Consider the following 141974-nt stretch of genomic DNA (forward strand, 5'->3'; position numbering starts at 1 on the left):
AGCCCAAATGGTGTTAGGAGGCCCTGCCTCTGGCACACAGGGACTCTGTGACCTTGGACGAGGTATCCAAGCCCTCAGTTTCCTCCTCTGTAAAATGGGGTTAAGACTAGACCACTCCCTGTCTCACAGGGCAGAGCATGAGGAAAAGGCTTTGTCAACACCAGGCTGCTCGAGGGCTTCTACTAAATGCTCGGCTCTGGGGACACACAAGGGGCACAGCACCGCCTCCTAGAGACTTCTGTGGATAGAGCACAGGACCTGGAGCCTCACGGGGAGCCCTGGGGCCAACTGCTTGTCTGCTGGCTGCCTCGACTCCATCATGGAAACACCAATAGTTCCTGCCTCCCCCGAGTTGTGGTGAGGACTTGAGACCCCGTTTGTCAAGTGGCACATGCTAGTCATTATTATCATGACTAATTACAGAGTAAGCAGAGGCAAGCTCACTGGGAAGGGGAGAGAGCAGTGGGCATGCGGGCCAGGCTTCCCAGGGCAGGGGGCCTTGAAGGAGGGAGCTCCCATGGCTCCCTATCTACCTCTGTGATGAAGCACAAAGCCCTCTGCTTGCTTTTTTGTTTGTTTTTTGGGGTTTTTGCAGGGCAATGAGGGTTATGTGACTTGCCCAGGGTCACACAGCTAGTAAGTGTCAAGGGTCTGACACCAAATTTGACCTCAGGTCCTCCTGAATCCAGGACCAGTGCTTTATCCACTGAGCCACCTAGATGCCCTCCCTCTGCTTGCTTCTTGCCGCTCTGGCTCTGGCTGACCTTGACCTTGCTGGGCCTATCGATGGTCTCCCCTCCATGCTCTCCAGCCCAGTCAAACTGGGGCAGCCTCGTACCTCTGCCCAGACACCTACTCTTAGAAGTCCCAGCTGGGTGAGTCCTGGGCTCCGGGCCCCGGTAGGATCCGCCACCATCCGCACCCTACGGGGCACCGGGGCTCTCGGGCCCCATCTCAGCAAAGACCCGGGGGCCTCCGGACCTGTGGGATGGGCGGGGATGTGGGCCCGAGGGGAGGCTGAAGGAGCTAGGGCTGATTCTGGGTTCAGCAGTGCCTCGGCCTCCCCAGCACTAAGGGTCCCTTTCCTGCTGTGTTCTCTCCCCAGAAATGGGCAAGTTCATGAAACCCGGGAAGGTGGTACTGGTCCTGGCCGGGCAGTACTCCGGGCACAAAGCTGTCATCGTCAAGAACATTGATGATGGGACATCTGACAGGCCCTACAGCCATGCCTTGGTGGCAGGCATCGACCGCTACCCTCGAAAGGTGACCGAAGCAATGGGCAAAAAGAAGATTGCCAAGAGATCGAAAATCAGGTCCTTGGTGAAAGTTTATAACTACAACCACCTCATGCCCACCAGATACTCCGTACATATTCCATTGGACAAAACAGTTGTCAACAAGGATGTGTTCTGTGACCCTGCGCTAAAACAGAAGGCGAGAAGGGAGGCCAAGGTCCAGTTTGAGGAGAGGTAGAAGACAGGCAAAAACAAGTGGTTCTTCCAGAAGCTACAGTTTTAGAACTACTGTTGGTCAGTAAATAAAATGTTTATTAAAAGTGAAAAAAAAAAAGTCCCAGCTTTCTCTAAAGCGCAGCTCATGCCACCTCCTCCAGCAAGCCCACCTTGACTTCTCTACTTCCCAGAACCCTTTCCTGAGATGCCTTTGTCCCTACTTTCAATTTCTTTGCTCTCTCATTTTTGCGGGTCTTGTCATTTCGGCCAAAGTCCATTTTTCCTCTGTATTCCCAGCAGTGAGCACGGTACGAGGCACTCAGCAGCCCCCCACCCCCTCAGTGGGTGTCACCCAAGGCCCTGGGCCTCCACTTCAGGCTCTTTTCCTGCACGTTTCTGTCCAGTCCCCTCCTCCGTGAGGCCCCCCTCGCTGAATCTCCCTATGCCTCTGGGGCTCTGTCCCTACCAGGATCAGGGCTGGGCTGCTTAGACTGGTTGAGGGCACTGGGCTGCCAAGCAGCACGGAGTGAAAACAAACACACACACACATACACACACACACACACACACACACACACACGAACCCAGCACATGAAGGGAAAGGCGCATGTCTGGGCATCTTGCCTCGGAAATGCTCCTGGATGCATAGTGGAGGCAGCTGGACTAGAGATCTGGGGAGATGGGGCATACCTAGGGCAGGAGCACTGGTGCTTTGACCCAAGGTACCATTTTTGGAGGATGCCAGTACATTTGCAAGGCAAGAATCACTGGGTAGGATGGGAAAGCATCTGGGATTGGGCTGGGATGAGGCCCTTTCCCTGCCTGGTCTGCTCTTCCCTCCCCTGTAGGGCAACCAGTACAGCCCATGAGGCCAGTGTGCCCCTCGCCCTGGATGTAGAATAATTCCTAGTTATTGTTTAGTGGTCCAGTCTCCCCCCACCCCCTAAATCCTCCGAAGACTCCCTCTCCCTACCAAGAGCCTGTCACCCTTGTGGGAGGATACCCCATCCCACTGCTGGACTGCCCACAATGATGCTAATGCCCATCCCACACTGGAATCCCACAACCTTCTCAATGGGCTCAGATATCTTCACAAACTAGCACACCCTCCCCACTCAGGGCTCTCCGCTTATCACCATCCCATTCAACATGTCCTTATTAAAGCAATGGCAAGAGGCACTGAAACAGGAAGCTAGTCAGACCCAAGCCCTGCCCTCCAAATTAACTTCTACTAGGAAGAGTAACTGGTTGCCATCCTTGTGAGCTAGGGAGGCAGAGAGGAGACTTAGGCCCTTAATAAGCATCTAAGTCAGGATTTCAACATTTATTTAATTTAATAAACATTTTTATTTATAGTTTGGGGTTCCAATTGTTATCCCTCCTTCCCTCCCTCCCTCCCTGAGGCAGTAAACAATCAGATATGGGTTATACACGTATGATTATGTAAAACATTATGATATCAGTCATTTTGTACAAGAAAACTTGAATAAAAGGGAAGAAAAGGAAGTGAAAAATCGCCTGCTTCAGTCTGTGTCATCCAGAGTCCTTTGGGATTGTCTCGGATCGTTGTATTGTTGAGAATAGTTGTCATTCCCAGCTCTTCATCCAACACTATGGGGGTCACCGTGCACAATGTTCTGGTTCTGCTCACTTCACTACACGTCAGTCCATACAAGTCTTCCCGGGCCTTTCTGAAATCATCCAGCCTGTCATTTCTCAGAGCCCAACAATATTCCATCACCACCATCGACCAGTTTGTTTAGCCATTGCCCAATGGATGGGCATCCCTTGATTTCCAATTCTTAGCCACCACAAAAAGAGCCGCTATCAATATTTTTGCACAAATAGGTCTTTTTCTCTTTTGGGGATGTCTGGGATATAAACCTAGCAGTGGCGTTGCTGGATCAAAGGGTATGCAGTTCTAGAGCTAAGAAGATATCTATAAAAAAGCAAATGGCAGAATACCTGGGTACACTGTAGGTGCCACATAATGGGAGAGTAGAGGGTGCAGAACCAGCTAAGAAGACAGCAGAGCAAACACAAGAGGCTTCATTTGGACCTTGTAACTGGACTTGAGGCACATGGCAGACCCAACATGATAAACACCGTGGAAGAGCAAGGGGATGCCGCCACACGCCAGGAGTCAGGGGGAGGTGCAGGGTTGGGGAGAAAGGCATCAGGGGCGGAAGGGCCCTCAACAGCATGGCTTCCCCCCTCAACTCACAGAAGTGGGCGTCCTTGCCTGAGGGTGCTGGGGCTAGGATTCACACTTAGGACCGCTGGCTCTCTTGAGGTGCTCTCCAGCTTGGGTCTGACATGCAGACAGGCATTTTCATGAGAATGCGGAGGCATTCTGGGGTGGAAAAAGGGAGGCCTGGCCAAGCGGCGGGCCACCCCCAGATCTAGAGGAGAGCCCATTCCAAACCGAACTGAGTCTCCTGCACCCTCTCTCATCTCCCTCCTGGGCCTGGTATTCTTCCACTTGGGGTTGATCTCGAAAACAAGTCAATGGGCAGACTGCTGCAGCAGTGGTGCCAGAGCACAAGAATGGGCCCAGGCAAACTGGGACACCGACCCATTCCAGCCCTCTGAATTAAGTGCCAATGACATCACCAGGCTCCCACTTGAAGTTTTCTTAATCTGGGCTGGGCAGATTCCCAGCAGGAGCAGGGAGCGGTTCTGAGTGGGGCATTGGAATGAGAAGCAGATCTCCCCCCCCCCCCCCCCCGGGCCCTGGGTCCAGGGTCTCCAAGGCACAAGCCCACACAGAACACCACTGGTCAGGGAGGGAGAAGGCCTCCCACCCCAAGCCTCCAGGGGTCTCCCTCCTGAGGCCTTCCCAGTGCTGCCTACCCCATGGGGAGGAGGATGGGGATGGGCGCCCAGTCGTGGTGAGAGGTGGGATGGTAGCTCTCTCCATCCCCCAAAATGCAGACCCAGACCTCAAGAACCAGTGCGGAGACTGTCATGTTCATGGTTCACAACTTTAATAGAATATTCTAACTAGTCTGTACAAATTGAAAACACGGTCTAGTATTAAGTTACAAATGTGTACTGTTTAAGGTAAGGCCGGGGCACTCTCGACACGCCTGGTCACAGTGTTGATAAAGCTGCTAGTCAATGGTGTCTGGAGATTGGCATCGGGCACTGAGTAACTAGAAAGGTGCCAACAGAAAGACAGAATGAACCCATCCATCCCAGAGCATCGGGGAGAAAAGCAGGAGCCAAGAACCAGGAGGAGGCCCCCGGGGCCGGCGTGCACACCCAAACTCCAGCCAGCTCACCCCCCTCTCTTCTGCAGCATAGCAGCCTCAGTCTCCACTCCAGGAAGGATACACAAGCCCCTCCCTGGCACCAAGTGGCCAGATCTTGCGTCACAAAACATGGTTTCAGAAATGAGCGCGATCCCAAGTAGGTACAAATGTGAGGAAATAAATAGGAAGATGACCTGCCCAAGCCCCAACAAACACGACTTTATTCTACTTGGCAGCTCTGAGATGATAGGAAGCAGGCGAGGGCAGGGCGGCGGGGTGTGGAGTGTGTGTGGAGTGTGTGTGGAGTGTGTGTGTGTGTGTATAAGCGTGAGTGTGCACGTGCGTATGTGTGCATGTGCATGTGTGTCCTACATCCTCTTTGTCTTAACCAAGTTACAATTGAGCTCTGGCACCTGTGTGTGTACGCCTGCCTGGCTCACAAGCGGGCAATAGTGGGCAGAGAGGGCACTTTACTGAAACCTCCTATTTGCGAAATGCATCAAAGTTACCACTGTACAAATTAGGCAAAAAGAAAAAAAGTGTAAGTGAAAACCACGCACTTGAAAACAAGTTAACCGTAAGCGTTGTTAGCAAGACTGCGCTGCAGCAAGTGAACACCCTGAGCCACAGGCCAGGGATCCCAAGGCGTTCCTTCATCCGAGGTGGCCCAGCCTCTCCCAAGGGGGGGGGTGGGGGTGGGGGGCGTGCATCCGCACGTGTCACTGCTGCTTGCACTCCGAAGGCTGGCTGCATTCTCTCTGCCAAGAGAAAGAGAGACCCTGAGCCTGCAGCCTCGCAGCTGGCCCACCAGCTCCCAACAAGCCTTGCTCCCCAGTAAACCTGGACTGAATGCATCAAACTACAGGAAGTCCCTCCAGAGTGACCCCCAAGAGAAGCACCAACAGCGTACGTGCAGGCGTGTGCGCGTTTGAAAGACGTGCTTTTAAAAAGGACTTCCTGGGGTAGATGCCAACAATTCCCAGTGCCTAGCATTCTTCCTCACTTTCACGGAGAAAGCTTAGACTGGCAAAAGAGCCCAGGGGCTGATGGGAGAGCTTCTAAATGTGCCATGATACAGTGATAAAAAGTTAGAAAGCTGAGCTGTAAATCGATGCTTTAGGAGGAAGGCACCCCCCCACACCCCCCACGCTGAAAAGCAAACACATTCCCAAGACACTGACTGTTGAATGGTCCAAGGACTTTCATCCAAGGACCCGATTCCTTGAGGGCAGAGAGCTTCCCGGAGACCTCAGACAGAGAGAAGGCCTGGGACAGCACACGCGCTAGGCCTGACTCGCGCCTACGGTCGGAGGCCGAGCTTCCCAGGGCCTTTGGCACCACTGGAGTAGGACAAGGAACAACTTGGGTCCCCTCCCCAGGAGCCAAGCTAGAGCTTTGAGAATCCCAGGTGGCTCCCAAGGCTGCTACTCACCATGGAAAAAGCCCACCAAGCTTCCCCTGGGCAGCAAGACTTCTGGCCTATCTGGGCCCCAACAGCAGGACGGGGCCATAGCCCCCATCGGTCACCCCTGACCCTGCTACCTGGGGCAGCTGGGAAGGAGTCTCATCAAGGACTCCAACACAGCTCACAGAGGACGACAGCTGTACGTGACCTGTTTGTTTCGATGACCTTTGAAACCTCTCTCAAAGGGCTGTAAAGCTAACCCTAACCTCCTCTGGAGCTGGTCTGAGCCCTGGGGTGACCGTGGGGCACAGACTGTCATCACACATACAGCGGGGCCCATCCATCACCTAGAAGCCAGCTCCACTCTGAGCTGCTTTTGTAAATGCTCAAGAGCTACACAAACATGAACGATGAACGAGGCTCATGAGCTACTTCTTTGTGCAGAGCATCAGATCTCTTCCTGACACCAGGCACTGGAATGGACTCGACCTTCCACAGAATCCTCGGACAAGGGAGAGCCTGAGGCAGCTACAGGGAAAGGCTAATTAATGCAAGGCCAGTGGGTCAGGGAGAGAATTAAGAGCCCTGGCTAAAGACAATTCCACAGCACTAGGAAATGATCCAAGCCTCTTGTCTAATCTACCTTGGCCCGTGTGCAAACAGGGCCACTGCCTCTAGGCGCTAGATGTCTCTAGTGACAAAAAAAACCTTGGCCAGATACTTCATTCTGGGGCAGCTAGGTGGCATAGTGGGTATAGCACTGGCCCTAGAGTCAGGAGGCCTAGAGTTCAAATCTGGTCTCAGATACTGGACACATACTAGTTGTGTGACCCGGGACAAAAGTCACTTAACCCCAATTGCCTGGAAAAACAAAACCTTACTTCTACCCCAAAAGTGATTCTCACTGCTTCTCTTGTCAATCTGATATTGGAAACTTATTTTTCAGTTACTCATGGGTAGACAGGGAGTCTCCTAAGAGAAGTCTCTTCCAATTCTGACTTGATGCAATAACTAAGCAACTGGAAGCTTTGTGAAAGGCTTCGGGGCAGCTAGGTGGCGCAGTGGATAGAGCACCGGCCCTGGAGTCAGGAGTACCTGGGTTCAAATCCAGCCTCAGACACTTAACACTTACTAGCTGTGTGACCCTGGGCAAGTCACTTAACCCCAATTGCCTCACTAAAAAAAAAAAAAAAAAAAAAGGCTTCTGCTTTCTTTGAGGGCCAGCTAGATCAACATGTCTCCAAATGGCTCAATAGATCCCTTGAGAAGAGGGAAAGCTTGCAGGGAGAATAGGCCAACAGCTACGGTGGCTCATCACAGATGCTGACACTACCAGACCAACATTAAATAAAGAGTGGCATTCTGAGGCAACATTAGTAGATGCTTCCAACTTGGACAGTAAACTGCTAGTATGGGGGGGGGGGGGGGGGTGTCAGATGTAATGATCTTAATCCCATTCACAGCCTAACTTAAACAACTGAACACTTCTGCCTTTAGCACAATGCACCAGGCTCAGAACATACCTGAAGGCTCTGTCAAAGGCCAGTGCCACCCTACTGACTGACCCCTCCACATCACAGACTCTGCCCAATAAGGTTCCAACAGTTTTCTGGAACTACAGGGAAACTGCAGAGAAAAGAGACCATCTGCTGCTGTGAAGGGCCAGTTGTGTAAAGCCTGGCCCCGCCTGATCTCCACAGGAGGGAGGTGAGTGTTTTTAAAAGCCAATCACTACAAGCAGGTACAAAGACTGACATGTCACGGCGCCCGTTAAAAAACTGACACAGGCCCACCTGAGAAAGGGCATGAGAACCTGCCTATCTTCCATGACAGTAATTACATGGCCTTAAGTATGTGCAGCTTGAAAGAAAAACCAACTGCTTCTCTCATCTCTAAGGTGAAGAGGTAAGAAGCTGCTGGGGAACCAGGCATAAAAAGCCCCAAACCAGCTTCCACGGGCCCTGACGTGACCATCAGCCCATTTCTGGTGTCCACAAGGAAAGTCTGCAAAGCAGGAACTGTGGCAGGTAGGGGATCCTAGGCCAGAAAATGAGGGTCACTTTGTGGCGTGAAGCTATCCCAGTAAGAAGCATCTCAAGCAAACATGGTGTGGACCCGTCTTCCCAACCAAGCCAGGTTAATCACCAAGGCGACCTTCTCACCCGCAGCCTCTATTCATGCTCTACAAAATGGGTTTCATGGGGTTTAAAATGGTTAATTTGCTGCAAAAGAATTTGCTTTAGAGAGTTTTTTTTAAATACTTTGTTTTCTAGAGAAGTTTATGAAAAATCCAAAGCAAAATCTGTCTTCATAGTAAGTCAAATCATTTTTCTGTTGGAAAAGACAAGAGTTTAACCAAGTCCTAGATGAGCCCCATTTAATTATCCGCTCTTCAAATATGACAAAACAGGGTTTAATTCTAGAGCTGCTGCTTTCGACAGTCTGTTGATATAACTTGGATCTTATTAAATAAGAAGGTTGGCTTGGTGTAAGACCAACATTGGCAAGTGCTCATTCAGGTAGGGGGCCTTTGCTTTCCCAGGGGAGCCCTTTTGTGATGACCCGGCCTTCTCGAGAATCCAGAACAGGGGTAGTAGTTTCCTAAAGTGCTCCCAGGAACTCTGACTACCAGCTCTCCTTCCCTCTGTGCCCACACCCACCCTCACCCTGGGCCTCAGGCTCTCATGTATCGTGCTGATGCAGGAAGTGCTTCCCCTCCCACTTGCATCCTTATAGTAACTTACTCTAAGCTACGTCCAGCTTGGAGCATCCTGAGCACAGCTGGGTGTTGGCACCCAGAGAGCTCCAGAGGGCTCCACAGCTCCAATGGTTACCTGGCTGCCAGAGGGTCCCTCATGGACAGCCTGGCTGGATCAGTCTAATTCAGTGAACGTTCTCTCGCTCATTCAGGTCCCTTTTCTAATCACAAAATTCTTCACAAACTTCACAGTAGAACACCCGACGGGTGCTCGACTGAAACCTACATACACTGGGTGCCTTCTTGGAAAGAATGTGTCTTTGCCTCCCTTGCTTTATGTTTCTCCGGGCTGACTTCTCTACATGCACGTCCTAGATGTCTTTCTTGACATCTCTTCCTGACACACTCAAGAACAAAATCAAATTCCATTCTCCTGATTCCCAAAGGGTGCCCGGGGGCCCACCGCGGCCTCAGGTCAGGCCAGGCAGTCAGAGGGCAGCTCCCCAGCTTGAGCAGCTTGGTCAGAAGGCTGGGCTGTAGGACCCAGGAGCCCGAGGGCGTCCAGCTTAGTACAGTTCAGTGGCCAAGTGTCAAATGCCACACTGCAGAGGTTCCTCCTACAGACACAATCCTCAGGAACCCAGCTCTAGACCGACTGTGTTCTATTGTCTGTGGTGGCTTCACTCTCTTTTGAATCAATAAGTCAACAACCCCACATTGTATTGGCTACAGAACATCAGCTTTCAAGTTAGGTATGAATGGAATTCCACCTTACCTATGATATGAATGATAAACAGACAAAAATTACACCTAAATGGGGAAAAAAAAATTGAAAGGAACCGTCAGCATGAAAGACAATGAAATGTGTAAAATCATACAGGAGGAAAACAACCACAATTTCTGGAGATACTTGGCCACTTGAGCACGCCAGATCTGCACCCTTAGCACACCAAGTCCTCATCTCTCAGAGAACACCACCTAAAACTGAGTTATGCTGTCCCAGCTTACGGCCTTTTCCTCACCCAGAGCTTTTCTGTCCCTTAGAAAAAGAGGTGCCTGTAAAGGTCCGTCTTTACTGTGCCAAGAGCCCAAAGAACCAACAGCCCCTTTCTTTCCCCAGGAGGGTGCATCCATCCCTGCGCTGGCCAAGGCTGGCTCCCCTGCCCAGACTCGCTCCACGTCAGGCTTCCCTTCCCTTTACCCGACTGACTTCATAAGGCGGGCAGTACTTGGGCCCCTGGTAAGAGGTGGGGAGAGGGGGGCTCTTCCAAAAGATGCCTAAGATTGGAAGCAAAGGGGAGTATAACTATGGCAGGGCAGTACAAGAGAAGAGAGGGAGAGCCCCAAGGAGCTGCCCTGGCAGCAGCCCCACCAGCACCTACCTATACCCAGAGTGTATCTGGGGGCATACAGAGAACCAAGCCAAAGAGTGGGACTGGCTGAAAGAAAAAACGCAGCTCTGACTCTCTTCTGTGTGGGCCGAGGACGCCAATAGGGACAGCCCCGACTGCAAAGCAACCCAAGAGTACTTCCGATAACGGGTTTACTTTGTATCCACGTCACCAAAATGGACGTTTACCTGCTGTTCTGCATTGTCTGGCTAAGTGCTTCACATGCGCTGGGCTTGCTTTCCCAATTAGCCTGTGAGCTTTGAGGGGAAGGAACATCACTCTAGGGCAGTGAGCATTTAGCACATGACAGGGATTCAACAAACAGGGCGTCACTGCCTGCCTGCCTGCCGGCTCGTTTTTTAAGAGGAGCATTTCTGTCGGTCTTCTCCTGGAGAACTATTTATGTGGCAAATTAAAAAACAAAAATAAACCAAAACACCCCAACTTCCAATTTAAGCCCTTTCCTGACAACCCGGGCCTTCACTCATGAGCATGCACTGCGCACGGCTTAGTGCTAAACAATCCAAGTTGGACTGGCTATTGCACTGGTTACTCGATATTTTCTTTTGCCTTCGGGGGTAGGGGGGTGGGGAAGAAGCACGACAGCCAGGGAATGCTAGATTTCACGGCCCATCAGATTTTTCCCATGCAGGCAGCAAGTTGGTTAATTTATTGCCAGAGAATAATCAGCCAAAGAGCTGGGATTGCTTCATCTTTTGCTTAGAAAGTAGGGTGGAGAAGGATGGGCCTTAGTTTGGAAACATACGTGGCAGCATTAGGAATTCAGTCAGATCAAGGAAAATCCAAGTTTTTCCAAGAATAATAATTATTCCAAAATTTCTTGTATTGAGGATTCACTGGTTTTCGTTAAACACTGAGTCCTATTTTAAAATGCTACGATTTCTAAAAACAAATACCCCAGTGTCTAATCTTTCTTTCCCAAAGAGGCACGAGCACCCAGATCACTATTTAAAATGGGGCCCAGGAGGGAGAGCTGCAAGGGGAGACCACTGAGGCGCTTGCCTTTTTAAAGGCAGTCCTTCGCCAGCCTCGTGCTGCAGAGAAGCTGAGGGCTAAGCACCGTAACGCCACCAGGCTGAGTGTGGAAGACCAAAACAGCAGGTCCGAGGGGTGGGGTCTAGAACTCTCTTGGGAAAAAGACCCAATCCAGAACCATCACCCAGAGGGTTCGGCTTTATTCATTCAGACCACTCACCTTAGGATCATTCTCTGTATCTTCATCTTCCTCTCCCTCCTCTTCACCCTCTAATTCCTGTGTGAACAAGACACAAGTCTAGTCAACAAGGGGGTTCCTTGTCGGCCCTGCCACACACTCCCAATAGGACACTAAGCGGGCCATGGCAAACACTCCACCCAGCACACACCCAAGAGTCCACACACAGAGAGGGTAAGCACATCTCCTCCAGGAGCCAGTGTCCAATTTTAAAGACTACCTATTCGAGGTGGAGGGTGTGAGACACATTAGTTGCTGGTGCAAATAAAAGCGTGCTCCAAACAACAAATTCCAAGTGTTCACACCCCTGCCCCCCCCCCCCCCCGACAACCTAGAGCACCTCCCCCAAGGCACCACTGAACACATCTCACCTCTTCTTCCCCTTCCTCGCCTTCTTCAAACTGAAAAATGGAAAAACACCTTTAGATTTCTACAACAGAACAGCAACCTGGTCTCAAAGCCACCGTGGGTCAGTTGGTTCCCACTCTCCCAAAAGTGCCACAGGAAATCGTGCCTTGTACTCACTGGGGTAGCAAGGCGACCGTGCCACCCCTGGGGCTGCTGACCCACTGCTGAGAGAAGAGGACAAAGCTCCCCATGGCTGACTGCAGCACAGCAGAGTCTGGCCTCTCCCCACTGGAAGGGCACTTCTGGCTAGAGACAGGAAGGTTCATGGGCAGGGGAGGCTGGAAAAGATCTTCATGGGTGGGTGATTTCCGTGTCTCTCAGTTCTCTGTAGGTCTGCTCTAAGCAAACCTACGCTTTATTGGACACCCTGGACAAGGCAAAGGCAAAAGCCGATTCTGCAGCTGTCAAGTGGAAATCTTTGCATAGAACGAGTCAGGCCTTTGGCACCCACCAGGCTGAAACACCAGCTTGTCTCAAAGCAATTTCTCCTGCACCCACTACATCACTTCACTGGGGAGGCTGAGGGTCCTCAGGAGGCCACACTCCGCAGACTGGGAGGAGAGATGGGGGCAGGAAGTGGGCCTGGGATTTCGGTCATATTAGGAGCTCTCAGGGCAGCACCTTCTCGGCACCCCACAACACTGAAAGGTTAAGTCACACGTGTAACAAATCCTTAAGGACATACATGTGACAAATCCTTTAGCTGTAGCCCGCACTGGCTGCGTGACAGCAGTATGCATGTACCTATGTGCGCGTGCACACACACACACATCCAGTATCTTGGATAAACCAAGTGGAATCTGAAATCGAGTGACCTATCCTCAAATAACAACATGTAAGGTACCAGGACATCTTGAGGTCAAATCTTTTCGGGCCCTTAGGTGTCCTAATGTTTGGACGTCCCCTCCTCTAGAAAGCCTTCTCTGATGTTCAGCAAGTCTGCACCCACTCTCTTCTGTAAAGAGCCAATGCCCTTATTTATTTATTTTTTTGGGTGAGGCAATTGGGGTTAAGTGATTTGCCCAGGGTCACTCAGCTAGTAAGTGTCAAGTGTCTAAGGCTGTATTTGAACTCAGGTCCTCCTGACTCCAGGACCAGTGCTTTATCCACTGTGCCACCTAGCTGCCCCGAGCCAATGCCCTTATAACAACTCACCTTCCTTTATGTCAGCTCTCTCCACAGATATCCTGTCCCTCACTGCCCCACCCCTCAACTAGAACTAGCAGCTCCTTGAGGGTTGGCACCAGCCTTGGGGAGGATCTGAACTGCCCCTAATACCCACCCCAAAGGCTCTGCTCACAAGAGACAACATCTGTGAAACAAAACGACCCCTTGTGCCAGATGGACACCCGCTCTGCAAAGGACTTTCAAGAGTCAGATGGTGACTACAGGCTTTCCTGAGATGATTTTTAAGAACAGGTTCCTTTTGAGCACCTTAGCCTGGTATGACTGGCACAGACCTAAAGAAGCTGGGCTAGAGTGGCAATTCTCCCTGTCTAAGTTGGGGCAAGTCACAACCTCCAGGCTTCAGTGTCTTGTCTGTAAAAAAGGGGCTGGACAAGATAGTCTCCCAAGGCCCTTCCAGTTCTAAGCCTTTAGATCCCAAGACAATGAAGACAGGACTGGTGATGCAGGAACAAAAAAGCCAGGGTCAGACAGCTGGCCAAGGGAGGCCAAAGCTTCACAAGTGACAACTGGAGGTATGAACTACAGGGGTGAACTGCCCAAACAAGCTCCTCTTAAGAACAAGGGAAAAACGGAAATGCAAAACTTTTGCCAGTTCTGCTTTGGAATACCCAATCTTATTTCCCCAAATTTGAATCTGAATGCACCAGGGTTCCCAGTGGCTCTTGGGCCTGGCCAAGCTACCCAAAGGTTACATATTAATGACCCCAAGAACACCTGCACACAAGAGAGTGCCCACAAACCCCTTCTTGTGTGGGAATTCAAACGGGGAAAAGTCCACTAGAGAATGAGGTCATTTTCACCCATATTTCTATTTTTTCCCAGCATACCAGGAAGTGAAGAGTTTTGCCAGATGTTTGTCCAAAGGAAAGCCAAACTAATAATGCTCTTTTTATCTCATCCTACATTAAATCGCATAAGCGGATAAAATCCCTCTAAGTGGGAAAGAAAACCCGACTAGGATTCAGCTCTGGTTTCTGCTCTGGGTCCTTCCATTGTCCAAGGTCACAAAGACAACTGAGCCATTTAAAAAAAACCCTCTGAGCCTTGGTTGACTCCTCCACCTCCAAAACTCTCTTCGACAGAAGCCAACAGGCCCTTTGTGGTCTGCTCACACCCAAGCAGACACGACAGCGATCACTGACAAGATCTGACATACATACATACATACATTATCATCGTCCTCTATGGCTTCCCCAGTAAAATAAAGGACCGCACGGGGAACGATCCTCTCTCGGAAGAAGTGCCCGATTTCAAAATCTGAAGCTAATGTAAATTCTGAATCTTCATCCTGTGGGGAAAAGCTAAACAATTAAGTACCATAATCTCCTGTTTGGAATGGAGAAAAAAAACAAAACATTATCTATGACCATTGGCTTTAGAACAGATTAGGCAAAAAAGTAAAAATAAATAGGTATTTTTTTTTATTTTAATTTTTTTTAAAAAAGGATAGATTTAGGTAAATTTGGTCTGGTCACGAATTTCCATCGAGGGCCAGCTCCAAAAGCTACCAACGCTGACCACACACATAACAGAAGACCACTGTCTTGGCCTCCAACACCATCCATGACATTCGGGCCGTTTTCATTTTAAAATACTTGACTGTAATTGTTTCATAACATAAGAAAGTCCCTCCAAGGCTATTTAAAAAGTCAGTCAGCACTTCCACTAAAGGAACAGCGTGCCAGAGAAGAGATGCAGCCAAGAGCACTGGGCTCTTGGGTCCTGTGCCTCTAGGGCAAGGGTGGTCTCTGTTACTATGGGGGGGGGGGAACAGCACACACACGCAAATGCAGCACTAATTTGGGGTTAGTGTGAGGTATACCCCTCTCATTAGGGATTCGTTATAAATTAGTGTGAGTACTTAAGAACATGGAAATGTCTAATAGCAATCTGAGAATAAATGAAGCTTTGAAACAGGAATCTTACCAGTGATTCTCCATCCCCAGATACTATAAAAATAAAGAAAAAATGCTGTTAATCTTTAAATACAGTATTTCTGTCATACTCTGCCCCCAGCCTGGTTGACTTAATGAGGAAGAAACATTTCACAACTCTAATCCATTTAATCTGCCCCGCCACCCCCTGGAAATTACTAAGTTTTAACACTTCATGAAAGAGAGCTTCCCAATGATTTTTGAGACATGTCAGAGCAACCCCCAAAACATCAAAGCTCATCTGTTTCCCACCCACCTAGCCCTCCCCTACCTTAACTTGGAGGAATGGGTCTGGACTTGATTTGGCCAGAAAATCATTCCCGGGGAATACAAGCTATCAGTGTGTCCATATGACGCAGGGTGCAGCGGGGGCACACTGCCTGATACACTCCCAATGGGCTCATCTAAATAATGAGTGAACAGGAAGTATTTCCACCTCAGCCTTACAGTGACACCAGGAATGGAACAAACCAGAAAATTAACCTTTCTGGGACCTGAGCATTCCCTGCTCATCATGGGGTTAGAAACCAGGACCTCATAAGACACCAGAGAGAATTCTAAATAATGACCCTATGATTGGATCTTGGGCGCACTCTTGCATTCCGCTAAATGAGAAAAGGGTCTAAGTTAACCCTAACCCTGGGTACACCCCCTTCCTGGGCCAAATCTCAGAATCTGAGACAAGACACAGGCTATGGGGGGAGAGGAGCTGGGCAGGAGGCAAAGGCCTCATCTATGCCCTTGTTACATACCGATGTCCCTGCTCCCAGGCCTGAGGAACAAGTGTCTCATGTGGAAGCAGCACTTAACTAGGCTAGACAGGGATTAAGCGCCTATGTGCGAGGCACTAGACTGAAAGCATCTGTGCTTTTAAAGCACTTCTCTTCCTCTGAGAGTGGCTCAGATCATGCAAAACAACTTCAAGGTGGGAAGGAATCAGAAGGGCCTCCTGGAGGAGGGAAGGCATCACAGGCAAGGGCACTGTCTATAAAAATCACGGGGGACTGGCTGGCAGAGAAGTCTGTCTAGGACAGACCACATGAAGGAGAGTGAATGAAGACTGGACAAGGAAGAGGGAGCCAGAAGGCAACAGGCTTTCCGTGCCCAACTGAAGGGCCTGTCTCTGTCATTGGGTCAGTACAAAAGGGATGCAGTCGGATCTCTGGGTGACAAAATCAGGATGAAGTGGAGAAAAGCGAGGACAAGAACAAGGAGAACAATCAGAGGGCTCTTTGGAGGATGTCCCAGGGAAAGAAGACAAATGGCTGAGGACCAAGGGCATGGACCTGAGAGGGGCTGGGACATAACTTGACAGCTACAGAAACAGGCATGGAAATGTTCTACATGGGACCTAGAATGCTCTATTGCTAGAAACCTCTTCCCATTGCCCTGTACACCCCATATGCTTGATACATGACTCCAGAGATACTTCAGTGCTTCAGGACAGAGCAAAGAAGCCCGGATCAAACTCCCACTCGCTCTGTGGCATCCTGAACAAATTCTCTGAGCCTGTTTCCCCATCTGTAAAATGGGGGCCCAGAGCTCCTCTTGTCCTAGGAGGGGGCCCCAGAGGCTGCCTCATGTGGCTGGCCTGCCCATAGGCCCTCGGACTGCCCGGCCAGGGACAGAGCAAGTCCTTCCCAGAGTCCTCCCACCACAGGCTTGTTGGCAACTTTTAAGTTCCAACAGCTCAGATTCCCAATCCCAAGTGAAACTTCTCCCAGGGGAGGGGCCTCCCCAGCTGACTGTGTGGCTCCTCGTGCTGGGCAGCAAAAGCTCAGCTCTGCTTCGATGGCAGTAACCCAAACACTTCTTTTTGTGATTGGTCCTTCCCAGGCAACACCCAACAGATGAAAAGCCCCACCCCGGGGGCCCCAACTTCCTGAGTCTATGACTAAGGGGGGGGAGGGGGGGAGAGAAATGATATGGGAGGTTGGCACTCCCGGGCACAAAATATTGGGATCAGAGAGGAAGCTCTTCTCAAGGACACAAGTGTGTTGTCTTCCCCATTAGAAAAGTGATTCCCTCGACTCCAAAAGGCTCAGGATGGAAAATGCTCTCCACATCCAGAGAAAAAACTACAGAGTCTGAATGCGGATCAAAGTAGACCATTTTCATTGGTTTTTGGTGGGTTTTTTGCTTTGTTCTGATTTTTCTTTCGGAACATGACTAATGCGGAAATACGTTTAACCTGACCGTACTACACATAACCTATATAAGGTTGCTTGCCTGCTTGGGGAGGAGGTAAGGTAAGAAAATTTTCCAACTCAAAATCTTATAAAAAATGAATTTTGAAAACTGCCTTTACATGTAATCAGAAAAAATAAAATATTTACCCCCCCCAAAAAATGGAGTATATGTTGATTTCATTAGAAAGAAAAAAGAAAGGTTGCTTCCCCAAGGACAGGGGGCTGTCTTGCTTTTCTATTTGTGGGAGTCAGCCCTTGGCTCAGCAGTAAGAAATCAGCAGATGCTCTGGTCATTCATTCAAACTCTCCTTTGATGTCGTTCATGACTCCCCCAGAGATCTGCAATAACCTCTGTGAGCTCCAAAAAGGGGCCCTTTTCCAGGCTGATGACTGATGCACTGCCAGGGCACCCCAAAATTGGTCACCTAATATTTTTACAAAGCTGGACCACTTCAAAAGCACAAGTGACCTGCTTCAAAGAGGAAGAGAAGCCCAATCCCAGGGACTGCTGGGAAAGCACTCCTGTCCAAACCTCATCAGCTGTACAGAGTACAGCTGGGCTAGGCACAGGCTACAGTGAAGGAGGTGCAGCCAGGCTGTTTCTAGAGCCACAACAATTAACCTACGTGAAAACAAAGGGCGAGTTCTCCAGTCTTTTTTATGCTGGCATCTTCAGAGTAAATCAGAAAGCACTTTTCCCATTATTTCTAATACAAAACTGATCATAACTACTTTAACAGAGAGCCAAGGACCACGTGATATCGGCCTTCTTAGTCTGTAACTGGATCAAAGCCACGCTGATCTACTTGTAAGATGACTTAGTCCACTACAGCCCACGTGAGGAGCAAAGGCCACAACACTGGCAGTGTGTGCTCAAACACAAATCCTGACGACATGGGGAGGCGATACCCTAGGGCAGGAAGGCTGACCTCTTCTTGGAGGAAGACATCATGTCCCAGAGCAAAGGCGACCACCCGACCACCCCACCCCCCAGCTGCCTGCCCAGCTGGGACCAGATTGCCCGTTCCAGCTTCCCTCCTCCAGAGAGGGCAGAGGGCAGGAGAGGTAGAAGGCACAGGAGCAGCTCCAAAAACTAGGTTCTAAAGAGCGCAGGAGTGAGAGCAGAGCATCTGGCATCTCTCTAGGTGACATTGGGAAGATCCCTTCACACCGCTCTGGGCCTCGTTTGACAGCTGCCTGTAAAACAGGAGGGGAACTAGGGGCTGGCAAAGGCCTCCCTCCTTAACGATCTAAGAACAAGCAGAAAACAAACCACAATGCCACAAGCGCTCCCTGAGTCTCCCTAGCTAGGACACGAATTTAAAGTCAATTGACAAAACTGCCTCATTTGAATCAAGATCTCAAGGCCATGTCATGGCTTACCTTTGATGGGGCTAAAGAAGTTAAAAAATGAATCATTGGGGACTTGCTTTGTGACTGTCCTCACGGTGCCGCGGCCCTTGTGTTTCTGCTTTTTCTTAATTGTCTTCACCGTGACATTCTTGCCCTTCTTCCACTCTATGGTACACCTGGAGGAGTAGAGCCAAATCACAAAGCCACGCCCCATGAATCCAGGGCACAAAAGAGCTGACCCCAAGCCCTCCCCACTATCCCTCTAGCTCTGAAACCAGCCCAGAGGTTCCAGACCAAGGCCACTTTGATGCAAGAGGAAATACTGTTCCCTAAAATGTCTGTGAGTGGGTATGACAGAACAAGCCTAACAAACTCAAGCCAGAGAATGTTAGAGCCAAAATACCAAGGGATGCCCTGCCCCTTTGCCCAGGACAGTGGTTTTCCCAACAGACTGGAGCCGTCCTTGGGACACTATCAACGACATGAAAGAATCGTCCACATTTAGCACGTTTATGTCACTTCATCCACCTGAATTCTGTGTAAATAAAACATGCAGGCAGGTTCACACCCATGTAGCCAACGTTTCCTCCCATCTGCTTTCTAGTAAGAGAGAAATTCAGTCAAGAAAATGGAAAGTTCTCCAGAGATGGAGATGCCAGATGAACCCATCCTGCACATGGGACTCCTGCCGCCATCCTCTCCCCAGCTCCCTTCCTCAGGAGACCTTTCCTGAGATCCTCATGGAGACAGGAAGACCCTGGGCAAGTCAAGCGTAAAACAGGAAGACTAAGAGCACTAACCTCCTAAGGTTAGTGTGAAGATCCAACAAGATCATATTTGCAAAGTGTTTACCCCCAGCGCCAGGCACACAGGAAGTACTCGGAGAGAAATCAATGCTTGCTTCCTTCCCCGCTTTGTTGTGACCTCCCATCCCATAGAACAGAAGGTCCAGGAGGACCGGGCTGCCTCTGTCTCCCCAGTGCCCAGTCAGGACTTAGGAAACGCTAGCCCAATGGGGGAGAGGATAAAAAAGCAAGCAGAATTCACTCCAGAAAACGGGGGGCTTCTTCTTACCCGTCACAGTCTACTATTTCAGGGCCTTCGAAGGAAAAGGGATCCGTCGTATCTGGCTCTGATTTCATCTTGTAAGTCTTTGTCAGGACAGAATTGGTAAAGTAGTCGTTGGGCTCAAAGTGGAACTCGAGCGAGAAAGACTGGGGAGAGAAGAGGACAAGTCACCCAGAGATCTCGGCGGAAAGGCCGCTCCTCAGGTCCCGCAGGAGACCCCAGAACCCCACGGGAAAGGGCTCCCCGAGGGTCCCCAGCAAAGACGGTGCCGTCCCCCTCATTCCAGGGCAGCGTCCCCAGCTTTCCCATCTGCCACCTCCGTGTTCAGAAGTGGCTGCTGGGGGCATCGGTTTTATTCGAATGAATCATTTATTTGGTTTGAGGGAGGGCTGTTTGTAGGGAAAGAAGGAAAGAGGAAGGATAGTGAGGAATGCCAACAAGAGAAAACCATCAAGCAAACCTTCCAAGAAACGCACAGAAGTTCAGAGGGAGGGAGACATGAAGGGCACCCACTGAAATTGTAGTGGGTGGGCATGTGTGTATTGTAAAAAGCCGCATGGAACAGATTTGCATTGTCATACACAATTCTTTCCTCTTTGCATATGGAAATAGTCATGTTTGTTAAATTAATAACCAAAAGTATGAAAACATTTTACCAGAATTTTAAAGAGATTGCACACATATAAAGCACAGGATGAGAAAAGAGCCATTTAAGCAAGACAGCTAGCTGGCGCCACAGTGCATAAAGCACAGGGCCTGGACTCAAGGACCTGAGTTCAAATCTAGCCTCAGACACTAAAGCTGTGTGACTCTGGGTAAGCCATTTAACCCTGTTTGCCTCAGTTTCCTCATCTGTAAAACGAGAAGGAAAATGGCAAACCACTCCAGTATCCTTGCCAAGAAAATCTCAAGTGGGGTCATGAAGCGTTTGGACGTGACTGAAAATGACCGAAGAAGAAGAAAGAGGAAATGAGGTGTGGGGAAAGTCAAAGGAGGGGGTCCAAAGTACAACTTAGGGAAGGGAAAAGCCCTTTCTTTTAGAGACCTTGAGAAGTTCTCTCCCTCCCAAACTTAACTGTTTCCTAAAGCCTTGCTTTTATCTATCTAAGGAGGATCAATCTGGCTTGAGCTGCATTCTCAAACACAAAAATAACGAGGCTGAAAATGAACAAGGTTTTCGTTTCAGGAGCATGGTGCCCTTAAGTGGGGGCAGAGCACCACCTAGTGGTGGTGAGCCAAAGTGGGGGTTGTTCCAGCAGGTTCTCTCTGCGCTTTGTCCAACTCTCCCCTTTGCTTCTCCTTTCTCTCCCTTCCTTTGCCCCTAATCCTTTCTTTCTCTCATGGCTTCCTTAGTCCTCCCAAGGTCGCCCAAGGCCAGTCAATGCCTAGCTCCCCTGCTGACCGCAACCCCAGGCATCTTCGGTCACAGTAGAACCATGCTCCAAATCTAAAACTGAACAGCGCGCCGTGTCGTCTGCTAGTCTTCCACCATTACGTTCTACGTAGCAGGGGCTGGAGCCCACTGACCGAGCCGAGCCGAGAGGGGAAGGGCAGCGCTCACGGGAGTGAGGGTGCTAGAAGTGTTTCCAGAGCCGCTCCTGCAGACGCGCCTCAGGTCTTCACGACCAACGTCTAAGTCCAGGCCCATGTGTCACCAGGGGTCACGTCTGCCCAGGCCAGAAGCCCAGCCACCGGAGTGCTAACATGGACTCAAGTTTCCAATACTTACCATGGGCTGTCCAGGGTCTGAAAACTTTACTTTAATATCCTGCAAGTGTTTCAAAATCGGTTCGTCATACTCCTGGTCACAAAAGAAAAAATAAATTAGCTCTGTGTGTCGTACAGAGAAAAACTTGGTTTCAGTAAGGTCTTTTCGACAATCACAATTCCCTTGTCTCCTCTCCAAACGTAGGCATGTATCCCATGGCTTTTATAAGAAACATTCACAGGAAATGACTCTGTCCAAGCCTTGGCCTGACCCTTGCACCTGCTCCAGCCCCCGGCCCCTCCTGGGCTCAGAGGCTTCTCTCCCTGCTCCTCCCGTAGTCCCTCACAAGCCCTGGGACACTCTCCCAGATAGATTTATTTGTGCCTGCTCTAGCATGCCCTGGGCCTGCCCCTTGCCCTCTACCAAACTGTAAACTCAACATGGAGCCTGCCCAGCCCTCTGTTTTAGGGGAACGGAGCTCCAAAAATAATTCTGGAAGTCAAAGGTGAAACCTGATTCGACTCACTTGAAGCCCTTATGACAGCAGCCATTTCGGTAACAGAAAGCAAAGTCAGCCTGCAGCTGAATCCCTAAACTCCCCGCAGTGAACAGTCCTAACGAGCAGTTGGCACAGCTCCCTAGTCACAAGCAGTGCAACAGGCTTGGCCAGGAGGATCCCAGCCCGCTGCCCAACAATGAGGAGAAAGACTGGGAAAGCGCCTGACATCCGAGTCCGATGCCGTGTAGCCACACGAGGGTCAGTCAGCCAGGAGAACCAGTGAGCTCTAGAACCCAAGGCTTCCAGCAGTGCCTTAACACTGCGTCCGGCCCAGAAAATGGCATCGGCACAAAGACCGAGCCAGCGTCTCCCACACGGCTGCTACTAGAGAAGAGGCGCGAGGCGGACAAGGGGGGAGCCGAGCCATAGGCCGCCCACCTGAACTAACTCGCTCAGCATATCCACATTTCTAAAGATTGTGAACCAGAATTCCGGGATCCCTTTGGGGTCGGGCTCGTCGGCAGAAGCTTCCTTCTCAGCTAGCACCACTTTGCTCTTCAGGTCTCCCTAGAAGAGAGAAGTTTAAAATGTAGAATTAAGCCAAAACACCGAGTGTTTCACCCCACAAACAAGGTAGCCTACAGGCGTTTTCCCAGAATGCACAGGCCGGTGCCGGCCCTCAGATTCCTGGCCCTGCACCTTTGACAAGGGAGCCCCGGTGTACACGAGACGATGGCTCCCGAGAGGTGGGAGGGCCAAAGAAAATGGCCCCTGCCCTGAAAGAACATGATATGGGGGGAGGGGGGGGGGCCGCGCGGTGGCAATGTGTTCAAGCACATGCATTTCAGGTACAACTCTGCCCCACCCCCCTTCCTCGGATAAACTAGAGTCCCCTGGGACCCCTGTGCCTAACTAAGTGCTAACAAGCACATAGGAGAAGGGAAGAAAGCAGGCAACGGGTCCTAATGTTGAAGGGAACAGGTAGCACAGACTGTAGTCAATGGAGGGCAGCCACATTCTGGAAAAACAGGACCCCTTCTCCTGGCCACCGTTCCCCTCTGTGTGCTGTGTCCCCCCGTTAGACTGTAAGCTCCTTGAGAGCAGGGACCATCTTTGCTTTATAACTGTAAGCCCAGCACTTAGCACATCTGTTTGTCTTTCATTCATGCATTCCTTCATGTCTGCCGACAGAAGTGTGTACCTTTAAAGGAACCTAGAAGAGTCACAATTTCACAAATGTGAAATGACAGGAGTTTCTAAGCCAGAATAGTTCCATAAGGTCTAGGAGATCTCTCATATGCCATTACTATGCTATAGACTTTCCCTTCAGTGTTAAAATGACTAATGATAGAAATGAAAACATTAAAGGACAATCCAGAACTCCAGCTAATTGAAATGCCCATGCTTCGTTCCAGAGAACAGATGTGGGAGCAGCCTCACTTCTTGGTAGAGGTGAAGACTAGGATGTGCCCTGGAAGTAACAGGGGTGATGTATGGGGGGGCAGAGGGGGGAGATCACGGGGAGGCTAGTGTGGTATAAAAAACAAGATGCACTAATCAAACACACAAAACAAAGGACTAATGTAACCATGAACCCAGCAGCCAGAGGTGCCAGGGCGTATTCTGGTCTAGATCAGATACCCCTGCTGGCTTTTAAAGCCCTCAGTAGGTCAACACGAGCAGAACTGAAGCTGTCCCCCAACTGTCAGCACAGAGAGACCCGAGTCAATCTGGATGAGGTCTGGGGTGTTGCTGTAGCACCGGAATGGAACCCACCATCAGAAAATGGCTGGCAGCAGGTTACGAACAGTGCCAAGAGCTACTCATGGGACCGACCTTTTCTACACTAACAAAAGAACTTCCACAGTGGCTAGAGACACTTTCTTTAGATCTACTCCCCTTTTCATCCAATGGCCTATAGTTTTACAGCCCCAGACTGCACTCACTAGCAGGCTAGTGGAGAGGATTGCAAAATATGCCATGCGCCTACACCATGACTCCAAAAACCAATGGAGTCTAATCTCCATCAAGTTTCCCTAAACTAGTACCACCAAGTTCCAATCCCTTTTTTTTAAAAGAACTTTTTTTTTTTTTTTGGTGAGGCAATTGGGATCAAGTGACTTGCCCAGGGTCACACAGCTAGTAAGTGTTGTCTGAGGCCGGATTTGAACTCAGGTCCTCCTGAATCCAGGGCTGGTGCTCCATCCACTGTACCACCTAGCTGCCCCTCCAATCCCTTTTTTAAAAATCCTCCATATCGCTTCTTATCCCTAACTCACTCCTATTTTTCTCACCTTTCTAACTACCTGGCCAACACATGCCCAACGCCATGTTTCTCTCCAGATCTTCGGGCTCTGATGCATTTTCTTCTGGGTTCTTTTGCTCCAAGGATTTGTTTGCCTTCTATTCTCATGTGCACTGTGAATTTACATACTTTGCTGACTACTTCTAGCAAGTTTTAACTAAAAACTATTCACCCCAATAACCAAGCATCTATTCTTTCTATATGAGGGGAACCAATGGGGGAAGTGGGGGAGAGAGAAACTAATAAATGAGGACCAAAAAAAAAGAGAGAGAGAGAGAGAGAGACAAGATTATACCCAAGAGTGTGAAAAACTTAGCCATAAAGTTCCAGGAGTTCTCACTTACAGCCAACTTCTCTTCCTCCTCATTCTCACTGGGCCACTCAGATTCTGCATCTGTAGGTTCAACATCGCCAGTGACAAAATCCCGTCTCTGCATCAGAATGAAGAAAAACAATCCAGTACTTATTTTGGAGATTACATATAGCAAGCTCTTTCCTGTAAGTCCCCAAGTCTTAAGATGGAAAAAGGCACTGATAATGCATTGGGCAAAAGCATCCTACCTTGTCGAAGAGAGGCTGGTAGAGGGCTGCGTATTTTCGCTCCAAATCATGCACTTCTTCGTAGAATCTGGCCTCAATGTGAGCACATTTCACCTGAAGCTGTTTCAAAGCATCAATGCGTCTTTTGACCGCTTTGGGTAAACTGACAACACAGAGCAGGAAATGTGAGCCATTACAACCATACAAACATGTATCTAGAGGGCTCAGCAGGCTTCCCGTCCCATTAACCCTCTCCCTTGGGCCTGCACATCAATGCTGCTAGAGCTGCTGCTGCTGCCCGAAGACAGAGGCAGGAGCCCAGTTGTCTCTGTCCCAAGGAAGTCTGAGAACAGCAGTCAGGAGAGGACATGCTCTGTAAAGTCAGCTCAAGCAGATCTTTGACATTCTGAGCATTGCACTAAAAATTCTACAGCTTTGTTTCCATTTCATGATGGAGCAAAAAAGGCATCACACAATAAAAAAAGCCCAACATTTCCCTATCTTCCCCGCCCAAGGCACTTCTGACCAACAATTGTAAAAGTTTCCTCTTTTGGAAGGAATAGTTTACCTTTCAGATCTTTGGAAAGGAGAACAATTTATGATCAAACAAGAGATAGAGAACATTATGAAATGCAAAACGGACGATTTTGATTACACTAAATTAAAAAGGTTTTGTACAAACAGAAGCGATGCATCCAAAATTAGAAGAGAGGCAGAAAGCTGGGAAACAATTTTTATAGCCAGCACTTCTGATAAAGGCCTCATCTCTAAAATATATAGGGAACTAAATCAAATTTATAAGAATCCAAGTCATTCCCCAATTGAGAAATGGTCAAAGGATATGAACAGACAGTTTTCTGATGAAGAAATCAAAGCTATCTATTCCCATATGAAAAAATGCTCTAAATCACTATTGATTAGAGAAATGCAAATTAAAACAACTCTGAGGTACCACCTGACACCTGATTGGCTGATATGACAAAAAAAGAAAATAATAAATGTTGGAGACACTATGGGAAAATTGGAACACTAATGCATGGTTGGTGGAGTTGTGAACTGATCCAACCATTCTGGAGAGCAATTTGGAATTATGCCCAAAGGACTATAAAGCTGTGCATACCCTCTGACCCAGTGATACCACTATTGGGTCTTTTCCCCAAAGAGACCATAAAAAAAGGGAAAAGGACCCACATGTACAAAAATATTTATAGCTGCTCTTTTTGTGGTGGCAAGGAATTGGGAATTGAGGGGCTGCCCATGAATTGGGGAATGGCTGAACAAGTTGTGGTATATGAATGTAATGGAATACTATTGTACTGTAAGAAACAATGAGCAGGCAGATTTCAGAAAAACCTGGAAGGACTTGCATGAACTGATGATGAGTGAGATGAGCAGAACCAGGAGAACATTGTACACAGTATCATCAACATTATGTGTTGATCGGGGCAGCTAGATGGCATAGTGGATAGAGTACTGGCACTGGATTCAGAAGGACTTGAGTTCAAATCCGGCCTCAGATACTTGACACTTACTAGCTGTGTGACCCTGGGCAAGTCAGTCACTTAACCCCAACTGCCTCACCAAAAAAAAAAAACAAACAAAAAAACCTCCTTGTAACATTATGTGTTGATCAACTGTGATAGACTTGATTCTTCTCAGCAGTACAATGGTCCAAGATAGTTCCAAAGGACTCATGATGGAAAATGCTCTCCAAATCCAGAAAAAAAAAAGAATTGTTGAATCTGGATGCAGATTGAACCATACCATTTCTATTGTTTTTGTTGCTGTTTTTCTTTTTTGAGGTTTTTCCTTTTTGCTCTGATTCTTCTCTTATAACATGACTAATGCAGAAATATGTTTAATTTTATTATACATATATAACCTATATCAGATTACTTGCTGTCTTGGGAAGGGAGAAAAATCTGAAACTAGAAATCTTATAAAAACAAATGGTGAAAACTATCTCTACATGTAACTGGAAAATAATAAAATGCTTTTATAATTAAAAAAAAGTTTCCCCTTTTCTAAGAGTTCTCTCCTTTCACCTTAAACACCAGGCTGCTTGCAGGTGGGGGTCCCTAGTACTCACGTTTCAATGTAGCTTGAAGGTGTGTGGGACACATTCTCAAGTCGCTCCTGAAGAGCTGCCAGCACTTGTGGATTCTGCATCACCTGGTCTGTGAGTTTTTCTATGAAAAGAATACAGTGGTTTAAAACGGTGTTACCAGTGGTCCTGAGAGCCGTGGCCTACAAACACCGAGGGCTGTACGAAGACGATCACTACTAAACGGGTGTGACCCCCGGCACTCAATCGGGAAAGCTTAATTTTAGAAAAACACAGCCCCGAGTCTGCGTGAAGGAACATTCGTTCAAGACCGACGTTTAAAGAGCCAAACAGCTTCCCTTGGGTGGAAAAGGACCAGACACTGATGTGGCAAAAGTGCGGTACTTGAGCAATCCTCCAAGGGGGAGAAGCCCACAATCTTTCCAAGGCAGAGCTAAAGGCTTCTGTTCTCAATTGTAGCTTTTTAATCTCACACGCCATAATCATGGAGAATGCGAGTGTCCCATCAAGTTTGGGCAGAAAAGCAGGATAAAAATATACTAGGTAACCAAGCAGAGTAAAAATGTTGCATTATGGTGGCCCAACATATTCCTCTGGACCATGCTAAACGTGAATGCTAACTCAACTCATCCGCCTGGGGCATAGAAGGGAAGTTTGAGGGAGCTATTGCTTCAGAAATTACCCAAGTCCACTCATGTCTCAGCATTTCACAAGGAGCACCAACATGCTGCCTTCTCCTTGCATTGTCATTTATGCTCACGGAGATCAAGGAAAGGGATAACAAAATGGAGTTTTCAACCATCATCCTAGGCCCAGGCCTTGCTTAGGCTTACTTAGAAAAGAGATAGCAAGAGAAACTCAAAGCAAAAATTACAAGACAGACACAAGTTTAACCTCTCCACCTAACTAAGAGACACGGAGTTTGAACAGCTTCAAACACCAGGCCCAGCTGGTATGAGCAGGGAGCTCTCTAGGCAAGGAGCCCTGGGGGGCTAGGCATTTTCATTTGGGATTTAGAAGAAAAGTGAGTAATTAAAATGAGGCTTTACTTTCCATATTACTACCAACTCAAATTCTAAATTACTAAATTCTATTCTTATTATACTGAATTTTCTATAAAAGTGGATGAAAATTTTTTAAATGTCTCTAAAACCATTCATATAAAATTCCTTCAACATTTGAAACTTTCTTGATCCCCCATTCTTATACCCCTAAATATCAGCTCTTCAGTATAACCTTACCTTTGTCAGTTTTAGGAGTTTCAAAGGAATCTGAAGGAACATCTTCTGAATTACTAAAAAATATTTTAAAAATTAAAATGTAAAGGAAAACTCCATTATAATAGGAAAAATAAAAAAAAAACCCTAACCAAAGTGGATTTTTTTCAAGACCATTATCATATTGCACCATAATTAAAAGCTTGCTGTGTGAAGTGCCATAAATTGGGGAAGAAAAGTATGTTAATTTGTTAACATTCTCTTTTTAAAATAGTCTACTAACTTTCGACTTTGGTCAAAGCTCCCAAAAAACGGACATTCCTCTGTCCCCTGAAGTAGCCCCCAATCCCACCCAAGCTGCCACAACTTCACCATCTTACATACTAGTAGTGGAGAGTCTAGGACAAAAGAAAACTTACCCCCCCACACACAGTGCCAACAATGACTATATTAGATACACGTTAAAAGAAAGTAATTTTAACAGAATTTTAATTTTTCTAAACATAGCAAAACAGGCCTTAAAAATTTACAAGGTGGGGCAGCTAGGTGGTGCAGTGGATAAAGGAGCGGCCCTGGATTCAGGAGGACCTAAGTTCAAATTCAGCCTCAGATACTTGAAACTTACTAGCTGTGTGACCCTGGGCAAATCACTTAACCCTCATTGCCTGGCCAAAAAAAAAAAATATATATATATATATATACATATTACAAGGTTCTCAGGGACTTGTTGGAAGAAAACAACCATTTACTACATCTGCCAACAAAAGAAAAAATGACTATATCAGGTGTGGTAGCCAGCAATCTATCACTGCACTGACCTTTGGACAATATATACCACTTATATTTATTTCATTTGATCCCAAAAACCCTGAGCTAGGCAGTGTTATTCCCACTGGACAGACGAGGAAGCTGAGGCTCAGAAAGAGTGCCTTGTGCAGTCATAAGGCTGCACGCCAGCAGCAGGATTCAAACACTAGCCTTCTAGATTGCAAGCCCACTCCGCTAACTCCCACATGCACTCTCTCCACCTGTTATGCACCACCTAGCGGCTCAGGTCCAGGGCAAACCCCCCGACAAACTCCAAAGAGCTTTTTACACACATTCCTTGGTATGTTATTCAAAAGAAGCAGGGTGTCCATTGTCCTGAATGAGAAAGAAGAGCCTGGGAATGAATGACTGTGGTTTCTTTTATCTTTTGTGTTTTATTCTTTGTCTTCAAGCAGAACCTCTGTTCTAGTACTTGTTGAAACAGATCATGTGACTTAATTAGCCATTTTTTTTAGAATTCCATCTTGGCAAAGAAGACTTACCTGTTATCTGCCATCAGAAGGATTTTATCCACCTACAAGTTAAAACCGATAATTAGTTCTCCCAAGTGATGTTCCCAGGTGGGCACACACACATGAATGTGCACGCACACTTGCACTCGTGCACACACAGTCGCACACACACAAAGGCCTCCTTCCCATAAGGCCCACACAAAACCAACCAGAGGGAGCTCTAAAGTCTCATCTACTCACTAGCGCCCCCCAAAGAGTCTCACAACAACAGACCCAACAAGAAGCCAATGAGCTTTTGCTCTCTGCCCAAGGAGAGCCCAGCCATCACCTTTTCCTTGGCTCTCTGCCAGAGGCTTGTCCCTCAGGGGCTTTACCTCTCCACTGCCCTGACCCGCCTCTGGCCCTCTGAGACCAAACAGCACAAGCCTAATCTTACTCTCCCAGATGGCAGCCATCCAGTCCAGCCCCGTTTTCTCCAGGATAAACACGCTCATCTTAATGCCTCATATGACAGGACCTCAAGGCCCTTCCCGGTGCAGGCTGCCTTCCTCTGGAGGTTTATCTCACCCCACCCAAACAGCCTTCTAAGATTGCCCATGAGGCCCTTGCGCAGCAGACACAGCAGGGTGACTGACCATAGCCTTGGACGTGGCTCTTAATGCAGCCATCTTTGGGCACCACATCATCTGGAGCTTTCAAGCCCACAGTAAAGTTAGGTCCCCAGTCCCAACCCTTGCCCCCAGCTATGCCTGCCCTCTCCCACCTCACACTTGAGTTTTGTTTAGTTTTTTTAAACCTGAAATTTAAGACTTTCTATTTACTGCCATTATACTTGGTCTTATTCGACGGAGCCCAATAGCCTAGCCTTGCCAAAATCTTTTTGGATTTTGACTGTCATCCAATTTGTTAGCTGTTCCTCCCAGCTCTGCACCATCTGCAAATCGGATAAGTGTGTCATTTACTCCTTTATTTGTATCACTGGCAAAAATGTTACAAGATACAAATCCCTGAGAAAACCCACTGCGTACCTCCTCCTAAGTTGGCATCAAACCATAACAACTCTTTGGGCAGAGCCTGCAAAAAGCTGCTAATACTCCTCCTAATGGCCAATGGGCTAGCCCACACAGCTCCAATCTGCCCATAAGATTGGGAGGGCCTTTGTCAAATGCCTTGCTAACTCTGCATAATTCTATCTAGCCAAGGCTCTAGGAATCCTGTGAAAAACAGACAGACAAATGAAGCCAGGAAGGCATCAAGAAACCTACAGTTTATTTCTTCAGTCAGCTGATAGGTGCCTTTTCAGCCAAATCGAATCCCTACATCACTATTAACTTTAAGGTGGGAAACGTACCTTACAGTTAAGACTGTTGGAAGTGACGACTGGCCTTTGTTTTCTACTTCAATTCCATAACCTGGCTCCTATTATAGCCCTCACTGGTTTATCATGTAGCTTATGGGGAACACAATGGGAAGTGAGCAGAACCAGAACCACTCACACAGCATCATCAAGGACAAACAGAAGTCTAACTTAAGTATGAGCAGCCACTCACCTCCCAGGGAAGTGGTGAGGGGCTCTGGGGCAGAAGGGGATGCGGCCACTGGGGCAATCCGTTTTGCTCACCTAAACATGTGTGCTACAAGAGTTTGATTTTTCCTACCTGGCCCCCCGCCCCCCCCATGGGGGTTATGGGAGGGAGAGAAAGTGTTTTAATTGAGAAAACAATACTAACTACTTGAATGTGTCTTATGCACATCATCTCCCCCAATACTCAGAACTTATGGATGAAGCAGGATGAGCCAAACCTCTCCTTGCTGCATAGGCTCAGACATCAAATAACCTGGCCCAAGTTGCCCCCAAGCTAGAGCTTCAGGAGTGCACCTCCTCTAAGCGCCTTTTGTGCTCTCAAAGAGCAGCCACTCTACTGGGACAAGAACACCTGTTCTTAAAAGTGGGAAGCTCACCCCCCATCTCTGACAACAAACAGGCAGAATTAAAAACCATTTCCAAAAATCAGGTGGGGAAAACTTAATTATGCAGGTAAGAGGAGAAAGAAGAAAGCTTCTGCAGAGCTAGCTCAGATGTAACTCTTCTTCCTCGGCTCTTGGAGCCAGCAGCTCAGGGCACTCTGGTCGAGCTGGATCCAATGCAGTGGGAAGTCATCGTCACAATCTGGGAGACCAACTCCTTTTCGATTTAGCGACTTTGTTTCAATAATTATGACAAAAATACTGAGCGCTTCAACATTAAATCATCGAGGCACTAAAGAAACTGGTGCCCAAGAATCATCCGAGTCCAGTTTAAGCAAATTCTTAAAGCTGTTGAACCCTTTCATCATCTACTTAAAGGAGAAACCAAGTATTCATCTCTAAGGCACAAGTTCTTAACTTGTTATATTCCATGGCCTCCCCTGGCCCAATGGAGTCTGAAGGATCCTGGAGCCCTTCTCAAAAAAGGTTTTTAAACCGAAGGAAATGCTACATTCAAGTTAGTGAAAACAAAGACGGAATTTCTTCTCCTTGAGTTCACCCTGAAATCTACTCAGGGACACCAGCATCCATGAATCCCAGGTTAAGAAGCCCTGCACTGGGGGGGGGGGGGGGGCAGCCAGGTTTGGCACTAGGAGCCCTGGATTCAGTAGGACCTGAGTTCAAATGCGGCCTTAGACACTTAACACTTACTAGCTGTGTGACCCTGGACAAGTCACATAACCCTCACTGCCTCTCCAAAAACAAACAAAAAGAAGCCCTGCACTAAGGTGTCCCCCCCAAACCGGTATCTCCTATCACTGAGAAATAGCACTCAATGAAACACCCCGGGAGCTATTCAGTGAACTTGCCCAACAGATGGTTTAGCCACACTCTCCGGCTTGTTCCATCCTCTACCAGCCTGCTGTGGAAACACCACACCCACAGAGCACATGGCCAGCCTATATCCAATGGCCACAGTGCTTTGCTCGTGAGAACATCAACTACTGGTGCCAAAATCAATATTTGTGCAATTAGTAAGTGCTACAGTGGCCTGACTTATTTCACATGATATAGTAACATCCTACAGGGGATGCCTTCATTTGACTCAGTCACCCTTAGAAACTAAGAAATAGAAAGCCTAATTGAGGAAGGAAGGTTGTAACCTAATGAGTGTTAAAATTCGTTCAAATATGGACAAGTGTATTCTTTTTCATTAACCTGAATTCATCCATACTGCCTCTAAAATTGCCAAACTAATAGTTATTCATAAATATACATCAATCTCTCCCACAGAAGTAAACTTAAATGTTCCAAAAATGGGTCATTTAGGTTACTCCTCAGCAGCTGAAAAACATTTGCCCAGAGTCTATTGTTTTATTACAAAACTTGAGTATATGTGGCAAATCATTTCACCTATTAAACGAATGTATTACTTTTATTTATATATGTATACATACATATGCATGCATACATATATATCTCCCATTAAGCTTGTAAATTTACATGTACATTACCGGCTGTTTTCAGAAGAAAAAAAAAAACTTCCCACAAAGGATTCTAGCAACTCCACCAAATAATTTTACAAGATAAATTTACAAATAAAAATTTAGCCTGGATCCCATAACTTCTCTGCAAGTGATTCTCAGCTGTATTACCACTCTAGCCCCAACCCCACCCCCCTCCCTCCCCGCCTCAACTCTTCAGCTGGCTGTGCCACAGACATCTTAAACTCCTAGTGCCAAACTCAACCTGGTGTAATTTTCTCTCCAAACCCTTCCCTCTTTCTGACTTTCCCATTACTGCAGAAGACAATATTCTCCTAGCCACCCCATCCAATCTGCTGCCACATCCTGAGAATTCTCCCTCTCATACTATACAAGGTGGTACCTCATACTTGGACTGTTGCCTCCTGGGAGTCCCCCTGCCAGCCTCCACTCCTGTCACCATATCAGACCATCTCACCTCTCCTCAAACTCAATGGCTCCCTATCACATGCTCTGTTTGGTTTTCAAAATCCTCCGAACCACGCCAGGCTTCTTATATACCCTACAGCCTCCCCCACGTAGTCTGCAGGCCTCCCATAAGACACTCCATTTTTGATCCTGTACCCAGAATTCTCTACCTACTCATCTCTGGCTTCCATCAAGGGGAAGGAAGGGATGCATGGATTTCTACTGGGTACAACTACAGTATTAAAATGAAAACTGTTGCCTATCTTATTGTGGCTTTAAGAAATCTGAACCCAAATTACCTGCCACAATTGGGCTAATCATTTAAGTAGCCTTATTGAGCAGTGTGGGAGAAAAGAAATGTGTCCCTCCGAGGCAGCAGAAACCACTAGAGATTTAGGATGGAGAAATGTTGCTTCTAACATGTTTCCACAAGACCTGACAACTGCCATTAGGCAACAGGAGAGGAAGATCTCTCCAGAGACCGCTGGAGACCAGTCCTGCCCTCCAGGAACTAAGTCAGGCCTTGTTAAAGGCCCAATTGTTCTTCAGAAAGTAACTGCCCCTGAACCTTCCCCACCTTAGAAACTGGGCTGCTCAGGCTTGTGCCTCACTCTTCTTCATGCCGCTCTGCAATCAGGCGCCAGATTTCTCACCCATTCTACCTGCCCTCTGCCTTCCCTGTGCCAGTTACAGGAGCACCCTCCTAACTGATCTCTGCCCCCCCCCACCCCAGCCATTCTCCAACCAGTAAAATCTGACGGCTCCCTATTTTGTCTAAGCTCCAACACACCCCCCAACAGTAAGTGATCAGAGACTGTCACAGCCAGGCTCCAACCTATCCTCAATAGGTCACTTCTTTTCCATCCAGTCCAACTGGTCTTCTTCATGTGGCCTTCACACCATGTTCTACCTCCCTCCTTTAGAGATCAGCCTGGATTCCTCTTCCTGCGGGACTCCCTCAAAAAAATTCCTTTGGATTTATTTTGTATTTAAAGGTAGTGAGGTCTGACATTTAGAGAAAACCTAGGGTTAAATGACCTGCCCAGGGTCACACAGCTAAGTACTCCTAGAGACTACTGACCTTTGGATCTGCCCTTATGGGTGGCTCGCCAATTCTTAGTAATTGATTACACGTCAAACCCTATCGTGACAAAAATCCACAGAACAGAACGATTTTCCAAATCCGGTGGATCACAAGTGAGACTTAACATAATGGAATTCCACTGTAACAAAATAAATTCGACACATTCTGTAGCCGGTTAATCCTTTTGAAACCAATAATGCAATGAGAGACAATGTTACCTGAGTCAAGAAAGAACATTTTTGAGAAGTTTCTAGTGTAACAGGAGCAAGTAGAAACCATGGAATCCAAGCTATTCTCTATAGAAAAGATATTCTAGTTACCTCCCTAGTCAAGTCAGTCTTCAGTAATGGAACTCCCTAGACGACCTTTTAATTCTTCTCACCTCCCTTCTTTTCATGATTCACCACCAGCTAACTTTGCAATATTTCTATTACTCCACACAATATTAGCCCTCCTCCCCACCCAAGATGTTTCTTTTACATTCTTAGTCTTCCCTTCTAATTTCTGATCCCAAATCACTGATCCATCCCAGGTCGTCCTGTATCAAAAACAAGTGTATTTCGGACAGCATAAGGGGGCTTCCTGCCTTCAGTCCCCCCCCCCCCTCCAATCCACCTGGTGCCCAGCTGCTAGAATGACCTTCCTAAAGGCCCAGGTCTTTCCTCTATTAATAAGCTCTAATGGTGGCCTATGGCATCTAGGATCAAACAGAAGCTGCTCTTTTTGCCTTTTCAAACTACTCACAAACGTGCACAAAGGGCTTTCCAACCCTGCCCTTATAGCCAGGGCTGTCCAGTTGCCAGCATGGCAGATATTCCAATGTTCTGTCTACCCCTCTATGCTTTTGTAGGTTGGGTCTGTCTCTCCCTCTCTTATTTCTCTCCGCTCTCGCTTGCTCTCTCTCTCTCTCTCTCTCTCTCACACACACACACACACACACACACACACACACACACACACACACACACACACCCTCACCTAAGACCTCTCCACCGTGCCCAAGGCCAGCAACTCCTTCTTCTATGTTCAGATGCAGTCTCCTTTTTAAAGCTGGTTATTTACTATCGGGACAATATCTATGCATTCACCCAAGGCACTCCTTAAGCTAGGCACTGAGGCTACCAAAGCAAAAATGAAACATTCCCTGCTCTGCAGGAGTTCTTAGAGCAAGAAGTCGATTCTATGAGAGGCTACCCAGAGGCTTACTCCCGAAGCAAAGACCAGAGAAAGACCTCTTCGGTTCGGGATGCAGACTAGCAGCTCTCGTTTCCCTGTTCTCCACAGCCCCAGCTCTTGGCAGTCTCGGGCACGCGCCGGGTGCCTGCCACGCGGGCTTGGAGCAGGGCTCTGGGCATCTTCCCCAGGAGGTCTGAAGCAGCAGGTGATACCATTTTACAAACTGAAAAACGAACGCAAAGAGAAGCTAAGCGGGGCTTGAAGTCTCAGGGAGGCAGCGTGTGCCCTGGAAGCACCTGGCTCAAGCTCCACCTCCGGACCCACAGTTAGGTGACCCTGGGCCAGTCACTTAGCCAAAGATCAAACAGGTGGCGCCCTACGCCGGGAGCTGGGGCTCGTCCCCGAGGGCTTCCCTACGCCGATAAGATGAGAGGAGCGGTCCCCAGTCCCTCCGAGTTCTCCGGCGGCTCACACTGAGCAGCAAGGGAAAGTCCGCCTAAAGACGCGGGCCGCTTTGCGGGGAGCCGGCAGGCGGGTAACGACGGAAAGAGGCCCCGGGCACACTCCAAAGCACGAGAGTAGCGCGGAGATGCGCGGGGACCGCGGCTTTCTCCCTCTGAGCCCGCACGACGGGGCCTCGGCCTTGCCCGACCCTTGGCTCTTGGCCCCCTTCCTCGGACTGTTTCTCCCGGTACCAAACGGGCAGGGTCCGGTCCGGGGCACGGAGCGCCCAGCAGAGCGGCCCCGGCGCGGGCCCCGCTCCCCGACTGCCCGGCGCGGGCCCGGGCTGCAAATCGCCGATCGCCGCCAGGAGGCGGGAGTCCCCCCCGCAGTCCAGAGCCCTTGGCGGGATCGCCCCGGCCGGGGCGCCCGGCTCGCTCCGCGCCCCCGAACCCGGCAGACGGCGGAGCCAGAGGACGCCCTGCCAGGCAGGCACGGCCGGTCCGCGCCGTCTGCGTGACCCCTGACTCCCGGCCGGACCAGTGCCCGGGGGGGGCCGCTCTGTCCGCTCCCGAGAGCCCCCCCCCAGCAAGTTTGACAGACGGAAACGGGGGAACGGGTTTGAGGCGCGGGCGGGCCGCGGGCCCCCGGCCGGCCCCCGCCGCCTCCGGGCGGACAAAGGAGCGGCTCTCCCCACCCTTCGCTGGCGCGGGCCCCGCACGGCGGGGGCGGACTGACCGGCCCGGCCCGGCCCGGCCACTGCAGGCCCGGGGACACGGGCCCGACGCCGCGACCTGGGCCGGCCCCTCCCTGCCGCCCGGGCTCTCCTCTCGTCTCCTCACCCCCCGGCCCCCCGGCCCCCCGGCCCCACCGCCCCCACCCACCTCGAGCTCCGGCTGCGGCTGCGGCGGCCTCGGCCCTCACCCCTTACTGCTCCCTCTCTTAGGCTGCTGCGCCGCCGCGGCCGCCAACAACACCGCCTCCCATTGGCCGGCGCCCCGCACGCGCTCTCCGCTCACCTCCCACCAGCAAGAAGCGCCGCGATTGGACGCCGAGCGCCAGGGCCGAGCCTCGGGAGGGCGGGGGCCAATCCGAGTCCGGAGAAGGGTGACGAGGCGACGGCGGAGGAGGCCGAAACCCTAGACCCGTCGCTTCCCCACCCCCACCCCCGCCCTCCGCCGTGGCCCCACGCGGTCGCGCCGTGCTGCGCCTGCGCGGCACTCCCTCCGTATGCAAATGAAGGGTCCCGCCCGGGTGCGCGCCCTTGCGCATTCCTTCCTCCTCTTTAAAGAGAATGAAGCGGGAAGTCCAGAGCACGTGGAGGGGAGGGCGAGGGGCGCCCTTGGTGGATCCCACGCTGCGGACCCCTGGGTCCCCCCCCGACGCTCCCTAGGGTTCGCTCGAGTAGCTCAAGTCGTGACGTCAGATGCCCCCCAGAATCTTCTAAGTATTTCATTTCCTTATCCCCCCTATTTGTCATAAAGATCCTGGGGGTCTGGGGTTCATTAACACGAATTCCGGCCCAAACTCGTGACAACCAATCGATCGGGGCATCCCAGCCCCCCAGGCGCCCCCCAGGGTCGGGAGGGGGAATGGACTAGGGGCAGAGAAGGGCCTGATGGCCGTGGTGGGGGACAGAGGCCAGGAGAGGCCGGCGCTCAGGTGTCTCCCTCCCCCGCCCGGGCTCCCCACACTTTCCTCCATCCCGACCTGCCTCCTGCTCCCCACGCTCTTACCCCTGTGCCTTTGATCTGCCGGCCCCCCCCCCCCCATGCTCCCTCTCCTCACCTCCAGCCTCGAGCTGGTCTGGCCACCTGGCCACCTGGCCACCTGGCCACCTGGCTCCCCTGGCTCCGCCCCTCCCAGAGATGCCTTCCCCCTCCTCTGCCGCACCTGTTGTCGCATGCGTGCTATTCCCTGAGGGCAAGGGCTGTTTCCCCCTTTCTCTGAGTCCCCAGTCCATAGGAGGGGCCTCATCGATGTTGACTGACTGATTGATTGACCTGCTCTCCGTTCCAGTCAAATTGGACTAAAATCTGTTTGTTCCTGGAGCTTCAGAAACACTTTCTCTCCTACCTCCATACCCTTGTATACCTGGAAGGCCTTCCATCTCCTCTCCATTCCTTAGAATCTCCTGCTTCCTTCCGCACTGCATCCAGCCGCCTGGAGGACCCATGGGCCACTTCCTGGGGAAGCCTTCCTGGATTTCCTGGGTTGTCTGTATTCTCACAGGGTTGTTGTGAGGAAACAAGGCCTGTAAAGCACTTAGCATGATATCTGGCACATAATAGGCACATAATATATTCTTGTTCCTTCCCTCTCCTCCCCCCTGTCCTTCCGCATCTGTAAAATGAGAATAATAGCCCCTAGCCCACAAGGTGGATGTGAGGATCAGATGTGATTATTGCAGTGAAGCCCTACAGAAATGTGAACTGGTATAATTACTGGGGACAGGGACTGTCTCCCACTTTGGTCTTGGTCCCCTTTCCAGCTTTGCGCAGTACCCAGCACTGCTAAATGCTTATTTGGTTTGATGGGAATTGAGGGAGCAGCCACATTGATGAATCACCTGGGATGACACCCATAGAAGCTTCAGTTTGGGTCCGTCCCTTCCTCCCATGTAGGGAGCCGGTGATAGACATGCTCCACCTGGCCCCTTGCATCCTTGTCACAGGTATAGGCTACAGCCCAGATGTTCTAGAGAGCGCCTCTTCCTTTCCAGGAGATCCAAAGCTGGCAGGGCGGACACCTGGGGGGCAGAGCGTGGGACTCAGCAGCGTGACTGCGCGTCTCTCTTCAGCCTCTGGTTTGTTTGATCCCCTCTTCTCCTCGACACTCACTTCTCTCTTGGTTTGGGGGACCTTCCCCTCTCTCCCTGCTGCTTCTCCCCGCACCTCTCCGACTGCTCTCTCTCTGTCCCTTTTGCTGGGTCCTCCTCCAGATCCCAAGCTCTAACTGTAGATGTCTCTCAGGGTCCTGTGCTGGGCCCTCTGCTCTGCTCCCTCTGTACTACTCCCCTCAGTGATCTCATCAGCTCCCAGAGCTCTAATAACCATTTTTAGGCTCATAATTCCCAAGCCCCCCTTTCCTGCCCCAGTGTCTCTGCTGACCTCCAGTCTCACATCTCCAACTTCCCTTCAGACATTGTAGACATCTTACACTCAAGCCATCAGAACTAGACTAATGTTCCCCCCACACACCCTCCCCCTCCTATTTTCTTACTCCTGGGAAGGGCACCCCCATCCTCCCAGTCCCTCAGGCTCCCCACCAAGAAGATGTCCTGGACTTCTCACTGTCACCCCTCCGAGCCAATATGGCGCCAAGACTTGTTGAATCTACCTCACAACATCTCTCCAGCCTTCTACCTTCCCACCTGACGCTGACACCCACCTGGTGCAGACCCCCATCACCTCAGACTATAGCAGTAGCAGCTGGGAGGGTGGGGGCCGCCTGCCTCCAGTCCACCCTTCCTTCAGCCACTGAATCGATTCTCCTAAAGAGCATGTCTAACCATGTCACCCTGCTCCTTAATAAACTGCAGTGTCTCCCTGTCACCTTCAGGATCACATACAATGCTGGGGCCGGCTTTCCAAACCCCTCACGGCCCGGCACCTTCCTGCCTTTCCAGTCTTCCTACGCCTTACTCTCAACATGTACTCTCTGACCCAGTGACACTGTCCTCGTGGCTGTCCCATGAATAGGATCCTCCATCTCTTGGCTCCAGGCCCTTTCTCAGGCTGTTCCCCGTGTCTGGAATGCTCTCCCCTCTTTGCTCCAACTACTAACCTCCCTGGCTTCCTTTAGTCCCAGCTAAAATCCCACCTTCTCCAGGAAGCCTTCCCCAGCCCCTCATCATCCCAGTGCCTTCCCTCTGCTAATCATTCCCTTCTTAGCCTGTATGTAGTTTGCTTTGTATATGTCTATTTGCATGTTGTCTCCCCGTTAGATTGCAGGCTCCTTGAAAGCGGGGACTCTTACTTCTATTCCCAGCACATACACAGCTCAGTGCCTGGCACTTAGTAGGCGCTTGATAAACATTTATTGATTAGCATCAACTCCTCCAGCCACGTTGACTCTATCACACCCCTTCACTGGCATAGGCTGGGAACAAGGCTCAGATCTGTGTTCCCTGGGACAAGCCCCTTCCCCTCTCTGGGACTCTTTCTTGGATATAAAATAAGGTGGCTTCCAAAGGAGCTGACATTTCAAAATGATTCACAAGCGCTTTTCATTCATTCTCCCATCCGTTCCTCACATTTTTGGAGGGGACAGGATGGGCACTGTCACCTCACTAGGGCACACCATATGGCAGACATCTGCTTGGTGCCAGGTGCCAGGGAGTGGAGGCTGAGTTTAGAAAGTCTGACCCTGCTCATGGAGTGCCGTCCAGGAACGGAACAACCACAGCCCCAGGAGAAGTAAGGGACCCGTCTGCAGCGCTTCTGTTGGCAGAAAGCTTTACACCCATGGCCTCATTCATGGAGCTTGATACTCATGATACACATGGATACATCTGAAGGGCATCTATTGAGGATGCAGGAAGAGGAGAAAGCTGTTCATTGAATGGGGCTTTCAAGGACAGCTAGGAATTCAGCCGGTCAAGAAGAGGACAGGGAGTATTCCAGAGATAGCAAAAAGAGGAACAAAGAATTCTGGAAGGAGGGGGAATCTTCAGGCTGGCCTGAAGCATGGAAGGTGTGGAGGGGAGATTCTGCAATGCTAGGCTAGGGAGGGCCTTGAATGCCAGGAAGGGGCCATTGGGAGCCCTGAACATTCTTGAGCAGAGACTCATTTGAAGGAACTAGCCCCTGAGGCCTCTTCGAACTCCGAAATCGGAAATGCAATGTGAGGGCAGCTTCCTGCGGACTTTACCCTCCCAGAGTGGACCAGAGAGGGACAGATAAAAAGATTAGACCTTTTTGTTCTCTTTGCTCCACCCAAAGATGTCATGGTTTCCTATCTTCTCTAGCTGCTTCTCTCTGCTGGCCTCTGATTACCAGCCAGTCCCATTATCAGCCCTCCCATATGGGTCAGTCCACACACCCCAAGACGGCTTTTCTCCTGTCTGTTTCTCAGTGCCCACGTTCTAGGTGCTAGATTTTAAACGTTATTTGTGGCCCTATCTCCAACAAGTGATAGAGAAGGTTTGCATTTTTTCCCTTATGGCAAGTCAACAAACACTTATTAGGCACCTACTGTGTGTCAAGCACTGTGTTTTGTGCTAGGGATGCAAGGGGGAGGGGGGAGTTCCTGATCTCAAGTTGACATTTTAATAAGAGAGAAAATATGCAAACAACCGTGGCCACATAGGTAATAGAGAGACTCAGTTGGAGCTAATGACCAAGGGAAGGCACTAGCATTAAGGGGGTCAGAAGGGCGTACCCCAGAAGGTGAGCCTGAAGCCGAGACTTGAAGGAAGCCCGCAGGTGGAGATGAAGGGGGCGGCCTTCCAAGAAGTTGCCTGAGTCAGGAGATGGAGCAACAGAGGCCGATGGTCTAGGTCACAAGGCAGGATCCTGGGAAAATAGGAAGGAAGCAGCTCATGAAGGGCTTTGAAAGCCAAACAGAACATTTTAGACTGGTCCCTTGGAGGCCCAGGGGAATATTCTAGGTCACTTCACAACCCTCGAGAGCTTGAGAACGGCCCTCTCCTTTCCACTATCTTCCCCACTTGCTCCAAGCACAGAGGCCTCGGGAGGAAACCCAGCACTTCCAATGTCCTTCCTCAAAGGAGGCACTGGGGTGGACCAGAATCCTTCTGTGGCCTGACCAGAGCAAAGAATCTCCTCCTACATCCTAGACAGCCTCCTGCCCTGTCTCAATGTAGCCCAAGAGAAAACCTGCTTTGGAGCAGCCATGCCGCAGGCTGGTGGCTCATGCCGAGCACTCACGCCACTCGGACGTCCGTCGCGATCTGTCAGAAATCCACTCTAGAGAATTCCTCATCTCCTCTGGGCTGACTTTCTCTGGGGAATTTAAATGTATGAGATCCTCAGTTTCCTTTCTGTGAAACCTTTGACATCTGCTCTCTTCCCATTTGGGCTTACGGTGTGCTCGCTGAACTCATCGATCTTCTCCTTCTGCCCAGGTGGGCGGCAGCCGACACCCCAATGACAAGACGGTTTCTGTTCCCCCTACCTTAGGTCTTCACCTGATGTTCTGCACTTTCCTCTCTGATGCTGGATTTCCTTGGCCATATGTGGTGTGCGCTCTGCTTTATCCCTTAGGATATGGCTCTAGTTGTCTCAAATGAGCCCTGCTTTCCAGACTACTTCACCTTTTTCTGAAATGCTAGGAAGAGGGTTTTTCCATTTAAATTGACAGTGTAGGGGGTGCAGTGGATAAAGCACTGGCCCTGGATTCAGGAGGATCTGAGTTCAAATCCAGCCTCAGATACTTGACATTTACTAGCTGTGTGACCCTGGACAAGTCACTTAACCCCAATTGTCTCACCAAAAAAAAAAAAAAAGAAAAAGAAAAAGATAAGACTCAACTAAATTGACAGTGCAAAAGTTTTTGATTCCTCCTTGGTGCTGCCTGTGATCTCAAAGATGACTCTTTAACATGGAAAAGTCTGTGATCACAGGAATGCATTCAGAATTTTTCCAAGGAAACTTGGGATTACATTTTATGTAGTCAGTGCCCAGAGACTGCTGAAGAATCCAGATGCATTTTACAGATGCTGCTGCTGATAAGAATAAGCCCCCCTGACATGTGCCAGTCGCATGAGGAAGAGGATTCTTTGTTAGACAAAGTCCTTCTAAGGACTGTGGCAGGATCATTCATCAGCCCAGAGTCCAGTCCATAGACAGGCCACTGGGTCAGTGCTACAGGAAAAGCAGAAAAGAAAGACCCAATCCCTGGCCCCTTCAGGGAATTGAGACTTTTTGGGCCAGGGAAGTCTGGGTACTGGTGCCTAGCCCTCCTATTATTAATTTATAATTGAGCATGCAACCGGCTGGTGTTGGGGTAAATAGCTGGGGTATGAGAGAACGTCAGGCTTCCACCAGTGGCTTACTGGAGGTGTTTGTAATTGGGTTTGGAAGTGAGAGCCACCCCTGTTAAGGAGGATTAAGCAGGGCTCCCAGCTGGGGAAGCAAGGGTGAAAGGCCATATTGATTGTAAGGCATTTTCCCTTCATCAGACCAATTCAGTGGCCTCGATTTCCAGTGGAAATGAACATACAGTGGTTATCTGGGGTCTCTTCCAACGTGGAGAAGTCTGCCATGTAACTAAGTCAATAGCAAGAGGTCACTAAAATTCATTAGAAGGGGAATTTCCGTTTTCACAGAGGGGAAAGGGAGAGCCTTCCTTTGAGAAAATCCTTGGCCAGCCCAGCTTTTCTGAAGCAGGGAAGGAGGGAAGGAGAATGCTGGGAGGCCCTTCCCTTTGTTTTTCTGCCTCGGTGCCTCTGCTCATGCCGGTCCCTATGCCAGGAACGCTTTTACGCCACAATCTCCACAGTTCCTTCGAGGCCCCATCCAGAAGCCGCCTTTGCCGTGAAACCTTCCCGGATACCCTAGGCTACAAGTCATTTGTTCTTGGCATTTGAATAGCATTTTATCTGCGTGACTTCATTTGATCTTTACAACAACCCTGTGAAGTAGGTGCTATTTTATAGAATAGGAAACAGCATAAATGACTTGCCCAGGGTCACACACTCAGGAAATGTTGGAGTTAGGATTTGAATTCACAACTCCCTCTCCAATGCTTTATCCACTATACTACCTACAGACCTCTACCTTATTTGGGTCCTAGCAAAGGACTCTGCTAGGAGTTTAGGCCCTCAAAGTTATTAAAGTCATTTTTCTCCTTTGAACTCTCACAGCTCTTTTGGATGGCAATGGGAAGCCATCAAGTCCAACCTGTATTGGAACAAGATTCCTCACAATTGGTTCATCCAGCCTTTGCAGAAGACCTGAAGAGAGAGGGACCCTGTCCCAGATTTTGCCCATGATCCAGGGACCAGGGTCAACCTATTTAACTTTGAAGTAAGGGTCTCTGTGCTGCTCCTGTGTTTGTTCTCACCAGACAATGTGAGCTTGGCCGTTGGCTTTCCATGTTGCCAACATTCGTTTCTACTTGCTGTAAGTTTGGGACTAAATGTTCCAGGGCAGCCTCTCTACTCTTTGGTCACTCACCGATCCGAGCCTCCCTCTCGGGCCAAGCATTGCTAGACTGAGCCCTCTTCCACAGACTGGCTGTGGTGACCTCCTGGAGCAGCTCTGGATTCAGAAGCTCCCATGAGTTCTCTTGGGGGCCATATCACATTATTGAGCTTGCATTCTACTGACACTCCCAGTTCTTTTGTGGACAGACAACTCTTTCTTTAGCCACTGCTTCCTCCATTTTTACTTAAAGAGATGATATTTGGAATCCCTGCCTCGGAACCACAGCCACATTTATCCCAATTAAATTCCATCCTATTAGACTCAACTCAGTGCTATAACCTAGACATTTTTACTGGATGCTTTCCCTCTCCACTTCTTGGCATCGGCACCCTTGATAAGCCTACTCCTTCTGCCTTTCCCCCAGTCACTCGCTGGAGACCTTCTAAGCTGCCATCAGAAGGTGAAGGAGTATCCTTTGGGTGCTGCCATGCAGTCTGCTTTGAATTCAGCTAAGGAATCTTTGGCATCTTCTCTCTTCCATCAGAAAACCTGAACCTTGATCAAATGCTTCCCTGAAATTGGGGCAACCCACATTTGGGGCATTTCCCAGCTCTGTCAGTCTAGTGAACTTGTTACAAAAGGAAACAGTTTGGGGCAAGTCGTCCCTTCGTGAAGCCCTCCCTGCTGGCCTGGGACGCACTGCACCCTTTTTAGAAATATTAAATAGCCTTCCCTTCAATATGTTCTAGACTTTTGTCAGGAATCTAAGACATGCAGTTTGTTTACTGAGGTGTTTACAGAAGCTTCACTCCCTCCATAAGTGAAACAAAATTTGATTTGGATCCCTGTACAAGCCTCATCTCTGCTATTAGATTGCAAACTTTTCTTGCCCTTGGACCTGAGCATACTGCATTGCTCAAAAAACATTTTATACATTTGTGGAAGATAAGAGAAAGTTTTCTCCAATGTTTGCACATTGGGTTATTAGTGGCATTTCTGTGACTGGCATCTGTGGAAATTTATTTTGATTTGGGGACCCTACCTTTGGGCTGAGATTAGAAAGCCTTAGGCCCTCAGGGTCTCTTCCCCTCCTCAGCTTCAGCTGAGCCAAAAAGCCCCGTGGGCTGTACAAGATGCCAGGTCAGACAGCTGGGGGGGAAAAGCCCCCAGCTCCCTCTGACCTGAGCAGAGCTATCCGAAAGATCCTGGATAGCCTGTGCTGAGGCACCTGAGGCTGGAGCCCCCCCCCCCACCAGCTGCAGCCCTGGCTGGTGGATTAGCTTGGTCTGTAGGGGCTCAGGAAGCCCCGAGATTTGAGTGGAGAGAAGAAAAGGTATATAGAGACCTGGGAGTTAGATTAGAGGGTATCTGTCAGGGGGGATGAGATGAACAATAACACAGGACTAGGAGCAAGGAGGAAAGGCCTGCGGACAAGATTAAGAGAGGCGACAAAGGCGGCAGAGGACGGAGCAGACAGACAGAACAGGAGGCAGCAGAGAGCACAGAAGCGGTCAGCACAGGGTACAGGTTGGAGAAAGTGAAGATTAAGAGGAGTTAGAAGAAAGGAGCTGAGCAAGTGAGTGCCCTGAGGCAAGAGAAGGCTAAGGCCCTTATTGTATTCAAAAGGTTTGAAGCCCAGCAGGTGGGAAAGAGATGCACAGCAATGCAGTCAGGTTGTACATTTTATTTCCCTGTATTATTAATTTTAAATAGTATCTCATAAATAAACTCTGCTTTGATTATTTAGTTAAGAGTCTTCTTAATATTTAGTTTATCAATTTGGGAGTGGAGCAGTGTGGTGGAACTTTATAAATGGCCCACACTATATTAACAGCAGTCAGATAGCCAAATAGTCAAAAGTCCTCCGCAGTTTGGTCCCCCCCAAATTTAGGCTAGTCATTTAAAAATATTTTCACATTTGAATGGCGACTGCAGCAGGACTTGTGGCCCAATTATAATTTTCCTAAACCTATAACTTGTCATATAACCTATAATTTTTAATAAGTCAAATTATAGAATTTTCCAGGTTATAGTTATTAATAATAATTTTTTACACATCCCATTTTGTAGATGCATAACATAAATACTGATGTACACATAATTCAGTGGAAATATTTTTCTTGTACTTTTGTATAATCTGAGTTCTTTCTGGGGCCTCTGTTTTGGGGAGGGTCCAGGCTAGTGGGCACCGTTTCTGGCTCTGCTGCTGACTTTCTAACTTACGGATCCAGGCAGGACACCTCCAACATCACAGGATTCTTCTTCACCCACCGGCAACCAAAGGAGGGAGTGGAATGTGTTTTGAGGAACAAAGAGCCCAAAGTACAGCCCGGAGTGACAGGCCCTTGCAAACCTGAGCTCATCACCCATAAAAACAGATGGCTGTTCAAGAGGCATTTGAAGCGTTTCTACAGAGAAAACCAGAGCTGAGCAGATAATAATTTGCTTTACAAACACTTAAGACAACAGAAATACAAGAAAGTGAATCCAGCAGATAATGTTGGCACAGATAATGAAATCAATTACCCCAGAAAAAGGGGGAAAAAAACAAAAAGAGAAAGACACCTATAGGGTTAACAACAAACTACAAAATAGGGACTATGAAGAGATTTCTTTCCAAAAATCCGTGAGACAAAAGGAAAAGTGGGAATCGAATTGAAGTGATGGTGGAGAAACAGGCCTGAAATAGCGCCACAACTCTGCCCCCTCCCCCCACCACCAGGCAACGCGCAATCACTTTTTTGTGGTACCAACTTGGAGGATGGGAGGGCATATAAAAGGGGAGGAGGAAGGAGAGAGAGGGGAACGGTGGGCTGTAGTCACTGGAAGGAGGGGTAAGGTGGGAAAGGGTGGGGCTGAAATGGGGAGGGAGGGGTGGAGAAAGGGACAAACCTTGTCTCAGTGGTAGGAGGGGGTCCCGATGAGGAACCCTTATGGGAGCAGAGAGAGATATTGCAAATGAAGATGGGTACTTTACAGTCATTATAATCTGCTTGGACTTGGTACTTAAAGAGACCACTCACCCTATGATGCAGCTGCCTAGAGATATCTAAGTGGTACAGTAGAGATAGCCTGTGGGCTCTGGAGTCAGGAAGACCCCAATTCAAATCCAGCCTCAGACAATTAAAAGCTCCGTGACACTGGGCAAGTCGCTTAACCTGTTTGCCTCAGTTTCCTCAACTGTCAAATGGGAATAATAACAGTACCTATCTCATAGGGTTGTGAGACTAGAATGAAATAATATGTAAAGCACATAGCACAGTGCCTGGAACCTAGTAGGCACTTAATAAATGCTTATTTCCTTTCTTTTGATATGGGGAGAAAGCACGTGGGTCCTTAGGATTCCTCTGTAAAGAATTACACTCTCCAGCAGCTAGGTGGCGCAGTGGATAAGGCACTGGCCCTGGATTCAGGAGGACCTGAGTTCAAAAGCGGCCTCAGACCCTTGATACTAGCTGTGTGACCCTGGGCAAGTCACTTGACCCCAATTGCCTCATCAAAAAAAAAAAAAAAAAGAATTACACTCTCGTCTCGAGCAAGTCCTATTTAGGAATAAAAGAACAGGTTTATTGGGGTACAAGAGAAACTGGCCAGGAGGGAGGTTTTGGAGAAACAAAAGGCTTTCCTCACCGACTAGCTTGGGGAGCACCCTTTTATAGGGTTCAGATGGGGTGGGTAAGAATGTCCCTTATTGGGTGATGGGCTGGGGGTCCTCTGGTGGTAGGCTGAGGTAGGTGATGATCAGTTGTGAGCAATCTGGTGATGAGCATTAACTCCATCCTGGTGGGTCCGAGCAGTCTGCTGGTGGGAGGTTCCAGGTGGTCTTCTCCTGGTGTAGTCACTCCCAAATGGATTACCTTATCCAGGTGGTCAGCAGGGCTGGCATGCAGGGTGGTGGTCCTGGAGCATGCTCAGTTCGATCTGGTGCTGCTTATCTCTTTTGGGTGTGTCTGTCCTTGATTGAGCTCAAGGAGAGCCCTACTTGATTTCAAGGGAAAACTCCTGAGGTTTCAAGGAAAAAGTTCCTTGACCTTCCCAGAAAACTTTTGGAGTAACTGGAGCCCATAATCCTCCCATAACACTTTTGACCTCAGGAGAAAGGGAATCAGAGCCCCTGGGGAGCAAGAGTGGGAGGGAATGGATGCAGAGAGAAGATCCATGGGAAGTGGGGAGGGGGAGATGATGGAGAGTACAGGGGATAGATGTGAACCGCACATTCAGGGACAAGGAATTGCTAGAGTGGCCTATACATGTTTCACCTGAGAGAACTGGTATTTCTAAGGGAAGGGGGAAGGAGAATGGCTCAAATGAAGCCCAAGAGACAAAGAGGGGTCAGGGAACAAGATCTATGGTGTCCAAGACAACCCAAAGGAGCACCTGTAAAACTTAATTCTGCAAGAGACTAAAGAAAGAATAAACCCTCCTGATGGCTATGAATCAAAGAATGAAAGCCTGGAACAGGCAGGAAAACATAAAATAAGAGAATGAGGAAAAGAAAAATCCTCTTTTAGAAAAAGGCACAGAAAAAAATTTTAAACAAGTTGAAGGGAAGGAGTGGAAGAAGAATCTTATTTGCCAACTTACCAGAGAAAAAGATTTATCTAACTAGATAAAAGGAAGAAAAAGGGATGTTAAGCCAAGCTCCAAAACTAGGGAAAGCAAAAGGGGACTTATTATGTTAGTGGGAAGAGAGCTGGGGGAATAGGATTGCCTCATAGTAGACTAAGCTAAAATAAGTCGTTTCTTGACAGAGGAGGGGGTGGGGGAGGCCTCATTTGGACAAGGGGTCACAATCCTGGCTATGCCAAAGCCAAGGCTTCCTTCTAGGCCCAATGTGGAACCATCCAACAATCAGGCATAAGGCTACAACAGATGGTGGGCACGCTTTCTTCCAAGGTCTGTTTTGAATACTTCCAACTTAGGCCCTAAATCTTTTTTTTAATTCAATTTTATTTTCATTTCAGAATTTGTTCCTTCCCATTGTAAAGGCAAGATCAGAGCTACTTCTCAATCAGCCTCCTTAAAGATTTCTTGAGGGGCAGCTAGGTGGCGCAGTGGATAGAGCACCGGCCCTGGAGTCAGGAGGACCTGAGTTCAAATCCGGCCTCAGACACTTAACACTCACTAGCTGTGTGACCCTGGGCAAGTCACTTAACCCCAATTGCCTCACTAAAAAAAACCCACAAGGATTTCTTGATAACAGTCACAGCTCTTAAAGTCCTCTTGTTTTGCTTTACCATTTCCTGCAGGTTCTAGAGAAGCTTCATGGTGTAAGGTAGCAATTCTCAAAGGATGGAAGGAAGGAAATGAGCATTTATTTAAGGACCTCCGTCATACACAGGCATGGGCTAATTGCTTCATTATTATCTCATTTGATCTTCACAATAACCCGAAGATGCTATTATTATTTTCATTTTACAATAGGAAACGGAGCAAAGAGAGGTTAAAGTCACACAGCTAGTAAGTGTGAATTTGAACCTGGGTCTGACTCCAAGAAAAGCACTCTATGCCACCTAGCTGCTTCCCAGGGGTCTGGGGGAGTCCCTGAGACCCCTTCAGGAGGTCTGCAAAGTCAAAACTATTTCTAGAACAATACTAAAAAGTTTTCATTCCTAACACGGTAAATATCGATAGAGATAACCTACATCAGGGCTTCTTAAACTTTTTCTACTTGGGCTCCATTTTTGCCCAAGAAATTTTTACACAACCCCAGGTGTATGTGTATGTATGTATTATATATATATATATAATAGGCATATGTAAACTTGTTCTGTTGCCAAATTTTTCACAACCCCCACATTGTGACCCAGTTTAAGAAGCTTTGATCTACCTAAACTAAAGCTCTTTGGGGGTGGGTGGGGTCCTCAATAATTTGGGTTTTTGTTTTGTTTTTTTGTGAGGCAGTTGGGGTTAAGTGACTTGCCCAGGGTCACACAGCTAGTAAGTGTTAAGTATATGAAGCCAAATTTGAACTCAGGTCCTCCTGACTCCAGGGTCGGTGCTCTATCCACTGCGCCACCTAGCTGCCCCCTCAATAATTTTTAAGGAGATAAGCTTTCCTGAGATGCAAAGTTTGAGAAGCACTGCTGTGGACTGAACACTGGCCTGGGAGTATGGGAAACAGGGCAAATCTCCGCCCGCTCAGATGCAGATTGACTTGGGACAAGGCCCTGACCCTCTTGCAACCTCTTTTTTAGACACCTGTACTTCCTCCCAGGTACCAGGCTAAATCTTCTGTAAATCTTACCAGAATTGGAGATGTAAGAGCCCTCAGCAGCTCTGAATCCCCTGGCACACAAATGACTCAAGGCCCTATGAGCCCAGCCCTTGCCTGCCTTCCCAGGCCTGCCAAGGCCCTCCAGCATCCTCTGGTTCTGCTTGCAGACTTCTGTCGACGTGCCTTTGCACTCCCTGGCTGTCTCACTCATCCTCCTTTCACCTCCTGGAATACCTGGTTCTCTTCAGAACGCAGTACACCACTTCCTATGTGAAGCCTTTCTTGATTCTTGCCCCTTTTGTCATTTTGAACTGAGTTTGTGTATATTGCGCAGTTTGGTTTTATGGGGATATCTTTGTTGTTTCCCCCAATGGACTGTAAGCTCCTTGAGGGAGACAGGAAGAGCCTAGCACAGAGCTGGTAAATGGGAGGCATTGAACAGATGTGCTCCCCTCTATAAAGACTTCCAAAGAGGCAGAAAACACATCTCGAAGCCACCAAATAGCTTTAATTGTTAGGAAGTTTTCTCTTATCAAGATTCCGTGTACAAGGGGATGCTAGGGGGCGCAGTGGATAAAGCACCGGCCTTGGATTCAGGAGGACCTGAGTTCAAATCCGGCCTCAGACACTTGACAATTACTAGCTGTGTGACCCTGGGCCAGTCACTTAACCCCCCACTGTCCCACCAAAAAAAAAAAAAAGATTCAGTGTACATCTTGGCAACCTACCCCCACTGCTCCTGGTCCTGCATTCTGGGGATGCAACAGAAAAAGCCTAATCGCTCTTCCAGAGGACAGCTCTTCAAATATTTGGACAGTTATTATATTCCTGAGGCTTCTCTTCTCTAGGCTAAATCTCCCCTCTTCCTTCCAATGATCCTCATATGACATGGACTCAAAGCCAGAGGGTTGCCTGCTCTGGATCCTCTCCCATTAACCACTGTCTTTCCTAACACGTAGTGCCCCTAACCAAAAAGTGCTATTATTATTATTATGCCAGTGAATGCAAGTTTCTAAAATGTTATTTAGTCAGGAAACCTGAGTATGGGCCCGGACACACAGAACCTAGCCATGTGTTGTGTGAGGACCAGCCTATCTGTGTGACAAAAGCATGGGAATTGAGGTGTAGAGGACCTGGGATGGAATCCTGGCTCAGCCGCTTATTGGCTATATACATTTAGGAAAGTCCCTTCTCTCAGGGCTCACTGTACTTGGCTGTCAGAGGTATGGGGCTGGAGAGGCTCACTGCTAGAAGTCTGGCACCTCCAGGGAGGGAGGAGCCAGTGGTGAACGTGACTCTTTGAAAGCACCACAGGAGAGAAGTGAAGGAGTGTGATTCAGGGAATCCTAGAAGAAGACTTGGTGCCCAGGGGGAGGTTTGATTTCCCGATAAAAAACCCAGCACTTGCTTTTTACACCCCCGCCCTCATTATGCTGAGCTATGGCTTCCCTGGCTGCCTGGCCCTAAGTGCAATTGTCAACTGGAAACACAACGGAACTGGTGAAGGATTTATTCATTCTGACTGAAAAGGCAAACCTTTGTTTGGGGTCTCTCGGTAGGTTCTGCTATACAATTGTTGGGCATTTTATTCACCTCCGAACATCCCTCAGACCACAGCTGAGATTAGCTGGATAACAATCAGCATGGGAGACAGTTTTCTCAGTCGGCTGAAGCCGTCACACTGAGAGGGCCCCTCATCTGGGAGCTGCTGACCGAGCATCATTGTCTGGGAGCACCACACAGGCAGTGTGGGAGAGGAAAGCTGGCTCAGCTCCAGGGTCCTTAGGGTCATTTTATTTCCCAAATTCTACAGTGGCCAGTGCATGATGGTTACCTACACCATCCACACCCCCAGTCTGGGCCACCGGAGAAACAGGCAACACAACAAAAGCTTCAGGAGGTGGTCTGGACGGTTGTCGGCAAGCACAGAGGAATGGCTCCTTCACCTTGGATTATTTTAAGAAAGTCCATCTGCCTTCTCTTCTCATTTCAAGCTGCCATTTTGAACCAGCTGTAAATACTCTTTATGGAGTTTTTCCTGACTTTCCAAAAGTTTCTTTAGCTTCTTTGTTTGTCCTTTGCTGAGTTCTTTGCCCTCTGCATCATGGGTAGGAAATCCCTGTAACACATTAAGAGCACACTGCTTTCAGAATCTTTTCCCCAGAATTAGGTAACTTCCTAATACAACAGCACTTCCCTCTTTCTGCCCACGTGTCTCACGGAAAGGATGGCTGTAAAAGGCAACACTGAGGTAAAGATTGGGATCAGACCAGATCTTGGCTGGCAGCTCTGACGTTCTAGGAACATACAAGCAACCAATAAAGTATCCTATGTCTACGTTTTTTGGACCATCGTTGGAATTTCATCCATTTGAGGAACTCCTGATGAGGGAGCTCCTTCAACATGTCAGTACTTTCTCTGCAACTTAAGAATCTTAGAGAGGTAGCAAAGTTACTGAGAGATTCAGTGACTTGTCCAGGGTCACACAGACAGTATGGGTCAGAGGTGGGAAATGAATCTTGAGCTTTTACCTCCAAGGCCAGCTCTCTATCCACTATTCCATGTTACTTCTCTCATACCTGCCCAAGCCTTCCTCCCCTCAATTATAAAAGAAAAAGGAACAATCCATGTCTCTTAGTCCATATCGTAGACTTTTGTGTAGGAAGATAGGAGTAGGGACGGAGTCAAGCACTGCCCAGTTTTTTCATTTCTATCAAACTGGCTAGAAAGTGATAAACAGATAAAGGAACCAACACGGCAGAGCCTAAAAGTTGAATGTAATTTGAAACAGAAGACATGTTACTGGGATTTTCCTCGGGAAAGATAGGAGGTGCATTCGTCTGGCCTTCTGTTGTTGGGTCAGTACCCCATGTTCGCTGAGAAGCCTGATGAGGAAGTACTACACACAGCTTTACACAAAGCCATCCCCCCCCCCCATTCAGGCCCAGAGACGGAGGGTGGGCTCCTACTACGGGAAACCAGGAGCTAGGCTCTTCTGGCTGCTCTAGCAGGGAAATGGGTGGTGGAAGGGTGGAGAGAAAATACCAATGAAACTGTAGCCCCAAAGATGGTAAAGTGACCCTCTTTCTTAACAATGAAAATTTGATTGGGTATCTCAGCCTTCCTAAACGTAATGATCTCAGTCACAGACATTTAGTAGAGATAAAGAGTCCTTACATTTTCATCAAACTTGGAGTATTTGTCATTTTCTGACAGAAACATTTTGCTTGGTGGAATCTTCATCTTTGCAAGTTTGGCCGCCTGTAACACAGACATGAGTCACTACCACGAACAGAGTCCCGGGGTTCCCCTGACGGCCACGCCAGCAACCACTAGAGTCGTGAGACCCCAGCCAAGTCAAAGGGGCTGCAAAGCCCTCGAGCTGCTCCTGGGGAAATGGGCCCAAGAGCCCCAGAGGCCACGACAGGAGGCCTGTGCCAGCACACAGTGGCCCAGCCGCCCCCTCACCCAGGTGGGTCACTTCACTTGGACAACTCACTTCCTGTTCCTGCTTCTTGCGAGCAGCATCCTCTTTCTTCCTCTTCTTCTCTTCTTCAGCCTAGGGGGACACAGTGAACATTCCCTAAGAAAGGGAAGGCAGGCCAGCCCCACCTTCCACTGTCCCCTCCCCAACTGCTCAGCAGGAGGGCCTAGCTCCTGCAGGGCACCTGAGCCCCACCAGGCAGCAGGCCAAGCCCCTGCGGGAGGGCCTCCGTGCAGGCTCCCTCCAGGCTTGGGCATCTCTTTCCTGTGCGGAGCAGAGAGGGGCCGCTGCCGGGAGCAGCTGGAGATGTTTCCTAACGGCTGCCTCTGTTGCCAACACTGAACACTCCCTGAACAGAAGCTTCACTCCGGGGCTCTAAAGAGCAGAAAAATGACTCATGAAAATGTCCTGCTGCCAATTCCCAGCCCTGCCTGCTGAGAGAAGAGGAGAGATAGGGAGAGGAGGGGGGAGGGGAGGGGAGAGGAGAGAGAAGAGGAGAGGAGAGGAATAAAAGAAAGGAGGGGAGAGGAGAGGGGAGGAGGAGAGGGGAGGGGAGGGGAGGGGAGAGGGGAGAGGAGAGGAATAGAAGAAAGGAAGGGAGAGGAGAGGAGAGGAGAGGGGAGGAGCCCTTGGCAAAGGTTCCTGCTTTGGGATGCCAGGAGATCCAGGGGACAAAGGTGATGAGGCCGCCCTGGGCCCCTAAACCCTTGCAGCCCCTGAGGCTTCACCTTTGAGTCAAACCCCTGAGCCTGCTCTCCGGAATGAGCCCCTTCCAGTGGGCGCTCAGGAGGATGAGAAGCAGTAGCCAGCACCCTCCCATCACGCAGCCCACCCCGGGCCGGGAATGGGGAGTTGCAGCCAACTGAGCCAATGCAGTGTGCTTGCTAAGCAGCCCCCTCCCCACTGTGAAGGAAAGAGCTTTGTTCAGCCAAAGCCACGAATGGAACACCTACTGCGAGCAGGGGGGACGTGAGGAGCTACCAAGAGTGGGAGTGTCGCCCTTGGGACTCTGTGTATGACAGGGGGGAGGGAAATAAAAGGGGGAGAGAAGGGACGGACAGAGAGAAAGGAGGAAGAGAGAAAGGTGGGAGGGGCCCAGCATGAACAAAGCAGCCGGAGCAGAAGTGCATCTTGGGCCCTTTGCTCTAGAGCTAAAAGGGGTCTTGGAGGTCGCTGGGTAAAGTCCTCTCCTTTCTAGTTGAGGAAATGGCGTGAGCCACCTCAGGGGCAGCACAGCGTCACATAGGAACCCGGGGCCTTTGCCTCTTCCCCTTCTAGACAACCTTCAGCACAGGGTTCATGGAGCAGGGGCGGGGTGGGCCCATGGAAAGAACCAGGCCGCCCACAGCTGGGGCTGGGGCCGTCCCAGCCCCTCTCTGGTCCTTGGCTTCTTCCTGCCTCACAGGAGAGGGCTGGACCAGTTGGCTTCCATCACCCCTTTGGGCATTTGTGGGCTGCCTGCTATAAGGCTGCTGTGTCAACAGCAGGAGATGGGAAGGGGTGGATGGAGCAACACCGGAGCCTGGCCAGTGCCCATTTGTGGGCCTCTCCTTGCACGGCCCCTTCCTCCTAGACAAAGACGCCCCCACTCGCTGTCTTCTAACAGCAACCAGCCTTAAACTCAAGGCTCCCTTCTCTTTTCAGTTCAAGGTTTTATGCAAACAAACCTTTTTTTTTTCTTCTCTCTCCTTTAATAACGTGTCTCTGTCCACCAATTTGACCACAGTTGGGAGGCCTGCAAAGCAAATCCTATGATCAGTGGAGCAGCTGGGCCTGAGCAACCTCCTGCCCTGCTCCTCCTCCTCTCCCTCCCCTCTAAGGGGGTTCACCTTAGACCTGGAAGAGGAGCCCAGACATCCACCGAAATCCGGCCAGAGAGACCATTTCCCATCTTCCCTTGGCAGGGATCAGCGGCTGAGAAGCCCCCCAGGCTGTTTCCCCTGCTCTGACCCAAGAAACCACCCAGGAGGCCCAAGTTACCTTCGTGGTCTTCTAGCCGCACGCCGAGCTCCGGGAGGATGTCGTCACGAAGGGCATCACTGAGCTGCAGCACCTCGGTGACTGGGCAACAGAAGGCAAAGGGTCAGTGTCTCCTATCACCCCCAGGCACGGGGGGCAGGGAGGGGCTCTGGGAATGAACCCCTCCAGCTTGAAATCAAGGTGCCTGTGACCTCATGGCTTTATTAAGGCCACTGGGAAAGAAGTGAATGGCGGAAGGACCTACTCCCCGCCCCCCTCCCCTCATCTCTCGGTGTCTGAGACCCGCTTTGATCTCGCTCTGTAGGGGCGTCCTCTCCCCTCTGGCCCAACACGAGTCCCCGGGTGGAGGTCGGCCATCCTGCTCCTCTGCCTGGGCTATGGCAATCTCGTCCAGGCGTGGATCAGGTCATGCCATCCTCACCATGGACATCCCCTGACCACACCCTCCTGCCCCACCGGTAGCTGCTCCGCCCAGCACGCCAGGCTGTGGCACAGCCCAAGAATGAGCCCTCAAAGAGGCGCCTCCCTGCCTCGCGTCCTTCACACAGTATGCCCACAAGGCCCAGGAGAAAGCAAGGTCCTTGGGGGGAGGCCCAGTTGGCCATCTCTGCCCTCCAGTGCCCGGCGCTGGGCCATACACAGAGCAGGTGGTTAATGATGAGCAGAGTGGCCTTTTCCCTGGCCGACTTCCTCCAGCCTATTCTTCAGCACCCAATTCCAATGCCACCACCTAGAGGAGGCTCAGTGATTTTTTAATTTAGCCTAGAACTCCTGGAGACACAGAGCATTTTGGAGGGCAGAGCTCTGAGAATGACACGAGGCAACTGTGTGGAGAAAGGACTGGGAGGAGGGAGGCCAAGGAGGCATGAGATGCAAGCCCCCGACCTGGGGTGGAGGCCGTGGCAGTGGGGAGAAGCGGGCAGAGGCCAGAGCGGGCAGCCAGGGACATGAGAAGTGGAAGACACTGCCCAGGCTGAGCCTGGAGAGGGGAAGGGTGATGGCACCGTGGCAGAAGCAGGCAAGGCTGGAGGGCTGGGCTTAGAGATGCCCGTGGGACACCATCCCACACGTATGGCCATAGACAGTGACGCGAGGCATCTGGGCTCAGCGTGGCTATCTGTCCACCACTGGCACAGAGCTGACGACCATGCCCAGGATTTGGGGAGATGCCCGAGAGATGAGGTGGAGGCCCCAGAACAGAGATGTGGGAGACTCTCAAGAATCAAACCCACTGCAGTGAAGGGGGAAAGGAAGCACTGTGTAAAAGGGCTGGTGTAGACGCCCAGGAAGCTCCTCTATATGAAAATGTCCAGGGCGTGGGGGATGAGGCTGGCCGATGCCACGGCCCAGTCCCAGGATGATGTCAGCTGGAGGAGTGCAGAGGAGAGTCTGGAGCTCTGATTCCATTATCCATCTGTGCCGGGGACAAGGGGGACGGTCACAGTGGGCCAGGGAAGGATGGAGCAATGATGACCACAGGAAGCAGGGCACAGATCTCCCTCCTGTGCCCGGCCAATCAGGCAGGCAGGCACTTATCAAGCACCTACTATGCGTCAGACACTGTGAGAGGAGCCAAGCAGAACCCTGCCCTTGAGATGACACTGTTGCAAAAATCTCTGCCAGAGAAGAACGAACAGACTAGGCCCCCAGGGAGGGGGTCAGAGCAGCTGGACCCCAGGGAGGCCCCTAGGGAGGGGGTCAGAGCGGCTGGACCCCAGGGGCCCAAAAGAACAGGTGGCCATGACCACCACACTGCTGTCAGTCATCTCACTGAGATCCTGGAAGACATGACGCACACTTCTGAACAGAGAAGGGCAGATGTCCCAATTCTTAAAGCAAAGAAAAAGAGGCTGCGGATGGTTGAACTGGCCTGCCACTGAGGGCGGGCAAGATTCTAGTCCTTGACTGGAGGGCTGGGCCCAGTCAGGAGCGGGAAGCACTGCGGAGCATCCTTTCCTCTTCCCTTCCCTCTCTGCTCTGCTGAGCCCAGGGCTCCTCCGGCTCCCTGAGCGAACACACAACACTTACAAGCTTCCCAGTTAGAGGGGGGACCCCCCAGGCCTCCCCAACTGTGCTTGGCATCCTGGCACCGAGGAGAGAGAGGCCAAGTGACAGCGAGATGGAAGGCTCCTATCTGACCTAAGCAGAATTAGGCAAAATCCAGCTTAGCTCCTCAGCTCTTCCAGAAGTTTCTTTGATACTGATATGACTCCTAGCCTTCAGGTTCATCTCAAGGACCACTTAAAGCCTCCTTCAGGAGCAATCCCATAAATAATTCAAACTTGCTTTAGAGACAGAGAATCAGGCCAAAACAGCAGAGAGCGCTTTGTATGTCCTTTTCCAAGGGAAGCTTAATGGGAAATTTACCCTCAGCAAAAAAACCAAAAAACTGCATGCAGAGCAGCTTCCTCCCCTGGACCTGTTTTACTGAAATGGCCAGGCCAGACTGGGCTAGACTAGGCTACGTTAGAGGAGACCAGGCTAGACCAGGCTAGACCAGGCTAGGCCAGCCTGGCTCAGCTCAAACTAGACTAGGCCAGCTCAAGCCATGCTAGGCCAGACTAGGCAGGGCTGGTTTTTCCATTTCCTCCAGTAGTGGGGGAGGGAGGAAGGGGAAAAAACAAACACTTGGAATCACCAAGCACACTTGGCCTGTGGACACTGAGAGGTCTTCTCTCAGCTCGGAGATGCCTTATCTTAATGGTTTTCCCCCTTCACCTGGTTTTAAAAGTCACCGCGGGATGGGGGATGGGCCCTTTGGAGCTGGAGAAGGACAGTGACCCCCCCCCCCCAAAGTGCCAGGTGTGGGCTCCACACCAGGCCCCCATACGGGCAAACTCTGCCAGCCCCTTGCAGTGGCCCTTTCTGCCGGCCTCAGGGGCCATCCCTCCCTCTGCTCTCACTGCCACCTGATGGCTCCTGATGGCCCACTCCAGCCTGGGCATCCAGACTGCCACACATACATATCCCCCCCATACACGAGTACACGCTGCACACCACATCCCACATATATCTGTCCCACACACAGGCACAGAAACAGCAGGGGGCTTGAGCAGGAGCCTTCCTGTGAGACAATCCTCCCCACCCCCATATGTGTGCCACCATCTTGGTTCCTTAATAACTTCAGTAAATGGGGCCCTCCCTGAGCCCAGGAGCCCCACCCTGGGGGGGGAGGGGGGGCTTAGGGAGGAGCCTGGAAGCCCAGGTCAGCCCCTGGGGCCATGAGCGGCCCCTCCTCCTTGACCTCCTCAGTGGGAGGCTCAGACCCCACACCTCCCTTGGGCATCCAAGTGTCCTGTGACCTGGGCAGGCAAAGACAAGCCTCTGGTCTGGCTCCTGCTGCTCTCCACACACTCCCCAGCTCGCCCCGACCTTGGCCCTTCAAGGTCACTGAATCTAAGCCCCATTTCACAGATAAACAAACTGAGGCCTGGAGGGGTGAGGCAGCTCGCCTGTGGTCACACACAAGTGGCCTTTTCTGACTCGGCAGCATCTCCCCCAAGAGAAGGTTGGCTCCTCAGAGGCAGGGAACCCCATTTTTTTGTCTCTTGCACACAGCAGGTGCTCCATGAATGCTCAGGGACTGCCTGGCTTTGCTGCTCCTCCCAGCCCTACTATGATTTCAATCTAGATGCAGGTCAAAGGTTAAGTGAATCAAAACACTTCCCTGCAAAATGAGAGCAGCCTTCCCTCCCCCCAGGGAGCCCCAGCTCCCCAGGCTGCGACCCCAGCCGGCCCTCACTCACCTCTCTTCTCCCGGGCAATTTGGCGGACTCCTTCTCTGAAGTCTGAGAGCACCTGCAGGTAAGGCATCACCGTGGACTCGAGCTGCAGGAGACGTGGGCCACCGATTGGAAGAAGGAAGGGAAGAGGCATTGATGAAGCACCTGCTGTGGACCGCCTGCTCTACAAGTGTTACCGAAGTTGTGCCTCACAACAGCCCTGAGAGGCGCTGTCATGACTCCACTCTGCGGTCAAGGAAATTGAGGCAGGTGGAAGGTCCCCCAAGGAGTCAATAGCTCCGGGACCAGCCTGGCTTGATCCTCTGACTTCCAGCCCCACAGTGAGCCCAAACCATGATGTTTCCTTCTTCCTTCAGGCCTCCCTGTGCAGCCAGGGCCCCTCCATCCTGCAAGCCACAGCCCTCCTTTCCAAAGCCTGGGTTCCACACAGAACGCCCTGGCCCCGGCCCCCAGTGAGCAAGGACACGAGAGACACACACACACACACACACACACACGGCCCTGGGCAGCACACTCTTGCTTTCATCCTGCTGTAAGGGCCCAGGCCACCTTCAGAGCGACTGACCAGCCTGTGGGGGTTCAGTGGGCAGCCTGAGAGGCTGAAGCAGCCCCCACTCTCACGGCCAAACTGTGTCCTCTCCCTAGACCCGGCCCACATTTCTTGTGGGGGCCTCAAGCCTAGGGTGGGCCTATGGCAATAAGGCCCCAGAGCCCCAGGCCCTGCTCCATGGGCAGCACACAGCGCGATTAGACGAGAGAATAAGGACGGTCCCAGAGAAAGGCCTGCGTGTCTGCCCAGTTTGCAGGGGCATGGCTCCGGTTTGGGGCCCCCTGGGCTTCAGAGAATGAGTAGGCCTTTCTGCAAAGGACTTGGCCAAGGGCACCCAGCTCCCAGGTCTGGGCCAGCCTCCCTCTCTCTGACTCCCCAGCCCCTCAAGGAGGTCACAGAGGAGCCCGGCCAATCAGGAGAGGCCTGTCCTTGTGTCTCGGGAACCCTCCCTACTGAGACCTGCTGGGGAGGTGAGCCACGTGTACGTGGCACTGCCCCCAAGGAGGCGCCCTCCCCCACCTCCTGGCTCCACAGACCGGCCCCCTCCGGCTTTGGGGACAAAGCACAGACTCCTGCTGCTGACGCCGCCCTCTACCTTCTGTTCACACTGGCCTGCTCCCTGCTCTCCCCCTCCGGACCCCTGCTCCCCCAGAATCCCTCGCTTTCCTCAAGGCTCAGCTTGAATGCAGCCCCTGGGGAGTGACCTCCTCCAGAAAAGCCCCTGCAGATGTTTTGTCTCTAGGGGTTGCTGTGCACGTCCCTTTTCCTGTAGCAGCCATGGTCAATTCTGCTGTGGCTATACAGTGAGTGCTGGGGACACGCCCGTATGGGGCCAGGAACAGATGGGGTGGGAGGCTGCCCTCATCACTCGCCCTGGGCTCGTGTCCTGAGTGCGAGGATCTCTGGGAGAGACCATGCTGGTGGGCTGTTCTACGGTGCTTGGCACAAGTACTTCCAGGAGCCTCTGCTCCACGCACCCCCCTTCACACAGCCAGCGCGCAGTAGGGTCTTCAGGGAAGAGGGGCTGCCAAAAAGGGGTTCTCTAGCTGCGAAGTGATTAGGAAGAAGCCCCCAGAGCCTCAGCTGGTCCAAGACTGCTGGCACAGGACGTGTGATGTGGGCCTCACCTCTCCCTACCTTAAGGCCGTTGTCTGGTCTAAAGCAGTGCAAATTCTCTTGATCAATGCCCAGGCACTGGAGCTACGGAAATCCCGTGATTGGGTAGCGGGACCTTAAGAGCCTCACTGTGTGTTTAGTTTCTGGCCAGGTTCTAAGCACCGGTACTAGGAGTGAGGGTTGGATTCTAAATCGATCATTTCTCTGGAGGGGGGCAGTCTGAAACACCAAATGGCTCCAAAAATCTTGGAATTGTCCTTTTCTGCACAGTTTCCTCAGCAGGCCTGGGTGGGGGCCCGAACGCAGCTTCCATGCACAGTCCCGTGTTCTCCCTCCTTTGGAACCGAAGTACTCAGCCAGACGACTCCTCCCATGAGGCCGCTCCAGACAAGATGCGACACCCGGGAGCCGCCTGGAGACCCGGCACAGACAAACAAAGCTTCTACTCACGTTTGCGCCGGCTCCACTGCCACCGACTGGAAAGCCCAGCGTCTCCTGGCCTTCTATGGCGCCGAAGATCTAGGATGGGGGACAGACAAAAACGGGCGTCACGAAAAGGAAGGCACAAGGGTGGCCAAGCTGGGGCTGGTGCGGGGGGCACCCAGCCCAAGAAGGGCACCCATGGCACGCCTCAGGGCCTGCACAGGCTGGGGCTCGGGCACCTTCCTGGCTACTAAATTTCCAGGTTAAATCCAGACTAAAAGCTGTGTCAAGTATGAAGCAGGCTGCAGGTGCAGGCCTTGGGGAGGTAGTGATGTCGGTGCCCCAAGCAGAACCCCCCAGGTACCCAGTAAGAGGGGGCCCCTTTTCTGAAACTGCCCCCAGCCCCCATAGCCAGGGGTGGGCAAGGAGGCCCACCTTCAGCATGTGGGTGAGGTAAGTGCTGATGTTCGCTAGCAGACCGCGATTGGGCAGCTTTCGGGCAGATTTCCGGGCAGCCATGTAGAGATTGCTCTGGCTGACCAGAGATCGCATCTCCTCCAGCACTGTGCGCGTGTCAACATTGTCACAGAGGGCTTCGTGAATCGCCATCTTCTTGTCATCAAAACTAGCAGGAAGGAAGAAGAGGCAACAGTTCATTGTCCCTGGGGGAAGGCAGAAAAGTGATGCCCTGCTGGCAAAGCAGGGAATGGGTGCAGCCAGTCTGAAGGAAAATCGTGAATCGCCCCCAGGAAGTCACCAGGTCACCCTCCCCGGGCCCCAGGCTCCTCCAGGACAAGGCCTGTCCCCCTAGAGACTCAACCAAGAGGAGAAGGGCCCGCAGGGACCCACACACTGAGAGCTGCTCTCTCAGTGGCGGGAAAGAATGGAAGTGAAGGGGGTGCCCGCCAGCCGGGGCATGGCCAGACAGTGATGGACCGCCTCTGTGCTGGAGAAGATGGGAAGAGATTGGAAGACTCGTCTGAACAGACAGAGGGAAGCCCACAGCACCCGAGGAATGACGGATGCTCAGAACATCCACACTGTCCAGACCAACTAGTGCAGGAGCCTTAGAAGACTATCCCCCCATTTCCAGAGGCCCCCGCGTAGGGCAAGAGGTGATGGACCAAAGCTTGTGTGCCACATAAGCCCATGTCTTCTAGGGGGGAAAGGAAAGGGGTGGGGAGAAAAAAATAAAGACTTGACAACTGAACAACAATGAAAATGAAGTGTAGAAAACTAAATGAAAACAATTGTTCTGCATGGGACATCAAAGCTGCTGTACGAGGGACAGAGATGTTCGGAGGGATTGTAACGGAAAAGAGAAAAGACATCTCAAGATGCTCAGGAGAGCAGGGAGGGGGCTTTGGGGGCAGAGGGAAGGGAACTGTACACTCCCTTTACCCCCATCTGCCAGACAAGGAGCCTCTAGAAAAGGCCACCCCCCCCCCAGCTCATCCTCCCCCCCGGAGCTCTTCCCCTCCCCCCCAGGAGCTCATCGCCCCATCCAAGGCCAGGCCTCCCCGCTCCCCAAGCTCTTCACAAAGGCTGAAGGCTCCTTACACTTTGTGGAGTTCAAGCTCCTGGTCTTCCCACTTCTCAAACTGGCCGGTCACGTCAGCAGGGGCACGAAGAACGTCTTTCACGTTTAAGAAAAACTCCTGTGGGAAAGGGAAAAAACCCTCCCTTTGAGCTCAGCTGAAGCGAGTCAGAAAGTGAACTTCCTTGAGGCTCCCTCCTCTCTGGCCTTTTTCTCTTTAGGAAAGGTCTAGAACAACGACAAATGCCTCAGAAAGGAAATGGATTCTGGGCTCGCCCCAACCTTGGCGGGGGTGGGGGCACAGCACTTGTGAGCCCCAGGGCCTTCGAGCCCCTCCAGAAGGGAACAGGAAGGAGGGGTCCTGGCTCACAGACCTCGAGGGATGTCCTCAGAGACTGAGCATCTCATGAGCTAAACTGCATCTGGTCACTCACCCTGACCTCTCCCTTGTTCAAATGACTTTGTGGTAGAGACTCCTCTGGGGAGCGAGGGGACTCTGCCCGTTAGGACACTGCTCCAACTACAAAATGCCAATGAACAAAAACTGATTCTGACTGACCTTCCTAAACCTGGAGGGTGTCTTCATTTTTTCCCTGAAACTCTTCTAAAGCTAGAAAATAAGATATAACGCAATTGGACTGGCGCCCTAGGCAGCTTTCACCCATGGGAGACCAAAGGAGAAGCTGCTCCAAGCGTCTTGTTCCCAGCCCAGCAGGGCACACTTTCCACAGCACGGAGGATGCTGGGAGAAATGAGGGCTCACTCCCTATGGGGGGGATCCTGGCGGGGAATGAAGGCACACTCCCCATAGGGCAGGGGATGCTGGGGGGAATGGCTGGCTTCCCGGGGCATCCCCATTCCAGGTTTCTTGCTCTGCTCAGAGCTGAGGAAAATGCATGGGGTGCTACAATTTTTCCCAGGAAAGCACCCATGGATGGTGGCCTCCCAGGGCTGGTCTCTTCCTGGGGCAGGAGAGACGAAGTGAGTTTCCGCGGGGGGCCCGGCCCTTGGGCTGGACAGCCGTGAGTTCACTCACATTCATAAATCTCTCATACTGAATGGCAGACTCCATGGTGTTGCTCGAGTAATCGAGTGTATCCTTCCAAGAGTGCATGAGGAACGCCAAACGCAGCTGGCGCGCTGTAACAAGACACAGCAGAACAGGGAGGCTTCATTTCTTTGTAAAAGATGTTAGAAAAACCAGCCCAAAGTAAAAAACCCATGATGTGAAACTCGTGAATGTCAGTGGGGGGTGCGGGGCACCGCCCCTGGCTTCCAGCTCATCACCTGTGAGGGGAGACCACACACACACACACACACACACACACACACACACACACACACCTCATGGGCACACACACCAAGACACACATGTGCAGCACATGCACACACTCAGGTGCACACATACATGTGCATGTGTACTGCACATATATTTACACACACATGCCAAGACGTAGACTGCACACAGGCATGCTGACACGCACACACACCCTGACAGATATGCACGTGCATAGACATGCACACAGCAACAGACATGCACTCACAGGTGTGCACACACTAAGACACACGTACATGCACATACACATGCACACAGCAACAGACGTACTCATGGTTGCGAACACCATCACACACGGGCATGGGTGTGCAATATGCACATATATACACATGCATGCTGATATGCTTACATATATGCACACATGCATATACACATACATGTACACACACCAATGAACACAACACACAACATCAACACAAGGTCATTTAGGGGAAATCAGGAAAGGATTGTGGAGATAGATCGTGGCGCTTGATGTGGGTTCTGAAGGGAACTCGGGGTTCTTAGCGGTGGGACAGAGGGAGGACAATCCAGGCATCAGGGCTGGCCTAAGCAAAGGCACAGAGCGGGGGACGGGATGAGTGCCGTCCCCTGGGAAGAGCAAGGCTGGGCTGGAGCAGGGAGCGTGGGAGGAGTCCCACGTAACCAGGCTGGAGCCAGTGTGGGAAGAAAGGCATTGAGAACAGAGCCTTTACTATCTGAACCCAGACACTGGAGTGATAATGCAATGGTCCAGGCGTGAGGTGGGGAGGACTGCCGGGGGGGAGGGGGGGGGTGGCAGGAAAAGACCTTGTGGGGACAGACAGCCACTTGGCGATGGATTGAACACGTGGGCTGAAGGGGAGAACAGCATTAGGAACGTGGGGAAGGATCGGGTTTGCGTCGTCTACGGGCTAACTGGTCCAAGCTGTCCCAGAGCCGCCAGTGACATGGGGATGAAGCTCGCCACATGAAAGGCTGGGGGAGCCCATGAAAGCTCCTGAGGTCCCCCCGCAGGCGTGCAGCAGAAGATGGGCAGGGGCCAAGGACGGATTCCCCCAGTGAGGAGATGTGCCCTGGCCAGAGCATCAGCAGGTCAGCAGAGACAGGGGCAGGGAAGCCTGGTGGGTGGACAGAGATGGGGGGTGGGGTGGGGGTGGGGGCCTCACCAGAATGCTTTGTCAAGGCGTCCTTGATGGTGATGAAGTTTTTTAGAGATTTTGACATTTTACAGCCCGCGATGGTCAAGTGACCCGTGTGCAGGAAGTACCTGACCCAGCAGTCATTTTCGAAGTACGCCTGCAGCAGAAAGTCACAGCTAAGAAACAAGGGCACAAACTGATCCTGCCCAGGGTGGCAGGATCTGACCCAGGCTCTCCCACCCCCCCCCACCCCCGCGCTCCCGCCCTCGCTTCATCACAGGGATGGCGGCCAAGGCTGGCTCGGGTGCTCACCTCAGACTGAGCCAACTCATTGTCGTGGTGGGGGAATCGAAGGTCAAAGCCTCCACCATGGATGTCCATCGAAGCTCCCAGAACAGTGCCGGCCATGGCAGAACACTCAATGTGCCAGCCCGGGCGGCCCTGGAGAGAGACCAACATTTGTTCCTGTTAGGAGATGCTGGGACGGCCTCTCTGCCCTCTGCTTTCACTTACAGAACTAACACAGCTTCAGTTGGGCCCAGCTCAGAAACCTGAAGTGGGGTGGGGCCACCAGAGCCCGTGGCTGTCCCACCACAGGCACCCCAAGGGTTCAGTTCATCAGTCGACAATACTGTGCAGTTGTTGCTGTTCAGTCGTTTCAGTCATGTCTGACCCTTTGTGGCAAAGATACTGGAGGGGTTCGATATCTCTTTTGCCAGCTCATTTTACAAAGGTCACTGAGGCAAATCAGTGAAGTGACTTGCCCAAGGTCACACAGCTAGGACGTGTCTGAAGACAGATTTGAACTCAGGAAGATGAGTCTTCCACGACTATCCACTGTACTAGCTGACGGCCCCAACAACATCGCATGTGCACACGTAGTCGACATCATACTGCTCGCTTTCTCAAGGACAAGAGAGGGGCAGGAGGGAGGGAATTTGGGACTCAGAATTTTAAAAAATGAATGTTGAAAAAATGTTAACATGCAATTGGGAAATATGTGTGTGCATGCATGTACACACATGCACACACATGCACGCACGCATGCACATACACACACACACACATGTGCACGCACACGCACGCACACAGCCACAGATCTAGTATCACAACCTGCCAAGGAAGGCGTGCCTGCCCTGCCCCCTCAGGATTCAGTGTCTCTGCCGGTAAGACTATTTCCCCAGAACGGGATAGCAGGGGATGCGTCTTACCTTTCCCCAAGGACATTCCCAGGACGGCTCGCCAGGCTTGGAGGCTTTCCAGAGTGCAAAGTCATTTGGAGAGCGCTTCTCACTCAATCGATCGGCCGAAACACTCAGGTCGCCTGAGGATGCAGAAAAGCCATCACTGATTAGACATAATATAAAATCCGGGGGCAGCTAGGGGGTGCAGTAGATAAAGCACTGGCCCTGGATTCAGAAGGACCTGAGTTCAAATGCAGCCTCAGACACTTGACACTAGCTGTGTAACCCTGGGCAAGTCACTTAACCCTCACTGCCCCACAAAAAAAAAAAAGACATAATATAAAATCTGAGACTCCTCCTCTATAAGGCAGCAAAGATGGCATGGCTCAAGCCCTGCCCACATATGTGACAAACCCACCGGGCAACGAAGTGAGTGTCAAGGTGGCCAAGTGTCTGTTTCTAACTTCTGAATGAGCGCACCTTTACCATCAACTCCAACCCCCATCAGAGAATCTCACCTCCCACATCTCGTTCATGATGTGGTCATGGCTTGGGGAATAGCCAAGGGGACAGGTGACCACTCTGGTCACAGTCACCGTATCAGTGACACGGCACTTGGATCCTTGTTGAATATGGGATGGAGGAAGCAAGCAAGATGGTAAACAGAGGGCAGGGAGGGGACAGTTGGCAAACTCCAGCATCAGCAAGAAGAGTTCAAGAGACACCCCATGGGACGTTCTCCTTTGCTTAGGGGGTTTCAAAGAGTGAGCAGCACCGACACAGGCTGATAACCAACGGCCAACCTTGACCTCGTAACTCCCTCTGCCCAAAGGGCTGAACCCAGAGCCCCAGGTTAGAAGCCGGGCATGCCCTGTGCTCTCAGCAGCAAGAGGAAAGGGCGAGCTGCCCAGACTGGGAAGGGACTTGGTGAGACCCAACTGGCTTCCAAGGGATCAGGCTCAGAGGCACCAGCTGGGAACCTCAACTCAACCCCAGGCTCCCAAGGCACAGCTCCCTCCGGGCACCTGGATGGGTGCTACTGATGCAGTCCCAACAGCGCCTCCGTGTGGCGCTAAGGGCTGGCCTCGACAGGGCAAAGGGGAGGCCCGTCCCCAGGGGGACCCCGCCAAGCTTGCCAGAGGGGAGAGCTCCTCAGCTCAATCACGCCATGCCCACCACACCCAAGGGGAGTCAAAGACAAAAGGAAAGGTCACCCCGGCACGTCAGGGAGGCGGCCTCCCGGCCTCCACTCCAGTGCCTCCTCCTGGAGCTGCCCCACTCCCCTCCCCAGCTCTAAGACCACTGGCTCCCTGTTACCGCCAGGGTCAATTATGAACTGCTCAGGTGTGACACCCTTTCCGGCTACAATGGACACTGCAGCACTCTGTCATCCCTCCCTGGGAGCCTTCTCTCCGCTCCTCTTCCTGCACTCAGCCCTCCATCTCTGGTCCCCCTGCCTTTGCACTGGCCAGCCCTCATGCCTAGCGTGCCTTCTCTCCTCCCTTCTGCCTCCCAGAATTCCTTTTTTCCTCTAAGGGGCCGCTCACCTCTGAGATCCTCCTCCAGATCCCCTTCCCCACCCCCCCCTTTCGAGTGCTAGGGCCTTGCCTCCCTTGTATTGATTCCGTACACAGTCCACTTAATTGCGTCCGTGGGACATCCTCTGACAGAACGCAAGCTCCTTGAGCGCAGGACTTGGTTCATTCCTTGTAACCCCAGTGCCCAGAAGAGTGGCTGGCACAGCCTCAGTACTTACTTAGTACCTTGGTAATATGCCTTAGTAAGAAATGGCCAATATAAAGAACTCCAAGAAATAGGAAAAGACTTATGGACTGAGGCAAAGCAAAGAAAGCAAAGTTAACATAATGACTCTGATAACGTCGATTAAAAGGGCCTAAAAAGCAGCCAGACGCGGGTCAAATGCTGAGACCAGCACTGTGGGCAGAGGAGAGCCAGGGCCTAGGGCCCAGGGTGGCCTCGGCCCCTGCGGCAGGGAGATGGGCTTCCCACAGCCTCACTGGGCCCTGGGTGCCCTCGGCTCCTGGGACAGGGCCTCAGGCCAGGCTGAGGAAGGTTCCAAAGGGGTCTGTGGCATTGCCCGTCACCCTCCTGAGGGGATGGGCTGCTTACCTTCTCCCTCCTGGAGGGCCTTCTGATCGCCGACAGCTTCCGGCACCAGCTTGGCATAGGAGTGTCTCTCACTAGAATCAAACTTCACCGTATCAAAGTAGACAGAACCATTGGAGACATAACTGGGAAGTAAAAGATGAAAAAACACTGAAGAGGTCGGTCCTCTCGAAACACGGTACAGTGGTGGGTGCAATGACGCTAGAGTCGGGAACTGGGTTCGAATTCTGCCTCGGATGGCCTCCTCTCCTCCCTGGGCCTCAGTTTCCTCCTCTGTTAAATGAGGCTGGCTAAATGACCTCTACGGGCCTCTGTCTATGGAACATCAGCATGAAGCTGTTGGGGGTCCAGCAAGTCCTCTGAAACTTAAATGTTGGGGCCACGTCATGGGGACCTGGGAACAGGGCAGAGCATGGCCTCCGGATGATCCACCTTCAGGTCCGACTCTTCGGCCTGTTCTATGCTTGAACCGAGAGGTTCATAACCACAGTTAGAAAATGGCTGGGGGCCCCCCCCATCAAAGTGCATGGAAAAACCTAGAAACACTAGGCTGCCCCAACCAACATTTTCTAATCTGATCGTAATCATTGCCAGCTTGAATGCATTTCACTGCAATGGTCAATGAGATGTAAAAAGTCCAGAATATCCTTGGGAGAGACATCTTCAATTGCATGGAGAGGCACACTGTACCCCAGGGGGCTTCTTAAAATTCTGTCCACTCACAACCCCATATTTACGTGACCCCAGGGACACATAACTTTTTACTATTGCCCAATTGTTTGTGGCCTCCACATTCAGTTACATGACCCCATGGGGGTAGCAACCCAGAGTTTAAGAAGCTGACACGTTGGGGGCAGCTAGGTGGCGCAGTGGATAGAGCACCGGCCCTGGAGTCAGGAGTACCTGAGTTCAAATCTGGCCTCAGACACTTAACACTTACTAGCTGTGTGACCTTGGGCAAGTCACTTAACCCCCATTGCCTCACTAAAAAAAAGAAGCTGACACGTAGACAACACACAGGAGCATTTCCTGAGGGTGCCATCCCCATGCCCACAGAGGGTGGGGGCAGGGGAGTGGCTATTCATAGCAGGTTCGTTTTTTTCTCTGCCTCCCTCTTGCCTTAACATCTCGGCTGTGTCTACATTCTTTCTCATCTTCCGAGACCCGCCCAGGTGCTCCTCAGTGCTGAGTCAGGCAATATAGGCTTCTTTGAGAGTTCATTTATGGCTTATTCATTTAGAGATTCAAGTCCTTTGTCTCTTGCTCTGTTACCATGGGAGTTTTACACTTTTTGTAAATATTTGTCCATTTCATTTAAATTGCCAGTTTTACTAGCACATAATTGGGTGAAATGGTTCCTAATAACTTCCTTTATTTCTTCTTCGTTGATTGTAAATGCATCTATTTAAGTTTTGATGCTGATAATTTGTTAACTCATGGTTTATCTAGTTTACTGACTTTTGCGAGAAAATTTTTTGCTTTCAATTTAACTTAAATTCTCCTTTGATTTTCAAGACTTGTATTTCATTGTTTAATGGGGGGGGGGGTCTTCAATTCATTGGTTTTCTAGTTTTTTTCATTGCATGCCCAATTTATCATCCTGATTTCTTTTTTTAATTGATCAACATCCTTTCCTCTGTCCCCACTGGATCTGTGACTGGGCACAGGCGAGTGAATGCCAGCCGCCAGATGGCACCTGCTGTGCTCACCTCCTGCACGAGGGTGGAAGCCCCTCCCCCATGGGTCTGGGACTCATTCTAGGAGACTCCTTTGTCAGTTCCTGAATGTGGGGATGCTCCAGGCTTGCAGACCCCTGCCCAGGCCTCATCTCCAGGACCCCCAGACCTCTGTCTCCCCTGTCCTGACCCAAGCTAAAAGGAAACTATGGTTTTTCCTTGGATTTCTGGACCAGGACAGTCTGGCTGTTGGTGAGTACTTCTTCCCACTAACCCGCCATCTTGGGCCTGCTTCCTATAGACAACATCCTCCCATCACGGTCCAGGGCACCACCAGCCTTCCAGAAGCCCGGGTTTGCTGCCAGGGCGTCATCCTGGATGCTTCCTCCCAGCCACCCCACAGACCTAATCCATCACTCGGACACGGTCCCAGCAGCAGTCTTGGTTCCGGCCCTCATCACCTCCAGGCTCTCCCCATGCCAGTTCATCTACCACAAAGTTACTCCCCTGCTCAATAAACTCCAGTCACTCCCAAACACAGACAGGACAAACTTCTGGACTCTTCCCCACCCGGTCCCCGCGGCCTCGCTACACATGAGCGATGTCTAGTCTCTTCCCTGTGCTTCCTGGGACAGCGCACCATCTCCCATCTCTGCCCGGGAGCCAGCTGTCCTCCACACGCCTGCAATGTTCTTCCTTCCCCTCCTGAATGCCGAGGACTCGGCTGGTCCTTCTGCGGAAGGCGATGACCTTGGACCATCTTGTATGCGCTGACCTATGTAAGCGCTACATCCCTACGAGGGGCACGGATGTTTCCCTTTTGTCTTTCACTTTGCCCAGAGCCTGACACACAGCAGGCGCTTCATAAATGCTGAAGTGACCGGGTGATTCTGGCCCAGATCTGCTGGAGCCACACCCCCAGGCCCAGCCTGGTCTGGAGCATCACTGCCTGCCGGGGACCTCAGTGTGCAAGAGCACAATGCTGCCACAAGGGGGCCCAGCCCCCATAACCCCCGGGCAAGCCCCATCTCCCTGAGGGGGGCAGAACAGGCCCAGGCCCCGACCATTCACGGCCGGTGGAGACGCTGCGGCTCCTTCTCTGGACACACCCCTCGAGCCAAAGAGAAGATGAGGCTGGCAGAGGCTCAGAGGCCTCCGTTCCCGGCGGGCTCTGCCTTCCTTCTCGCCACACCTCCCTTCGGCCATCGCCAGGTGCCAGGGCCTCCCCTCCCCCCACGTTCTCCGTGAGAGCAAAGACTGCATTCAGCCCAGCACACAGAAGGCGGTGCATAAATGCTGGGCAGGATTTGGGCACCTGGCGATGGCCAAAGGGAGGTGTGGCGAGAAGGAAGGAAGGTTTCCTTGGAGCGCGTCCTGAAGTCTCCCGGGCCCCAGGGAGCCGCCCAGGCTGCTTGGAAGATGCCCCTGTATTATCCTGCCACGGTGACTCGGCGACAAAGCCCCGACACTAGCTTACTTAGCAGGCACTGGTGCCCCCAGTGACCCTTCCTCCACAGCCTCCCCATGATCACACTGACCTCATTAGCTCCCATCAAGCAAGCATGCATTAAATGCCTACTGCACACAAGGCATCGCCCTGGGGGGGAAGCAGCTCAATCTCAGGTCGGAGTTCATCCTCCAAACTTCCTTTTTCTGTGGAGTCGCCAGCGTCCATCTTCCTGGGCACCGTGCCCACCACAGTTAAGGTGGCAAAGAACACTGAGCCCGATGGGGGAAGTGTCAGGGCTCTGAGGCCACTCACTGGCTGCTTACCCATAGCCATTGTCCACGATCTTCTGAACAAAGCGCACGATCTCGGGCACATATTCACTGACGCGGGTTAAGACGTCGGGAGGGAGCACCTGCAGGTGACAAGAAATGAGATGGGGAGGGCGCCCGGAAGGTGGGCCACACCGCTTATGGGGAGGAGCAGTGCCCATGGCGGGAGGTACGCAGGACAGAAGGTAACTTGTAGGGGGCGGATCCTGTGACAGCAGCCAGGCGTCTGCAGAAAGCACAGGACACAGACAAGAAGGGGAGCGTCCTTCCCCTCAAGGAGCCACTTCACAACAACCCTGAGAGCTTCATGTGGTTGTTGTTTAGTCGTGTCCGACTTCTTGAGCCCACTGGGGTCTTCTTGGAGTGTTTTGCCATTTCCTTCTCCAGCTCATTTCAATCATGAGGAAACTGAGGCAGACAGGGTGAAGTGACTTGCCCAGGGTCACATAGCCAGGAAGAATCTCAGGCTGGATTTGAACTCAGGTCTTCCTGATTCTAGGCCCGATGCTCTATCCACTGCACTACCTGGGTGCCCATGAGAGTTTAATGCCAAGATAGTATTATTCCCATTCTGAACAAAAAGAAACTGAGTCACAGCGAGGTGAAAGGACCATCGTGCCCCCACCCCCACCCCAGCTCTCTTTCCGCTACCCTGCACTGCTTCTAAGATACTCTGTGTACACAGAGGCAGCCAGGGGTGTCACAGTGCCTAGAGTCCAGAACACCCTAGTTCCAATCCAGCCTCAGACACTTCCTAGCTGTGTGACCCTGGACAAGTCCCTTCACCCCGTGAGTCTCGGTGTTCTCATCCCTACAATGGGGATAAGAATAGCCCCGGCAATACCCTTGGACCTTAAGAAAGGAGGAGTGGGAGGAGTTCAGGGAAACCTGCTGAGTGAGGGGAAGCAGAGCCAGGGACACAGCTGCATCCTAATGATGATGGGCTGGGGCCCACCCGGCTCCTCTCAGCCGTGCAATGACCCAGGTCGGCGCCAGAGGGCGCAGGATGGACAATGTTCTCCACACCCACAGAAAGAACTGTGGCGTCTGGCTGCAGACAGAACCAGACGCTTCTGCTGGGGCGCTGCTGGGGGGTCTGTTTGAGAGATTTTTCCTTTCCCTGATTCTTCTTTCACAACAGGACTAAGGCAGAAATGGGCTTGATGTGATGGAACGTGCATCACCTGTATCCGACTACTTTTTGTCTTGGGGAGGGAGGGAGAAAACTTTGGAACTCTTATGAAAACAAAGGTCGAAAACCCTTTTTACATGTCACTGGAAAACAATAAATACTATAAAGAGAACAAAAGAATAGCCTCCAGCGCTCAGGGTTGTTGTGAGGATCGTGTTGGTCAAAGTGCTTACTTAGCCCAGTGCCTAGCACATAGTAGGTACTTCATAAGGCCACTTGTAATATGAAGAATGTTTTGCGATCGTCCAGTCCTGTCCTGCCTCAAGTCTCTCCCCAGTCTAGTTCATCCTTCACTTAGCTCTCCAACTAATCTTCCTGAAGGGCAGGTCTGACCACGCCACGCCTGCCCGACTCAGTTCCCTCCTCCATCTCCAGACTCTGGGCACTTTCTCGGGCTGTGCCTCACACCTGGAACACCCTCCCTCACCTCTGCCTCCTGGCTGCCTGGGCTTCCTTCGGGTCCCGGCCACAATCCCACTTTCTCCAGGAAGGCTTCCTGGGTTCCTCCCTGGTGCGGGGGCCTCCCCTCTATCGCTATCACCTTGTCTAGAGCTGTTGGCACCTGGCAGACTGGGAGCTCCCTGAGGGCAGGGCTCATCTTTTGCTCTCCTGGAGTCCCCAGCACTTGGCCCGGCCCATCAGAGGTGCACTCAGATGCGAGTGACCGCTAGATAACCTGGCACAACAGGCCATTGGACCCAGGGGGGTGGGAGACTCACATTCAGGGCCTCCATGTCCTTGTGGAATTCCGCCTCCCAGAACTGGGGAAGCTCGGAGAAGATAGAGTTGTCCACCACCTGGGAGCCGAGCCGGGAGTCCAGCCAATCAGAAAGCAGGTCCTTGGCCTTTTCCAGCAACACCTGCAGAGGCAGCAACGAGGCCCAGTGAGGAGCCCCTCCCACTTCCCATGACTCTGCTCGCCGATTGTCCCAGGGTGTGGGGGTGATGGGAGCAGCGAGGCACCCAGTAGGTGCTTAATTAATGTTGGCCGGTTACTGACTGTGCTGAGTGATGGGGAGGTACTAAACACGGAAGGGAAAGTCAAGCCCAATTACAAAGGGCTCTCAGGGGAGCCGGGGGACCTGCAGGCACAAGAGGACAGGGTAGCCAAGCGGTCAGGCTCCTGGCTCTGGGACCGCGGGCCCGGCCAGGGTCCCAGGGCTCACCTCAGCGCAGGCGGTGACCTCTTCTCCCGGCGCATTTCTTTGCACTGCATTGGCCAGGGGCTCCGCGGCCAGCTGCACGGAGTCCCGCATGCGCTCCAGCATCTGCTTTTTATCAGGGTCGGTGGTCTCGTTTAGTCTGAGACCAAAAGGCTGCGGCAAAGAAAGGGAGAGAGATGCTCAGAAAAGGCTCAGAGCCCCTGGAAGGCAGGGAGCTTTCCCCCAAAGGTCCCAGCTGACCCAGCACACAGAGACCCCTTCCTTCCTGCTTCCTTCCACCAGAAGTATGGCAAGGGGCACGCGGCAAGAGACGCCAGGGACAGCCCCGCAGCGCTGAACCCTGGCAGCTAGGATGGAACAGACCCTCACTGCAGCTCATGCATTTTCACCATATTTGAGGACAACAATGTTCATGGCACATACGCTGCTAGGAAAGGGAGGCTATCATGGAATGGGGGTACGGGCTGCTCCGGCACCACTAAGCCACCAAAGCAGAGTAGGAACTGGAAGGATTGGCAGGTCCAAATGGGCTGCCATCCGCCCCGGCGGAGGGAGAGAACCCTCCACCCCAGGGACAGAGCTATCAGGAAATCCTCCTCGGGGCGTCTGGGGAGAGAGAACCCGCCTGCTACTGGCCTTCCTGGGGGCTTTCCCGGGGGCCTTCTGGGCAAATGTGCAAGTAACCAGGATGGCATGGAGGAAGCCTCCCCACTCTCTCCCCAGGGCCAAGGCTGCTCTGACCACACGGACCTTTAGGGCGGTCGCCACGTCTTCAAGGAGCTGAGTCGCGTGTGGCTTCTTTTCCCGATATTGCTCAAAGAGGTGGTTCTGTCGAGCTCTCCTGATGATCTGTGGGTAGGGGAGGAGGCCCGGTGACCCACAGAGCCCCTCTGGGTATCCCCCCGACTATGGATGCCTCTCCTAAGCCCTCGCCCACCAAGGCCCTTGAGTCTGTTCTGGCCAGACTCACGGTCTACCCACATGAGCAGAAACCGTGTTTGTGTTTTGTCTCCATATCTTTGGCCCTTTGCACAATGCCTGGCGCATAGTAGGCACTTAATAAATGCGAAAGGATCGCAGGACCTGATGTCACGTGGGCTTGGTGTGACAGGTCCTGGAGCCCTCCCAGGCCCTGAGCTCCCTCGCCAGGACAATGGGAAGGTGGGGTGGGGTCTTTCCCAGCCCCCCCCACCTAGGATCCTATGGCTGGACCCCCTTCCTCCAAACCAGGGGCCCCACTCCAGCAGAGAACGCAGGAGAGCTCAGCAGGCAGTGGCCACATCCTGCCTCCCTCCCCTGGGCCTCAGTTTCCTTCTCTGTAAGATGAAGGGGCCCGGCCAGCTCCACCTTGGATCCTCGGGGCTGCGCCCCTGCTCTGTTCTGGGAGCCCCATTGTCCTCTCACCCTCCTCTTCTGCCCTCCCTCACTGAGGCCCAGGAGGGCCCTCGCTTGCTGCCCCCCCTCCCTGCCCGACCTTATCATCGATGTCCGTGATGTTCATGCAGTAGAAGACGTCATATTTAAAATAATCGCGCAGCACTCGCCTCAGGATATCAAACGAGATGTATGACCTAGGAGCATTGCAAGAGAACAAGTCTTCCTCAAGCTGGGCACGGAGCACACAGTAGGGACATCAGACTTAGCGGAGGTGTGCCGACTGTGGCCCAGTGGCTTCCCGGTCCACATGCCACGCCTGCTGTGCCATCCTGACCTCTTCAAGTCTGACCTCTTTTTTTTTTTTTTAATTTTTTTTTTGCAGGGCAATGGGAGTTAAGTGACTTGCCCAGGGTCACACAGCTAGTAAGTGTCAAGTGTCTGAGGCCGGATTTGAACTCAGGTCCTCCTGAATCCAGGGCCGGTGCTTCATCCACTGCGCCACCTAGCCGCCCCCCCAGTCTGACCTCTTACTAATGCTTAAAGGTCAAAACCACAACCTCCAGGAACTGCTTGTCCCAGCCTAGCCTCCCCTTCCTCTGCCAGTGAGAGCCCCCTCCACGTTCCAGACCCGGTCACTTAATTCTGGCCCCCCAGTAACCCCATCACCCAGCTAGCAGGTGAGAGGCCCTACCTGGCATGGCCCATGTGGGAGGCGTCATACACGGTGGGTCCGCAGCAGTACCAGGTCACCTTCCGTCCTTGCTGAGGCACAAACTCGTCCTTTGTTAGGAGGGAATGAAGATTTGGGGTCAGAGGGCACCTGAGGCCCCAGGGCTGGGCTGGGGCTCCTTAGCCTGGAGTTAGACATGAAGACTAGCAGCCAGCCTCATCTGTCCTGCAGTGTGACCTGGTGGGGTCACAGTCTACCCCACGTCAGCCACTGAATAGCAGAGGTGCTACCCCCAGCCATGGGCCCCTGGCCAGAGCCCAGGTGGGGGAGCCCCGTGAGGAGGCCTGGGGCCCGAGCACTTCCTCGTGGCCGGCTGGCTGCTCCCGCACGACCCCCCATCGTCCCTGGCTGCCCCTCAGGCCCCGCTGCTCACTCCCCTACCCACTCGGTTTAAGTCTCGCTCACAGAGTTCACCCAGGACAGGATCTGTGCTTGCCTCGGGTCTCACCACAGGGCCCGGCACCCTGGGGCTGCTAATGAAGGTGGTCACTCTCAGACGGCCAGGACAGTTCCCCCCCAGCCCCTTCTCCAGCTGTGCTGCCAGCTGGAAGGATCCCACACTGGCTGATTTCAGAAATCTTCCTCTGCCCACAGAGAGGGGAAGCCCACGGTGGGGTGCGGGGGGCTCCAAGGGGAAGAGCCAGGGACGGGAGCCCCTCCCGGGCACTCACTCACCTTGCTGCGCGTCAGGCTATTATAGAGGCGGAGTTTACAAGGCTTGGTTCCAGCTGGAGGAGACCACTGAGGCTGGACGCGGCGGCCCTTACCTGGAAAGGAAGCGGGAGCAGCGTCAGCCCTCCCCGCAGGCTCCTGGACCCTCGCCGTCCTTCCTGGGCCCGTTCCACGGCCTGCAGGGCCCACACTTTTGACAGGCCTCAGGTCCCCCAGATGCCCACCTCTCCCGAGTGACTCCTCTGGGTGAGGATAAGTGGGTCATTGGGAAACAACAGAGGTGCTGGGCCCAACCTGGATTCTGCCTGTCATGCTTCCTGGGCAATGGCGAGGGGCCACAGGAGCCCGGCCCCTCCACAGCCCGGTCCCCAATGTCTGCAGACAGGCAGCAGAGGGGGCCGTGGGGCTCTCCCTGCTTTCAGGGCCATGGCCTGTCATTTCATACGGATTTCCGAAGCCACCATTGACTTCTCCCTCTAAACAACAGTGTCCCCGTTCAGCAGAACTCAAACACATTCAGCCTTGCATCGAATTGCAATTGAATTGTAGAGAACTCCCATGGAAACCTGCTCTTCTGGGACAAAGCGGTGACCCAGTGTCGGACGCCGTCCTCTTCCAGACTGGCCTGGGGCCCCGGGAGCTAAGGGATTGCCCAGGTCAGGGGCAGAGACTGGGGGCTGAACCACCTGTCCAGCCTGGCCTTTTGGAGGAGGGGAGTCGGGCCCAGGGAGGCTTGGCCAGTCAGCCAGGTCGGAAGCTGGACCGGTGACCTGGAGGCCCAGGGATAAAAGGCAGCTGTTCTTAAAACCGTCATGTTTTGACTATTTGAATGGAAGCAGAAAGGCCGAGCAGGAGCTGGGAAAAGGGGGGCGTTTGAGTCCTTAGACTAGTCCTCTCCTTCTCTGGCCTGGGTGGGGGAAGAGGGACAACTCCCCCCACCCCCCAGTCTTGGCCCTTCTTCCCATTCAAACTAGACCCAAAGTCCCTATGAGCCCTCAGGTAAGAATGAGCCCCCGGGCTGGTGGGGGAGGCAGGACCACCCCCAGCCCCCAGGGGAAAATTGCGAAATCCCTTCCCTGCCACCAAGAGTGGCAGTCCCACCCCCAGCCCTGAGAGCTGCAGATCTCCCTGGAAGTAGGTGCTCTCACCTCACCTCATTTTCAAGGTTTCCCGGCCTTCAGACCGGGGTCTCCCCTGTCCAGCCTGCAGGCCCCCGAGTTCTCATCGCTATGTGGTCAATCACTGGTGACTCAGAAGTCTCCCCAGAGAGAGCCCAAAGTGACTGAGGCCCCGACTGGGACGGTCTCCACCTCCCCCTTCCTGCTTTCAGTCTGGGATTTTCCTTTGGTTCCCTTCATCCCTCCCCACCTGTCAAGCCGCCACCTGCTCCCAGAATGTTCACTGCCGGGCTCTGGGCTTTAGCCATGCCCCGGGGCACACAAACAGGAGCTGGGGTGTGCCTCCAAGGGAGGGAGAAGAGCACGGAGTCTGCCCGTGGAGGCCAGGGGGAGTCCTGGTAGAGGGCAGAGACGGCACTGTAGACGGGTCATGATTTAATCACAAGCAGCCAATGGCAGCGTTCCCTGAGCTCCTTTGCGACAGGACTCAACACATGCTTTCCAAGCTGAGTCTGGGGGAAAAGTTAAGCAGCCCTGGGCTAGAGCAAAAGTCATTGACAGCTGAAGTCTTCAGGGGAGGGCCCCAGGGCTCTGTGCCCAATGACTCAGAAAAAGACCCAGACTGCAAAAGGCTGGAATGACAGTGTGCCAATCCACAAGGACTGGCAGGCTCCAGTGAGCTCCAACTGAATAAGATGACATAAAAGGAATAAATACAAGTCTTACGCATAGGTCAAGAAAAATCAACTGTACAAGTACAAGACAGAGGAAGGAATTTGTCTGAAAAAGATCCAGGGGTCTGTGTGGTCAGAGACCTCACTAGGCATCAACCATGTGAAGTGGCAGTGGCATCCCCCCCCCCCACCACCCCCCCCAAGCTAATTTCGACCATGGGACTTTCAGGACTAAGGAAGCCAGAGTCGCTCTGCCCCTGTCGGATCACAATCAGAACATGGAGTCCAGTTCTGGGAGCACTTTAGAAATTCAGCTGAAATCAGCAAGCATTTATGAAGCCCCATGATGGGCGGCAGCTGGATACTAAGGGTACAAAGGCAAAAAGGAAAGAATTCCTGCCCACAAGAACCTTGTAGTCTCCTTTTTTTTTGGGGGGGGGGGGGGTTCGGCAAAGACAACATATAGAGATCAGGGCAGGTGATTCCCTCGAGGTGAGCGCACCACAGAGCCCCTGAGCTATGGTCTGACAGAAGGTAGGAGCAAGTAAGGCATCCAGACCTGGGGCCCTGGGGGGAAGGCAGGCAGGCAAGTGAAGCCAGGAGGGGTCTGAGGAAACAGGGGAGCCAAGGCATGAAGAACAGGCCGCCTGAGGAAGTTCATAGACAGGTCTTCCCTGCAAAGTGAGTGCCCCTCACGCGTTTCAAACAGGGTTTCACTCAAGCCCTCGTAGCACAGACTACACACTGGGCAGAGCAGGGAGATCCGGGAGAACCCAGGGGTTCCCAGAGCCTGGTGACCCCTCCCAGTGCACCACTTAGCCATGAATGCCCAACCAGAACTGGGACAAGCTAGAAACAGAGGCCCTGGCCCCAAAGAGAACCACCTGATGAACTCTCAGAGGGGCCTCACTTAGCTGGTTAGATGCTCTCTATAATCAGTGGGACTTTCACGCCAAGCCTTTAAAAGATTTTACGAGGCCTGATGCCAGACCGCCTGGCTCTCTCCCAGGGAGGTCACAGTGCTCCCGAGATGAAAGGCGCTTCCTGACAGCTAGGCTTCATGACCCACAGGGGCTCAGAATCCCCTCTTGTGCCCTGGAGGGGGTACAGAGAGGCATGCACAAGGCAGCCGGAGTCCTAGGTGCCCGGGGGGGGGGGGGGTCAGGGAGGGGGCTGCCTGGAGCCCCACAGAGATGTCCCAAGAGCTGAGTCTGGGTCCCAAGCCACCACCCACCCCCGACAATAGAGACAACGACCGGAGGGGGGACGGACGGACCGTGGCCATCACAGATGGGTCACGGAAGGAGGCACGGCAAGGGGGATGCACAGAACGTGATCACCCCAAACATCTTGGCAAAGCCAAAGTCTCGGAGCCAGCCCACAGACTTCTCAGCACATCTACCCATAAACAAACATACCCCACCCACCCACCTAAGCCAAAGGCACTGAGCCAGAGACTGTCAGGGCTGGCTGAACGGGACACCTCAGAGATCACCTCATCTGACCCTTTCCTTGTACCCATGAGGAAGTGACTTATCCAAGGTCACACAGCTAGAGAGCTGCTCCTCCCACCTTCCATCAGGAGAAGCGGATGGGGGGAGTGGAGTACAGCCTCCTCAATCTCTCAGTCTCCACACCTGTCACACTGCAGCACCCTGGGCCGGGCAGCAAGAATGAAGCCAAGAGAATGCCAAGCTCAGCACGCAAATGCAGAAGCGCCAGAAACCAGAACAGTGCCCACCGCTCTTCAGCTCGGCCGCCCTCCGTGGCCTGTGATGGGGACGAGGGGCCGGGGTGGGAGACATGCAGTCTGCAGGCACAGAGGCTGGCTTCAGACTTCCTGATGCCAAGGCAAGATCTGGCCAGCGTCCGTGGGCAGGGGTCGCTCACCACCGGTGAGCCAGGGCCTGCGTGGGAGGCTCTCAGGCCCATTTCCAAGGGGACTTTGGCTCTGGGCAATGCAGAGCAAACATCTCGTGGTTTCCTGACAGACTGGGCCTCCCAGAAAGGGCCCGGGGCCCTGGGCTGCCCGGCACCCGGCCCTGCCCAGGACTGTCTAAAGGGCCATGGCTCGTGGCCTCCCCTCCTCACCCATTTTACTCACTTGGCTCCCGTGTGCCAGGGCTCCCGCCAGTCCCGCAGGACTGGGACAGGGCGTGGATGTGCCTGAACCAGCGAGCCACGTGGAAGTGCTGGTCCCCAGGTGGGCCTGTCAACTGCCTGAGAGCTTCCACATCTGCCTGGGAGAAGGTGTGGCCCTGGAGATAACTACGGCTGCTCAGGTACTCATTCAAAGCCTCCACCCTGGCCTCCTCGTCTCTAATGCTCAGAATACCACTGTAGGCAGGAGCTGTGGAGACAGAGGCACAAGACGTCAGTCAGCGGACACCCACCAAAGGGCTCCAGAGGGAACTACCCGGGGCGTGCTGGGCTTTGCCTTGGACACAGCCAGGTGGCAAGGACCCTGCCACCCCGAACCCTCCTGAAGGCCTGACCACGTCCGAGAGGCTGCAAACTCCTGCTGAGCCTGGGCTGGGGAGGAGGGGGGAGGAACACCTCCTATCCGCCTGAGGCGCTGTCCCAATCTGGGCCTTGGCCATTTCTCAGGAAGCCTCACTCACCCAAAGGGATTCCTATTTGTCTGGGGACTCACCTTCCCCTAGAGAGGGGCGGAAGCTCCGGCACAAGCCTTCAGAAGAGCCAATGTTCCCCTCCCTTCTGACTGTTCTAAGGCCTGTTCTGCCTCCAGACCCTCCCCCTATACCCCCCACACCTGTGATCTCTCCCGCCAGTCACAGCTCCCTGGGTGGCCCCCAACCCTTCACTCTGACTCCTAAAAGCTTAAAGGGCCGTGGCTGGAGATCATTGTGCCTGAGCCCCTCCTGGGGCAGCTGAGAAGCCAGAGGAAGGACTGATCCAAGGGCACGTGGTTGGAAAAGGTCACATGCTGGGGTTGACCTCTCCTCCCAGAATGTGGAATGTATTCAGAAAAAGGGAAAGGCCCATTTCTCTCTAGTGAGAATTGGCACGGTGGCTTAAGAGAGGTAAAGGGAGCCTTGCTCCCTCCTCCCTCCCTCCCTCCTCTTCCTGTCTCTGTGCATCTTTCTGCCTCGCTCTCCTCCTTGCTCTTTGTATCACCGAGCGTTCATTAAGTGCAGAGCATGGAGTTAAGTTCTGCAGGGACACCCCAGGCGAGGCCCCAGCTGCCTCTTAGAGATAGCGGGTCTCGCTGGGTTGCCCCTCTCTTGATTCCAACACATTCCTGGCCAAGTGTGTGTCCACATGTAGACACAGTGTGTCCCCTTGGACACTAGGCATTGTGCCCAAGAAGAACACTGTCCGATACCAAGGCTCCTGGAGAGCCCAGGGGCAGCCCCAGCAGCTAAGGGAGCCCGGCCCGGCCCCCAACGAGCTCCTCGGGAGGGCACTGCTGCTTACTTGCCCAAGGCCCAGGTGCCCTGGGCCAACAGACCATTTTTATGCTGGAACCAGACAACTTGCCTTGACCTCAACATGCCATCCATCCACCATTGCTTGTGTGTGGCAGTAAGTCAAAAGCCATGTCGGAGTAAATGAGGGCCACTCCCTGGAGTTCAAAGCTATTGACCGGTATTCTTGGAGAGGGGAGAGAAAGAAGCGATGCCCAAGGTGATACCAGGGCAGGGCTGCGCCCAGGCTCCCATCACCTGACATACCCAGAGGCCCCTTGTACTGGCCCATGGTGGGCCCCAGTTCTGAGGACACCCCCAAGCGATCTCTACCCGATGATCACGGGCTAAGGAAGCTTTGGCCAAGAAGCAGGCCAGAGTCATGGGAACGAGGAGCTGCTTGGGCCCATTCCCTTGGACTCTGACCCGACATGCGCCGAGGAATGACGGACGGAACATTTCTCAAGCAGCACCTCAAGGTACAAAGTGCAGGGGGAGGAGCACCAGAGGAGGAAGCAGAAGAAGCTCCGGTGGGACGTCCTGGTCTCAGGAGGAGGGGGCAGTTCCAAGGCTGCACACAGTCAGGTGCTGCCTCAAGTCTCATCACCAGAGAGTGGCAAGGACCAGCTTCCTCCGGGTCCCGCCAAAATCCCCCCTCCCACGGGGATTCTTTCCTGACCCCCCTCTGTGGACTCTCTCATGTCTCCCCCATTAAACTGGGGGCTCCACAAGGGCTGGGCCTTTCTTTGCATCTGTAGTGCTCAGCACAGTGGCTGGCGCACAGTAGGTGTGGATGCAGAGGAGGCAGGGCCTACACCACTGGCCATTCATGGATGGAGTGGCCCGGAGGACACTCTTCTCCCCAGGGCCTTATGGAAGGAGCTGGGTCTGACTTATCTGTCCTCAGCAACCACAGCTGTCAAATGGAGTCGGTCACCAAGCACTTATTGAGCACCAAGTCTCTGGCTTTCCCTCTGTGGCGGTCAGTGGGGATGACCAGCCTCTTCGCCAGAGGTGCTGCTTCCCTGAGCAGTGGCCATGGGGACTGGACCTATGAAACCACCAGCGTAGGCGGCCTCCCCTCTGTGAAGTCAGAAACCAAAGGCATTTTCCCAACAAGGGGATCTGAACTGTCCACAGCCATGACAGAGCATGAAGCCCTGAGCCCCATCCATGGCAGACCCAGCGTACCTGAGACATGAACAAGAAAGTAACCGAGGGGTCACACTGCAGGCCACTACCAAGGGGGAGTTTCTATCGGTCAATCCAATGGGCCTCAATGGCCTGGTGTGTATGTGTGAGGAGGGGCTTAACGGCTCCATGCCCAGCTCAGCACCCAGCTCAGTGCCCTTAATCCAGGCCTACTGGCTGACTGGAGGGACCAGGACATGCTGGAGGGGAGGAGGAAAGGGTTCCAGGCCTGGGGCCAGGCTGGCTGGCATCCAGAATCCACAAATTAGAGAAGTGGAAAGGGAATCAAGCATTTCCTTTCAAGTCGTGATCCTATCAGCTCAGCAGACTAGCCGTGTTCTGCCCGTGCCAGGAGGTGCCGCATGGTGCCAGCAGAGTGCAGTCACCTACCCAGGAGATCACAGAGCCACTGATGGGTACCGAGGGAGGGCATCGGAGTCCTGATACATCTGAAGGAAACCAGCGTGCATGGTCTGGCCACCCACTAAAAGCAGGTCACAGTTGACCCTGACTCAACATGGTCAAACTGAACGGTAGCCTGGTGAGTAGTGCCATCCCGACAGCGTGCCCCAGCGCAGCCTCGCCTCACCAAGCAACCTGGCCCAGCCTTGGGGTGCTTTTGTCCTGTAAAACGCACAGCTCTGACTCACCACAACACCAAAGGAAAGCCCATGGGAGGGTGGCCATCTGGGCCTTCTTCCTCATTCCACAGAATGAGGAAACAAGCTTTCTGGGCCCCTGGGAAAGCTAACGGCTCCTGCCCAGAAGCCAGAGACTTTCAAGACAAAGGAAGGTGCAGGGCTTCCCCCGGCTTTGGATAGACTTCTCCCGTACCCAGGGGCCAGTCAGCACCACCCTGGAGCAAAGGACCCTGGGAATTCTTGGCCTGGCTTTTGGGTCAAGAAATGCAAAAACTTCATGGAAAAAGAAGCCGCTGCTTTTCCTTCCTACCCCTTCTCCCCCTTCCTCCTCTCTCCTCTTGCCCCCTCTTCTTCTCCTTTGCTCCCTCCTCACTCTCAGACCTGCTTCCACCCATAACTCTCTGCTACCTGGAGTGATAATGTCCTGGCTCCATTAGGAGAAGCCACTAGGAGCCATTAGGAGAGGCAGACCCTTCAGAGTGCTGGGCATGTCAGAGACCTCCTGCCTGGATGCCCCCAGGCCACACCCTATACCTGCAGTTTCAAGGACGCGCCCTGTGGCTCCTCCAGGATATGGGTTTATTTGTGGTCCTTATGGGATGCCCCTGGTGTGTCAGGCAGAGACACCATTCTTTTCACCAGAATGGTCTCCTGAGAAAGCTTTGATATCCCTGCTCCTAACCACTGCCTGCCTCAGCCCCTACACCAGTTACGGTCAGGGGACCTTGTGTTTATAGATCCTCATGTATCCCTGTATCCCTCTGAGCCCTCTCCATCCTGAGGAAAGGTCTTGGGATGGTCTCCAGCGGTGGATCCGTAAAACTGTGGCCCCTGCCATTCCTGGAGGGGGTGCCCAGACCACGAGGGGTGCCTGACTACTCTGACCTCAGCAACTGAAAAGATATCTAAGGAAACCTCCAGGCAGCCACTGTGGTCATGGACAGGATGACCTTAGACTGTTTACTGGCCGGGGAATGCAGGAGTGTGCAGGGCTCAGAATGCTTCCGGCTGCTCCCTGCCCTGCACCCATCTGATCATTGCCTGCATCCTTCTGTGTGAACCTCGCATTTGTTTAATTTTTTTGTGGGGGGGGGGGGCAATGAGGGTTAAGTGACTTGCCCAGGGCCACACAGCTAATAAGTGTCAAGAGTCTTAGGCCACATTTGAACTCAGGACCTTCTGAATCCAGGGCTGATGCTTTATCTACTGCGCCACCTAGCTGCCCCGAAGCTCGCATTTGTAAGGTCACTTCTCTAGAAGCTTTCGCTGAAGCCCCTGCGACCCTCGGACGGTGCCCATACACCTTTCTCTCCCTCTCTCCTTAATGGATACAGACATCTCCACACCCCATTTTTCAGCCTTGAAGAAGCTACAGAAGATGGATCTTCACCTCTTTCTCCCCAGAAATAAGAGAAGGAGGAATGTTGTGCGATTGCAGTGGGACCCCAAGAAACCTAAAGATGGCCACGGTGTGATAAGCAATACCAAGGCAGAATATGGATGCTGCCTATCCTCCTGATGTCTTATTCAAAGATCCCTCCTTTCCCTCCCCTTTATTTTGTAAAGGTACAAAAGACCAGGTCTTCTCCCACTTAAGTACGACAGCTTTCCATAGAGATCGGTCTCCTGCCCATATATTCCTCTCTAATAAATAATTTTATTTTTAAAAATCAAAACAAAAAAACCTGTCAACCTCAAGTTCCCAGCCCCCAGCCCCCACAAGTCCGGTGTCACCCTGAGTCCTTTCTACCCTTACAACATCTCAGCCATGGGCGCCCTTCTCTCTACTCACACATCCACCCCCTGGGCCAGGCCCCGTGCGAAGGGCTGGGGATACACAGAAAGACAACAACCAGTCCCTGGCCTTGAGGAGCTCCCAGACTAACAGAGGAGACAACTGGCAAACAGCTACAGGCTGGAGATACCCAGAGGGAAGGCACTAGAGTGAGGAGGGTCAGTTAGTGATGCAGGAGGCAAAGAAAGGGTTAACAGGAAAACCGAAGACCCGAGCTCTAATTCAGATCTGAGCTCCAGGAGGGACCCCAGCAAATGGGTAACTTCATGAATACAAGTCAGGGCCTGGGTTCTCCTTACCCACATTAATCAGGACTCAAAACAAGAATAGAAAGGAGCAGGTCACAGAAACCTTAACTATAACAATGATACACAGATATATCTATATCTATATCTATATGTATAGAGATATATAGACATAACCTATATCAGATTACCTGCTGTCTAGGGGAGGGGGGAGGGAGGGGAGGGAGGGAGAAAAATCTGAAATTGGAAAGCTTGTATAAACAAAAGTTGAGAACTATCTTTACATGTAACGGAAAAAATAAAATACCTTATACATTAAAATAAATAAATAAATATTGATGCAAAAAAAAAAACCACAATGATACACAGACAGGGCAAAGAATTTCAAACTGATAAATGAAGATATTTTGAAACTGGACATGGGGATCAAAAAGTGACATGCGCAGAAAAGGCCAAATTTGTCCCTAGATTCACCTTATGATGTGTATACCCCAAAAACACACCTCCATGGAAAGAAGTCCCCACCTCGGGGGTTGGCTCAAGCCCCCAGGAACTCCAAATTAGTATAAGCCCTCCCCTGTACCTCCCTAAGGTGGACATTATTATGATGAGACTGATAATCAATTTATCCATACTATAAATATAACTGTCTTTCTTTCCCTATTCAAGAGATACCTTTCCACTTTTAGGGTTCTCTCCCTGTGGTCACCCACAGTATTGCAATAAAACTTGGGGAAACTGAGTCACTGAGTCTTGTCGTTCTTTTGGGACAACTCACGATCAATTTGACCCCAATTCCATCCCACATCATTAGGAAAGGCCATCTGGAGATGGCAGGGGCTCCCTAGCGCCTCCAGCCTCAAACAGAAAAATCCTCTGGGTGGCTTCTAAAGGGGAAGGGAAGGGAATAAGCCCATCTGCCACGCACTATGCCAGGCCCTCATCCTATGCCAGGATCTCATCTGATCTTCACAACCTGCTACAAAGCCCACTCTACAGATGAGATCACTCCTGAAGACCAGCTCTCAGAGATCCTGGATCCGTGGGTCCCAGGCAGGGCCAAAGGGGTGCAGGACTCCATGCCCAGCAGTGGGCCCCTCCACCCATGCTGGGACACCCTCTCTACCTCCTTCCTCTTGGCTCTGTCCCCCGAATAACTGACAGGGCTGGGCCCCATTAGCTTCCCCTGCACTGCAAAGGGGACCATCTCCTGAAGTTAGTTTCCCCCCAGGCAGGGGCTTCTAACTTCAAATAAAGAGTAGGGCGAAGAGAAAGTGGGGGAAGGTGAAAAATCCACATTCACACTGCCTGCCCACAGGCCTCCGGAGTGGGCTTCACTTAAGTCATGTCACTTTTCAGAGCCCCGCTCCACAAAGCTGGGCCAAGGAGGCTTCAGTTAATGAATAGGGAGCCTGGCATGAGCGCTCATAAAGCCAAGCAGGGAGCTTTTATGGGTATACCTGAGGCTCTCCCCTCCTACTTGCCTGAATTGCCCCCTTGATGGTTCCGTGAGGCCACATCCTCTCATTAGCACCCACCTGCCTCACAGCAGCCTTTCCCCCCCTCCCCCGCCATGAATCAGGCCAGCTTCTAACGCCTCCACCAGGGCCCTGCCCTCTCCTCCACCCAATCTCAGCATCACTGGAATTCCTATTCAACCTGTAAGGCCACCTCCTCCAAGAAGTCTGCCCTGAACCTCCCTAGTCAATTTACTTCCTCCCTCCACCTCCCCCAGAACCTGGGCCTCCTGGAAGGGGCTGGCGCGTACTATGGTCAGTCTTCTAGGGGGCAGATCTCCTCTCCCTTCTGCCATGGAGCCCAGGGCCATGGGCACAGGTTGGCTAAGCACCGAGGCTCGCTCACCTTGCCCTTTGCGCCTCCCCGCACATACCTCCTGGCCACCCCAGGAACAAAAGGCTCCATCTGCAGGCTCGTGCCCAGCTGTCCTCCTCCTGCGCCCCCCCTTCCTTTCAGCTCCTGCTACAAGGCCCTCTCCTCCAGGGAGCCCGCCTCTGTTCATTATCTCTCTCTGGTGGCCCGGATTTGTTCCCGCGTCTCCCCCCTTAGACTGTGGGCTACCGGGCAGGGACTGTCTTCTGCCTTTTTGTATCCTTAGGACAGTGCCTGGCACACAACAGGGACTTAAATGCTGACTGATTGATGGGGGATAGGTGCGAGGGCTGGAAAGGGCCAATGAGCACAAAAGGTGTGAGTGGGGAAACTGAGGCCCAGAAAAAAGGCAAGGACAGACCTGTGATCTCTGGGATGCAGTGAGACCCCCCCCCCTTTGGTGAGAGCACTCACTAGCTATGCACACACACACTTCCCTTCAGGGGATTCTGGTGGGGGGGGTCCAGAAATCCCCTCCTGGGTCACTCAGCACCCTGCCTGGGGAGAAGGCCGCTGATCACGATGGTCGCACAAAGGGGAGGAGGGGATTAAACCCCAGTCTCAGCCTCCATCCTCTAAACGCGAGCCCCACCCGGCCCCTCCTGAGCATCCTCAATGTGGCGCCCCGACCCCCCCCAAATCTGGGGTCTCCGCCATACACCGTAAGTGCAACCCCTCTGGGAGCTCCCACACCCAGCAGGGCTGCGGGGCTTGTTCCTCCCGAGGCAGCCCCCGCCCCAGGCACCAGCCCACCCCCCAGCCCCTGCGCCTGGGTCAGAGGACCCACCTTCCTCGTCCCACACACGGGAGATCTGAGGCCAGAGTGAAGAAGGGGTGGGACCGAGCCTCCTCCCGGGCGCCCCCTCAGCCGGAGGCCACAGATGGGTAGACTGAGGCCCAGGAAAGGCAGGCCCGGGTTCAGCCCTCGGCTCCCCCTCCCACAAGCACGTGCCAGCTCAGCGCCACCCCCCCCCAGTAAAATGGGGAGACCCACCGGCTGCGCCCCAGAGCTGGGGTGGCGCTCACGGCCAGGGCTGCGAGGTTGGGGTGCTGGGGCACCCCGAGGAGGACGCTGGAGGAGGGGGACATGCAGCTTGCCCCTCTCCTGGGACCCCCCCAGACAGACGGACACGGGGCTGCTCCCTGCCCGGCCTCCCGGCCGCCCCGCCCTGCCGTACCTCAGTTGCCCCCGACCCCGGCTCCGGCTCCACGTACCTTGCTCGCCCCCCGCGGCTCCCGCCATGGCCCGGACTCTTCTCCTGCCCTGCTCTCGGCTTCACGTCGCGATCCCCACCGGCCCCTCTGCCCCAAGAGCCACCAGAGCTGATGCAACCCCGGCCCGGCTCCGGAAGTCCCGCCCCGCCCCGACAGCGCCGCTTCCGAGACACCCTGCGTTGCCTGGCAACTCTGCGACGCCTCCTGTAGGGTGGAGAGAGGATGGGGGAGGGGTGGGAATGCCGCGAGGGATGCCGGGAAGTGTAGTCTTAGACTAGAGTCCGTCACCAGCACGCCCCGCCCCGCCCCGCCCAGTGCCCCACTGTAGCTTTCCTTGTGGGAAGGAGAGGGGGAGTTATCTGTCCCAGGGTCCGGCCTTGCCCTTCATCCCTTAAAAGTTGGGGGAAAAGAGGAAACAACCGTCCAAAGGAGAGCATCGAACAGTTTATCGAGTATCTACCACATACCAAGTGCTGTGCTAAGCATGAGACAGAAAGAGCCAAAAGACAGGCCCTGTCCTCAAGGAGCCCACAAACTAATGGGAAAGACAACGTGCCCCCCCCCAAATATATATATATATCACAAAGCAGGCCATTTTGTTATTGTTGTTTAATCTCCTCAGACCCAATTTGAGTTTTTCTTGGCAAAGATAAAGAGGAGGAAACTGAGGCAAACAGGCAAGGTTAAGTGACTTCCCCAGGGTCACACAGCTAGTGCTCACCTGGGACCAGATTTGAACTCATACAGACAAGTCTTCCAGATTCCAAGCCCAGTGTTCCACTTAGCTGCCCTAAGCAAGTTATAGACTGGATAGAGAGGAGATAATTAACTGTGTCAAGATAATGGAATGTGATAGATGAGATTGAGCAGATACTCAGGAGCCCACCTGGAGATTAATTTAAACTGATTGGAGGCAGCTGGGTGGTGCAGTGGACAGAACACTGGCACTGGACAGAACACTGGCACTGGATTGAACACTGGCACTGGATTCAGGAGGACCTGAGTTCAAATTTGACCTCAGACACTAGCCAATCAGCTTGAAGAACCTCCCATTTCTGGGAGGGGAAGATGAAGCAGGAAGTAGACGCTGGTGATTAGCTCCTGCCTCTTGGGCTTTCACTTTCAGTTTTTTTTCTTTTATTGCAGTCTTCTTATACAAAATGGCTAATATGGCAATGTTTTATATAATCGTACATGTATAACCCTGGTTGATGATGCAAGACTGGAGGTCAGTAGAGAGGCAGGCTTGGTAGAGTTGAGAATCACCAGCATGGAGATGGTCATTAAATCCACAGGAACTGATGAAATCTCCATGAGAAGTATAGAGGGAGAAGAGGAGGGGGCCCAGTGGAGCCCTGAGGGACACCTGTGGCCAGAGGGTATGATCTGGAGGAGGATCCAGCAAAGGAGACAGAGAAGGAGTGGGCAGAGAGGGAGGGTATGCATGTTTGGGGGGGGGGGGGAGGATGTCTTGAAAACCGAGAGAAGAGAAAGGGCCAAGAAGCAAAGGGTGAGTAACAATAACAAAGGTCAAAGATAACAAGGATTGAAAAAGCCATGGGAGAGAGCAATTAAGAGACTCCTGAGAAGTGAGTGGCACCTATGGCTTCCTCATGGAGTTTAGCTACAAAGGGCAGAAGAGATAGGACCAATTAGCAGGGATAAAAGGAGCAAAGGAGGGGGTTTTGAGGCTTGGGGAGACAGGGCTGTGTCTATAGGCAGTGAGGAAGGAGCCTACAGACCGGAAGAGATTGAAGAGAAGTGAGAATGAGGATAATAGAAGGGGCAATCTGCAGGAGGAAATGAGATGCTGTGGGGCTGCTCGTCAGGTCAGAGGCTTTGCCTGGCCAGGGGATGGGGTGAAGGAGGAGATAGTGGCAGAATATATAGTATGAGTGATGTGATGTGAGGAGGGAGCTCAGGGCAAATGGCTTCATTTTTTTCTGTGTAATGTGATTCAAGGTTCTCAGCTGATAGGGCATGGTGCGGTGGGGAGGGAGAGCCATGGGAAATTTGAAGAGGGGTGAAAAGGTTGGGAAGGACTGGGAAAAGTGGGAGTGGATAAGTGTGAGAAAGTAGTGAGATTTGGCAGATACTCAGAGGCTACACCTGGAGATTCATCTAAATTGAATTAAGTGAGAGTGATTGCTTTGTTGATTAGCCTAGTTAAAGTTAATTAGATTGTAACCACACCTGGTCAGCCCTTAAGAAGGTATTGTTCTATTGTGTGCTGATCAACTGTTATAGACTTGATTCTTCTCAGCAATACAATGGTCCAAGATAGTTCCAAAGGACTCATGATGGAAAATGCTCTCCAAATCCAGAAAAAAAAAGAATTGTTGAATCTGGATGCAGATCAAACCATACTATTTCTATTGTTTTTGTTGTTGTTTTTCTTTTCTGATAGTTTTCCTTTTTACTCTGATTCTTCTCTCATAACATGACTAATGTAGAAATATATTTAATGTGATTGTACATATATAACCTATATCAGATTACTTGCTGTCTTTGGGAGCGGGGAGGGAGGGAAAAAATTTGAAACTAGAAATCTTATAAAAACAAATATTGAAAACTATCTCTAAATGTAACTGGAAAATAATAAAATATTTATATGAAAAAAAGGATTGCATAAAAAGAAGAAACCTGAAGAAAAAAAGAAGGTATTGTTCTCAGAAGCTAAGGACTTTAAATTCAGCTCGAGACCACCTTCAAGTCCAGTGAACCAAAAGAATTCGGATGATGCCAACCAATCAGCTTGAAGCAGTGTGTAAGGACAACCTATGCCCCAAACCTCTAAAAAGCTTCCACACTCAGTTTGCTGGGGCAGTTCCTGGTGGAAGCAGACTTGTGGTGGAGGACTTGAGGAAGAACCAGACGAGGCTGGAATTCTAGGCTAGATAGGCCTTTTCTTAACTTCACGTGTTCTCTTTTTCTAATACCTAGTATGCTTTAATAAATGTTTAATGCCCAAAGACTGGTGCTAAAGCTTCCAATTTAAGGCAACCACACATTTAGATTTTAAACATCACAGTTGGGGGCAGCTAAGTGGCAAAGTGGATAGAGCACCAGCCCTGGATTCAGGAAGGCCTGAGTTCAAATTCAGCTTCAGACAATTGACACTTACTAGCTGTGTGACCCTGAGCATGTCGCTTAACCCTCATTACCCTGCAAAAAACAAACAAGGGGAAGCTAGGTAGCACAGTGGATTGAGCACTGGCCCTGGAGTCAGGAGGACCTGAATTCAAATTTAGCCTCAGACACTTAACACTTACTAGCTGTGTGACCCTGGGCAAGTCACTTAACCCCAATTGCCTCACCAAAAACAAACAAAAAACCCCAACAATAATTACTTAGGCAGTTGTGATGATCACTGGCAAAAAACAAACAAAAAAAAACAACAACCCAAAAACATCACAGTTGGCGACCACAAAGGGATTGCTGAAACCCTAAACATTCTGATCTTCATGTTGGGTAAGAAAGATTATGTTTGTACGTTTCTCCTATTTTCATTGATTTTATGTGCCTGTCCCTTTAAATTTTCAATTGGGTTTTGTTTACTTGCTAAGTACTTGCTTTTCTCTAACTTTAGTCTGGTTAATCACACAAACAGGAGATAAGATCATATTACTGCTTCATTTTTATTTTGGATTTTCGATTTTGATTTATCTTTACCTGCTTTTTTCTTTAATTAATAACTTTATAAAGCATTTATATTATGAAAGAACCAACAGAGAAAATAAAGTGTTTAAAGAAAAACAAGAGAAACTTAAGCTGATTAAAAATGTATAAGACACGTGGTAGCAAGGAATTGGAAGTTGAGGGGGTGCCCATCCATTGGGGAATGTCTGGACAAGTTGTGGTATATGAATACAATGGAATACTATTGTGCTGTAAGAAATGATGAGCAGGAAGAGTTCAGAGAAACCTGGAGGGTCTTGCATGAGCTGATGATGAGTGAGATGAGCAGAACCAGAAGAACATTGTACACAGTATCATCAACATTGAGTGTTGACCTACTGTGATGGACTATATTCTTCTCACCAATGCAATGGTACAGAAGAGTTCCAGGGAACTCATGACAGAAGAGGATCTCCAAATCCAGGAAAAAGAAAAAAAGAACTGTGGAGTATAGATGCTGATTGAACCATACTATTTCTTTTGTTTTTGGAGCTGTTGTTTTTTTTCTATTTTGAGGTTTTTCATCACTGCTCTGATTTTTTTCTCTTATAACAGGACTAATGCAGAAATAGGATTAATGTTATTATGTGTATATATATGTATATAGATATAGATATATAGATATAACCTATATCAGATTACCTGCTGTCTAGGGGAGGGGGGAGGGGGGAGGGAGGGAGAAAAATCTGAAATTGTAAAGCTTGTATAAACAAAAGTTGAGAACTATCTTTACATGTAATGGAAAAAATAAAATACCTCATACATAAAAAAAAAAAAATGTATAAGACAGGGGGCGGCTAGGTGGCACAGTGGATAAAGCACCGGCCCTGGATTCAGGAGGACTTGAGTTCAAATCCGGCCTCAGACACTTGACACTTACTAGCTGTGTGACCCTGGGCAAGTCACTTAACCCCCATTTGCCCTGCAAAAAAAAAAAAAAAAAAGCAAAACAAAAAATGTATAAGACAGGGGGCAGCTAGGCGGCGTAGCAGATAAAGCACTGGCCCTAGATTCAGGAGTACCTGAGTTCAAATACGGCCTCAGACACTTGACACTTACTAGCTGTGTGACCCTGGCCAAGTCACTTAACCCCCATTGCCCCTCAAAAAAAAATGTACAAGACAATTATCATATTTCAAGAACCTGCTTCTACTGCCATAGACAGAGATATATTTTACAGAAGTCCAGAAGTAGACAGCAAGATATTAATATGAGATCTGGAGATTTTAGATATCAAAATCAAAAATGCTCTAAATTCACTCAGAAAAATGTCAGTTCAAATGTTACATAAGGGTTTCCTTTTTATGCCATTGTATCTACATTTTAAAATTAATAGTATGAGGGGCAGCTAGATGGCGCAGTGGATAGAGCACCGGCTCTGGAGTCAGGAGGACCTCAGTTCAAATCCAGCCTCAGACACTTAACACTTACTGGCTGTGTGACCCTGGGCAAGTCACTTAACCCCAATTGCCTCACCAAAAAATAAATAAATAATAATAGTATGAGTTTATTTTCATAGAGATTTTCATTCTTTTAAGATTGTGTTTTAAGGCCGTTTGAATTTCCTTGTCTTTTATTATTCCATGTATATTTTGTTCTATTCATCTATCTCTCTATTTTTGAACCAATGCAAGATGGTTTTGATTTCATAATAAAATATTAATTCTGGGAGTATTGTGCCCCCATATTCTAAATTTTTTGTTTATCCAACTGATTATTTGATCAAATTATATAAAATATTTCCTTGGTAAATTGATTACCATGACAAGTGTAAATTAATTTTAGAAAGACTATTTTTTTTTAATTTTTGCAAGGCACTGGGGGTTAAGTGACTTGCCCAGGGTCACACAGCGAGTAAGTATCAAGTGTTTGACGTTGGATTTGAACTAAGGTACTCCTGAATCCAGGGCCTGTCCTTTATCCACTATGCCACCTAGCTGCCCCTAGAAATACTATTTTCACCAAAAAAATTTATTATGTGGAATTATTGCACACTGTAACATATTCTGAGTCAAAGCAAATTCACGTTGTTGTTTTTTTTTTGCTGTCATCATTATCCTCAGTTCTTAAATCCATATGATACTTGGATTATGGGAACTTACCATTTGATATATTAATTGCCTTCATCTATGAAAGGAATACATTCAAAAGTAGGCATTGGACTGTCACAGAAGGGGAGACACATATGAAGTCCAGGTACTGCACTGCCTTGGGAAAGGCTGAGAGAATGGCTATTGGCAAGAGTCATGGTTGGATTCTTTTGGTTTAATTTCCCCCCCACCATGGTACTGGGTGGCCGGGCTATGCCATCTCATTTGAGATGGATTTGGATGATGCTAACCAATCGGCTTGAAGTAGTGTGTAAGGACCAACTATGCCTCGGACCTATCAAAAGCTTCCACACTCAGTTTGCTGGGGAGTTCCTGGTGGAAGCAGGCTTGTGGCAGAGGACTTGAGGAAGAACCAGACCAGGCTGGAACTCTAGGCTAGATAGGCCTTTTCTTAACTTTCTGAACTCCATGGGAATACCTGTATGCTTTAATAAATGTTTAATGCCCAAAGACTGGTGCTAAAGCTTCCAATTTAAGGTGACCACACATTTAGATTTTAAACATCACAGTAGGATTGCCTAGAAGTGGGAGGGCCCAACTGCGATTATACAATATAAATGTATAGCGGACCCAGCCAGAGAATATCTGCATGGTGTTCTTCACCTTCATTCAGCAGCATGTGTGTAAGGGTGAAGGCAACAAGTGATCCTAGGCTGATCCAATATGATAAGGGGTCTAAGGATTCAAGAGAGAAGGGTGAGGAAAAGCTTGTTCATGAACTATAATTTCAGGAAATTACTGGTGGTTCAGTTGAACTGGAACATAGTGAGGGAGATTCACATGAAATAAGTCTAAAGAGATGGATGGGAGCCAAAGAATGAAGGGCTTGAGACACTAGGCTAAGTGTTTGAATTTTATTCCCAAGGCAATGGGGAGCCATTGAAACTTCTAAACAGGCAAGCGACATGGACCTGTATTAGGAAGATGAACTTCTATCTTAGGAATAGTTAGACTGCCCTGTGGAGAAATGCTGAGAAGATGGCAGAGAGAAGCCAGGAAGTTGCCTGAGTTCTCCCAAATTTCCTTTAGAAATAATAAACTAAGCCTCTAAATGGATTCTGGAGGTGCAGAGCCTAAAGAAAGATGGAGTGAAACAATCTTCCAGATGAAGATAATGTAGAAGGGCTTCAGAAAAGGTCTGTCTCCCTTGGGTAAAAGGGGACTGCAGAGGGAGGCTCTTAGCCACAGCACAGATCAGCCACTGAGGACCCTCAGTCCTGGCTCAGCAGGCTAGTGAGTCCCCAGCCCTAAGGTAGAAGGCAACTGGCCAGCTGGGGTATCTGCTATACAACAGGAACAACTACGCTGACCCACCCCAGTGCAGTGAGCAAGTCTTGAGTTGCTGCTGCCTCAGAGAAGAAAGTCAGTGATCAGACCCTGGCCCACAGCAAAAGAAGCTTGGAGCAGTGTCCCTTGCACCCTAGGAGCAGAGCCCAACCATAAAAGGCATGAAATAAGCTAAAATATGAGTAAGAAACAGAAAAGAACCCTGACCATAGAAAACTACTATGGCGCGACAGGGAATACTAAAACACAAACTCAGAAGAAGAAATCTTGAGTGTCTTCCCAACAATCCAGCTCCCACCCCATACTGGGCCACTCTTGTCCATACCCCCCACACAACATGCTCAGGAGTCAACCTGTCTGAGCCTGAATTTGAACTGAGGGTTTCCTCACTCTAGGCCACCCCATTAGGCCTTCTCCATCAGATAACAGATGTCCCCGAAACCCACAGTCAAGGAGAGCACAGAGCTGAGCAGCCCTGGGTCAGAGGGTCCAGCCTGTCCCATGTGGCTTTAGTTCCCCTGACACATATTACATTGATGACATTTGGGGCGATTCAACCACAGGAAGAGAGGGGGTATATCTCCTGAGCCCCCAGAGTCTCTAGAGTGGGGAGAGAAGAGCTTAGCTGAGGAGTGGTCCTGCCCATCACCTGCACCCCAGGGCCAGGCAGGGGCTGGCTAGCACTGGGCTTCAGGCCCTCACACTAGGCAAACCCAAAATCATTGTTGAAATGTTAGCGCTTCCGATTAGGGGTATCATTATTTATTTTATTTATTTATTTTTTTTTAGTGAGGCAATTGGGGTTAAGTGACTTGCCCAGGGTCACACAGCTAGTAAGTGTTAAGTGTCTGAGGCCGGATTTGAACTCAGGTCCTCCTGACTCCAGGGCTGGTGCTCTATCCACTGCGCCACCTAGCTGCCCCAGGGGTATCATTATTATAGCAACAGTTGCCAGACTTGATAATCAAATGTTACAGAAATAGAATTTATTTTGCCAACTGAAATAATAAATCCCAAGAAATATGATCCTTCTGTGAAGTGACAGAGAGAAAAGAGGTCATACTATATATACAAAAGACAGTGAGTACAAGGTAACTAATTCTGAAATTATTACAAAGGAAAATGAATACAAAGGAATTACTACCAAAATAGTTATTGACACATTTGGGTTTGTAACGATTGGAATAACGCCACCTGCTGGATACTAACTGTAGAAGAGTTCTGCCCATGAAGCGAAGGTCTTTGAGGGCAAGACCAGGAGTCTTGTCTTTGGTATCAGGAAGTGACGCGGACTAGTGGGAGGAGGAAGGAAGAGACTGGCGCGGAGTCTCGGGGCTCTTTCCTCTGGACTCTGGCGGAGAAGGGAGCTAGAAATGCGCTCTCCCTTTAATAGATAGGAATCTAGACCTTTCTCTCTCTCTTTACCAAATTCTTATTCTCCTTAATAAATGCTTAAAAGTCTAACTCTTGCTAAAGCTTATAATTTATTGGCGACCACTCATTAAATATTTTAGACAGACTAGCTAGAATTTTAACCCTTAACAGTTTGGCGACCCCGAAGGGACCTTAAGGACCCTCCCACCCTCCCTAGTTTGGCCATAAGCCGGCTAATTCGGTGGATTTTCCAAATACCCCCCCCCCCCCCCCCCCGCGGACTTTCCCTTTGTCTAATCTCCCTTAAAGACTCTAAGCCTCTAAAAGTCTTGCTTTATGAATTGAGAGAATGTAGGACTTGGAGAAGAAATTCTAATTCTACCAACGTCCTATAGCCTACTATTCAATTCAGCTGGACCCTGTAGCGGCTGGAGCGCCACCTTGCCTTAGAGCAGTGGCGGCCACAGCGCTTTTGGTAGAAAAAGCCTCTGATTTGGTCCTAGGTAACCCTCTAACTGTGCAATGCCCTCACGAAGTGGAGGCTCTCTTACTACGTCACAGGACACAAGCCTTTTCAGATCAAAGGCTGGCTAAGTATGAAATAACCCTGTTAGGTAATGAGAATATCACTTTAAAACGCTGCACAGTTCTTAATCCAGCAACACTACTCCCTAACTTACCATTCTCGGGGGAACCGTTGCATGACTGTGCTTCTTTAGTTGATATGGCTGAAAAACCCCGTGACAATCTTTTTGATACACCTTTAGAAAATCCTGATCTTGTCCTCTATACAGATGGTTCCTCATTTATGAGAGAGGGAACCCGTTTTACTGGAGCTGCTGTAGTTTCTGATTATGACACCCTCTGGGCAGCTTCTCTGCCTTCCCATTTTAGTGCACAGGCTGCTGAAAGCCTGCACCATTCATAGGTGAAGAGATTTCAGATAGACCTGAGGTAGACGCTAAAGAGGTAAAAACCCTAAAGATAGCAACTGTTAAAGAGCAAAGAGAGTTCAGAGGAAAAAGGCAGTTCCCATTTAATAATGCACGAGCCGATTCTGCAGCCAAGCTAGCTGCATTAGAAGCTCCTGAACATGTATTTAACCTTTCACCTTCTGAGGATATTCCTTCCAACCTAACCTATGACGATTCTGAAGTAGAAAAGTGGAAAAAGAAATTTAAGGCGAAACAGATCAATGGCATCTGGGTGTCTCCGGAAGGTAAGCCATTTCTTCCCCGGAAATTCTACCACCAGGTATGCCTCTCTGTTCACAGAAAAGGCCATTTTGGTACACAAGGCATTGTAGACTCTATTAAGAGTGCCTTGTTATAGTTGAATGGCCTGATGTTCTACCATTGGCATTATTCTATCTACGAAGTAGACCAAGAGGAGAACTTCATATATCTCCTTATGAAACTTCTGTTGCTTCCTATATACAGGAATTACAGACCAGGCTACGTGAACTCCATGAGGCAGGAGCTGTGGTCCAGGCAGGACCATTAGACTTTTCATTGCATAACTTCAACCCAGGAGATAAAATATATGTAAAGAATTTTCAGAAAACCAGTGGAACTCAACTTTCCTCTCTTCCTTTTCTGTATTGTTGTTCGCATATTATTAGTCAGCAGAAGTTATTATATTCTTTTTACTGTTCCATCAAGGAAACATTCCATTTCTTGAGGAAGCAAAGGGGGGAAATGTGGTAAAATATGAAAGTTTTTAACAGGCATTTTAAGTATATGCTATTGAATATTGAATCTTGCTTATTGAAGTCTTATTTCTTTTTGATGAATTAATCACCACTTTAAGTATCTGCTACTGTTATACTAGAGAATTCATGTATAAGATGATGTGGTCTAATTGCTAAAAGAAGATTATGTAATAATGTCTAAAAGAAGATTATGTAACAATGTCTTGCTATGCTAAGGTTTAGTAAAAAAAAAAAAAAATACAGCAATTCAAACAGTTAAAGAAGAAATCCAGCTTTCCAGACCAGAGTCCAGAATCCAGTTTTCCAGACCAGAATCCAGTTTCCTCCTGATGACATCTTACCACTTCAAGAAGACAAGAGAACTCAGAGACTTTATATGAACTGTTTTGCTTTATTAGCTTTTACTATCTCCTTTCTGTTATATACTATCTGTAACATGTACTCTCTGCAGAGGCTCTCCCTTTGCAAGACTAATGTCAAAGCGTCAGTTCATGAGGACAAAAAAAAAAATCGCCCCTCTGGACAAAACTTTCCTCTCTTCCTTTTCTATATTGTTGTTCACATATTATTAGTTATCAATAGTTATTATATTCTTTTTACTGTTCCGTCAAGGAAACATTTTGCTTCTTGAGGAACAACAGGGGGGACTGTAACGATTGGAATAACGCCACCTGCTGGATACTAACTGTAGAAGAGTTCTGCCCATGAAGCGAAGGTCTTTGAGGGCAAGACCAGGAGTCTTGTCTTTGGTATCAGGAAGTGACGCGGACTAGTGGGAGGAGGAAGGAAGAGACTGGCGCGGAGTCTCGGGGCTCTTTCCTCTGGACTCTGGCGGAGAAGGGAGCTAGAAATGCGCTCTCCCTTTAATAGATAGGAATCTAGACCTTTCTCTCTCTCTTTACCAAATTCTTATTCTCCTTAATAAATGCTTAAAAGTCTAACTCTTGCTAAAGCTTATAATTTATTGGCGACCACTCATTAAATATTTTAGACAGACTAGCTAGAATTTTAACCCTTAACAGGTTTTATGTAAATTCCATTTACTATATCCCTTTGTAACAGAGTCTAAAAGCAGCAAAAACAACCAAATTCATCAAAAATTGATGACTAGGCTCCTATATGTGATGCAGTGTGGCAGCTGCTTTGTATTTAGTCCTCATGATGACCCTAAGATAGAAGTGCCATGATCCCCTTTTTACATTTTTTTTTTTTTGGTGAGGCAATTGCGGTTAAGTGACTTGCCCAGGGTAACACAGCTAGTAAGTGTTAAGTATCTGAGGTTGGATTTGAACTCAGGTCCTCCTGAATCCAGGGCCAGTGCTCTATCCACTACACCACCTAGCTGCCCCCTCCCCCCTTTTTACATTTGAAGAAACTGAGAAAACTCAGAGGCTGAGTATTCTACCTAGGGTCACACAGCTAATAAGTTTCTGAAGCTGGTTTGCGAATGCAGGTCTTCCTGACTAGATATATGATACATATTGTGAGAACTGGAATAATGCCCCTGCTGGAGAGATACTGTAGGGAAGCTCTGCCATGAGGAGAAGCCTTGCGAGGACAAGCCATGCAGCGTTAGCATATGGAAGCTGGCCAGCTTGCAGCTGTAGAACCACCTGTTAGTTCTGTCAATCAGGGCTGCCAACCAATTGGCTTGGAGCTGTATGTGTGTGGACAGCCCCATTTCCTGTTGGAGAGGAGGCTTCTGGGAGGAGGAAGGAGTGAGGGGGCTATCTTTGGCCTGGGACCTCAGCTTGGCTGGAGCAGAGATGCTGGCTCCCTTAGATAGATAGATGAAGGAATCTTAGCCTTGTTCTCTCTGATCACTAGATTCTAATGCACCTTAATAAAATGCTTAAAAGTCTAAATTCTTGCTAAAGCTTCTGATTTATGATGAACACTCAATAGATTTTTATACAGTTTAGCTAAAATTTTAGACCCTTACAAATGGCAATATTACAATATGATATAGAAGGAATTACAAAAACAGACAAGACATAGATAAGGGGTCTCCTGAAGGGGTCACATGTATTTAATTGCACATTATTCAAAGTTATAATTATGTAAAAGATGAACACTGACTCCAAACTGGGGCAATTTGCAGTAGAAATTCATCCCTAACAGTATCTACACTCATTTACTGCCCAGATTAAATAGATTATTCCACCCAATTAGGTGTGTGTGTTAATCCCTCCTTGAGGCAACACTGTCAAGATAATGGAATGTGATAGATGAGATTTGGCAGATACTCTGGAGCCCACCTGAGTAGATTACTGGTTGATTTGACTGGATTACTAGTCGACTAGATTCTAAGCACATCTGGCCGGTACTAGAGAGTACTGAAGAAAGCATGGTTCTCAGAAGCTAAAAAAACTTTGAACTTCCAGCCCAGTCAACCAACTAGCTTAAAGAACCTCCCATTTCTGGGAGGGGACAGGAAGGAGGAAGGAGAGCCTGCGCAGAGAGCTGCGCTGTTTCTTTGGGTTCCTGACTTCACCATTGTGGCGGTGGCAGCAGAGGATGAGACAGAGGAGTTGCCCGAATTGATTCTGACAAAGGCACACATTTAACTGATTCGATTTTATCCCAAATCTACTCTTTCTTGGGAGTAACTCCAAAATTCCACACACCCTACCACCCACAAAGTTCAGGCCAGGTTGAACGTATGAATAAAGAGCTTAAGAGTATGATTAGCAAATTATGTAGTGAAACCCATTTGAAATGGCCTGATGTTCTACCATTGGCATTATTCTATCTGCGCAGAAGACCAAGAGGAGAACTTCATCTATCTCCTTATGAAATGCTTTTTGGTCACCCTCCTATCCAAGCTAAAACTCTTTCCCCAGTTTATACATCACTGGTGGGAGGTGATACTTCTGTTGCCTCCTATATACAGGAATTACAGACCAGGCTACGTGAACTCCATGAGGCAGGAGCTGTGGTCCAGGCAGGACCTTTAGACTTTTCATAGTACAATCTAAATCCAGGAGATAAAATGTATGTAAAGAATTTTCCGAGAACCAGTGGGACCCAGCCTGCTTGGGAGGGACCTTTTCAGGTATTATTGACAACTCCTACTGCCATTAAAATTGGTGAAAAAGACTCTTGGATTCATTGCTCTCATGTAAAGCCTGCACCATTCATAGGTGAAGAGATTTCAGATAAAACTCAAATAGACACGGAAGAGCAAAAAAACCCTAACAATAGCAACTGTTAAAGAGAATAGAGAGCCCAGGGGCAACAGGCAGTTCCCATTTGATAGTCCTACTGATCAGTTAAATGCTGTTTCCTTTTTAGGGCCTTAGCAGACCAGCTGCAAGGTCACTGTAGGAATCATCTCAGACACAGACATGAATCTGCTTCTTATATGATTAACCATAGAACTGAGTTTGAGTCTTTTAGAATAAATGACTCTTTTGTTTTGTTTTGTTTTGTTTTTAAATGAGGCAGTTGGGGTTAAGTGACTTGCCCAGGGTCACACAGCTAGTAAGTGTTAAGTGTCTGAGGCTGGATTTGTACTCAGGTACTCCTGACTCTATCCACGGTGCCATCTAGCTGCCACCATAAATGACTCTTTTGAAAAATATGTTGAGGACTTAAGACAACGGGGTAGGTCGGGAGGAAATGAAATGATTGTAGCCTTTGCTAGACAGAACCAGCTGAATGTGGTAGTTCATCAGTTGAATCAGCCCCTATTGAAAATCAGTGGCACAGGCAGAGCTGATGCTAGAGAACTCCACATTTTCTACCATAGAGAACATTATGACAGCATTAGAAAAATCAATGACAGTTTGGAAACTCCTGCCACTTTTGCATGCAGAGAATTGGGGAATCAGTTAAAACAATGTGGCATACCCCAAACTCTAGCAGTTTAAATACCTTAAAATTCAACAAACATTTCCTTCTATAGGCAAACCACTGAAGCACATGGCCTGGTTTTCTGGCCCACCTCAGTTTCCCCCACCCCTTTCTCCTCCCTGTACCTTTAATCTTGTTTTTTTGTTGTTGTTGTTTTGGCTTTCGAAAGGCACAGAAAAGGCCTGGAATTCACCACACCCTTAAGTTCTTTAAGAGCACAAAAGAGTGCTTAGCAAATCTTTTGCTTTTTGGTTTTGGTTTTTGACTTCGGTTTCTTTTGCTTTCCTTTTTTTTTTTTTAAACTTAATTTTGTAAACTAAGTGAGTTTCCAAAGACATTTTAAGTATATGCTGTGGGTGGGGCCATTGGGCCTCAGAAGCTATCAGAATTTTTTTTCTTTTTCTTTTTGGGAGAACCATGAGGTTTTTTTTTTTGGTTTTTTTGGGTTTTTTTTAAGTGAGGCAATTGGGGTTAAGTGACTTGCCCAGGGTCATACAGCTAGTAAGTGTTAAGTGTCTGAGGTCAAATTTGAACTCAGGTACTCCTGACTCCAGGGCCGGTGCTCTATCCACTGCGCCATCTAGCTGCCCCTAGAGAACCATGAGTTTTAATGAGGTTTTTTTTCTTTTATGGGATTCTGTTAAAAGAGGGTTATTAAACCCTATTGTTTGATCTATCAATGAACATATTGAATATTGAATCTTGCTGATTGAAGCCTTCTTTCTTTTTGATAAATTGATCACCACTTTAAGTATCTGTTACTGTTATACTAGAGAATTCATGTATAAGATGATATGGTTTACTTGCTAAAAGAAGATTATGTAATAATGTCTAATATAATTAGCTTTTTACATTCATTTATCATTTATATGTCATTATACTCTGGGTATGGTTTGGAATTATTGTATAGATTACTAGTATATCCTCAGTTATGTAGCATAACATGCATTTTTACCATCATCCTGTCTTTGGGGAAATTAATATGAGATTTATGAAGTATGGAAACTTACCATTTCAGAGACATAACTGACTTTTACAGTAAACTTGATGCAGGCCCTGGAGAGAATATGTGTGCAACAAGAGGAGAGATGGGTACGAGTAAGTCCATGGTTTGCTTATGATGGTGACTATGTAGAGCAGTCCAGTTCCTTCCTCTCTCCCTCCTAAAATAACCTAATTCAACTGAACTTGTTTTCTTTTTGTCTCAGTCTAATCACCTGTGGCCTAGCACAATCACTGGCTGTCTCAAAACCATGAGATATGGTATGATAATCTTTCCATAACATTTTCAGGTGTCATGAACACATACTAAATTTGGCTTTGATCCAGACACATGGTGGTAAGAAGTGTTATAGACTGCATAACTACCTCATGTAATTGAATGTATTGATTTGATCATTGACAACACTATGCTAAGGTTTAGTGAAAATCCAGCAATTCAAACAATTAAGGAAGAGAATCCAGCTTTCCAGACCAGAGTCCAGAGCCCAGTTTTCTGGACCAGAGTCCAGTTTCCTCCTGATGACATCTTACCACTCCAAGAAGACAAGAGAACTCAGAGACTTTATATGAACAGTTTTGTTCTGTTGATCTTGTTTTCTTCTGTCATTATATGCTTGCAGAGGCCCTCCCTCTGCAAGACCAATGTCAAAGCATCACATCTATGAGGGACCGTCCCTCTCTCTCTCTCTCCCTTTTCTATATTGTTATTTACATATTGTTTGTTAGCATAGGGTGTGTTTCATCCAAGAACACCCTGTTCCTAGAAGAAACAAAGAGGGAAAATTGTAAGATAATGGAATGTGATCGATGAGATTTGGCTGGAGCCCACCTGAGTGGATTACTGGCTGATTTGACTGGATTACTAGTTGACTAGATTCTAAGCACATCTGACTGGTACTTGAGAGTACTGAAGAAAGCATGGTTCTCAGAAGCTAAAAAAACATTGAACTTCCAGCCCAGTCAACCAACCAACTTGAAGAACCTCCCATTTCTGGGAGGGGACAGGAAGGAGGAAGGAGAGCCTGCGCAGAGCTCTGCGCTGTCTCTTTGGGTTCCTGACTTCACCATGATTTTTTTTTTGGTTGGGCAATGAGGGGTTTTTTTGTTTTCTTTTGTTTTGTTTCGTGGTTTTTTTGCGGGGCAATTGGGGTTAAGTGACTTGCCCAGGGTCACACAGCTAGTAAGTATTAAGTGTCTGAGGCTAGATTTGAACTCAGGTACTCCTGAATCCAGGGCCAGTGCTTTATCCACTGTACCACCTAGCTGCCCCATAATTTACCATTTTTAATCAGTTTTGGTGGTGACCAATTTGTAGTATAATTTGAGGGCTGAAGGTGCTATTCATTCCTACATTTAATAAATTATTTCCCTTGTAATTCTAGACCTTTTGTTCCTCCAGATGAATTTAAAAAATATTTTTCTTTCTATTTAAAGTACTTCCTTGGTCTTCATTTTTGTTGTATTGGTGAAGCCTGAACTTGGGCAATAAATGTCCCTGCAGTGATTCCAGTCATTGACTGGAATGACTCAGGCTTGGTCTCTTCAAACAGCTTTCCCAAGCTCTCCTTATAGCCTAACAGCCCTTCCCCTGACTGATGGTAGGCAAGTGAGTTTATCTTCATTTTATTTCTGGAGAAGCTGAGACACAGAAGGTCTCAGTGACTTTCTCAGGTCTCACATCTAGTTAGTTAATAGTCAAGTCAGGAGCACAGCCAAGTTTCCTCCCTCCCACTGGACCAGGATGTTTCCTAGAAATCAGTGGAGACAAAAATTTGACCTGTGTCAGTCCATGTGTAACCTCCAGAAAGCAAGAGGTTTAAAAAATCATTTTGGTTTTTCTCTTCTAAATTGCCAAGTGTTTAAGATGTACCGATGAGGGCAGCTAGGTGGTGCAGTGGATAGAGAACCAGCCCTGGATTCAAATCCGACCTCAGACACATGACACACACTAGCTGTGTGACCCTGGGCAAGTCACTTAATCCTCATTGCCCTGCAAGATAAATAAATGAAAATAAGAAAGAACCACAATCAGTGTCATAACCTTGTGATCGCCTGTTCTAAAATTGAACCTGCCCCAGTGACCATCAGGGGCCCAGGCTGATCCCATAAGGCCAGTATGAAGCCAGCCACCACTAGGGACAGTTCCCTACTCTTTCCTCTTCAGGCATTCCAAGGTCAGGACCCCTGGAACCGTCCCGAGTAAAGCCAGAGGCCAATAGTGAACAGGGAATAGAGGATGAGCCCTTCACGGGTCTGTCTGACAACTGGGCCCCACCCAAATCAGGTTTGGCACCTGGCTGCTACCCCAAGAAAAAAGTCTTCTGCAACCCCTCTGGGACTTGTCCTACACCACTGAGGATTTCAGGAGAGGGGCAGGAAGAAGAGCCACTTAGCCCAGTCAGTCTGGCCTTGCCCCGAAACTCTGCATGTGTGTGTATCTGGGACATGGGGAGGAGGGGTTGAGGGGGCAGCAATCTTGGACCAGGACAGAGAGAAGGTGCCCATGTCATTAGGAGGAGCTCTCAACAGGAGTTGAGACAACTTGGTTCCAATGAGCTTCCCCTTGACAACAGATGCACAGATCAGTGACCCTGACTTAACCTTCTTTCATCTACTTGGAGTGAACTAGAAAGAAAGGAGAGAAAAGGAACCATTGTTCCCTTGGGTTTGTCCCAGATAAGGTTTACTGAAGTTCCTCAGGAACTGGACCTTGGGGGTGGGGGGTTGGGGTTGGAGAAAAAGGTCTGAGAAACTGATCTCTGGGTTCCCCCAAGAAATCCATTATTAATAATTATTTCCTCAACCCCCATCTGATTTATTTGAAAACTACCATTTCTTCAATGAATAAAATGAATATTACAAATATTTTACAAAGGGTTCTTTACATGGCAATATTGGATGTTGGAGGGGATGTGGGAAAGCTGGGATGCTAATCCACTGTTGGTGGAGTTGTGAAAAGACGTAATCATCCTGGAGAACAATTTGGAACTATGCCCAAAGGGCTGTAGAACCGCGCTTACCCTTTGATCCAGCAACACCCGCTGAGTTTATATCCCAAAGACATCCAAAAAAGAGGAAAGGACCTATTTGTACAAAAATGTCTATAGCGGCTCTTTCTGTGGGGGCTAGGAATTGGAAATCAAAGGAATGTCCATCCATTGGGAAATTACAAGACAAGCTGTGGTATATGATGGTGATGGAATATTATTATAAGAAATGCCAAGCGGGATGATTTGAGAAAGGCCTGGAAAGACTTGTATGAACTGAAAAGAAAGCAGAACCGAGAACATTGTGCACAGTGACAGCAATACTGTTTGATGAAGGACTGTGGAAGACAATTATTCTCAACAATACAGTGATCCAAGAAAACACCAAAAGACTAATGATAAAGCATACTATCCGTCTCCAAAAAAAAGAACCGATATTGATGGAGCACAGACTGAAGCATGCTATTTTTCCCTTTCTTTCATTTGTTTAAATCGTTTTCTTGTATAAATGACAAATATGGTAATGTTTTACATAATTGCTGTGATGTTTAAAATCTAATGTGTAGTGGCCTTACCTGCCCCCAGTGTGGGGGGGAGAACCAGCTAAGTTTACTGATAAATTCAGCAACAGTTTGGGCTTTTAAGCATTTATTAAAGTATATTAGGGGTTAGCAAAGAGACAAAGCCGCCTTCACCTAGCTATCGAAGAGAGCGAATTTCCACAAATGAGGAAGCCTTCCTCCTTTTTCTGCCACCACCTTTCCAAACCAAAAAGACAGTTTCTCAGTCTGTTTGAGTAGAAGCTTCCTGTGGGACTGGAAGAGAGGCAGTCCCCACATACAGCTCCAAACTAATTGGCTGGTAGTATTGATTGACATGACTTACAGGCAGTTCTATGAATAGAGGCATGTTTCTTATCAGGGTGCAGAGCCCTGGTTCTCACAATGCCTTTCTCAGCAGGGGGTGGCACCCTGGTTCTCACATTGCACATGTATTTGCTTACTGCTTCAGGGAGTGGGGAGGGGAGGGAGGGAAGGAGGAATAAAATTTGGAACTCAAAACTATAAATAATGTTTATTCAAAAAAAAGCCCAAAGGGCTCGTAACAATGTGAAGGGAAAAAAGTAAAAAAACTGAGTGACACATTGACAAAACTAAAGGAGGCAGGTCTTACAAATAGTCTATGCAAAAGGGGAAAGTGATACAAGAAAAGAAATGTCCATTTAGGTTTCTAGAAGTCTCATATCCTACAGATGATTCTTGAGATATCATCTTGATGCAATTCTGTACTCCTGCGGGATCTGAGGTGTGATCATAGTCTTTCCCAGGTTCTTTAGATCTTATTCCTCAGCTGAGAATCTCCTGAAGAAGTGATCTTAACTTAACTTTAAATGAGTTTGCCAATAACTATCTCAGATAAGGAAATTTGCAACCTTTTAAACCAAAGATTTTTACAATCGTGGGTTATTCAATTGTTACATATAAAGCTGAGATACAAACAACAAAAGAAATTAGAACCCATTTTTAAAAATACTTTACATTATTTCAGTTCCCCATATGAAAGATGAGATTCACACTAAGGAATTTCAAACTACTATGTATAATGTAATCAATACAAATCTGATACAAAAAGAAAATCATATAAAAGTTGCCAGATTAATTTCAGTCGTAATAAAATTATGGAATGCTATGCAAAAATATATTAATAATTAATTTTACAACAGTGAATATAAAGTAAGTTACAGAAACATTTTCAACTTCTAGCCATGTTTATATAAATATTCCCTAACAAATGTGGATGTCTCTTTAAGGCATTTGCAAAAGAGTCCACAAGTTATCCTGATATACCATTCTTTAATACAGGCCTGAGGGGGCAGCTAGGTGGTGCAGTGGATAAAGCACCAGCCCTGGATTCAGGAGGATCTGAGTTCAAATCCGACCTCAGACACTTAACAATTACTAGCTGTGTGACCCTAGGCAAGTCACTTAACCCCAATTGCCTCACCCAAAACAAAACAAAAATACAGACCTGAGAAAATTGTGATAGTAATTAAGAAACAGATTCATATCTTGGTTTCATCACTCTTTACATCATTTGCCTAATTATTCCCATACCATTATGAAAAATTAAATATAACATAGCTAGGAACAGATGTCAAGGCTAAATCCAATATTGTGTCTATCATGTGACATCTGACATGATTATAGAAAGTTACCAAAAAAGAATAGATAGATTGAAGATCAAAATCAGAAGTTTCAGGTTTCAAATACCCATATGTAGTCATCAGAATGTTTTGTAGGAGCAGGTAGGTGGCGCAGTGGATAGAGCACCGGCCCTAGAGTCAGGAGGACCTGAGTTCAAGTCCAGCCTCAGACACAACACTTACTAGCTGTGTGACCCTAGGCAAGTCACTTAACCCCAATTGCCTCACCAATATATATATATATATATATATATATATATATATATATATATATATATATATATATATATATATATATATATATATATATAAATTAATTGCTGAGATGGTGGAAGAAAGGCAGTAAACACTTAAGACTTCCTGACACAATTACTCCAAAAAAACTCCAAACACAGACAGAAAACAACTGGAGCAGCAGAATCCACAAAAAGATGGCTGAGATTATTTTCCAGCCAAAGATACCTTGGAAGTTCAGCAGAAGGGGGAGCCAGGCTGGGAGAAGAGTCCAGCCCCACAATCACAATGACACAGATATAGCCCCAGGCAGGCTTCGCCAGAAAAACTTATCCCCCAAGCCTCTGAACCAGCTGCAGTGCCAGCATCTTCTGGAACTAAGCTCACAGTCTGTTGAGAGGGCTGGGGGGAAATCTATAGGCATGTATACAGGAGCTAAGGGGTTATTTGGATGTCCTACCCCAGTGGGGAACCAGGAAGAAACCTTGAGTGGGGGGCAGCCCATGTGGTGGAGGGGTACAGGCTTGTCAGTGATAGCAACCATGGCACATAAAGTTTTGTTGCCTGGTTGACTGTCAATTTGGCCTGGGGTTATCTACAGACCAGAGAAAGGACCAGGCAAGTGTTAAGGGCTAAAATTCTAGCTAAACTGTCTAAACTATTTAATGAGTGGTCGCCAATAAATTATAAGCTTTATCAAGAGTTAGACTTTTAAGCATTTATTAAGGAGAATAAGAATCTGGTAAAGAGAGAGAAAGGCATAGATTCCTATCTATTAAAGGGAGAGCACATTTCTAGCTCCCTTCTCCACCAGAGTCCAAAGGAAAGAGCGCGAGACTGAGTGCCAGTCTCTTCCTTCCTCCTCCCACTAGTCCGCGTCACTTCCTGACGCCAAAGAAAAGACTCCTGGTCTTGCCCTCAAAGACCTTCGCTTCATGGGCAGAACTCTTCTACAGTAAGTCTCCAGCAGGTGTCGTCATTCCAATCGTTACAGTCCCCCCTGTTGTTCCTCAAGAAACAAAATGTTTCCTTGATGGAACAGTAAAAACAATATAATAACTATTGCTAACTAATAATATGTGAACAACAATATAGAAAAGGAAGAGAGGAAAGTTTTGTCCAGAGGGGCGATTTTTTTTTGTCCTCATGAACCGACGCTTTGACATTAGTCTTGCAAAGGGAGGGCCTCTGCAGAGAATACATGTTACAGATGGTGTATATTATAACAGAAAGAGAAAAAAAACCAACAAATCAAAACTGTTCATTTAAAGTCTCTGAAAGTCTTTTCTTAGATGTCCTCTAGGTGTAGTCGTGGAATGAAAGTCTTTTCAGGGGTTGAGGTGGGGATGCTGGTAATCAGCCAGGAAAACTTCCTACAAAATTGAGCTTAACACAACTTTAAAATAGCTTTGTCAATAATCAAATCAAACAATGAAAGTTCTCAAAAACATGTCTAAGGCAATACAGAATATTAGTTGTTAACACACGAAACATACGATAAAACAAAAATTGAACCATTCTTTAAAATTATATTATTATTATAGTCCCCCCTTATGGAGAGTAATTGAGAAGACAATTGCTGCGATATTAATTTTTTAAAATAATTTTTATCTTTGTTTCATCACTTTTTGCATCATCTGCCTAATTATCCTCATGCCATTATGAGAAATTAGAAAATCTAAAATAATTGGTAACAGGTGTCAAGTCCAAATTCAACACTGTTATTTATCATGACACCCGAGATAATTATGGGGGTTACCATAAAAGAACAGAGAAATGATGGGATATGAGCATTCCCACACTTGAGCAATATGTACTGTCCATGCAGTATGCCAGGCTTAAAATAGGTGGATGGAATATATGTCCATGCCACCAAACATATTGGAGGAAACTGAGTCAGACTTAATCAGATGCATGGGATTGAGATGTCCATGGCATCCTGCATATAGGAGGGAGCATAGAAGCCAGGTGTAGAAGTGAGATGGGTGGGATGAATACTTCCAGCCATCTGTACAATATTGTGGGGAAAAATAAAATAAAATATTAAACCAAGAGAATCCAACCTCAACATTAGTCAAAAGCCGTTCCCTCGGCCATACCTTGACTTCATGCATGTCTCCCCTCATGTGACAGTTCAGTGTCTGCTCTTGCATGTATTCCTCTTGTGATTGGATGGCATCTTGGCCAACTGGCATCTGATAACTCAGAATAAAGGCAATTAATGTCTTAAATGATAAGTTCCCATAATCCAAGTCTCATATGGATTTAAAAATTGAGGATAATAAATGATTGCAAAAAATGTGAATACATCTTGACTCAGAACACAATATATAATTATGCAACAATTTCAAATAATACCCCTTTTTTTACTTAGTATACAATTACTTTTGTGAAAAATCAGAACATATTTAAATACAAGTTAAAGCACAACAGAATCTCAAAGAAAACCTTTTTTTTGAAAAAAGAAAACTTTTACAAATGTTCCCCTCTTTTTTTTTTTTGGAATATGCTTATCAAAAATAATACTTCTAGAATCAATTTACACTTGCCATGGCAACTAATTTGCCAAGGAAATGCTTTAAAGAGTTTGATCAAATAATCAGTTGAGAAAAAATAACAGAAACAAACAACTCAGAATATGGGAGCACAATACTCCTAGAATTAACACTGTATTATGAAATCAAAACCATCTTGCAATTTTTAAAAAATTAGATAAATGAATAGAAGAAAATACACATGGAACAATAAAAGACAGTGAAATTCAAACTGAGGAAATCTAAATGAACATGAACTTAATATTAATGAGTATTATAAAATATAAACTTGATCACATGACTATTAAAAGCTTTTACAAATATTCTCCTTGTTTTAAAAACTAAGTATAAGACACAATCTCAAAAGCATTGAAAATCTCTATGAAAATAGACCCATACCATTAATTTCAAAATGTATATGTAATAGCATAGAAATCCTATGTAACCTCTGAACTGATACTATTACTCTGAGTGAATTCAGAACACTTTTGATTCCGGTATCTAAAATCCCCAATACTCATATCAATACCTTGCTGCTTACTTCTACATTTCTGTAAAATATATACCCTTCCATGGCAAAAGAAGTGGAGTCTTGAACTATGTTGATGGTCGTCATTCTTATTCAGCTTAAGTTTTTCTTCTTTAACCCCTCTATATTGTCTGTCAGTCTTTTCACCATACAAATGCTTTATAAGATTATTAATTAAAGACAAAAGCAGGTTAGCAAAATTATGAACAAAACGAGCATATCTGGAATTTAAAGGGTTTTCTAAGGTTGTCTCAGAAGCACAGCCAGGCTGGGGAAGGGCTGAGCCTGAAGCTGCAAATGTAGTTAGAGAAAGCTGAGCATGTGCATCAGATCTCTGGACTTCCCAGGCAGGGGAAGCTATGGGCTTGGCCATGGGAGGAGTAGAGGGTGGGGTCTGGGGAGGAGGGGAGGGACCATCGCAATTTGAATCAGACTTGATTTGGAACTCAGGCCTGGATTCCTCTTCCCCCACTTTGCCTCTAGGTGCTAGGGGATTAAAAGCTTCTAGAGGGTGGGTCTTTGCCTCCAGGCATGCAAAATTAGAGCAACAATTAGTGTTAGAACTGGGAAAAGCAGCAGGAATCTCTTCAGGTTTCTCTGAAAAAGCATGGTTGGGAGAGGGAGAGATATTTCCTTGTGTGAGTAAGTTGCTGGCTCTTTTAACAAAAATAAAAAGAAAAATAGAAAATCCACAAAAACAAAGCATTAACATGATCTTATCTCCCATTTGTCTGGTTAAACAGACTAAAATCAAAAATAGGGTAACTAGGGAGTTTAAAAGGTCCATTTGAAAAAATTTAAAGGGAAAACACAGCCAGTACGCCAGTACTTAGCAGTTAAAAGGAGAGGGTAGGGGAAATTTCTTACCCAACCAGAAGATCAGAAGACTGAGGTTTAGCTTTCCTCTTCGTGGTCAGCCATCTGTTAAGGGCTAAAATTCTAAAATATCTAATGAGTGGTTGACAATAAATTATAAGCTTTAGCAAGAGTTAGGCTTTAAAGCATTTATTAAAGAGAATAAGAATTTGTAAAGAGAGAGAAAAAGGCCTAGATTCCTATCTATTAAAGGGAGAGCACATTTCTAGCTCCGCTCTCCACCAGAGTCCCCAGGAAAAGAGCCTCAGAGCGAGCGCCAGTCTCTTCCTTCCTCCTCCCACTACCCAACGTCACTTCCTGACGCCAAAGAAAAGACTCCTGGTCTTGCCCTCAAAGACCTTCGCTTCATGGGCAGAACTCTTCTACAGTAAGTCTCCAGCAGGTGGTGTCATTCCAATCGTTACACAAGTGAAGAAACTGCCCCTTATTAAATCATAACACCTGGGAATCCCTAAAGCTTGGGACAGTATATCCTGGAAGCAGGACTCCACACTAAGGAGTTAAAAGACAAGTGAAAGATGGGCAGGATGAGCAGGCAGAGTAAGTCGCGAAGCATCAAAAGCTTCTTTAGTGATGTTAAGGGCTAAAATTCTAGCTAAACTGTCTAAAATATCTAATGAGTGGTCGCCAATCAATTACAAGCTTTAGCAAGAGTTAGACTTTTAAGCATTTATTAAGGAGAATAAGAATTTGGTAAAGAGAGAGAGAAAGGCCTAGATTCCTATCTATTAAAGGGAGAGCACATTTCTAGCTCCCTTCTCCGCCAGCGTCCTCAGGAAAGAGCGAGACTGAGCGCCAGTCTCTTCCTTCCTCCTCCCACTAGCCCGCGTCACTTCCTGACTCCTGATCTTGCCCTCAAAGACCTTCCCTTCATGGGCAGAACTCTTCTACAGTAAGTATCCAGCAGGTGGCGTCATTCCAATCGTTACAGTCCCCCCTGTTGTTCCTCAAGAAACAAAATGTTTCCTTGACGGAACAGTAAAAAGAATATAATAACTATTGCTAACTAATAATATGTGAACAACAATATAGAAAAGGAAGAGAGGAAAGTTTTGTCCAGAGGGGCGATTTTTTTTTTGTCCTCATGAACCGACGCTTTGACATTAGTCCTGCAAAGGGAGGGCCTCTGCAGAGAATACATGTTACAGATGGTGTATATTATAACAGAAAGAGAAAAAAAACAACAAATCAAAACTGTTCATTTAAAGTCTCTGAAAGTCTTTTCTCAGATGTCCTCTAGGTGTAGTCATGGAATGGAAGTCTTTTCAGGGGTTGATGTGTGGATGCTGGTAATCAGCCAGGAAAATTTCCTACAAAATTGAGCTTAACACAACTTTAAAATAGCTTTGTCAATAATCAAATCAAACAATGAAAGTTCTCAAAAACATGTCTAAGGGAATTCAGAATCTTAGTTGTTACACATGAAACATATAATAAAACAAAAATTGAACCATTCTTTAAAATTATAATATTACTATAGTCCCCCCCTTATGGAGGGTAATTGAGAAGACAATTGCTGCGATATTAATTATTAAAAATAATTTTTTATCTTTGTTTCATCACTTTTTGCATCATCTGCCTAATTATCCTCATGCCATTATGAGAAATTCAAAAATCTAATATAATTGGTAACAGGTGTCAAGGCCAAATTCAACACTGTATTTATCATGACACCTGAGATAATTATGGGGGTTACCATAAAAGAACAGAGAAATGATGGGATGTGAGCATTCCCACACTTGAGCAATATGTACTGCCCATACAGTATGCCAGACTTAAAATAGGTGGATGGAATATATGTCCATGGCACCGAACATATTGGAGGAAACTGAGTCAGACTTAATCAGATGCATGGGATTGAGATGTCCATGGCATCAGGCATATAGGAGGGAGCATAGAAGCCAGGTGTAGAAGTGAGATGGGTGGGATGAATACTTCCAGCCATCTGTACAATATTGTGGGGAAAAAGAGAATAAAATATTAAACCAAGAGAATCCAACCTCAACATTAGTCAAAAGCCGTTCCCTCGGCCATACCTTGACTTCATGCATGTCTCCCCTCATGTGACAGTTCAGTGTCTGCTCTTGCATGTATTCCTCTTGTGATTGGATGGCATCTTGGCCAACTGGCATCTGATAACTCAGAATAAAGGCAATTAGTGTCTTAAATGATAAGTTCCCATAATCCAAGTCTCATATGGATTTAAAAATTGAGGATAATAAATGATTGCAAAAAATGTGAATACATCTTGACTCTGAATATAATATATAATTATGCAACAATTTCAAATAATACCTTTTTTTACTTAGTATACAATTACTTTTGTGAAAAATCTGAACATATTTAAATATAAGTTAAAGCACAACAGAATCTCAAAGAAAACTTTTTTTTTGAAAAAAAGAAAACTTTTACAAATGTTCCCCTCTTTTTTTTTTTTTTGGAATATGCTTATCAAAAATAATACTTCTAGAATCAATTTATACTTGCCATGGCAACCAATTTGCCAGGGAAATGCTTTAAAGAGTTTGATCAAATAATCAGTTGAGAAAAAATAACAAAAACAAACAACTCAGAATATGGGAGCACAATACTCCTAGAATTAACAATGTATTATGAAATCAAAACCATGTTTCAAAATTAGATAGATGAATGAATAGAAGAAGATACACGTGGAACAATAAAAGACAATGAAATTCAAACTAGGGAAATCTAAATGAATATGAACTTAATATCAATAAGAGTATTATAAAATATAAACTGGACCACATGACTATAAAAAGCTTTTACAAATATTCTCTTTGTTTTAGAAACTAAGTATAAAACACAATCTCAAATGCATGAAAATCTCTACGAAAATAAACCCATACCATTAATTTAAAAATGTATATATAATAGCATAGAAATCCTATGTAACCTCTGAACTGATACTATTACTCTGAGTGAATTCAGAACACTTTTGATTCCGATATCTAAAATCCCCAATACTCATATCAATACCTTGCTGCTTACTTCTACATTTCTGTAAAATATATACCCTTCCATGGCAAAAGAATCGGAGTCTTGAACTATGTTGATGATTGTCATTCTTATTCGGCTTAAGTTTTTCTTCTTTAACCCCTCTATATTGTCTGTCAGCCTTTTCACCATACAAATGCTTTATAAGATTACTAATTAAAGACAAAAGCAGGTTAGCAAAATTAAGAACAAAACGAGCATATCTGGAATTTAAAGGGTTTTCTAAGGTTGTCTCAGAAGCACAGCCAGGCTGGGGAAGGGCTGAGCCTGAAGCTGCAAATGCAGGTAGAAAAAGTTGAGCATGCGCACCAGATCTCTGGACTTCCCAGGCAGGGGAAGCTATGGGCTTGGCCATAGGAGGAGTAGAGGGTGGGGTCTGGAGAAGAGGGGAGGGACCAGAGCAATTTGAATCAGACTTGATTTTGAACTCAGGCCTGGATTCCTCTTCCCCCACTTTGCCTCCAGGTGCTAGGGGATTAAAAGCTTCTAGAGGGTGGGTCATTGCCTCCAGGCATGCAAAATTAGAGCAACAATTAGTGTTAGAACTGGGGAAAGCAGCAGGAATCTCTTCAGGTTTCTCTGAAAAAGCATGGTTCGGAGAGGGAGAGATATTTCCTTGTGTGAGTAAGTTGCTGGCTCTTTTAACAAAAATAAAAAGAAAAATAGAAAATCCACAAAAACAAAGCATTAACATGATCTTATCTCCCATTTGTCTGGTTAAACAGACTAAAATCAAAAATAGGGTAACTAGGGAGTTTAAAAGGTCCATTTGAAAAAATTTAAAGGGAAAACACAGCCAGTACGCCAGTACTTAGCAGTTAAAGGGAGAGTGTAGGGGAAATTTCTTACCCAACCAGAAGATCAGAAGTGAGGTTCAGCTTTCCTCTTCGTGGTCAGCCATCTGTTAAGGGCTAAAATTCTAGCTAAACTGTCTAAAATATCTAATGAGTGGTCGCCAATCAATTACAAGCTTTAGCAAGAGTTAGACTTTTAAGCATTTATTAAGGAGAATAAGAATTTGGTAAAGAGAGAGAGAAAGGCCTAGATTCCTATCTATTAAAGGGAGAGCACATTTCTAGCTCCCTTCTCCGCCAGCGTCCCCAGGAAAGAGAGCGAGACTGAGCACCAGTCTCTTCCTTCCTCCTCCCACTAGCCCGCGTCACTTCCTGACTCCTGATCTTGCCCTCAAAGACCTTCCCTTCATGGGCAGAACTCTTCTACAGTAAGTATCCAGCAGGTGGCGTCATTCCAATCATTACAGTGACAAGGAAGATCAAGGTTCACCTTCAGAAAAGGATAGCAACATCAGGGCCCCTACATCTAAAGCTTCCAAGAAAAATATGAATTGGTCTCAGGCCATAGAGGTGTGCAAAAAGGACTTTGAAGATAAATTAAGAGAGGTAGAGGAAAAAAAATGGAAAGAGAAATGAGGGTGATGCAGGAATGACATGAAAAGCCAAATGGAAAAGGAGATACAAAAGCTCTCTGATGAAAATAATTGCCTAAGAATTAGGATTGAGCAAATGGAAGCTAGTAACTTTAGGAGAAACAATAAGGACACAATAAAGCAAATCCAAATGAATAAAAAAAGAGGACAATGTGAAATATCTTCTTGGAAAAACTGCTGACCTGAAAAATAGATCCAGAAGAGATAATTTGAAAATTATTGGGCTACCTGAAAACCATAATCAAGGAAAAAGCTTAGACATCATCTTCCAAGAAATTGTTAGGGAAAATTACCCTTATATTCTAGAAGCAGAAGGTAAAATAGAAATTGAAAGAATCCACTTATCACCTCCTGAAAGAGATCCCAAAAGGAAAACTTCCAGGAATATTATAGCCAAATTCCAGAGCTCCCAGGTCAAGGAGAAACTATTGCAAGCAGCCAGAAAGAAGCAATTCAAATACTGTGAAGCAAGGATAGCACAGGATCTAGCAGCTTCTACATTAAAGGGTCAGAGGCCATGGAATATGATATTCCAAAGGGCAAAGGAATTAGGTTTATGATGAAAAATTACCTACCCAGCAAAACTGAGTATAATCTGTTAGAAGAAAATGGAACTTCAATGAAAAAGAGGACTTTCAGGTATTTGTGATGAAAACACCTGAACTGAATAGAAAACTTGACTTTCAAATGCAAGACTCTAGAGAAGCATAAAAAGATAAACAGGAAAAAGAAATCATGAGAGATGTGAAAAGGTTAAATTGTTTACATTCCTACATGGGAAGATGATATGTCCAAATCATAAGAGCCTTCTATTTGGGCAGATGATAGGAATATATTTAGACAGAGGGCACAGGTGGGAATTGATTACAAAGGGATGATACCTGTAAAGCATTATTTGTTTCTTTTTTGGGGGTGTGGGGGGGGGGCGGAGAGCGCAGTCAGGGTTGATGAGTGTCTTCCATCCAAGACCAAATTTGGGCTCAGGTCCTCCATGGTCCAGGGCAGGTGCTTTGTCCACTGTGTTACCTAGCTGCCCCATGAGGACATCTTTGGAGTAAAATTGAAGGGGGAGAAGAATACACTGGGGGAGGGGAGTGGCAGAATGGGGTGAAATCTCACATGAAAGAAGCAGGAAAGGGCATAAGGAGTGGGGGGGGGGGAGATGGGGGAGGTGTGAGGAAGTGAAGGAGCCTTCTAGATATCAGAATTAGCTCAAAGACCTTAATCTCATCAGAGTTGGCTCAAGGAGGAAATAAACATACACACCCAACTCAGCAGAGTAATCTAACCCTTCGGGAAAGGAGGGAAAGGGGATAAGGAGGGAAGGGTGAAAGAAGGGAGGGCAGAGCAGGAGAGGGGCAGTCAAAAGCAAAACACTTTTGAGGAGGAATAGGGTAAAAGAAGATAGAAAATAGAATATTATGGGAAGGGAAAAGGATAGAGGGAAACAGTTATGAGGATTGATTATAATGGCAAAAGTATAGTACTTATTTTTCTGGGATATTGTGAAGAAAATTCTTTGTCAAGTTTAAGGTATTATATAAGGACAGGATGCTACCAGAAGAACCTGGAAAGACCTACATGAACTGAAGCAGAGTGAAATGTACTGTATACAAAATAGTAGCAATAGTGTGAGATGATCTGCTGTGAAAGACGTGGTTATTTTCAGCAAAGCAGTGAACTAATATAACTCTGAAGGACTTATGAAAATTGCAGTCCATCTACAGAGAAAGAACTGATGGTATCTGAAAACAGATTGAAGCATATTTTTTTTGGTTTTCTTTCACAACCTGGCTAACATGGAGATGTTTTGCATGACTACTCATGTATAAGTTATATTGAATTGCTTGAGTTCTTGGGGAGGGGGGAGGGAGGGAGGAAGAGAAGTTGGAACACAAAGTTTTTAAAAATTGATGTCAAGGGGCAGCTAGGTGGCGCAGTGGATAGAGCACCAGCCCTGGAGTCAGGAGTACCTGAGTTCAAATCCAGCCTCAGACACTTGACACTTACTAGCTGTGTGACCCTGGGCAAGTCACTTAACCCCAATTGCCTTACCAAAAAAAAAAAAAGAAAAAGAAAAAAAATTGATGTCAAAATTTGTTTTTACATGTCTTTTTTTTTACATATATATATATATGTAAAATATATATATTTACATATATATATTATATATATATATGTATTTTATATATTTTATACATATATATATATGTAAAGAATTGACCATTAGTCTTCTCAACTTTATGTGTCTCAAGCCACTTGGTAGAGGAAGCAGGGCGAGAGGAGCTTCAGCATGGCACTCAGTGAGAGCAAGAAAAAAGCCGCAAGAGACCCAAGTTCTCTCCTAGAGAGAGAGAGAGAGAGCACATGGTCTCAGGGAGACCTAAGAGCACTCAGAAGATCTACAAGCCAGAGAGCCAGGAGCCAGGAGCCAGGAGCGCTCTCTCTCTCTCTCTCTCTCTAGAGAGAGAGGGCTCTTGGCTCCTACTAATTGGTTAGCACCATTCAGTTCCATGGGTTGACATGACTTGAGGGTGGTGTACATTAAGGGAGAAGAATGTTAAAGACCCTCCCTGAAGGCAAAGGCAAAGTCCATTATCTAGGTGTGGTTTGATCCCATCAGTCCTTCACTGAGCTAGCCAAAGGATCTGTCTCCATTTCTTTTGTTCCCTTGGGTTTGTCCCAAATAAGGTTTGCTGAAGTTTCTTAAGAACTGGACAGTCTGGACTGGGGGGAGAAAGCACTGAGAAACTGATCCCCAAGAAATCCAACATTAATAATTATTTCCTGTCAGGGTGGAGGGAGCAGCAATCTTGGACCAGGCAGAGAGAAGGTGCCCAAGTCATCAGGGGCTTCCTCTCAGCAGAAGCTAAGACAGCTTGGCTCCAGTTGGCTTCTCCTTGACAACAAATGCACAGATCAGAGTTCATGATTTAGCCTTCTTTTGTCTACCTAGAGTGAATTAAAAAGGAAGGAGAGAAAATGACCATGAGATACCCCCCTCCCCCCCCAACCCCAGCAGGACAGTGCTGCTAAGACACTGGTATTCAAATCCGGACCTGTTTGGGACCCTTGGGAGAATCACTGTCCTTGGACAGGCTGGGTCCACCCAGGGCCAGAAATCACCTCCACTCAGCCTGAGCATTCACACAGCTTAGAATGCAGGCTGCTAGAAGCCGCTAGGTGGCACTGCAGTGGAGAGAGCACTGGCCCTGGAGTCAGGAGGACCTGAGCTCAAATCCGGCCTCAGACACTTAACACTTACTAGCTGTATGACCCTGGGCAAGTCACTTAACCCCAATAGCCACACACACACACACACACACACACACACACACACACACACACACGCGAATGCAGGCTGCTGTGGGATAAGCCACCAGTAGGGTCCCTTTCTACCTTTCCCACCCACTCTTCTGACAAACCAGAATTCCCTGGGGGGCCTCTCAGCCATCACCCTCATACTAATTACCATGTTGGACTCTCAGGCAATGGGAGGTGCCATGGGACCTCCTTGGATGGATGCCTTTCCTGACCCTCCAGAGACAAACCCTCTTCAACTCCAGCTCTGACTCTTCCCCCTGCCCTCCATTTCTTTTTTTTTTTTTTTTGCAGGGCAATGGGGGTTAAGTGACTTGCCCAGGGTCACACAGCTAGTAAGTGTCAAGTGTCTGAGGCCAGCTTTGAACTCAGGTACTCCTGAATCCAGGGCCAGTGCTTTAACCACCGCGCCATCTAGCTGCCCCCCTCCATTTCTTTTTTTTTTTTTTTTACATATAAGGTATTTTATTTTTTCTGTTACATGTAAAGATAGTTCTCAACTTTTGTTTATACAAGCTTTACAGTTTCAGATTTTTCTCCCTCCCTCCCCTCCCTCCCCCCTCCCCTAGACAGCAGGTAATCTGATATAGGTTATATCTTTATATCTATATATCTATATACATAGACATATAGATATCTATATATCTATACACACACATATATATACACATAATAACATTAATCCTATTTCTGCATTGTGTAATTTAAGATTCTAAATGTGGATTCTAATGTGTTCCCCCAGTTTGGGGGAAACTGACTAAAAATCACTGATAAAACGAGTTTAGGTTTTTAAGGGTTTATTGGAAAATAGAAAGAAAACGATTGAGAACAGAATTCTAACAGCCTGGCATTCCTATCTTTCCTCAAATTTCCTGTGAAGTCCTCTGCCGTCACCACCATCAAGTCCGGAAGCCAAAAAAGGCCAGTGCTCTCTGCGCAGGCTCCCTTTCCTCCTTCCTGTCTCCTCCCAGACCATAGGAGGCTCCTCCAGTTGATTGGCTGGTAGACTTGATAGACAGCACCCATGAGCAAGTGTCATTTCCTGACGCCAAGGAAAAGCCACAATGCCTCTGAGGCATTTTCCTCATGGTGGAGCTCTCCACAGCAAGTCTCCAGTAGGTGGCGTCATTCCAATCATTACAGCATTAATCCTGTTATAAGAGAAAAAATCAGAGCAGTAATGCAAAACCTCAAAATAGAAAAAACAACAGCACCCAAAACAAAAGAAATAGTAGGGTTCAATCAGCTTCTATACTCCAGTTCTTTTTTTTTCTTGGATTTGGAGATCCTCTTCTATCATGAGTTCCCTGGAACTCTTCTGTACCACTGCATTGGTGAGAAGAATATAGTCCATCACAGTAGATCAACACTCAATGTTGATGATACTGTGTACAATGTTCTTCTGGTTCTGCTCATCTCACTCATCATCAGCTCACGTAAGACCCTCCAGGTTTCTCTAAACTCCTCCTGCTCATCGTTTCTTACAGCACAATAGTATTCCATTGTATTCATATACCACAACTTGTCCAGCCATTCCCCAATTGATGGGCACCCCCTCAACTTCCAATTCCTTGCTACCACATAAAGAGCAGCTATAAATATTTTTGTACATGTGGGCCCCCCTCCATTTCTTAAGGAGCACGAATGAACCTTACTTAACTCATCCCCAACAAGGGGTGGGAACAGATGAAAATTTTTTTTAAGAGAATATGTTCAGTTTTTTGTTCATCTCTCTCTCTCTCTCTCTCTCTCTCTCTCTCTCTCTCTCTCTCTCTCTCTCTCTCTCTCTCTCTCTCTCTCTTTCTCTCTGGCATGGCGATGAGGGTTTAAGTGGCTCACCCAGGGTCACACAGCTTGTGAGTGTCAAGTGTCTGAGGCCAGATTTGAATTCAGGTCCTCCTGAATCTAGGTCTGGTGCTTTATTCACTGCGCCACCTAACTGCCCCAGGAGCAGATGAATTTTTACAAAACACCTTTCTGCGTGCTCCTACCCCCAACCCCAAAATCAAGCAAAGAGGGGATGTCACATACACCCCAACCCCTCCCAGTCAAAGGCCCATCATTTACCAATACTGTTTCCTCATGCAGCGTCTATAAGCCCAGCAAGTTCCCCGTAATGGGAATGACAACCAAAAGCATCAGACTCCAAAGTGAACTGTGTACTCCTACCAAGGGAAAATAAAGAAAGCGTTCATGAAAGGAAGGATAGAGTCCACCCTTCCTTTTTTTTTTCATGCAACAAACATTTGTTTTATTTTTTCCAGTCACATGTCAGGGTAGTTTAAATTCATTTTCATAGGATTTAGAGTTCCAAATTTTTCTCCCTCCCTCCCTTTCCTCCCCGCTCTACAAGACAGCTGCCAATCTGATAGAGGTTGTATACATACAATCCACAAGTGCTCTTTTGATCGGTTCTTGCTATGGGGGTGGATAGCATGCTTCATCATTAGTCTCTTGGGATTATTTTGGATCATTGTATGGCTGAGAGTACTTAAGCCATTCACAATTGCTCACCATCATTCCCAATACCGCTGTCACTATGCACAATGTCCTCCCACTTCTGCTCACTTCAGTATACATCAGTTCATATGAGTCTTTCCAGGATCATTCTGCTTGTCATTTCCTATAGCACAATACCATTCCACTACAATCATATACCACAGCTTCTTCAGTCATTCCCCAGTTGATGGACATTCCCTTGATTCCCAATTTTTAGCCACCACAAAGAGTTGCTATAAATATATACATACATATATATGTATGTATTTTTTTGGTGAGGCAATTGGGGTTAAGTGACTTGCCCAGGGTCACACAGCTAGTGTTAAGTGTCTAAGGCCAGATTTGAACTCAGGTCCTCCTGAATCCAGGGCCAGTGCTCTATCCACTGCACCACCTAGCTGCCCTTTTTTGAATTTGGCTTTGGGTTTTTTTGTTGTTGGTGGTGGTGGTGAGTTTTTTTTTTTGTTTTGTTTTGTTTTGAGTGAGGCAATTGGGGTTAAGTGACTTGCCCAGGGTCACACAGCTAGTAAGTGTTAAGTGTCTGAGGTCGGATTTGAACTCAGGCACTCCTGACTCCAAGGCCGGTGCTCTATCCACTGCACCATCTAGCTGCCCCTATAAATATTTTTTGTACAATTTTCCCTCTTTATTCTTTTTCATGATTACTATTGTTAACTGTTTCCCTTCATCTTATTCCCTTCCCTATGATATTTACTCTATTATCTATCTTCTTTCACCCTATCCCTCTTCTTCTTCTTTTTTTTCCAGGGCAATTCGAGTTAAGTGTCTTGCCATGGGTCACACAGCTAATGAGTGTCAAGTGTCTGAGGTTGGATTTGAACTCAGGTCTTCTTGAATCCAGGGCCAGTGTGTTATCCACTGCTCCACCCAGCTATCCTTTCTTTTTCTTTTCTTTTCCCCACCCTATCCCTCTTCAAAACGGATTTGCTAGGGGCAGCTAGGTTGGGCAGTGGGGCAGTGGATAGAGCACCGGCCCTGGGGGAGTCAGGAGGACCTGAGTTCAAATCTGGCCTCAGACACTTAACACTTACTAGCTGTGTGACTCTGGGCAAGTCACTTAACCCTAATTGCCTCACCAAAAAAGGAGAAAAAAAAAAAAAGGATTTGCTTCTGTCTGTCCCCTCCCCCAATCTGCCCCTCTCTCTTTATCCCCCCTTCCCCTCCTATTTTCCTACAGGGAAATTGAGCGTGTATATTATTTCCTCCTTGAGCCAATTCTGATGGGTATAAAGTTCATTTACTGCCCTGCTCCTCCCCCATCTCTTCCCCACTCCATAAGCCCTTTCCTGTTTCTTTCATGTCAGATTTTACCCCATGTTACCTCTGCCCTTCCCCCTCCCCCTGTGCATTCCTTTTACCCCTCAATTTTTCCCTAAAGATGTCATCATGGAAAAAAAAAAAAAAAGATGGCATCATGTGAGAGCCCACCCCTCCTGAGCTGATCTCTTGCCTCCCTCCTATCTCTGACAAGGGATGAGTCTCCTGTGGAGGTGATGCCTGGCAGGAGGAGAATTAGTGTGTTACTGTGACCTGGGGGATAGAGCCTGGGTACTGACTCGAGGGAAGTCAAGTCACTGATTCCTCAGCTCTCAGGGAAGCCTCTGGCCTGATGACCCCTGAGGCCTCCTCCAGCTCTAGGGCTTTAGAGGGGGCAGGAGGGGGGGGACTGATGGGAGGGAGGAGGGGCTTCCACCTCTTTCAGGGCTGCCTCTGAGGACCTTCTTGCTGTGAGATTTGGGGATTCTGGGACACTGGTGGGTAGGCAGTGTGGGCTGCGGGTCTAGGCTCTTGACTGACTCCAGGGCATCAGAGGGACACCCACATCCATTTTGACAGGGAAGAGACCTGCTTCCTCCTTACCTCCATGCCCTTACCTGTGCTGGATACTCCACACAGTGTGTTAGCTGTGGCATTGCATGGTTGAAGAATGTGCTTTCCCTCCGGGCACCTGAGACCAGAAAACAGTGAAGGCTGTCGCCCCCTGCCCCCTGGCAGAGCCATCCCTAGCCCCATGGTCTTGGATGATTATGGCTCCACTGATGCCCTCTTCTTCTCCCAGGGGCCAAGGAGCCTGAAGCCCAGCCTTTTCCTTGAACCCAGGGACAAAGGAACATCTCTCTCCTTATGGCTGGGAAACCTTCTCCTCTTCCAGTGATGTGCTCAGTGTGAGCCAGGGTGGTCAATAGGCTGGGTCTCTTTGAGAGTCCCCAAATCTAAGCAATCCTGCAGATGCCACTGTGATGACCCCCATTCAACCATCTCCTCTCGCATCCCCATTCAAGCAGACTCGGCTTTCAGCTCTCATCTGCCTTTCATCTACTCTCTCCAGTTAGCCCCTGGTCTCTTGCTGGTGGAAGCAAAATTCACATTTCAGAAGTGCTTGGGCAGACCTCAGGATCTATGGCTAGATGGGCACCTGGAGAGAACTGAGGGAAAGAGCTCAGGAGGTGAGCACAGCTGCTGGCATCAGCCCAAGCATCCTGCCCCAAGATGTCAGGGGAGTCCATGGCCCTCTTCTATCTCCCCCTTCCCTGCCACAGCTCAGTCCTACCTTCTCTTTTTTTCTTTTCAAATAGGATCATATCGTTTATTGTTTTGTTTTGTTTTGTGGGGCAATGAGGGTTAAGTGACTTGCCCAGGGCCACACAGCTGGTGTCTAGTGTCTGAGGCCAGATTTGAACTCAGGTCCTCCTGAATCCAGGGCCGGTGCTTTATCCACTGTGCCACCTAGCTGCCCCAAAATCATATTGTTTAATGAGAAAATACCAATAAATACCTTATCCAGTTCCTGTCACACTGTAGGTGCTCAATAAATGCTTGTTCCCTTCCCCATGCTTCCCCTTTCAATGGCTGCCTGAGGAAGCCAGGACTTTGGGGTCCCCTCTGAATGTGCTCACTCCTTCCTTCTGCTACCAGACACTTGGGATTTCTCCTGCTTTCCTTCCAGCCCCCCAATTAGAGCAGGCCTTCTCTGGCCCTGAGTTCTGATTGGTTGCTTCCATCAGAAGCCCTGCCCCCCCCCCCCGACCCCCAATGCTGCAAGCCTCAGCCCAAACTCTGCCTTCTCCATGAAGCTTTTTTCCTTCTGCAGCCCTGCCCCTGTGCAGCCCTCCGGCCCAAGCCAGCAGCTACCCTGCCTGGAATCCCTCACATGGCCTGCCACTGTGGACACACCGGGGCAGACACCTACCTCTCAGTGCAGCGCCAGCATGCCTCACAGCTTGTGGCCTCACAATAGTATCCTTCTTTACAGTGGCATTCAGTATTTTGTACCCCCGTAACAGGGCTTCACCATCACTTCATCTGCCAAAAAGGGACACATTTGGTCAGGTGACCCCAGAGGGGCTCTCAAGCCGGCCAGATGCCATTCTAGGGGGGCTTCCCTGGGACAGTCTAGTGTCCAGAAGTGCTATTGGCTCACGTGGTCGGCCAGCTGACCTCAGCGCTCCACTAGGGCTGGTGGGAGTAATTACCCTGGGGGGATGCCAGACCCTGCCTCACCTAGGGGCTGGTCCTCCGATCTGTGTGACAATAACGAAAGCACCTGGGGACGCCCAGCAAGGTGGGAGGGGGGGGGCAAGGATACCGTTCACACTGGGCTTAGCTCTGCTGACCCCCGAAGCCCATCCACTCTATACAATACATCCTGTGTACAGTCTGCCCATCACCATGCAATCAGGAGAACTCAGGCACTGACTAGCTGTGTGACCCAGTTCTGTTTGCCTCAGGGTCCTGGGGATCAAAGGAAGTGTTTGTAAGGGGCCTAGCGAACCTTGAGGCCTGTGGACATGCTGGCTGTGCTTATTCTTGCTCTCATCATTGTTATTATTCCCAACAGTGGGGAGCCCTCCAAGAGGCCCTGGGCACCAGGGCAGGGCAGGGCGGGGGAGATGCCATATGCAGCTGTTGTTCTCCCTCCCCCCACAAAGAATTCAACAAACATGTTAAGTACCCAGTCCCTGCCAGGTACTGTGCTGAGCAGAAAGGCAAAAGACAGTCCTGCCTTCAAGGAGCTTACAGTCTACTAGGGGAGTTTGTGGTTTGGCTTTTTCAGTCGTGTCTGTCTCTTTGTGACTCCTTTTGGGGGTTTTCTCGGCAAAGATCCTAGAGTGCTTTGCCATTTCCTTCTCCAGCTCACTTTACAGATGAGGAAACTGAGGCAAACAGGGTAAAATGATTTGTCCAGGGTCACACATTTAGTAAGTGTCTGAAGCTTCATTTGAACTCGGGTCTTCCTGATTGCCAGTCCCTGGCATTCTACCCATAGTGCATACTAGCCAGCCACAGTAAAGGAGACAACGTGTTTACAAATCTACATAAAGCAAGTTCTGTGCAGGATAAATAAGAAATCATTCAAAGAAGACACTAGAACTAGGAGGGGTCAGGGAAGGCTTCCTGTAGGAGGTGGGATTCTAGTTGGGCCTTAAAGGGAGAGCCTTCCAGGTCTGGGGACCCCTCAATGGCTGGAACTCCCACCAAAGGAGAAAAGAAACAGTAAGTGTGACTGGGTGTGAGGGAGTGAGGAACAGGGAGGACAATGTCACGGTCCCCACCACCTGGGGCAGCACAGATGGGGAGTCTGGGGAGGGAAGCCTGGTGGGCACCCCTGGGGGGGGATTCGGGCCCCTGAGCCACATTCTCTGTGTCTCAGAACCAGCCCCCCCCCAAACTTCTGTGACCCTTCTCCCGTTTGGATTCCCCCTGAGTTAGCCAAGCTCTGGCCTCTGACAGGGGGACAATTGAGGGGCAGGACACTTCCAGAAGACCAGCCTTGTCCTGTCCCTGGGTGTCCCCACTGGCACCCAGGCTTGTTCCCCCAGACAACAAGGGAAAGCTGCAAAGGACCCTTTTGTACCTGTGCTCACCTGAATTTGAATTGAAGGACAATCAAAATTCTCCAAAGCCTGCCCTTCTCTCACTGCCCCACCCCACCCAGATAGGCTCTTCTCTGGAGGGAGGAAGTGGGCCAATCCTGCTCATCTTCAGTGACGTGTCCCCTCCCACTCTGGTCCTCCTGTCCATGGGCCCCAACTTCCAACTCTTTGCCCCCCTCTCATCACATCAGAGACCCAAGGCTTGGCCTAAAAGGATGGCGACAGTGGTCTGCCATCAATGCCCAGCTCTGATTCAGGGGAGGCGGTCACTCCTCCTGGTCTAATGCCCAAGTCCCCTGGGCTGGCCTCCCTCTCCTCATAGAAGCTTGTGCCTTTCCAGCTCAGCAACATACTGACCTCTTCTGCACTGGGCACACTGTCTGCAGGTGGCCAGTCCATTTTTAAGGGCGTATTCTCCAAGGGGGCAGTTCTCACAGATTCCCATAGTGTGAGGCACAGTGCAATGCTTGAGGACACGGGTGCCTGTGTGAGGAAGTAACAAAGGTGGGAAAGACTTAGTAGTTACTAAGAGTCAAAGAAAAGGGGCGATTGGAGTCGCATGGTGGAGAAAAAAGCAGGGACTCACCTGAGTTCTCCCCCAAACCCCTCCAATCAACTTTAAATAATGCTTCACAACAAATTCTGGAGTGGCAGAACCCACAAAAGGATGAGGTGAAACAATATTTTAGCTCAAGACAACTTAGAAGGTTGGCAGGAAAGGTTTGTCACACTGGGGTGAGAGTGGATTTCAGGCCACACCCCAGTGAACCAGCAGCAGACATTGGGGGGTGACTGAATCAGTGGCAATTTCCAGACCTCTCAGTCTACAGATGATAAGGGGGCCAGACAACTGGTCAGAAAGAGATTACAAGGGTCCTTTTGCTGGCACCTGGGGGAGGACTCTGTTGCTTGCCCACACTTGGATCCAGGAAGAAGTCCTAACCGCTCTTTCCTGTCTCTCAAGATGGCGGACCAAACCCCCTCAAAGGAGCTAAAGGAAAAAAAGGTCAAAAAAGAAAAAAAGGAAAGAAGCCCAAAAAGGAAGATGCTGCTGAGAAGGTGGTGAAAAAAGCCTCGAAGGCATTGCAGCCGCAACCCGGCCCTGGCCAGAGGGATCAGCAGATACTCAAGGTCTGCCATGTATTCCAGGTGGGCCAAGCACAAACGCAAGTACACTGCACCCAAAACCTGGATTGAAAGGAAAAAGAAAGAGAAGGTACCTGCTACCATCTCAAAGCCAGTTGGTGGGGATAAGAATGGAGGAAACCGAGTGGTAAAGATCCGCAAAATGCCTCGGTATTACCCTACCGAGGATGTGCCTAGAAAGCTGCTCAGTCATAGCAAAAAGCCCTTCAGCCAGCACGTGAGGAGACTCCGATCTAGCATCACCCCAGTCACAGTTCTGATCATGCTCACTGGCCGCCACAGGGGCAAGCGAGGGGTTTTCCTGAAAGCCACTGGCTAGTGGCTTACTACTGGTGGACTGGGACCTCTGTCCATCAACCGTGTTCCTCTGCGAAGAACCATCAGAAATTTGTCATTGCCACTTCTACCAAGGTTAACCTTTCAGGTGTGAAAATTCCAAATCATCTTACCGATGCTTACTTCAAGAAGAAGAGGCTCTGTAAACCTAGACACCAAGAAGGAGAGATTTTGGACACAGAAAAAGAAAAATATGAGATTACAGAGCAGCGCAAGGCTGACCAGAAAGCAGTGGACTCTCAGATCCTGCCCCAAATCAAGAAGATTCCTCAGCTCCATGGCTACCTGCGCTCTGTATTCTCTCTCTCCAATGGAGTCTATCCTCACAAACTGGTGTTTTAAATGCCTGGCAGAGAACTCTTATTAAAATATTTGAAATTAAAAAAAAAAAGAAGTCCTAACCCTAACCCCTACTTTAGCATAGAGTGAAAAGTCAAGAAATAGGATGGAAAAATGAACAAAGGAAGAAAAATATCCAATTATAGAAAGTTACTATGGTCAGGAAAGATCAAAACACAAACTCAGAAACCAATAGTCAAAACTGCTTCATCCAAGTTGAGGGGATGCCCATCCATTGGGGAACGGCTGGGACAAGTTGTGGTATATGAATACAATGGAATACTATTGTGCTGTAAGAAAGGATGAACAGGAGGAGTTCAGAGAAACCTGGAGGGTCTTGCATGGCTGATGATGAGTGAGATGAGGAGAACCAGAGGAACATTGTACACAGTATCATCACCATGGAGTGTTGATCTACTGTGATGGACTATATTCTTCTCACCAATGCAATGGTACAGAAGAGTTCCAGGGAACTCATGATGGAAGAGGATCTCCAAATCCAAGAAAAAAAAAAGAACTGTGGAGTATGGATGCTGAATGAACCAAACTATTTCTTTGTTTTTGATGCTGTTGTTTTTTCTATTTGAGGTTTTTCATCATTGCTCTGATTTTTCTCTTATAGCATGACTAATGCAGAAATAGGATTAATGTTATTATGTGTATATATATATATAACCTATATCAGATTACCTGCTGTCTAAGGGAAGGGGGAGGGAGCGAAGGGAGGGAGAAAAATCTGAAATTGGAAAGCTTGTATAAACAAAAGTTGAGAACTATCTTTACATGTAATGGGAAAAAAAAAAATTAATTAATAAAAAAAAACTGCTTCATCCAAAGCCTCAAAGAAAAATTTGAATTGGTCTCAGACCATGAAAGAGCTCAAAAAGGATTTTAAACATCTAGTAAGTAGAGGAAAAATTGGCAAGAGAAACAAGAGAGATGAAAGAAAATCATCCAAAAGGTCTCATTTCTCTCTCTCTCTCTCTCTTTTTTTTTCCAGGGCAATGGGGGTTAAGTGACTTGTCCAGGGTCACACAGCTAGTAAGTGTCAAGTGTCTGAGGCCACATTTGAACTCAGGTCCTCCTGAATCCAGGGCTGGTGCTTTATTCACTGCGCCACCTAGCTGCCCCCTTATTTCTCAAATATATAGAGAATGGAGGAAGATGGCGGAGAGGAAGCAGCAAGCTGCCTGAGCTCTCCTTCTGTTCCCTCAAAACAAACATTAAATCAAGCGTCTGGACGAATTCTGAAACTACGGAACCTGCAAAGAGACAGAGAGACACAGTCCTCCCAACCAGAGATAATTTAGAAGACTTCAGGAAAAGGTCGGTCTGACTCGGGCAAAAGGGAGGCCCAGCACGGGCAGCAGCCCAGTGCTGAGGGGTCGGGGCAAGTCAGCAGGAGCTGCGGGCCACAGCCAAACAACTGAGGCCCCTGGAACCTGGTTCAAAAATCTGGTGGCCAAGAAGGACAGTGGAAAACCTACCTGCACCGGCCGAGAGGGCCACAAACGGGTCGGCCGGGATCAGACGCCGGGGTCCAGCGCCTGACTGGCCGAGCACAATCAGACAGGAAGTGCAGGGTGGGGGATCTCCACACACCAATAAAGGACTCAGAGTAAAAAACCCGGTCACACAGCACCTATACCCCTGCACAAGAAGCCCAAAACAGGGACCCTGGTGCCCCCAGAGCAGACCTCAACTTAAAAAATAATAAATAAGCTGCAATAATGAGTAAGAAGCAAAAATAGAGCCCTCTCCATTGAGAGCTTCTGTATCAATAGGGAAGAAGCCAACACAAACTCAGATGAGGACAATAGCCTCAAATTACCTACATCTGAAGCCTCACGAGGAAGGTGAATTGGTCTCAAGAACAAAAAGCCTTCCTGGAAGAGCTCAAAAAGGATTTTAAAATTCAATTGCAAGAGGTAGAAGAAAAAATGGGGAGAGAAATGAAAGCAAAACAAGAAAACTATGAAAAAAGAATCAGCAGCTTGGAAAAGGAAGCACATAATTTCACTGAAGAAAACAAAGCTTAAAAAATTCATTTGGCCAAATGGAAAAAAAGGTGCATAATCTCACTGAAGAAAACAATACCTTAAAAAATTCATCTGGCCAAATGAAAAAAAGGTGTATAATCTCATTGAAGACAACACTGCCTTAAAAAATTCACTGGCCAGATGGAAAAAAAGGTGCAATAATCTCACTGAAGAAAACAATGCCTTAAAAATTAAAGTGGGACAATTGGAAGATAAGGAATCCATGAGACACCAGGAATCAGTCAAGCAGAATCAAAAAAATGAAAAATAGAAGATAATGTGAAATACCTCATTGGAAAGACAACTGATCTGGAAAACAGATCGAGGAGAGACAATTGAGAATCATTGGACTGCCTGAAAGCCATGACCAGAAAAAGAATCTAGAAACCATATTCCAGGAAATTATTAAGGAGAACTGTCCTGATATCATAGAATCAGAGGATAAAATCATCATTGAAAGAATCCACCGATCACATCCTGAAAGAGACCCCAAAAGGAAAACTCCAGGATATTGTAGCCAAATTCCAGAATTATCAGGTGAAGGAGAAAATACTCCAAGCAGCCAGAAAGAAGCAATTTAAATATCATGGAGCCACGTCAGGATTGCTCAGGACCTGGCAGCTTCAACATTAAAGGACCGCAAGGCTTTGGAATATCATATTCCGGAAGGCAAAGGAGCTTGGATTGCAGCCCAGAATCTTTAACCCAGCAAAAATGTGCATTTTCTTTCATGGGGAAAAGATGGACATTTAATGACATTGGGGACTTTCAATCTTTCCTGGTGAAAAGACCAGAACTGAATAGAAAATTCGATCTCAACATACAAGACTCAGAGAAGTTTAAAAAGGTAAACAGAGGGGGAAAATAAAGGTTACCCTATTAGGTTAAAACTGTTTATATCCCTACACAGGAAGATATACTACTCATAACTCTTAAGAACTGTAAATGTATTTGGGCAGAGAGAAGGACTTTACATAGAGGATATAAATATAAATTGTCTTTGATGTGAAGATACAAAAGAATTAAGGGGGTTAAAAAGGGAGTCTATGGGGAGGAGAGGAAAGAGGAGGAGAATGGGATGAATTATATCATATGAAGAGGTGGAAAAAAAAAACCACTATTACAATAGAGGGAAAGAAAGAGGGGAACATTGTTTCAACCCTATTCTCATTAGATTTGACTCAAAGAGGGAATAACATATACGTTCATTGGGATAAAGAAACTTAACTCATTCTTTAGGCAAACAAAAGGGGGAAGGGAAAGGGGGGGGACTGATAGAAGGGAGGGACAAAAGCAAGGGAGAAAAAAGGTAAAGAAAAGAGATGGAGGTGATAAAAAGGGAGGGCAGATGGGGGGAGGGCAGGGGTAAGAAGTAAAACGTCGGTGAGGAGGAATAGGGTGAAAGAAGTGGGGAAAAAGTACAAAGGGGTAAATAGAATGGAGGGGAATAGACAGTCAGTAATAACAACTGTGAATGTGAATGGATGAACTCTGCTATAATAAAAGGAAGCGAATTGCAGAGTGGATTAAAACCAGAACCTACAATATGCTGTTTACAAGAAACACATTTGAAGCAGAGAGAATACACACAGAGTAAAGGTAAAAGGCTGGAGCAGAATATATTATGCCTCGGCTAAAGTAAAAAGGCAGGGGTAGCAATCCTTATCTCAGACAAGGTACAGGCAAAAATAGATTCTCATTAAAAGAGATGAAGGAAGGAAATTACATCTTACTTAAAGGTACTAATAGATAGTGAAGTAATATCAATATTAAATATGTATGCACCAAGTGGTATTAGCATCCAAGTTCTTAGAGGAGAAGTTAAATGAGTCACAAGAGGAATTAGACAGTTATACTATACTAGTGGGGCATCTGAATCTCCCCCTCTCAGAATTAGATAAATCTAGCCGAACAATAAATAAGAAAGAAGTGCAAAGAAGTGAATAGATTACTAGAAAAGTTAGACATGATAGATGTCTGGAGAAAATTGAATGGGGATAGAAAGGAATTACCTTTTTTCTCAGCAGTACATGGCACATTTTCAAAAATTGACCATGTATTAGGGCACATAAAAACATCATAGTCAAATGTAGAAAGGCAGAAGAATAGTAAATGCATCCTTCTCAGATCATGATGCAATAAAAATTACATGTAAGAAAGAGCCAGGGAAAAGTAGAATGAAAATCAATTGGAAACTTAAATAATTTCATTCTAAAGAATGAATGGGGCCAAACAAGAAATCATAGAAACAATCAATAACTTTATCTAAGAGAAATGACAATAATGAGACAACATACCAAAACTCATGGGATGCAGCCAAAGCAGTGCTTAGGGGAAAATTTACAGCTCTAAATGCTTACATGAATAAAAAAAGAGAAAGAGGAGATTAATGAATTGGCATGCAACTTAAAAAGCTAGAAAAAGACAATTAGAAACCCCACTTAGATACTAAACTAGAGTCTGAAAAGTTAAAGGAGAAAACAATAAGATTGAAAACAAAAAACTATAGAATTAATCAATAAAACTAAGAGCTGGTTTTATGAAAAACCAATAACATAGATAAAATATTGGTTAATTTGATTAACAAAAAGAAGAAGAAAACCAAATTACCAGTAGCAAAAATGAAAACGGTGATGTTACCACAATGAAGTGGAAATTAAATCAATAATTAGGAATTATTTTGCCCAACTGTATGCCAATAAATTTGACAATCTAAATGAAATGGATGAATATTTACAAAATACAAACTGCCCAGGTTAACTGAAGAGGAAATAAAATCCTTAAATAGGCCCATATTAGAAAAAGAAATTGAACAAGCCATTAATGAACTTCCTAAGAAAAATCCCCAGGGCCAGATGGGTTTACAGGTGAATTTTACCAAACACTTAAAGAACAATTAATTCCAATATTATACAACATTATTTGGAAAAATAGGTGAAGAAGGAATTCTACCAAATTCGTTTTATGACACAAATATGGTGGTGATACAAAAACCAGGCAAAAGCAAAAACGAGAAAGAAAATGATAGACCAATTTCCCTAATGAATATTGATGCTAAAATCTTAAATAAGATATTAGCAAGGAGATTACAGCAAGTGATCACCAGGATAATACACTATGACCAGGTGGGATTTATACCAGGAATGCAGGGCTGGTTCAACATTAAGGAAAACTATTAACATAATCAACCACACCAATAAGAAACCAACCAAAATCATATGATTATCTCAATAGATGCAGAGAAAGCTTTTGAGGAAGTACAACACCCATTCCTAATAAAAACACTAGAGAGATTAGGAATAGGTGTAGCTTTCCTTAGAATAATAACAGTATCTACCTAAAGCATCAGCAAGTATTATATGCAATGGAGATAAGTTAGAGGCATTCCAATAAGATCAGGGGTGAAACAGGGATGTCCATTATCACCCCTATTATTTAATATTGTCCTAGAAATGTTAGCTTTAGCAATCAGAGAAGAGAAAGGAATTAAAGGAATTAGAATAGGCAAGGAGGAAACAAAACTATCACTCTTGCAGATGATATGATGGTATACTTAAAGAATCCTAGAGAATCAACTCAAAAATTACTTGAACACAATTAACAACTTTAGCAAAGTAGCAGGATATAAAGTAAATCCACAATAAATCATCAGCATTTCTATACATGACCACAAAGTCCAGCAGCAAAAAGATAGAAAGAGAAATTCCATTTAAAGTAACGGTAGATAATATAAAATACTTGGGAGTCTACTTGCCAAGACAAACCCAGGAACTCTATGAACACAACTACCAAACACTCTTCACACAAATCAAATCAGATCTAAATAATTGGGAAAGATATCAATTGCTCATGGATAGGCAGAGCTAATATAGTAAAAATGACAATACTGCCCTAAATTAATTTATTTATTCAGTGCCATACCAATCAGACTACCTAAAAATTATTTTATAGAGCTAGAAAAAAATAATAACAAAATTCATCTGGAAAAACAAAAAATCAAGAATATCCAGGGAAATAATGAAAAAAAATTCACAGGAAGGTGGGTTAGCGGTACCAAACCTGGAGCTTTACTAATAAAGCGGCAGTCATCAAAACTATCTGGTACTGGCTAAAAAATAGAGTGGTAGATCAATGGAATAGGCTAGGCTCAGGAAATGCAGTAGTAAATGACACTAGTAATGTAGTGTTTTGATAAACCCAAAGACTCCAGCTTCTGGGTAGGAACTCAGTATTTGACAAAAAACTGCTGGGAAAACTGGAAGATAGTATGGCAGAAATTAGGCATAGACCAACATCTTATACCTTATACTAAAAATAAGGTCAAAATGGATACATGATTTAGACATAAGAGGTGATACCATAGGTAAATTAGGAGAGAAAGGAATAGTCTACCTATCAGATCTTTGGAAAGGAAAACAGTTTTTGACCAAACAAGAGATAGAGTATATTATAAAATGCAAAATGGATGATTTTGATTATATTAAATTAAAAAATTTCTGTACAAACAGAAGCAATGCATCCAAAATTAGGAGGGAGGCAGGAAAGCTGGGAAACAATTTTTGAGGCCAGTACTTCTGATAAAGGCCTCATCTCTAAAATATATAGGGAACTAAATCAATTGATAAGAATCCAAGTCATTCCCCAACTGAGAAATGGTCAAAAGGATATGAACAGGCGGTTTTCTGATGAAGAATCCAAAGCTATGTATTCCCATATGAAAAAATGCTCTAAATCTCTAATGATTAGAGAGATGCAAATTAAAACAACTCTGAGGTACCACTGACACCTATCAGATTGGCTAAAATGACAAAAAAAGAAGATAATAAATGTTGGAGAAGCTGTGGGAAAATTGGAACGCTAATTCATTGTTGGTGGAGCTGTGAGCTGATCCAACCATTCTGGAGAGCAATTTGGAATTATGCCCAAAGGGTGATAAGCTGTGCATACCCTTTGACCCAGCAATACCCACTTTTGGGTCTTTTCCCCAAAAGATCATGGAAGGGGGGAAAGGGAACCACATGTACAAAAATATTTAATAGCTGCTCTTTACGTGGTAGCAAGGAATTGGAAGTTGAGGGGGTGCCCATCAATTGGGGAATGGCTGGACAAGTTGTGGTATATGAATACAATGGAATACTATTGTGCTGTTAAGAAATGATGAGCAGGAGGAGTTCAGAGAAACCTGGAGGGTCTTACGTGAGCTGATGATGAGTGAGATGAGCAGAACCAGAAGAACACTGTACACAGTATCATCAACCATTGAGTGTTGACCTACTGTGATGGACTAGATTCTTCTCACCAATGGCAATGGTACAGAAGAGTTCCAGGGAACTCATGATAGAAGAGGATCTCCAAATCCAAGAAAAAAAAAAAGAAAAAGAACTGTGGAGTATAGATGCTGATTGAACCATATTATTTCTTTTGTTTTGGGTGCTTTTGGTTTTTTTTTTTATATTTTGAGGTTTTGCATCACTGCTCTGATTTTTTCTCTTGTAACAGGATTAATGCAGAAATAGGATTAATGTTATTATGTGTATATATATGTGTGTGTATAGATATATATATCTATATGTATATGTATAGAGATATATAGATATAACCTATATCAGATTACCTGCTGTCTAGGGGAGGGGGGAGGGAGGGAGAAAAAATCTGAAATTGTAAAGCTTGTATAAACAAAGTTGAGAACTATCTTTACATGTAACGGAAAAAATAAAATACCTTATTTGTATAGAGAATGGAGTCAAATTTATAGAATTAAAAGCCATTCCTCAATTGATAGTCAAAGTATAGCAACAGGAGTTTTCAAACAAAATCAACCTGTCTATAGTCATATGAAAAAAAATGCTCTAAGTTAGAGAAATGCAAATTAAAAACATAGTCTGGGGTACCGCCTCACATCTATCAGATTAGCTAATATTGAAAGAAAAGGAAAAGTAACAAATATTGGACAGGATGTGGGAAAAAATTGAAATATTAATGCACTATTGGTGAAGTGGTATAGATCAAGCTATACCACTGCTGGGCCTATATGCCAAAGAGATTAAAAAAAAAAGGACCTATACATACAAAAATATTTATTAGCAGCTCTTTTAGTGGCAGCAAAAGAACTAAAATTGAGGAGATGTCCATTAATTGGGGAAGCGCTGAACGAGTTGTGGTATGTGACTGTGATGGAATACTACTGTGCTATAAGAAATGACAAGCAGGATGCTCTCGGCAAAACCTGGAAAGACTAACCTGAACTGAGCAGAAACCAGAAGAACATCGTAACTCAAATATTCTATGATGGTCTACTGTGGATCACTCAGCTACTCTCAGCGATACAATGATTCAAGACAATGCCAAATGACTTATGATGAAACTATCCATCCCCAGAGAAAGTGCAGACTGAAACACTTTATTTTTCTTCCTTTTTTTTGTCTGTGTTTTCATTCACAACATGACTAACATGGAAATGTTTTGCATAATTGCACATGTACAGAGTGGGCCAAAAGTCATGAAGGGGTTGCAAATATTTGATGAACTCCTTTATTTTAATTAATTTATTTTTTTTAGTGAGGCAATTGGGTTAAGTGACTTGCCCAGGGTCACACAGCTAGTAAGTGTGAGTTAAGTGTCCAAGGCCGGATTTGAACTCAGGTAATCCTGACTCCAGGGCCGGTGCTCTATTCACTGCGCCACCTAGCTGCCCCCTTATTTTTTGTTTTTAATTCACAATACCATAGCATCACAGACAGTATATATAGGAAATGTATTTGCATTATGTGTGAAAAATCAGAATCTCACAAATGGCAACAAATAAATTATGATTTTCAAAAAGATATTAAAAACATTGTGACTTTTGGCTCACCCTGTATGACCTGTGTCAAATTGCTTGCCTAATTAACAAAGGGTAGGGAAGACGATGGGAAGAAGAGAATTTGGAACTAAAATTATTTTTAAAAGTTAAAAATTGTGTTCACATGTAATTGGGGAAGAAAATTAAATATCAAAATTTTTAAAGTGAAGAGACAATTCCTCCTGGTCACCAAGTAGAAGATTCCCTTTTGGGTATATAGAGTATTTTACTTCCATAGGGCCCTCACCTCTGAAAAAGAAGAGGGAGGTCCTTTTTCCTAGCTTTTCTCCAGGGCCAGCCCAGGTCTTTCCAATTATGCTTCCAATGACCTTTAAGACCATTATTCTTTCCATTTACACTGTTGGAAGCCTTCCTGACTCTACTTGCCTCACTTTACATCAGCTCCCATCCACCTTCCCAGGCTTCTCTCTCTCCCCTACTTGTCTCTTTCACAGGGCAGAAACACTCCCCTGCATTTAGTACCATAGTCTGTTAACCAGGCCTGCTCAAGGCTTCTAGTTTCCTCAGCACCGCAAAAAGATGTGTTCCTTTGGGTTCCATCCCAGTCTCATGTGCCTGGAGAGCTGCCCTGGCTGGGCTGGGCTGGGCTATTGGAGGGATCTCTGGGTCTCAGGCACACTTGCTCCACAGCAATGTCCTTCTGTTCCTGTGCCTGTCTTCCCATAAGCCTTCCACTAGTGGAGTCAAGATGGTGGAGAGAAGCCATCGGGGCTGTCTGAGCTCTCTGGTGGTTCCCTCAAAAACAATGTTAAATTAAGCCTCTAAACAGGTTCTGAAACTACAGAACCTACAAAAAGACAGAGAGACACAATCTTCCAACCTGAGATAATTTAGAAGATTTCAGGAAAAGGTTGGTCTCCCTCGGGCAAAAGGAGGGGCACAGCACAGCTCAGCTCAGAGCAGCACAGCATGGAGAGGGTCGGGGCAAGTCAGCAGGAGGCTCTTAGCCACAGCGGAGCAACTGAGGCCCCTTGATCTGGCTCAGCAAGCTGGTGGTGTAGCAGGCCAGTGGTGAGATCGACCAGTACCAGCAGAGAGGGCAGGCTACCAGCTGGAGGACCACCCACAGGACAGGCACACCTGGGCCTGGCCCTGGCCATCCCAGTGCCAGGAGCAAGTGCAGGGAAACAACCCAGGGCAGTGAGAAACCCAAAAGCCACAAAGGCCTCAGAGTAGAGAGCATTGACATAGCCCCTACCCCCCAGCACAAGAAGTTTGAAACAGTGACCCTGGTGCCCCAGGAGCAGACCTCAACTTTAAAAAAATAAGCTGCAATATGAGTAAGAAACAGAAGAAGGCCTTTACCATTGAGAGCTCCTTGTGTGGACAGGGAAGAGCAAAACACAAATTCAGATGAGGACAATATTCTCAAATTGCCTCCATGTGAAGCTTCCAAGAGGGAAGATGAATTGGTCTCAAGACCACAAAAGCCTTCTAAGAAGAGCTCAAAAAGGATTTACAAAATCAATTGAGAGGGGCAGCTAGGTGGCAACAGTGATAGAGCAACGGCCCTGGATTCAGGAGGACCTGAGTTCCAAACCCGGCCTCCAGACCACTTAACACTTACTAGCTGTGTGACCCTGTGCAAGTCACTTAACCCTAATTGCCTCACCAAGAAAAAAAATCAATTGAGAGAGGTAGAAGAAAAAATGGGGAGAGAAATTAAAGCTACACAAGGAAAATTATGAAAAAAGAATCAACAGCTTAGGAAAGGAAGCAAAGATTGACAGAAGAAAACTGTGGTAAAAAGTTTTAACAGTTGGTTTAGATAAATTGTCTGCTAGACACAGGAGCCTCTAAATCAGTATTAGTAAGCAAACCAGATGCTGGGTGTAGACCTGTAGGATTGTTTGAATGTAGTGGGATTCTCAGGAAGAGCCCAGAGAGTGCCCAAAATTGAATCCCTCGCATGGTAATCTTATGGGGGCCCTTAACAAGTTTAGAACATTCATTTTTCCTCATGCCTGATGCCCCTGTAAATTTATTAGGTCATGATCTCCTTTGCACAGCTTAGAGCAACCTATCTTGTGCCTCCAGATGGGGCATGGCTGTCTCCATACCATTGCCAGAGGTGGATACTGTTCATCTATTACCAATTTACTTACAGAAGCTCAAGGAACAGTAGGGGAAGTATCCAAATTCCCTCTGACATTCCTGAGTTTTTATGGGCCTCA

The 141974-nt window shown here is 48.3% G+C and overlaps 4 protein-coding genes, 1 non-coding gene and 1 pseudogene across 10 annotated transcripts; 2 read left to right on the forward strand and 4 right to left on the reverse strand.

The window, feature by feature from the left end:
* Positions 1 to 1107: 1107 nt before the first annotated feature.
* On the forward strand, positions 1108 to 1473 carry LOC122732564 (60S ribosomal protein L27-like). The gene has a single exon (XM_043972792.1). The coding sequence runs from the start codon at positions 1108 to 1110 to the stop codon at positions 1471 to 1473; it is 366 nt and encodes a 121-aa protein (XP_043828727.1).
* Positions 1474 to 4421: 2948 nt separating this feature from the next.
* Positions 4422 to 36828, reverse strand: NAP1L4 (nucleosome assembly protein 1 like 4). Of its 4 annotated transcripts, XM_043970057.1 has the most exons (16): positions 36693 to 36816; positions 29218 to 29249; positions 27932 to 27984; positions 26715 to 26814; positions 24647 to 24788; positions 24430 to 24516; positions 22219 to 22347; positions 21303 to 21374; positions 19580 to 19719; positions 18536 to 18681; positions 14956 to 14978; positions 14198 to 14317; positions 11805 to 11834; positions 11416 to 11472; positions 9584 to 9618; positions 4422 to 5463 (listed from the first exon to the last, which is right to left on the reverse strand). In XM_043970057.1, the coding sequence occupies exons 2-15, from the start codon at positions 29229 to 29231 to the stop codon at positions 9613 to 9615; spliced, it is 1119 nt and encodes a 372-aa protein (XP_043825992.1). In that variant the 5' UTR covers positions 29232 to 29249; positions 36693 to 36816; the 3' UTR covers positions 4422 to 5463; positions 9584 to 9612. The 4 variants fall into 4 exon arrangements, with proteins under 4 accessions (XP_043825992.1, XP_043825991.1, XP_043825994.1 ...); XM_043970056.1 differs by lacking the exon at positions 9584 to 9618; XM_043970059.1 differs by lacking the exons at positions 9584 to 9618; positions 27932 to 27984 and having other exon boundaries at positions 36693 to 36789.
* On the reverse strand, positions 23470 to 23595 carry LOC122733160. The gene has a single exon (XR_006353752.1). It is a non-coding gene; the product is annotated as a small nucleolar RNA SNORA54 (small nucleolar RNA).
* Positions 36829 to 51630: 14802 nt separating the features above from the next.
* On the reverse strand, positions 51631 to 89653 carry CARS1 (cysteinyl-tRNA synthetase 1). Of its 3 annotated transcripts, XM_043971409.1 has the most exons (23): positions 89521 to 89645; positions 81220 to 81465; positions 77327 to 77418; positions 76613 to 76701; positions 76019 to 76115; positions 75295 to 75393; positions 74548 to 74697; positions 74101 to 74241; positions 72184 to 72272; positions 68738 to 68859; positions 66635 to 66747; positions 65736 to 65864; positions 65451 to 65580; positions 64006 to 64109; positions 62993 to 63090; positions 61868 to 62057; positions 61460 to 61528; positions 59347 to 59428; positions 55601 to 55681; positions 55288 to 55355; positions 53636 to 53695; positions 53314 to 53397; positions 51631 to 52255 (listed from the first exon to the last, which is right to left on the reverse strand). In XM_043971409.1, the coding sequence occupies exons 1-23, from the start codon at positions 89546 to 89548 to the stop codon at positions 52121 to 52123; spliced, it is 2496 nt and encodes an 831-aa protein (XP_043827344.1). In that variant the 5' UTR covers positions 89549 to 89645; the 3' UTR covers positions 51631 to 52120. The 3 variants fall into 3 exon arrangements, 2 of the variants coding, with proteins under 2 accessions (XP_043827344.1, XP_043827345.1); XM_043971410.1 differs by lacking the exon at positions 81220 to 81465 and having other exon boundaries at positions 89521 to 89653; XR_006353589.1 differs by lacking the exon at positions 51631 to 52255 and having other exon boundaries at positions 53338 to 53397; positions 53636 to 53697; positions 55289 to 55355.
* Positions 89654 to 122769: 33116 nt separating this feature from the next.
* On the reverse strand, positions 122770 to 129860 carry LOC122731757 (tumor necrosis factor receptor superfamily member 23-like). Its single transcript, XM_043972033.1, is given in 7 exon segments — positions 122770 to 122835; positions 123752 to 123849; positions 126079 to 126152; positions 127395 to 127471; positions 127473 to 127507; positions 129436 to 129561; positions 129848 to 129860. Coding segments are annotated over 6 exon segments (399 nt in total). The 3' UTR covers positions 122770 to 122835; positions 123752 to 123775.
* A 182-nt stretch (positions 129861 to 130042) lies between these two features.
* LOC122731419 lies at positions 130043 to 130909 on the forward strand (annotated as a pseudogene).
* The last annotated feature ends 11065 nt before the right edge of the window (positions 130910 to 141974 follow it).

Source organism: Dromiciops gliroides, chromosome 6, assembly GCF_019393635.1.
Source record: "Dromiciops gliroides isolate mDroGli1 chromosome 6, mDroGli1.pri, whole genome shotgun sequence".
NCBI lineage: Eukaryota > Metazoa > Chordata > Mammalia > Microbiotheria > Microbiotheriidae > Dromiciops > Dromiciops gliroides.

What these genes read in the sequence shown, in the direction of transcription:
- LOC122732564 (XM_043972792.1), top strand. Translation starts at nt 1,108, where the DNA reads ATGGGCAAGTTCATGAAACCCGGGAAGGTGGTACTGGTCCTGGCCGGG.
- NAP1L4 (XM_043970056.1), bottom strand. An exon ending in TGCTGAGCGAGTTAGTTCAG is followed by an intron (nt 21,375 to 22,218) that starts GTGGGCGGCCTA and finishes TTTTGTGACCAG; the next exon opens with GAGTATGACGAACCGATTTT. An exon ending in ATACAGAGAATGATCCTAAG is followed by an intron (nt 5,464 to 11,415) that starts GTGAGTGGTCTG and finishes TTCTCTTGGCAG; the next exon opens with AGAGAATGCAGCCAGCCTTC.
- CARS1 (XM_043971409.1), bottom strand. Translation starts at nt 89,548, where the DNA reads ATGGCGGGAGCCGCGGGGGGCGAGCAAG. An exon ending in GGCCCTCCAGGAGGGAGAAG is followed by an intron (nt 66,748 to 68,737) that starts GTAAGCAGCCCA and finishes CTGCATCCTCAG; the next exon opens with GCGACCTGAGTGTTTCGGCC. An exon ending in GCAGTGGAGCCGGCGCAAAC is followed by an intron (nt 59,429 to 61,459) that starts GTGAGTAGAAGC and finishes CGTCTCCTGCAG; the next exon opens with CTCGAGTCCACGGTGATGCC.